This window comes from Callorhinchus milii, unplaced genomic scaffold, assembly GCF_018977255.1.
Source record: "Callorhinchus milii isolate IMCB2004 unplaced genomic scaffold, IMCB_Cmil_1.0 Scaffold24, whole genome shotgun sequence".
Taxonomy (NCBI): Eukaryota; Metazoa; Chordata; class Chondrichthyes; order Chimaeriformes; family Callorhinchidae; genus Callorhinchus; species Callorhinchus milii.
Window position 1 is genome coordinate 5712333 of NW_024704765.1, and position 138659 is coordinate 5850991.

Genomic DNA, 138659 nt, shown 5'->3' on the forward strand with positions numbered 1-138659 from the left:
GAGGATTCCCTGCCCCCAGTGACTGGTCGGCCCTTCCAGGTCCTGCCAGGTCGATGGATGAGCCGGGCCGGGCTGGACTGCCGTCAGCTGTGAGTGCCCTGGGATACTGCGGCCCCTCCTGGCTCAGGAATCGGGATTAAAGACCCTGAGGGGTGACTGTGTGTGGGGTGGGGGTGGGGTGGTGAGTGGGGGTTTCATTTGACTCAAACGCTTGACAATTTTGCTGACCTTCGGACGGTCCGACCCCCCCCCCCCCCCCCCCCACCCTGGTCACGGGACAGAACAGACACGGAAGTTCTTTACAAACGACACCAGCAAAAACACTGACTGAAGTTATTCCGAAATAGGGCGTCTGAGGCTTCTTTTTTTTAACGGATGGAAATTTAGGACACGATGTGATGTGGGTCTGTTGTCACTCTGTCCGACGCCCAACTCAGATCGAAGGAGGACCTTTCGCGTCGACTCGGAGCCTTTCACAACAACAACGACGACGACGACGACGACAACAACGCCCTTTGCACGGACAGGAACTCTTTAACAGAGATGTCTAACAGCTGCATTGCATCTGAGCACAGAGCAGACCCGGCTCCTGGGTGTGAATGGATGGGGTGGTGGTGGGGGGGGATTTGGTTGGTTGGTTGGGGAGGGGGGAAAGGGGATTGATTTTGTTACTGTGTGTTTCTCCTGTGTTTTGGGGCTGGGAATCATTTGAACCAGTTTCAGTCTGTTCACTCTGGCGGGACATTGTCTCTCGCCTCGACCCTGACCCTGACCTCCCTGTGAAATTGCACTGTGATGTTTGTGGAGGTTTTTAGCGACGGGAGCAGGTCACATGCACTGGGGTCACAGCCCCCCCCCCCACCCCCTCGCTTGCCGGGCACCTGGCAAAGTGTCAGAGAGACTGTGTGACGGAGAGACCTCAATACGCGTGTCCCATCTACCGCTGTTTTCTTCCATTTCTCAGCAAACGATTCGGAACATTGACCTGCGACTGCGGTAACCGCTCGCCACCTGGCCCTGCGCCTCCCCTCAGCCTCAGCCTCCCCTCAACCTCCCTCAGCCTCGCCTCAGCCTCCTTCAGCCTCGCCTCAGCCTCCCCTCAGCCTCCCCTCAGCCTCAGCCTCCCCTCAGCCTCCCCTCAGCCTCAGCCTCCCCTCAACCTCCCTCAGCCTCGCCTCAGCCTCCCCTCAGCCTCGCCTCAGCCTCGCCTCAGCCTCCCCTCAGCCTCAGCCTCCCCTCAGCCTCAGCCTCCCCTCAGCCTCAGCCACATGGACATTCTGATGTTCTTCATTTCCTTCAATCCAGCCAACAATAACAACAACAATAATAACCATACACCAGTGTAGACCGAGGACCTTTCCCATCGGGAGCAAGTCCCACTTTAATTGCACTCAGTCTCGGGCAGTGTCTTTGGCCTTTGCATCACAAACAAACCTCTCAAGACAGCTGCTGCGTCCATTAGACTTTTGAGTTGATCTAGACTTCGTTCTCCCCTCCCCTCCGCTCGCTGTGGAGGGTCATGTCCCCCCACCACCACCTCCACCCCTCCAGATGGCAGATATTGACACAGCGTCAGCAGCCAAATGTGTAGCAGTTCTGGTCACTGCTTCCTGCAATGTAACATGGCTTTCTTGCTGGGTTTTCTGCTGTAGTTGGCAGTGGAGCCAGTGCCAGGGGCAGCAGAAGAATCTTGTCACCACCTGGGCCGGTGGCCTGGCTCTGAGCTCGGACATGCTACGATTCTGTGAGTCTGGTTTATTCCATCTTCACATACATTCGGCTACAACCAGATTGTTTCCAGCGTCCAAAAGCCCAATGCGGTTGGCGCCCACTGAATCTAGTCAAGACAATAATAATAACTAATACTAATAATTACAAAATTACATTGGTAAAGCGCCTTTCAGGTCAGGAGGACATCCCAAGGCGTTGAACAGTCAGGGATTAGCACCTGAGTGGGGGGTGATAATAATAATAATAATAATAATAATAATAATCCTGGCACTTGATACAGCGCCTTATCACGTTGTCGAGACGTCTCAAAGCGCTCCACAGGACACACTGACATTGATGGACAACCTCTAGTCTGTTTGATGGATGAAGTACTTGAGGAACTGGCTGTAGGATCTGGTTGGATGGGTAGAAATGGTGGGTGAACCAGGCAGATGAGAACTATATTTAATATTCGCTCACTATATTTAACTCCTTCACCTCTCGCCCTGTATTCCCGACTCTACCCTGCTGTCCCCCCCCCCACACACATAAACATTCCGTCCAGTTTCGTGACTATGAAACCGTCGGCACGTCTCGCTTTGTGTTCCTGGCTTGGGATATATTTGGGGGAGACGTGGTTTACATTTACACTTTGCACGGACGGAGGAGGTCGAGGGAACGTGGTTCCCACGTCCCAGAAATCAAATCGTTTTAATTAAACAGCGAAAAAGAAAGAAAAGGGGAAAAAAAACCTGCGTTCAAATGTCACGCGTCCTCTCTCCCTCTCTCTCCCTCTCTCTCTTGTATGATAATGTTTACACACGTACTTCCTGCACACCTCAATACTGTGCCCGAGGGCTCCAAATATTTGCCTGACAGACGCTTGTCAGGAGCCAGGTTATGTGTCCAGACCCGGACACCAACTTCGCTCCACCACATCGCCCCCCCCCCCCCCACACCCACACCCCCCCTTTTGCACAGATTGCCTCCTCACTCCCACTGTGAAACCATGTCACTCACGCCCTAATACAAACCTGTATAAACTGTACATTGAGCCGTGAACCCCCGTGTGCAGATGATGTAATGATTTGATCATTTGTATAATTTGTATTCCTTTTTATGTGAATGGCGACTAGTTTGTACTGTTACTTAGTGCAGTAATCACAAAAGATGTGTCTTCCATGTAGACCGAGAATACTGCCGTGCGCGCGTGCGCGCGAGTGCCCAACATCTTTGGATGTTAAACGAGATGTATTTATAAAGAGTTCAGTTCGAACCGCAGTTCCTGCTCCTTCCTTCCCGATGTCTTTGTAGGAAAATTTTAACAGAAACATTTTTTTTCCCCCCCCCCCACCCCCCCGTGAAATAAATGTGGGAAGCGAGTCCCTCGGCCACGGTCTTGTACTTTCACACCGGTCGCTCAGGTTGTTTTTTTTTTTTGGGTTCTGCTCCGGCTTTCCCGACCGACTTCAGACCTCGCGGGTCTCGCTCCAGCAATAACGTTTGACACAGCGCCTTATCCCGTCGTCGAGACACCTCCCAAGCGCTTTCGGGGAGGGAAAGAACACTCTCCCCCCCCCCCCCCCTGAGCTGCGGGAGCCTAACCTTCCCGATGACCTTCAGCGACTTTCCCCCCGAGGCAAAAAAATGAACCATTTGTTCGGTGTAAACCTCAGGCTGCACTCTGCAAACACTGCGCATTCTGGTTCCACTCTTCACAAAGCAGAGAACAGTTGACAGTCCCCCCCCACCCCACTCCCTCCGCACCCCCCAACCCCCGCCCAACTCCCTCCGCGCCCCCCAAACCATCCCCACTCCCTCCGCCCGCCCCCACTCCCTCTACCACACAACCCCAACCTCGTGGCTACAACACTGATCAATGCGCTTTGACCTGTTTCACACATTGTGGTGAGATAATCATTAGCAAAAGCCCTTGTCAGCAGCCAACTAGAGAGAGAGAGAGCAGGAGTTGGCTCGGGACCTGCTCAGACACTGAGGCAGCCCTTAATACACAGTCACTACACTTTGCACTCTATCCTGTGAAGCGCTTTTGAGACATTTCGAATGTCCGTGAAAAGCGCTATATCAATTGCAAGGATTATTATTATTATAATTATTATAATAGTCCTTACTGTTGATCCAGATATTTTTTCTCAGCCTCCCTCCTTCCCTCCCCCGCTCCCTCCTTCACTCACTCACTCACTCCCCCCCCCCACATAGTAATAATAATAATCCTTGCATTTGATACAGTGCCTTATCGCGACGACGAGACGTCTCAAAGCGCTCCGCCGGACGCACTGTAAAGCGTAGTGACTGTGTGTGTGTTTGTGGGCGAAACGCGGCAGCCAACTGCACCCAACGGTGTCCCACAAACGGTCGCGGGTTGAGCGAGCACCGATCGTTTTCTTTATCGGGACATCATCAGGAAAGGCAACCCGCAAATATATTTCAGACCTGGTTTACAACCTGAAACAATAACGCTCTTTCCCCCACTTCCTCCCCCTTCTCTCATCCCCTCTCTTTCCCCTCTCACCCCCTCCGCGCACCTCGAAGGGAGCAGGTTCAGCGACAGTTCGCAAAACATCTCAGGAAGGGTTCGTGCCTTCATTGTGAATCCAAGCATCACAGGAACAGTCAATCTCAGCATTTAAATGGCCGTTTGTTCTCAGGGCCATTAGACTGGCAGTAAATCATGTTCATCCAGGTTCCGCCGATCAGCATCGCCGTTGTGTGTGAAATGAGTTTTTAACAAGACCGCAGCAGTGTAACGGAGTCGTGTAGCTCAGTGGTTAAGAGCGCTCGCCTCGCAAGCGAGAGGACCCGGGTTTGATTCCCGGGCCGGGCGAAAACTTTTAGCAACTTTGCTTACTCCACGCACACGCGCACACGCACACACACACACACACACACACACAAGCCTCTGTTTACACAGCAGTAAGTAGGAGTCTGTATGTCAATCGATTGTTAGTAATTAAACCCTTTTAAAAAAATGGGTCACTCAATCCACAACCGTTTGTGGGGACACTGCTGTGCGCAATCGGCTGCTGAGTTTCGCCCACAAAATATACAGTCAATTCATTTCACCGTATAATAATAATAATAATAATGATAATCCTTGCATTTGATACAGCGCCTTATCACATCTTTAAAACATCTTCACAGGATATACTGTAAAGTGAATTGTCTGTATATTTCGTGGGTGAATCCACACAAAACCCCGTTTACCTCCCCTCCAATCCGGCTCCCCCTACCCCCACCCCCCCCCAGACAACGGTCACCAGTCACACTAATTGGAAAGACAACACTGAACAAAAAAGACTCGACTGCCACACGTCTCCAGAACAGGTGCTTGAAGCAAATATCATTGACATGATGTCTGCCTGGGGCTGGTCCAGCTTCACGCCTCTACGCTGTTCATGAAGATGCCATTCGATGCTTTGACAGGCAGTTGGTGAGTGAGTGAGGGAGCGAGGGAGGGGAGGGGAGGTGAGGGAAGGAGGGGAGGGGGGTGATGAAGGGAGGGAGGGACCTCAAATGTGAGTTTAACAAGTTTCATTTGCTGCTGCTAATTATTTCGCTTTGACTTTTGTCACAAATGACTTGCTGATTAGCAATTATTGCTGCTTTCCCTTGTCGTACAGTCTGTTTCTTTGGCCCCAAACGATTGACTGTAAATTCGCAAACCAGTGGACGTGGGCGAGGAACAGCAGCACTTTAATTTGATAATTTGGAGTCCCGTAGCTCAGTGGTCAGAGCACTCGCCTCGCAAGCCAGAGGACCTGGGTTCGATTCCTGGTCAGGGCGAAATGTTGGGCAAGTTTCCTTACTCCGCACACAAACCTTGGGGGGGTTGCCAAACCCTTTAAAAATATCTGATAACAATAATTTGGCCACTCAATCCACGGCTGTTTGTGGGGACGCTGCTGTGTGCGATTGGCTGCCGCATTTCGCCCACAAAATATACAGTCAGTTCACTTTACAGTCTATTCTGTGAAGCGCTTTGAGACGTCTCGATGACGTGAAAAGCTTCATATCAAATGCAAGTATTATTATATAATATTATTATTATAACGCAGACTGCCAGTTCCCTCCATCCCAATTGTGCTCTTTATCACTAACGGGTGAACCTGGATTTAATCTCTGTTTCCACCCACGTCTGTATGTCAGATATTAGCCTTAACCTCTATCAGCTGATTGTCAACCAAACTGAAGCCAATACACACACAAAATAGATACACACACACACACAGCAACACACCCACACACACACACACGCAAACATAGATGGATAGACACACGCATACACACACACTAACACAGACATGTTCATACCTACATAGAGACACGCACAGACTCACACAGACACACACACACACAAAACGCCTTCAGGCCTTGTACACAGCCGTAGCTTTACTATGAGAGGCTGAGTTCACCATATGTTTAAACATGACCCCACATCACATCCCCCATTTGATTCCGGTTTGCTGGGGTTGGGGTGGGGGGGGGGGGGGCGGGGGGTTGACAGCTTGTCGTTGGGAGTTGGAGATTACCCATCGCTGCTGAAGGTTCCCCTCTGGACACGCAGTGTTTGGGCAGCGTTGGGACCAACATTAGAATAGCCGTGAGGAGTCGTAGCTCTGGACAGAGAGAGAGAGAGGGAGAGAGAGAGAGAGACGTTGGAGGGCGAGCGATTGCTTCTCTCTGCTCATCGCTCTGACAGCACAAGCTTCGGCCCTCGGGCGACTTCGCAGGAGAATCGCACTGAAGCCGAGAGAAATTAATAGGTTTCCTACACGGCTCCTGCTGATACTCTTGGCGTCTCTCTCTCTTTTTCTCTCTCGCTCGTTTTCTCTCTCATTCTCCCTCTATCTCTCTCTCTCTCCCTCTCTCTCTTTCTCTCAACGATGCCACTCGCGTTCGCTTCAGGCCCAGAGATGTCACAAGGCCCAATGTCCACAGCTGTGCTTGACTTTCCTGCAAGGAATTAGCTGGAGACGCTGCCTGTTAAAGTGAGTTAGAGCTGGAGCGGGTTTATAATTGCCCAATGATGTCGATTCAAGGGTGTCCGGCTAGTGTGGCCTTTGGGAGGGTTGGAGGTAGGGGGTTGGGATTGAGCAGCGCCAGTGAGAACCATGGGGCTGGGTTGGGAAACTCTGTCATAAGTGATGCAGAACAGGAATCCCGTAGCTCGGCGGTTAGAGCCCTCGCCTCGCAGGCGAGAGGACCCGGGTTCGGTTCCCCAATGGCGGGACGAAACCTTAGGCAAGTTTCCTTCCTCCACACACAAGCCGCTATTTACCAGCAGCGGGTAGGGACCTGTTCGTCGATTGGCAGATCGCTTGCCGGGGTGGGGGGGGGGGTTCATAAGGCATTCGAAATAAATAACTAAATACCTAAATAAATGATTTGGTCACTCAATGCACAGCTGTTTGTGGGACGCTGCTGCGCGCAATTGGCTGCCTTCGTTCGCCCGCAAAATATACAGTCGAGTCACTTTACGGTACATTCCGTGTGCAGTGTTTTATGAATGTTATTATCATTGTGATCATCTTTCTCTCTTTCTGTCCGTCCCTCGCTCGCTTGGTTAGGTGGAACCGAGGAGGGGGAAACGGGGCACAGGCTCGGCGGATCGTGAAGGTTGGCATCTTGTGACAAGGACGGAGGCGCGCAATGGACGAGGAAGCTATTTATTTCACTGTCAGCTAAGCCGAGCGCGGGGTGAAACGCTGGCGTTAACATCAGTCAGACAGCCAGAAAGGTTGCACAGAGGCCAGATCCGCAGCACGACTGTTCAGCAGGTTAAACGGCATCGCATGTCGCAGGAGTGAAAAGCTCTGTGTTAAGTTGATTGAATCAGATGTCGAGCATTGATGTGGAATCAATGGGAGCATTTCCATTCTGCCCGAGGCGAGGGAAGTCGGAACATACACTGACACAGGGGCAGGAGGAGGCCAATCAGCCCATCTCGTCTGTTCCACCATTTTACCGCTTTGAGACGTCTTGATAGCGTGATCAGCTCCTTATCCACCGCGAGGATATTTTCGGAGGTGCCGTCCTTGGGAGGAGACGCTCAACCGAGGTCCCGTCTGCCTGATGTTAAAGATCCCGCGGGGCTATTGGAAAAGAGAAGGGAGTTTCTCTCTCTCTCTCTCTCTCTGTCCCAATGTCCCGGCCGACAATCCCCCAAATAAAATCAGTCGCTCACTCCGTGGCAGTTTGTGGGGCACCGCTGTGTGCGACCGGCTGTCGCCTTCGGCCCACAATATACACAGTCAGTCCACTTGACAGCATATCCTGTGAAGCGCTTTGAGACGTCCCAACGACATGATCAGGCGCTAAATCAAACGCGAGGATTATGATTATGATTAGGGTTATTATTAGGATTATTGTTGATCTCCGCAGAGAGGCGGGTGGGCAGTGGGGCCAGCAACGGGCAGCTGATGATGTGAGGATTGAGGTATGGTCGTGACGGGGATTAAACGGTGAACTGCAGTCACACAGCGACAGCTGGGGGTTTTGACCAGGGATTTTTTTTTTTTGGGGGGGGGGGGAAAAACTTTTGAAAGGCGGAAAGGGGATGTGATAATCATTTTACTCCCATCACCTTCTGAAGTGCTTTTTGAAGACATTCCCAGAAAAATGTCGGATACAGCCTGACTCACCACACAATCTCATTCCCCTTTTGCTGGGACTCTATTCCCCTCTCTTACATCCCTCTATCTCTCTCTACCCCACCCCTTTATCCCCCTCTCCCACACCCCTCTATTCCCCTCTCCCCCACCCCTCTATTCCCCTCTCCCAAACCCCTCTATCTCCCTCTCCCCTCTGGTATGCATCAAGTTTCCTTCTAAATTTGGTGCTTTTAGGTTGAAGCACAGGTCCCAGCAGCGAGTTCCACATTCTCACCACCTTGTGTGTGAGTGAGTTCCCCCTGAGCTCTCTTTCAGATTTGCTAATGACAATCCCACATTAACCCATCCTTGGACTTGGACTCACCAATGAGTGGGAAACAGTTTAGCAGTGCCCACGCCATCGAATCCTTTTATAGCCTTCCCTACCTCCAGTCACACGTCATCTCAGTGCTCTCATCTCTAGAGAGAAAGGTTCCAATCTGTCCCATCTCCCCACTCATCCCCTGGGAAAGTCCTGCTGAAATCTAAACGCACTCTCTCCAATGCTACAATATCCTCCCTGTAACAGGCTGACCATTTTGGGTGGGTTTACGACAAATCTTACAGGACACAAATCTCTTCTGCCCGTTCGACGTGGGGTCGCAAGTTGCTGGTATATCATTTGAGATGGTAACTTGTCTCGTTCCCACCTGCTCACATGTTTTTCACACTCGCACTCACACAACAATCTATATATTTCCCTGTAACTCTGTGTGGCAGCTGCAGCAGTCGGACATAATCTTGGATCAAGTGCAGAGTTTACCGGATTAACACAGGCCCAGCCCCCAGCGGGACACACACACGCACACGCACACACATACACACACACAGCGCTGCCTTGGATTTAGACGAAGACAGATTGGAGCTGGAAATGCCGGTAAGGAAACCAGCCGCGGGGATACCTGACGAGAAGCAGAGCGCGCACTTCATATAATAGGATCGGAAGTTAACCCCCACCCCCTTCCTTCACTTCTCCCCTCCCCCCCCTCCCTTTCCCCCCACCTCCCCTTCCCCCACCGCCATCCCCCACCCCCCCCCTCCTCCCCCCACCACCAGAATCGCAAAGTCCACGTTATTAACCCAAATACTAACTCCAATTGTCATAATATCTCTCTGATGTGTTCAGGGTTGTCAGGAGTTGGCTGAGCACCCGGGACCTCCTGTTCTCTGAGTTTCTCGTGGGAGAATATTCCAGACGGTATTTGCGAACCAACCTCACGCAATGGACAAAGTGCGACGAGGAGAGGTAAACGTTCGATCGCCAAATCACACCCTCACATAAGAGCCTTTCCCTGAGAGTTGGGAGGATCGTGTGTTTTTTATTCCCTGTCACGTTAGAGCCGTCATTTGCTTTACAGCGATTGTGAAAAATAATAATAATAATAATAATAATAATAATAATCCTGGCGTTTGATATAGGGGCCTATCCCATCGTTGAGACATCTCAAAGCGCTTCGTGGAATGTACTGTGAAGTGAATCGATTTGTGCTTTGTGGGCGAATCACGCACAGCAATGGCCCAGAGCCAGGCAGACACCGACGCTTAATCTATTCTCCGTGGTCCTCGCCCATGTTCTCAGCCTCCTTCCCAAGGCCGATTTTTATTTCTGGTTCGTTAAGCTTTTTCTAACTAAACCCAAAACAAACGTCTCCTACCCGACAGAGCCATTAATTGAAGGCAGACAGAAGCCAATAGGCAGAATGTTTCGAGGAAAGGACAGCGCCTCCCAATAACACAGCTCTGCACTTGAGTGTCAGCTAAGAGTCCTGACTGTCCAGCGCCTCGGGACGTCCTCCCGACGCTATACACATATCATTTTGTTGTTGTGTTGCTGTTGACCTGGAGCTGGAACCCACAAACGTTCATGGCCTCATAGAGGCGAGAGCCAGGTTCGCTCGCAGGACTAAAGGTCTGAAAACTGTGAAACTCATCCACTCATAAACGACTTTATGTCTCGCTGCAAAAGAGAGAGTTGCTGAATGACTGATAGATTGCGAATCAGGGGAAACCAGACGCTTGAAATATCAAATTAATGTACAATAAATATCTTGAGGTCCACGGTTTTTATCGCCTCTTAGCCCCGTGCTGAATTTGACACCGGAATTTCTTTACTATTTGTTACATCGACCGCAGAGAAATGGCAGTTCGCCAGCACATCCATTGATTTCATTTTACATTTGGAAAGCCTGGCGCTCTATCCCTTGAGCTGATTGTTTAGCAACTGTGTTCTGACTCGTTGCAAGTCTGACCAGTTACATAATAAAAGCTGTTTTATATCCGCGGCATTTTTGACATTTCCCTTTTATTCTCTCTGCTTATATGGAGATGGAAAGTGTTTTACTACAAGTACAGCTCCCGCGTTCCAATGGGGGGAGGGGGGGGGGTGGGTTCCTTTTCCAAAGCCGTTTGATACCGTGAGACGCGGAGGTTTGCTGTGTGACGATTATCTTTGCATTTACTGCAGCGCCTTTCATTTCGGGAGCACGTCCCAAAGCACGTCACAGGAATTCCTGTCTGAGGTAGTCACACTGTCTGTTGTAATAATAATAATAATAATAATAATAATAACCCTTGCATTTGACACAGCGCCTTAATCACGTCTCAAAAGCGCTTCACAGAATACGCTGTAAAGTGAATTGGTTGTATATTTTGTGGGTGAAACGCGACAGCCAATTGCGCACAGCAGTACAGTTTTAATAAACCATCCATTGATGTGACTGTACAACAACAACAGGCCATAATCCAAGAGGGAGCCAGTGTTTCACAGCTTTTTCATTGAGGAATATCCACTCTTGTGACAGAAGTCAATTAAATAGGAGGATTAATAGACTTTGCTTCCCACCTCGGAGTTTAAAACTATAAACCCAGGTCAGGGATTATGACGTCGGCAGAGAGGAAATCGAGATGAGATGTAACGGATCGCGGGAGGTGAAAGAAGAGAGTAGATGGCGGGTGTTTCAACGCAAACCGTCTGTCAACCCGAGGTGTAACCCTGCGGTTAATGGGGCGATGAAAATACAAGGTGGTGTCGTTGTTGTTGGAAGTGCTGTGTCATGTGGACCATTTGACAAGATATCGTCAGACGTAAAGTATTTGTTTCTGCACAAGACAGGGTGATAACGAGGGAGAGGAAAACCAAATAAAGGATAGGAAATAGTGTGTAAAGATCTATCAGGTAATGATAATAATAATAATAATATTCATATTATTATTATATTAGTGTATTATTATTATTAAATTTCAATAGGAGATATTGTAAGGAGATATTGTACATATTAATGATGTTTGATGATAATCCTTCCATTGAATACAGCATATTTCGCATTCGAGGATGTCTCAAAGTGCTTCACAACCTGTGCGTTAAAGTGTAGTGACTGCGTGGTGTTGCAGGCATTAACTTGAGATCAATATCAAGATTACGGTCAAGAATTTCCTTTGTCCTTTTGCCGTTTTGCAGCCGTTCTTTGGCAGGAAGCTGGTGAACAAAGCCCTGGTCATGGAGGTGAAATGGCCGTTTGTGGGAATGGCGTTCTTCATCCTGGTCTCCATCATCATGACCTGCTGTTTTGTCTGGCAGTACAAGCTCCCGAAAGAGGAGATAAGTACGTCCACAACAAGATTATGAATAGTAATAATCCTTAAGATTTAATTATTACAGCGATTTACAAGGAATATCCAGCACCGAGACAGGGCACTGTGCCCAACAAGGTTATTAGTAATGAATTAAGACCCCCCCCACCCCGACCATTCCCCCCTGCACCCCCCCCCCCATCCCTATTTGCCCTTAATGAGGACAAGCACTTCCTCCTTTGGCTGAGGGAGGGATACAGTCAGGTTCCTCGATGAATTAAAGTCCCGAGTTGCCTTTGGTGCAAATCAATGGAACTAAGTATCTCAGAGAACCTTCCTGTTGGACCTCACCTGCTCAAGTCCTCCCCCTGGTGGGTCGACCGAGATATTGACCTGACAACTCCACATACCCGGGGGGGCTGAGATACTGTTGCACTTGATACAGCGCCCGAGACGTCTCAAAGCGCTTCACGGACTACACTGTAGAGTGTAGTGACTGTGTGTTTTGTGCAGCAGCCGCAGAGTCCACGCAAACGGTCGTGGATTCAGTGGACCAATTTTTTATTTGCAGGGATTACGACCCCCCGGACAGTGATCCCGCTAATCCACTCACAAGACAGTTCCTAACTTACTGCTGGGAAACAGAGACACGTGGAGTAAAGTTGCCTAAAGGTTTCGGTGCCACTCGCTTGTGAGACAAGCTCACTAACCGTGACCCGACTGGACTAAATGTATACTTGTGCGTATTTTTCAGGTAAATATTCCATTTCTAAAGCACCGGAACCCGTGCAGATGTGTCCACGCCATCCCCAAGCTGTGCCTCTGGAACATCCCATCCCCATCCTGAAAGAAGCCCTGGAAAAGGTTTGTAAAGGAAATCAAAAAAAATGTTTCGCTGAGCGAAGGCGGATCTCCCTCTGACTAGAGTATTGTCTATCCTCTGGTCACCTTGTCTGCCGTGAAGGCGACCAACAATGGCCGGTGAGAGAGCCATGAGCTGTGAGCCACCGTTACACAACGTGAGTCTCTTCAATCATGAAAGGAGACATCTCAGAGGAGAACCTCAAAGCCATATATAAAAATAATAATCCTTTTAGGACACCCTCCTACCCCTCCCCCTACCCCTCCTTGCCCTCCACTCCTCCTGATCCTAACCACCAGCTCAGGTCCAAATCCATGAATGTCCAGCGCCTCCAACGTGAAAGGCACTTTACAAATGTAATTTTGTTGTTGTTAGGTCAGGGGATCAAGAGATAAGGGGAAGGGGCGGGTAATTGGAGTTGAGGTATAGATCAGCCATGATCTTATAGAATGGCAGAAAAGGCTCGAAAGGCTGAATGGCCTCCTCCTGTTCCTATGTCAAAAGGAAGTCTCAAAGCGCTTTGCAGGAGTAAAGTGGAGTGACTGTGTGACCCGGCTGTCGTTTGCAGGTTGACATGTTTCTACGCCATCAGATACATCCACTCAGTCTGCCCTCCATCTCAACTATCGTGATTTACAACGACACCGTACTGTGGACTGGCAACTTTGGCAAGAAGAACGCATCCGACGAGTTTTCACCCCCACCCAATGAATACACAGCGTACAGGTACCCCACCCGGTCTGTGTGATAATATAATAATATAATAAGCCTGGCAGTTGATACAGAGCCTCATCACGTCTCAAAGCGCTTCACAGAATATACTGTAAAGTGAATTGACTGTATATTTTGTGGGCGAAACATGGCAGCCGATTGCGCACAGCAGCGTCCCACAAACAGTCATAGAGTGAGTGACCAATTTTCTTTTGGAGGGGAGATTATCACCCCTCAAAAAGCAGTCTGCCAATCGACTAACAACCGGGTTCCTACTTACTGCTGGTAAACAGATGCGGGTGGAGTAAGGAAACTTGTTTAAGGTTTGGCCCCGTATGTGGGCTATAGGTAAAGAGCAGAGAATTGCATTCCCTGTCAGTGTGATTGTCTAACACTGGGGCCATGGTCCTCCGTCTAAAACCTTCTCCCTTCTTCTTCCAGGATCGCGAGTCTCTCCAAGATCTTCCCAACTATTATGATGTACAAATTGTGGCAAGAAGGAAAAATCACCTCATTGGACGACCCGCTAACAAAATACATCAAAAACTTTACTGTTAAAAACCCGCTGGGAAACTCGAGAGAATCCGAACATCACTCCTTGGCGGATGGCCTGATGTTCCTGGAGAAGAGGGAGCCCTTAGTGAGAACATCAGCCGTCACACTGAAGAGAATGGCCAGTCAGCTGTCAGGTTGGAGACACATTACTTTCTCCCACAACACTATTCTTCAGTAAAACAATAGAAATAATAATAATAATAATAATAATAATAATAATAATAATAATAATAATCCTTGCATTTGATTTGGGGCTCGGGAGACATGTGAAGGTCAGTCTCAACACCTACCTCATTCCGTCATCTTTCACCCCCCCCTCCCTAACGCCCCTCCTCCCCCACCCCGTCCTCCCGGCGTGAAAGGTTCTGTGTAAATGTAAATTTGTAACGTTTTGGTACCTTTGGGAAATATTGAAAAGCGGTGAAATCTTCTGCCAATATCCGCAGGGTTACCCAGACGTCTGCGGTCAACAAGTCTGCTGTGGAAAGGCAACACGCAGATGGCACTCAATCTACTACAGGACGACTTGCTGGTTGCTGACCCTGGCACAAGGTTTGAGTCAACCTTAGACCATTGGTGCTGGGACTTTCAAGCTCTGGCATTCTTGACCATAGAGCCGTAGATGTTTACAGCACAGGACGGGGGGTACGATGGGAGACGATGGGAAACGAGAGGTCAAGCAGTGGTATATTCTGTGAGGAGAAGCCAAAGGCCTACACATGGTTTGGTCTTGTTCATTAATGTTTGTGGAAGGTTTTGGAGGAAACGTTGAGGTGACCTCACTAACCTTTTCTCTCCTAATTCCCCAGATGCCACTACAGTAACCTGGCCTTCTCGCTCTTGGCTCACGTCCTGGCTGACAAGGTGGCCGAGTGCGACTATCAGCGCTGGGTCAGGGAGAACATTCTGGACAGAATGGGGATGGAGCACACAGGATTCGAGTTCACAGCCTCGGTCCGGTCACAGTTGGCGATCGGCGTTTACAGTAACGGTCGTCCTGCTCAGCTGTACGACCTGGGCTGGTACCGCCCGTCTGGTCAGATGTATTCCACGGCTGCGGACCTGGCCAAGCTGGCGATGGTCTTCCTGGGAGCCTTCCACAAACGCCTCCTGGAGCCCGACGCCCTCAAGATGATGCTCACGCCCATGTTTAGATGTTCCGAGGAATACTTTGCCCGGAGGACAGGAACGCCTTGGGAGGTCAACGAGCTGTTCGGCTATGACATCGTCAAAAAAGACGGCGACCTGGACGGTTACTCGGCCACCTTCTCGCTCGTCCCCAAACTCAAGCTGGGCTTCATCGTCCTGATGTCCGGCTCCCGGCCACAAGAGGAAGACCTGACCACCAGTGTTTACAATTACCTGATCCCAGCCATGGAATCCGCCTTCCGCCAAGCCAGGCGTCTCCTCTCTGCCCCGCCTCACCCCAAGCCCTACGTGGGCTATTACACCTACGCCAACCTGACCTTCTACGAGATCAAGGGAAGCCCAAGTGGAGTGTTGGTCATGCAGCAGTTTGGGCCTCACATCGAGGACCTGATCCCAGAGAGGTACAGGACCATCCAGTTGCATTATTTGGAGGACAGGGTGTTCCAGATCGTTTTTAAGAATGAATATCCCTGCGTCCTGCGGTTCAACACCGCTTCCGTCTCGCTGGAGGCTCAAGACGGGCAACTCTTTAATTTTTATCAGTTCAACAGGAAAGGCCTGTCTCCCGGATTCGATGCTCCGGGTCTCAACACCTACAACGTTCTTCGAATAAATAAAAAGCCGAGGTTTTGAGGCTGGGCCTGGGGTGTTTGGTGGTTCGGGCGGGGTTACAGGCAGAGAGAGAGGAGGGAGAGGGTGGGGGGTGGGGGAGGCTGAGAGAGAGATGGAACCCTGTAGACTATGAATTCTTCTTCATATAGTTAGATATAGTCTGAACCCCTCCCCCTCCCGTTATAACGTGACTTGTTTTGAGCGAGTCCGTTGGTTAGGGACATGCTCTGTACAGGAAGCCAACCAGTGGAAGTCACCTCAGCGCCAACCAGTGGAAGTGGCCTCAGCGACGACCTGATGACCCAGAAGCAGGACAGGTGGCCATTTTGTATTTTGCAGCCCCATTGTAACATGGGGACTCCAGATGTAAACCCCTAAACACTGTGTGATATTGGAGTTGGACCCCATTTGGTCCGACTCAACTTTTGGTTTACCGAGAGCTTCTGTGACTGCCGACCTCAACTCCTGGTGTACTCTGCTTCGTAATGGACCTGGATGTCCGTCTCCTGTACTGGGAAGTGCAGAGAGGCGTTCCAGGCAAACACGTGAAAGCTGCACCCCTCCCATTGGGGCTGTGGTGTGTGTTTTAGCGTCCGGTCGTTCGCCCCGATATCCGTGATGTCGCCGAAGCGAGAGAAAGGGAAACGAAACAGCCGACCTGTTTGGTGGGAACAGGGAAACCTTTCCCCACTTAACGGGGGGGAAAATAAGCGCTGTAGCTGCGTGATCTGCGGCTGTACAGCACTTGCTCCCGACCAGGCAGGACTGCCTGCCAAGGATGCCTGCGGTCTGGTGCCTTCTCTCTCTCTATTGCTGCTCACTGCACTGGTGACTGTCCACCTGAACAAGCAACAACAACAGACAACATTTACACAGAGCCCTTCAAGTCGGGAGAACGTCCCGGACGGTTGGGAGGTCTATGTTTAACGATCCCTCCAACAGGAAGCAGATTCCCAGGGCACAGGTGTGTCCCAGGACCTCCTAACGTGAAAGACACTGTCTCAACAGCAAGGATATAATTCTGATAATTATTATTTATAATAATATTATTTATGTTGGAAGTTGTTAAAAGAAACAGAGGGGAGGTGAGGAGACATTTTTCACACAGTGAGTTGTTGGGATCTGGAATGCGTTGCCTGAAAGGCCGGTGGAAGCCGATTCCGTAACAACTTTTAAGAGAGGCGTAGATCATTATTTGGGGAGGACAAGTTTCCAGGGCTATGGGGAGAGAGGGGGGAGTGGGGTTGATCAGGGCTATGGGGAGAGAGCGGGGGAATGGGGTTGATCAGAGCTATGGGGACAGATTGAGGGAGTGGGGGTGATCAGGGCTATGGGGAGAGAGCGGGGGAGTGGGGGTGATGATCAGGGCTATGAGGAGAGAGGAGAGAGAGAGAGCGGAGGAGTTGGAAGCTCTTTCCAAAAAGCGGCACAGACACGATGGGGCAAATGACCTCCTTCTGTGCTGTATAATTCTATGAAGATTGTCCATCGGGTTTGTAATATATAATAATATATTATAATAATAATGTGTAAACATCGCCACAAGCGATTAATCCCACTGGATATGGACCTTGATCTGTCAATAATTCGACACACAATGAAACAAAGTCAAACCACAACACATTGTACATTGTAATATTATTCATTTACCCGAGAAGATTTGAGATCTGGATTGTACAGGGTAAAAAATAAACTCAATCGGTCACATTCAACAGAAGCAAGGTTCACATCTGAACAGAAATAAATTAAGAGACATTTTATCCAGACAGACATTGAAAGATCCATAAAATTAGCAACGAAAACGGACACCAAATATTCCTATTTCATAAGAGATCAAACGGAATTAGTTGTTGTGCCAATCGATAATAAATTTTCCTCACTAACTCGGTTGCTTTTTTTTTTAAAAAAGTGCTCTTTGAGAAACGCGACACAAAATCATTTCAGTTTAAAATCAAATCTGGAAGTGGAACAAAGAGCAGGCGGCACAACACATCAGGTTAACCATTGAAGAATTGCGACTGAAGGGAGAGCAGAGTTCAGGAGTAATTCTTAATAACCTTCTTAAATGTGAGAGCGAGTATTCCACCCCCCACCCCCACCCCCTCCCAATGCACACAGACAGCTTTCAAACAACAGCAAGTAACAGTTGCACAGCGCCTCTCACGTCGGGAGGACATCCCGAAGCGCTAAGTTTAAAAAAACGTTTAGCTTAAGCACAGCTGTGAGGGGAGAGAGCCCCGGGATGTTCAGCTCTCACACAGCCCGATCAGTAACCGTGGGCAAGTGTAACTGTAATGATAAGTAAACGTCTCTACTCAGCCCCCAAGGCCGGTTTCAGGCCAGTCTTGATCTAGTCCACGACAAATTCTGCTTTGGCACAGAGTGGTGTTAGTGTGCATCTGATCCGCCTGGCAAGATAGTGTTGGCGACATCACCCTTTCCCTCCCTTCGCCCCCCCCTTCCCCTTTCCCGGTGAACGATTCAGTAAAATTGTATAAATATATATATTTATAACAACAACTTGCACTTATACAGCGCCCTCCACACAGGGCAGCGTCTCCGAGCGCTGAGACACACACACACACACACACAAGTGAATTTTTGCTGTTTCAAACTTTGTTCATGTTGAGAAAAGTTCGAGACAGCAAAAATAAACTTCAGCGACTGAATCCCCCCCCCACCCCCCCGTGAAAAGTCTTTGGTCAGACGCCATCTGTTGCTGATGGCAGAAGCAATGATTGCTGAACACAACATGATTCCTCAGTGGTTTGGGGGTTGTCGGGGGTGGGGGTGGGGGTGGGGGGTGGGGGGGCCGGAAGGGGGAGAGTCTCCTCACAGGACCGTCTTCTAATTCCTGACTCTGCACAGCTGGGCCCCTCCACACCTCAGCGCGGGAGCTTCTCACATTCCCCCCGAATCAATCAGTGTCTCTCGTTCCTCGGAGCTCTTCGGCCGATACTGTAAAAACTGAGTGATTATCTGCAACGACTGCGTTCAGGAAAAGCATAAACTGTGTCAGAAAATCGCTGCGATCCAACACACAAACAAACAAACAAACAAACAAACAAACACACACACAAACAAATAAATACAAACAAACGCACAAACAAGACCAAACCAAACAGAAATGGCAGGTGGAATGTTAAAGATCCCCTCGGCGCGATTTGAAAAGAGTCTCTCCCGTTTGATGTCCAGGCTAAAGAAACTCCCTCTCCCGCCCCCCGCACCCCCCACCCCACCCCATCAGTGTCAAGCGCTTCCGCCCCCCCCCCAGCCCGTTTGAATGGTGCGGTGTAAATACAAGTTGTTGTCGTTGTTGTTGTTGAGTAAAAGGATACGACCAGATCCAGTGACATGGTGCCGAGGCTGCCGAGTAGCCAGGGCAGGTGGTTCAGGATGTAGCTGCCCTCGCCTTGGCCCCTGTCCGGGTTCATCAGCAGAACGCTCACTCCGTACGTGGCGTTGCCCAGGATGACGCAGACGAAGAGGAAACACGAGATGCCTTCTGTCGACTTCCGCTTAAACTGAGACCACATTTGTTTTTAAAAAAACACAAAAGATTTTTTTTGACAAAAAAACACCTCCCCCAAGTCTCTGGAATGCTTTGCCCCCCACCCCCCCCCCCCCACCACCTCGCTAGCCGTCTCTTCAAATCACCACCTGCTGACTTTCTTCTTTGACGGTACCTTGGGTCACCTCCCCTCCCGTTCCAGCTCCCCGTCAAACCCCCAACTGCTGTCGAGCGCTGGGGCCTCTGCCCCTATGAGGGGGTTATTGACCCTAACCCTAAGTTACTATTGTCCTGGTTGATTTTATAGAACAAGACAAACAGGAATTAAAAGCAGAAAACTGTTTGCTGACGTCCTTCTCTGCTTCCTTCCAAACTACTCCAGCATCCCCCCACCGCCCCCCCCCCTCACCCGGAGAGCATCCCCCACCCCCTGGAGAGCTTCCCCCCCCCCGGAAACTTACGTTTGTGAGGATCTGAGGAATCCTGGATGACAGGTACAGAACCGCGGAAATCGAGCCGATCGCCAACCCACAAATGTTTTTGGTGTCAATCTGCGGGTCAGAAGGTTCATCCATCAACAGCGTGAAGACAGACAGTGAACAGGGCAAACTAGTGTGGGCAATGGTGAGGGGAGGGGGGGCCCGGCAGGGGGTTTGGGGGGGGGAGGCCCGGCAGGGGGTTTGGGGGGGGGCAGGCAACACAATCGATAAGTAACAACCTCCCCACACACGCGCAAGCACGAAGGCACATACACACCCACACACGCACACACAGAGACCCACACACACACAGGCACATACACACAAACACACACAGGCACACACACGCGCACACACACAAGCACATACACACAAACCAATGTCCCACAAACAGCGATGGAGCGAGCGACCAATTTTATTTGGGGGATTGTCAGCCAGAGGATCTTTATCATCCACCTGAACAGGCAGACGGGACCTCGGTTTAACATCCCACCTAAAGGCCTGCAGACCATGTGTGTAGTGTGTGTGTAGCGTGTGTGTAGTGTGTAGCGTGTGTGATGTGTAGCGTGTGTGATGTGTAGCGTGTGTGTGGTGTGTAGCGTGTGTGTAGTGTGTAGCGTGTGTGTAGTGTGTAGCGTGTATGTAGTGTGTAGGATGTGTGTAGTGTATAGTGTGTAGCGTGTGTGTTGTGTGTAGCGTGTGTGTAGTGTACACTGGCCATTGGGAGTCTGGGATCAGTCGGAGGCCGTGGTAAGGTGAGCACTGACCTTGTTGGCAGAGGGAGAAGCCACGGCCAGGAGAGATCGCCTGAGCACCTTGGGGCTGTCCAGCCACACAGAGTCCACTTTGCCGCCAGGAATCAAGGAGATGGATCCCAGAATAGTGAACGTCACAGCGATATTGATCAGACCTTCATCTGCACACAAACAGGTTGTAGATTATCCCTTGGACCAGCCTCGCGACACAACCGAACATGCGGGTTTTCGAAACAAACACGGAATACTTGAACCGACGGCTCGGTCCACAAGAAATGTCAGATTTCAGCTTCCTATTGTTTCCCCCACGTTGGGGAAAAATGATTTCCCACCAGGTTAAAATGCGGGAAACCCTGGATTAATGCGGGGAAGTGATCAATATCTTACATTAGTTGAAACATTTTCACCCACAGTTCACCAGGTCATTGAGGAGGAGACCATCACAATTAAAAGGGAATAAGGTTGATATTTTTTAGTTCTGTTCCTGCACTAATAGCAGAGCGGTGAGGCCGAGGGGATTAAAATAAACTGTCTCCACTAGCTCACTCCTCCAGTTAGTTTCCAAAACAAGTTTCCCCCTTCGCTCCTCCCGTCCTGAAGGCATTAGACTTCTCTTTCCCTCCTGGATTTGTGTTGTCCACATTGTCACACGAAGATTGGCAACGCCAACCATTCTTAGGTCAGGGGAGTAGTTAGCAGTTAGTATAGGGTATAGGGCGCTCTGAGGGAACGGGAACAGTTGTGTAGAAGCTGCAGCTGTGTGTGTCAGGACAGCATCACTCACAATGTCTGTGTCGGTGCTTCATCTTGTAATACGTGAACATGCCAATCATCACCAGGTCTGCCAGGACATAGTACATTGCGGTGTACGTCTGCAAGAGAATCAACAGGAGCAAGGCTGTGAGCTGGTCTCTCCCACACGCACGCGCGTGTGCGTGTGTGCGTGTGTGTGGGTGGGTGTGTGGGGGTGGGGAGGGGGGAGTGAGGGTGGGTGGGAACGAACTGTAATTAAATCTGTTCCAATTAAGACCCAATCTTTTTGCTCACTGAGTCATGAACCAGCACAGCCCCTGTCTATGCTGAGTTGTGTGTGTGTGTGTGTGTGTGTCCCACCCCTTTCCCACCCCTCTGTGATGGCCTACAGTCCCACTGCCATTCCCACACCACTCCTTGCTAGCTCAAGGATTGCTACACCAACCTCTGCCTCCTCCACCCCCAACCATTGGCGGGTGAGTTTTCAGATACTTTACCCAACTCTCTGACGTCTCTCACTCTGCCTCGACCGCCCCTCCTCAACCCCCTATCCACCACACGTCACTACAAATCACTTTAAGAGTTTTGTCCTACATGTCAGGCTCTATGTATAAATTACGTGGTTGTTATTGTTGTTGTTGTTGATGATGATGATGATGATGATGATGATGATGGACGGATTTACCTGGATTGGAAGCTGGTCAGACAGGAAGGCACCAATCAGATTGCAGGAGTCGCCCCCCAGCCAACCCAACAGGAACCACAGCGACAAAGCTTGGTCCATATTTCCGGTCTTATAGGAGCTGTAATATTGGCTAAACAAACAGAGGCTTCAGTTAATCACAGGGCATTGAAATCTTAGTGAGCGCTAGAGTGTCACAGCACAAAAACACAGGCCGTTCTGCCCATCGCAGTCCTGTAGCTCAGTGGTTAGAGCTCTCGCCTCGCAAGCGAGAGGACCTGGGTTCGATTCACGGGCAGGGCGAAACCTTACGCAAGATCCCTTACTCCACACACGGCTCTGTTTACCCAGCAGTACATAGGAACCCAGTTGATAGTCGATTGGCAGATCACTTTTCCGGGGGTAATAATCCCTCAAAAAAAAATGGGGTCACTCAATACAAGACTGTTCGTGGAACGCTGTTGTGCGCATTTAGCTACCGGGTTTCGGTCACAAAATATACAGTCAATCCACTCTGTAATACATTCTGTGAAGCGCTATGAGACGTCTCAACGACATGTTAAGGCACTGTATCCATTGCAAGGATTAGTATTATTATTATTAACTCGCACCATCAGGACTTTTAACTTCCCACTTGGCAAACTCTATCCTATCCATGGAACACACACACACACCTCCTAGTTTTACTTCTTAAACGCAGATTCGCAGCACTCCGAGAAACAGTCCTGCATGAAGTATTTTGTATAAAGATGCAAATTGCTTTAACCAAACAAATCTCTATGCAGGGCAACAGGTCACGTAGATGCACAGTCATCAGGTTTTCAGTAAATGCGGTTTACTTAAATGCAAGGCAGGAAGAGGAAGGGAAAAGCTACAAACTTCAGTCATGAGGACAGACAAGGGCAGACTAATCTCGTGAAACCAGAATTAAATGGGAAGTAGATGCTAAATAGGAGCAATCAAATGATCTGTTCCCGTCACTTGCCGTTCTCACTCTATGATTATTACCCTCGCTTCTCCGGGGGCAATAATCCCTTCAAAAAAAATAAAATGATAAGTAAGTAATAATTTGGTTACTCGATCACGACTGTTTGTAGGACGCTGCTGTGCGCAATTGGCTACCAGTTTTACCCACAAAATGCAGTCAATTCACTTTACAGTCTATTCTGTGAAGCGCTTTGAGTCGTCTCGAAGATGTGATAAGGCGCTGTATCAAATGCCAGGATTATTATTATTATGTATCCCGGCGACATTTAGAAGAAGAAGCCACCATTTCACCACATTAATGTCACAGTAACATCAAGATGTCCCATCAGGCAAGAATTTCTCTGACTGGACCATTTAGAGAGATGCTGCTGAATATGTACATCTCACCCTGTTACACAACTGTAGCTGCAGTGAGTCAGAAACGTGAAGCAGAAATGTGAAGCAATTCACACAAAGAGCTGTTTACTGAGGAAATTCTGAACACATCAGCATTTTGTCCCATGTCTGCAGCCCGGAGCAGAGTGGAACCCACTGCCTCCAGAGGCTGTTAGTGAAACCATTCTTCACACGGAGGGGAGTGGGATGCAGAATTCTCTGCCACAACCACTCGTTGGAGCAATTGTTTGAAAGGGTAAATCCTTGAAGTGGAGGAGTATTACAAAGGAACAGAAGGATCAGCCTAGTTTGGCTCATGTGGAGAGAAACACAAGCAGAACATCGATGAGCCAAATGGGCTGTTTCTGTGCAGTGATTTGTAATTACAGGTTTGCACTTTACGGGGGGGGGGGGATATTTTTTCTGATGAACCGTCATACAGATGAACAGTTCTTCTGTATTGTCGGATGTGTTTTCCTTGAGGTGAGACATTAAACCAAGTTCCTGTCTGACTGTTCATGTGAACATCCCGCTGCACTATTCAAAAAGGGAAGAGTTTCCTTCCAGTGTCCTGACTATGAAACTTCCACATAAACCAGTTTGTGGAACATTGTGGAACATCAGTAAATTGGCTGCTGCGTTCACATTTTACAGTAAAATCCTGTGACACACTTTGAGACGTTTCGTTAACGAAATAAGACCCTGCATCAAAAACAAGGATTATTATTTATTATCAGACCTCTTCTCACTTAGGTGCTGAGCACGGAAACACAGCATCTAACTGCACACAACAGGTCCCACAAACAGACATGGATTGAGTAACTAAAATTGTTTTTCAAAAGGCATTACTACCCCCAGAAAGCAATCCAGCAATCGGCTAATAACCTGGTTCCTTACTTACTGCTAGGAAAAACAGAGACTGATTGAGTAATCCCCTGCTCTCTCCCCATAGTAAGGTGTCGCCCAGCCCGGGTCCTCTCACTTACGACCGAGCGTACCAACTAAAACACGGCAGAACTCCACGAATACTTGCACTCACGGTAAAGAAGAGATCATGAAGAAAATGATGGAGATCAAACCCAGGGCAACGCTGGCTAGATCCCTGCTATCTTCAGCACACTCGTGGAAAGCATCCCAGATGAGCCAGGAGCCGTTTGGGCAATCCACGGTGAAGTTTCCGTGTAACGAGAAGGCAGAACTGCGGGTGAGCCGGCTCCCAGGCATGATTCACCCTGCGATCGGTACCAGGGGCACGCTGGTGAGAAAGAGCAAAACAAAACGTGTGACAGAAACCGATAAGGAATAGGCTTTCATGGAAAATCACGTCGACAAATTGTGCTGCTTTCACACTTCCCCAAATCATCCAGTCATCAAAAGATTGTCCGCAAAACTGTGGCAACATCGCTTTATATAAAGTGACTTATCCCACAGCCCTGATCAACCCCACTCCCCCCACTCTCTCCCCATAGCCCTGATTAACCACACTCCCCCCACTCTCTCCCCATAGCCCTGATCAACCCCACTCCCCCCGCGCTCTCCCCATAGCCCTGATCAACCCCACTCCCCCGCGCTCTCTCCATAGCCCTGATCAACCCCACTCCCCCCGCGCTCTCCCCATAGCCCTGATCAACCACACTCCCCCCGCTCGCTCCCCATAGCCCTGATCATCCCCACTCCCCCCCCCCACCCATAGCCCTGATCATCCCCACTCCCCCTGCTCTCTCTCTCCATAGCCCTGATCAACCCCACTCCCCCGCTCTCTCCCCAGTCCTGATCAACCCCACTCCCTCCCCATAGCCCTGATCAACCCCACTCCCCCGCTCTCTCCCCACAGCCCTGATCAACCCCACTCCCCCATTCTCTCCCCACAGCCCTGATCAACCCCACTCCCCCGCTCTCTCCCCACAGCCCTGATCAACCTCACTCCCCGCTCCCTCCCCGAAGCCCTAATCAATACCATTCCCCACTCTCTCCCCACAGCCCTGATCAACCCCACTTCCCCCACTCGCTCCCCACAGCCCTGATTATCCCCACTCCCCCGCTCTCTCCCCACAGTCCTGATCAACCCCACTCCCTCCCCAGAGCCCTGATCAACCTCACTCCCCCCCCCCCATAGCCCTGATCATCCCCACTCCCCCGCTCTCTCCCCACAGTCCTGATCAACCCCACTCCCTCCCCATAGCCCTGATCAACCCCACTCCCCCACTCCCTCCCCACAGCCCTGATCAACCCCACTCCCCCACTCCCTCCCCACAGCCCTGATCAACCCCACTCCCCCACTCCCTCCCCACAGCCCTGATCAACCCCACTCCGTTATTATAATAAGACTTTACCATTGAGTAACTTAAGTTTGAAAAGGAAACACTTTAGCTGAGCAGCAGCAGCAGCAGCTGAGGGAGGGAGGGAGTGAGAGAGAGAGAGAGAGAGAGAGGGAGGGAGGGAAGGGGAGAGGGGAGGAGGGAGAGTGAGGGGGAGAGAGAGGGGGAGAGCCCCAGTGTGTCTGTGTTCTGTGGGGATGGCACCAGGAAGTGAGTGGGTCACATGACTCTCCAGCTGATCGCTGTGACCTCATCACTGCCCCGCCCCCTCCTCACAGCCCGGCCACGTGACCACAGCCACACCCTGACACAGGGACAGCCAGGAGGAGGCCATTCAGCCCCTCCAGCCTGTGCCGGTAGATCATGGCTGATGTGCGCCTCGACCGTGGACCGCAGCCCCCCCCCCCCCCCCATTACCCGCCCTCGCCCCGTGTTCGAACCACAACAACACAGCACCCCCACCCCCCAGGGGTAGGGTCCCGGGGGTGGGGCGGGGGTGTGACGGGGCCGGAGTCTGACCCCCGAGCCGGGGAGGGGGAGTAATAATCCCTTCAAAAAAAAAATCATTCGGTCACTTCAACCCACGGCTGTTCGTGGGGACGCGGCCCCCAAAACACACACAGTCACTACACTTGATGTGTGTGTGTGTGTCCCGTGAAGCGCTTTTGAGACGTCTCGACGACGTGATGAGGGTCTGCACCGACTGCCAGGATCATTACTGTAATATATTATATTATAGATGTGATGGTGATGGTGATGATGAAGCTGATGGTGATGATGATGATGAAGCTGATGGTGATGGTGGAGATGATGAAGCTGATGGTGATGATGATGAAGCTTATGGTGATGATGGTGATGAACTGATGGTGACGATGATGATGATGAAGCTGATGGTGATGAAGCTGATGGTGATGGTGAAGATGGTGATGAACTGATGGTGATGGTGATGGTGAAGCTGATGGTGATGGTGATGATGAAGCTGATGGTGATGGTGAAGATGGTGATGAACTGATGGTGATGATGATGATGAAGCTGATGGTGATGATGATGATGATGAAGCTGATGGTGATGATGATGAAGCTGATGGTGATGGTGAAGATGGTGATGAACTGATGGTGATGGTGATGATGAAGCTGATGGTGATGATGGTGATGATGAAGCTGATGGTGATGGTGATGAAGGTGATGGTGAAGATGATGATGGTGATGAAGGTGATGGTGAAGATGGTGATGAACTGATGGTGATGATGATGATGATGAAGCTGATGGTGATGGTGAAGATGGTGATGAACTGATGGTGATGATGATGATGAAGCTGATGGTGACGGTGAAGCTGATGACGCGGCCCGGGCGGTTGCTATGGTGACCCGCCGCTCGCTGCGGCCCCGCCCACTGGCCGCCATGTTGCTGCTGCGGCGGCTGCTGTACCTCGGGCTGCGGCTCCGGCCGGGCTTCCGGGCCCCGCGGCTGCCGGTGCCGGGGCCGTGTGTGCGGGCCCCGGGGGGAGCCCGCGACCCGCCCCGCTCCCGGTACCGCTATTACCGGGTGTCGGTGACCGGCCTGGCCGCCCGGTTGCGGGGGGGAGGCCGCGGCCTCCTGCTGGCCTTCGGCCTGGGCCTCGGGCTGGTGGAGCAGCGGCGGCGGGTGGAGGAGGAGGCGGGCAGCCGGGCGGCGGCGTGTGAGGAGGTCCGGGTAAGAGGAGCCGGGCCCCGGGGGGGGGGGGACACGGCCCCGGGGGGACACCGCCCTGGGGGGACGGGACACGGCCCCGGGGTCAGGGGTCACAGGCAATTAATTCCCCCTCAATAAATAATAATAATTGGGGGTCACTCCCCCCCCCCCCCCCGACCTGCGACAGTTTGTGGGGACGTCGGTCGCTGGGGGCGATGGGGCTGCCGGCCTCCGCGTGCACACGCACAGTCACTACACTCGACTGCCAAGCGCTTTTTCCCGGGACGTCCGGGCGGGAACGTTGACGGTCCAGCCCCCTCGGGCGGGGGCGGGGGGGTGGTGGGGGTGCGCTCTCCCGACCCCGACGCCCACCCGCCGCGGCCCCGAATGGCCCCCCTCCTGCTGCGCCCCGAAACCCCCCTCCCCCCGGGGTTGATTCCCTGACGAGCCCGCGGGGCGGGGCGGGGGTTAATCCGAAACTCACCCTTGACCGTTAAAATCCCTTTCTGTCTGTGTTTACCGGGATTAACCCCTCGCTCTTTCTCTCTACCCCCAACCCCCTCCCCAACGCCCGCTTTCTCCCCCAACCCCGAACTACCCCCCCCCCACCCCCACTTCTCCAGTTGCTGTTTAACGCCCAAAAAAAGAAATACCAAGACTTCCGCGGCTTGCGGGCGCACGGCTACCGGCTGGAGGATTACCTCATCGGGAAGCACATCGGGAAGGGCTGCAACGCCGCCGTGTACGAGGCCGCCATCCCCGGGGCAGGCCACCTGCCGCACGGGAGAACCGGGGCCGGGGAGGGTGGGAGCCCGGCACGGGGAGACTCCCGAGCAGTAGAGGGTGGGAGCCCGGCACGGGGAGACTCCGGAGCAGGAGAGGGTGGGAGCCCGGCACGGGGAGACTCCCGAGCAGTAGAGGGTGGGAGCCCGGCACGGGGAGACTCCCGAGCAGTAGAAGGTGGGAGCCCGGCACGGGGAGACTCCCAAGCAGTAGAGGATGGGAGCCCGGCACGGGGAGACTCCCGAGCAGGAGAAGGTGGGAGCCCGGCACGGGGAGACTCCCGAGCAGGAGAGGGTGGGAGCCCGGCACGGGGAGACTCCCGAGCAGTAGAGGGTGGGAGCCCGGCACGGGGAGACTCCGGAGCAGGAGAGGGTGAGAGTGTGGCACGGGATAGATCGAGTCGTCTGCAAGGAGAAACGGCACCAACTCAACCACAAAGTGAACTGAAGCAAAGTACCTGCTACCCACTGGCGGTGAAGATGCTTTGGAACTTAACCGTAAGTCACTCCCAGTCCAGCGGCTCTTGGTTGAATTATTGGGGTTGGTTTTACCTGGAGGGACAGGGACCCTCGTGTTGAGAGCGAAACAGGATAGGATTGACGTTCTTCTGGCAGGGAGTGATCATTGTGGAATGGCTCGTTCCAGAAAGCGAGGGGTTAGCTTGGTTCGTTTGTCTTGCGTTAATCTCTGGGGTCAGAAGGCTGTAGGTTCAAGCCCCCGCCTCAGGACTTCGAGCTTGCAGGTTAGGACGATGTTTCAACATCGTCCTAACCTGCTCTTGGGGAAAGCACCACATTGTTGCTGCGATACGAGAGATTAAACCAAGATCCTGCTGACACTAAAGATCCTGTGACACTATTGGGGAAAAAAACAAGGAGTTTCTCCCAGTGTTGGCCTCCCAGTAGATAAGATAGATTCATCTCATGGCTGTTTGTGGAACCTTGTGTGTAAATTGGCTGCCACTTTCCTGTGAATACACAATCACTGCCTTTGATAACAAATACAATGCAAAGCCCCGGCATTTTATGTTGCTTGAGATCTGTTCACTGTTCCTTTACAGGCAGACTCATCCTGTGATGCCATTCTGAGGACAATGGCCCAGGAGCTGGTCCCAGCCACTCCCAGCGCCTTAACCGGTGTGTTTGGAAAATCTGCTTCTACCGGGTTAGTCATGCTCTGCTTCCTAGTTATCTACAGACTGTGGCGGATTCACTCTGCACTGATTTATTGGTGACATTTTGTCTTATCTAATAGGGGAAGGGGAGAAATCAAGACACTTTTTTTTAGTCTCTTCTCTGTTCCAGTGAAAAATCTGGCATTGGCAGATCCACGAAAGATGGACAGACTGTGGCTGTGAAGTTTCTCCTGCAGCGTCGTTTGTGGCCTAATCTCTTGTGTTTGTGTTGATCAGCTCAGACATCCGTAAAAGAAAGAAGATGAAACCGCACCCAAACATTATCCAGGTCATTCGAGCATTCACAGCAACGTTCCTCTCTTGCCTGGAGCCTGGGTAGAGTATCCCGATGTCCTGCCGTCCAGAATTAATCCCAGAGGGATCGGACGCAACCGCACTCTCTTCCTGGTGATGAAGAAGTAAGTGTTTGGGCTTATTCCACACCTACGAGGTCTGCTGTTTCTTCAGGAAATGCAGGTTGAAGAATTATCTATGTTATCTTGTCTGCACTCTTACCATGGATGTCTGTACTATTGGCCCTGGCTTCATTGTTTGATGTCTTTGCTTCTCCAACTCTCTGCGAGTTTGACTCCTGAGGCAATTTTCCCATCTAGGTGCAACTCTGTTTTAAAATGGCTGGTGGGGGGGGGTTTCCAGCACCGAATTGATGAGAGATCTAACGCCTTTGTGCTTTGTGCACCAAGCTATCCCTGCACCTTGCGGCAGTACCTGAGCATCTCTGCCCCCAGTAGTCGCTGGGCCACACTGATGATCCTGCAGTTACTGGAGGGAGTGGACCATCTGGTTCAGCAAGGCATCGCACACAGAGACCTCAAATCGGATAACATCCTCGTGGAGTTTGATTCAGGTAATTGAAGCAAGAGGGGAAAAATCAGGTTATCCTTATATACAGTACATATATGGGCAGACACTTTCACAGCTGTAGGAAAGACAAGATACCAATGTTCTTCTGGAGACCATATTAAAGCTAATAATTTGGGGGAAGACCTGGCAAATGGGATTAATGGTTACCTCTCGCAGACAACCTCAAAATACTGAGGTGCGGAGGCAGCTTAAGCAGGCTTCTGTCTTCTGTGCTGTAAAATTCTGTTTCTCACTTGCACTTTTATAACACCTAGAACTTCGAAATCTCTCAAAGTGCTTTACAGTAATAACGTAGGTGTGGTGACTGTTTTTTGTGGACCAATGCAGCAGCTGTTTTGCGCAGAGCAAGGTCCCATACACAGCCTTGAGGTGATAGACCAATGTTGTCTGGAAGGTTGTTGGCCAGGGAGTGGGGAGGAATTCTCTTCTTTCAGATAGTGGAGGCCTGTAGGGCGAGTGAGTCCCACATTCCCACCGCCCTGTGTGTGAAGAAGTTTACGTGGATTAAACAGAATTGAATAATTTCAGGGGTAATCAATTTTTGCTTTCCTTCTCCGTGTAACAATTTGAATTGCTCTCCTCTCTTCACTCGACTCTGGTGGATTACAAGTGGGGTGCCCTCGGTTGGTGATCACAGACTTTGGCTGCTGCCTGGCAGATGAGAGGCTGGGAATGAAGCTTCCTTTTACCAACATGTATATCGACCGGGGAGGAAATGGCTGCTTGATGGCTCCAGAGGCAAGTGCTTATTAAATACCAAACAATAAAATAAACACTATTGTGCTTCTCAATAGTTTCTGTTTCTTGCAGGAGTTGCCCCCACATAAATAATTCCATCAATTTATGTACGTGTGTGTAACTGATGAACGAGAGAGAGAGAGAGAGAGAAACAGCAGTTTACATTTATACTGACCGAGTCACGAGAAACTCACAGACTGACATTAATTAGGAACGAAGTGAATATATTGTCTGAGACTTGCTTTGATCTGTCTCTGTCACGTACTGAGGGGATTTGTTGGTGTGTGTTTCAGGTGTCTGCAGCCAACCCTGGCCCCGGCAGGTCCATCAACTACAGTAAGTCGGACGCCTGGTCCGTGGGGGCTTTGGCCCATGAGATCCTAGGGCTGCCCAACCCCTTCTACAGACAAGGAGGAGGGCATCTGGAGAGCAGGCACTACCAGGAGACTCAGTTGCCAGCCCTGCCCGACTGCACTCCCCACCATGTGCAGTTTGTGATCACACTCCTGCTCCGTAGAGACCCCAAGAAGGTGAGTTACAGTAGCTAGAAAACCATCGGCCACAACAGCTTCTCACAGTGACTTCGGCCACCCGCCTACCTCCACCCTCCCTGCCCTCCAAACCTCCAGATCCCAACCCCCAGCTCGGGTCCAAATCCCTGACTGCCCATTGCCTTGGGACGTCCTTGTGACGTGAAAGACTCCGTGTAAATGTCCTGTGTTATTGTTGTCGTGAATGTCCAGTTGGCACTCGGGGTGTGCCCCAGCCTGTACCGTGGCCTTCAGGAGAGGAGAGAATGGGGAGCACAAAGCTAACCTGAAGAACTAACGGGAGTTTCATTTGATCTTTAAGCGGCCGACGGCTCGAGTTGCTGCTAACATGCTACACTTGCACCTGTGGGGGGCCGAGCTACTGACCCCTGCTCCGAGCAGCCTGGAACAGATGTTGTCCTGGCTCCGCTGCCAAACTCTGCTCACCTTTCTGCAAGTCGGGAGGAACCGCGACAGCCCGGTGGAGACCGAACTGAGGAGATGTTTCTTGGCGAATCTCAGCTTCGAGGAGATGGATGAGGCGATGGAGCTGCTGCTGCTGTGCGGAAACCGCAGCCAGTAACCGCAGCGCGGGGGTTAGTTAATAATCCGAGATTTGTAGGATAACCTTGCAGCTATTGTAGTGGGTCTGAATCTGAAACATCGCACTTTTAAACTTACTCTCAAATACTGAAGTGTGGAGTCGGAGCTTAAACAGCAGCAGCAGCAGGAGACAAAGAAATAACTTGCATTGTTCCTCGCTCCATTGACGTCAAGTCTCAAAGCACTTCAGTCATTACTAACAAATGTAGGTATTGTAGGCAAATGTAACAGACATAATAAATTAGTTGTTGCACTTACCTGCAAATGAACAGAGCATATAAGAGTATTACTATAACAACAACTTGCATTTATGTAGCGTCTTTCAAACAGGTGGAGCACCGGAAAGCGCTTCGAGAGATTTTGACGTGATAAGATGCTATAAAAATGCAGGTTCTGTCTTGTCTCGCTAATTGCACACAGTGGAGCAGTGAAACAGCCAAGGATGGAAAGATGTTTTGGAGAATTTCTTCGCTTAGAAAGTGATAGTGAGTCGTTGGCACACAAGTGTTTTGGCAGCACGTAACTAAACATGAGGCTTGGTCGCATGCGCACTTTAAAGTAAATTCAAGGTTAGGAGTTCAAGCTAGCAGCGTGTCTGAGCCACGCTGTAAGGGTTGCTGTGACAGTCAGGGATTTACACCAGCTTGGATCCAAATCCCTGACTGTCCAGCGCCATGGGACATCCTCCCAACGTGAAAGACGCTGTGTAAATGTAATGTGTGGTTGAAGGGGGAATGTTAAAGGGTTTGGGGGAGCAAGTAGGAGATTAGATTGGCTCCTTTGGGAAAACACACAGTGCACAATGGTCTGTTTCTTCATATAACTTTGTTAAATCTAACCAGAATGTGGTTCTTATTATTCTTCTTATTGCATATTGTGGACTTGGAATAGTTACGAAAGTTTTCAGTTTGGCTGCCTCTGTTAATATAATTTAAATAAATTTAGAGCGATTTTGAGCATTGCTGGTTTGAATCCTCGCCTCTTTTGCCTGTTCTGTGAGAAGGTCACAGTTTTACCACCACAATCAAATGCATAGATACTGATTTGATATAAACCTCAAGAACAGTTCCCAGCACACATTCACTGAATTCTGTTTGTTTATATTGGAAAGCTTTGATGCATGGTTGGTTAGAGCAGGTAATTCAGTTGTTAAACAATTGAAAGCAGTGGAAAGAGCAGGAAAATCAGTTCAAACATTGGAGTTAAAGTCCAGATAAATGATTATCATCAGTTGCAATAACAAGCAGCTTTGCCTCCAGTCTGGGGCAAGGTGGGTATTTATTGTGGGAGGGAGGAGCAAACTCCGTTCTCAGAAACTTTAAAAGCACACACAACACAGCAAATACAAAGCCAGCGAGCGAACTTGAGAGGTGCAGAGAACAGCGCAGAGTGGCTTAAAGAGCAAATCAAGTGCAAAGGAAGAATTCAGGACTTTCAGGTAAGTGACTGAATTACGTTGCTACTGCTGTACATCCTGCGATTGAAAGGCAGGTAAATTCAGAACGAAACTACATCAACACTATTTCAGTGAGCAAATAGTGTAGAACAGGCTCCCTCGATGGAGAGATGGTTGAAGCAGGAATTGTTGATTCTTACAAACACAGATTAGATAGTTTTAGGAATTAACGTTATGGGACATAGTACATATGTGCATGCGACCACCAGGAAGGTGACCTCGATGGACCTTGGTCTTTTTTCGCCCGGCATTTCTTATGTTCTTATGTACTAACATGCGGGATGATCCAGGGTTTTCTAACCTTTCCACATCCTTCATTGAATGATGTGGGTACGTGCCATGGTGAAAGTTTACGAAGCCAAAAAAAGTTTTGCAAAACTTTGCCAAAGAACTAAAGAATAAAAACACAGAGGAAGCGAGTTGAAACTTACAGGGTTTCAAGTAGAACTCTTCACAGTTCAAAGCTCTTCGCAGAATCGCCTGAGGTGACGTTTAGACACATAAAACTCTTTAAAAATGCAAATTTCTTTCTTATGTTGTATTTTTTATTCTTGCTAGTTGCTCCCGATAAATAGATGTAAGTCTCTATGAAAGTCCTTTTGTGCTGGAGGCCGAACTAGATAAACTAATGACCATTAGGACTTTTAGTTTGACACAGTCAACGGCAATGTTAGGAGTAAAGTCCTAATGGTGATTAGATTATATAAATCTTTAATGAGGTCTCAAAGCAACAACAACAAAATTACATGTGTATATGTGTATTTCAAGTCGGGAGGATGTCCCAAGGTGCTGGACAGTGTTTCGGACCTGAGCTGGGGTCGGGATTGGAGAGGGTGGAGGGTGGTGGGGGGGTGAAGTACCTGCCTTGTGACTTAGCTCTGAGGGTTTGCTGCATTAGAGAAGTCTCATTGAACTCATTCCGCCCACCCAATGCAGTCAAATCACTTTACAGTATAGCGTGTGAAGCGCTTTGATACGTCTCCAAGACATGATAAGGCGCTCTATCAAACACAAGGATTGTTATTATTTTACAACCAATGCTAATAGTGGTTGCATTGCGGTCAAAGGTATTTTGAATAAGCCTTAAACAATGGAGCTTTCTACATATCTTCCCCCATTTATTCAGTCTTTAGTTAAATAAAATAAGTGTGGGAGGGGGGAGACGTAAGGGCACTTTCCCTGTAAGAGTTCCATGTCTATTATAAGCCATCACGTGGTTCTCTAGCCTCTCAGGTAACCTCATTTCGTTACGGAATTACACTGTCACTGACTGTTCACTCCTGTTACGAGGAACTCATTTAAGAAACAGGTCAATGCTGTCTGGAAGGATGAGATCAAACGAGCTGGATGGCCTTCTTCATCCAAATCTCTCTTGTGGTTTAAAGAAAAGCTCTTGACAAATCGAGTGGTGACCACCAAGCAAGAAAAATTACAGAATTGAGGATTTTGACCAACGGCAGCAAAATATGTCAAATAAATATGGTTTAGGAGGTTTTTGAAGCGATTCAGAGCAGTGAGAGGGCGAGAAGAGGTTCCAGAGAGGAGCGGAAGGTACGGTCACGGATGGCGGAGCGAAGGGAATAGGTTTGCAAGCAATAGATCAAAATCAAGAAGTGAAGGATAGAGGCTGGATTGCAAGGCTGGAGAAGATTGCATAGGTATGGGTGGGGGGGGGGGGGGCTTAAGAGCACTTATCAAGCTCAAGTGACAGAAGACGTGGGCAGCTGTCAGGAGGAGGTCACTCTCCTGTTCCTCTCAGTCAGGAAATTGGGGAGCGTTTAAATGAACTCAATGCACTGCTGCTTACGTACAGGACTAAATACAGCCAAGGCCCGACTGTGTTTCTGGCGATGTTGGAATGTCAGTAAGAGCCCTATTTGGAATCTAACACTCCTGGGTGGGGTGGGGGGGGGGATGCAGGGCGTGAGTGTGTGCCGGGTGGAGGGGTGGGTGGGTGTGGAACTCCAATTTGCACAACCTCCCGCTCGCAGCAGCTGACAGCGTGACCCACGTTGTTGTTCTATCCTCAGTAGACATGGCGAGACTGCTCCTGCGCTATTCTGGGTCGCTGCTGAAGTCGGGACCTCTCCGGGACCTGCCCCTCTCCCTGCCTCAGCGAGCAGCCTCCTCCTCCCGCTTCAACATGCCCAAGAGGGCCCAGGAAGTGGCCAGGCCGGTGGGAATCTGCTCCATGATGAAGCTCCCGGTGCAGGACTCCCCCCAGGGACTGGACGCGGCATTCCTCGGCATCCCGCTGGACATCGGCACCAGCAACCGTCCGGGAGCCAGGTGAGCAACACAGCGGCTGGGATCAGAAGGTCACTCGCAAAGAGATTCTCAGGACGGCTGGACTGGGCTGGGCTGGGGGCTAAGTTGGTGGCGAAGCCCTGGAGGTGGGCAGAGGGTGACTGTTGAGCACTCTCCCCTCCGAGCCTGTAATTACCTGTAAAATACGAGACCCTGTGAGAGGCCAGCCTGTGTGAAGCGCGCTCTACAAATGCAAGTTGCTGCTGTTGTTTTAGCGTTACGGCTTATTATCATTATTATTATTATTATTGCTACAACAATGGTTTGGGTTTGGATCTAGGTTCGGTCCTCGTCACATTAGAGGAGAGTCTGTGATGGTGAGAGCTTACAATGGGGGCACAGGAGCCTCTCCCTTTGAATCTTTGATGGTGGCCGACATCGGTGATGTTAACGTGAACGTCTTTGACCTAAAGGACAGCTGTGACCGGATCCGAGCGTATTTCAAGAAGGTCGTCTCAACAGGCTGCGTCCCACTCACCATGGGTACGTACACAAGCCATCTGAGAACAGGGCAGATATGCACCTCCACTCCCCCCCACCCCTGCGGTACCTGGGCTTTATGTGGTCTCATTACATTTCAGGCCCTGACCCCCCCCCCCCTCCAACGTGGAGGTAATCTTACATGTTGTTCACATGATTACACAATTGATTTGGATGAAGGCCCTTTAGCCTCTCTGATCTCATCCTCACACAACACCCGCTCTAACCCCCGCTCCCCCCCCCACCACCACAACACTTCCCCCCACCACAAAAACACTGTATCAAATGTAAGGATTATTACTATTATTATTACTGTCCCGGTGCACTCTAATCACCACGGTTTTCTCTCTCGTGCCTCTGGTCTCCAGGTGGTGATCACACCATAACCTACCCCATCCTGCAGGCAATGGCAGAGAAGTGAGTATGTGTGTAAGACAGATACCTTTGTTATTTTAGATAGGATAGGAAGCTTACCAAAGGCCCATTCGAAAGAGGATCTTGAAGGAGGCAAGGGAGGGGGGAGGCCAAGGGACTGTGGGTGTGGGGGCAGAAAGGCTGAAGACTCACTAAAGATGATGGGAGGCTTCTTTTCCAGTCCGCAGCCAGGTGTCTGAGACACATACGGAAACCCATCACTTCAATATAAGACAAAATTTGGTTCCTCAACCCACGACTGTTTGTGGGGATGCTTTCTGTGCGCGATTGGCTGCCACGTTTTGTCCACAAAATATGCAGTCAATTCCCTTTACAGACCATTCTCTGAAGCGGTTTGAGACGTGATAAGGCGCTGTGTCAAATGCGAGGATGATTATTATTACTGTGTTTACTGAGTCTTCAAACCAAACAGTCGGAGGCGGCCAAAGCTGACCTAACGGCGTGGCTTTCCTGTGACAGGTACGGGCCGATGGGGCTGGTACACGTGGACGCTCACGCTGACACGGCAGACACGATGCTGGGATCGAAGATCGGCCACGGGACCCCGTTCAGGCGCGCTGTGGAGGAAGGGCTGCTGGACTGCAAGCGGGTGGCGCAGATCGGACTCCGCGGCTCCACGTACGATCCCGAGGGTTACGCCTGGAGCAGAGAGCAGGTTTGTCCTCTTTTTATTACGATCGTAGTAGAGGATCCTACAGCACGGGAGGAGGCAATTCAGCCCGTCGTGCCTGCGCCAGCTCTTAAAATAGGCTTGTCCGACAAGTCCTGTTAAGCGCTCGGAGACGCTGCCCCACCAGGAGCCGCGATACAAACAAACACAAGTTGTTGTTGTTGTCCACCTCACAGGGTTTTCGAGTTGTGACTGCTCAGGAGTGTTGGCTCCGCTCCCTGGTTCCTCTCATGGAGGAGGTGAAGCAGCAGATGGGAGACGGTCCCATGTACATCAGCTTCGATATCGACGGCATTGACCCGGCCTTCGCTCCCGGGACAGGAACCCCAGAGATCGCCGGCCTGTATCCCAGCCAGGTAACCCTCACTGACGGGCAGTAATAATGTTAGTAATAATAATAATCCTAGCATTGATACAGCGCCTCATCGAGACATCTCAAAGCGCTTCACAGGATACATTGCAAAGTGTAGTGACTGAGTATTTTCTGGGCGAAAGGCGGCAGCTGATAGCAAGGAACTGGCTTCATCACAGCGACTCATCAGGCCGTGGGGATGAACTGAAAGCACGGTGAAAGAGGTGGGCCTCGGGCTGGGCGAGGGATAGAGAGGGGTAGTCAGGAAGGGAGTGTGGCAGGGAGGGAGGGAGGGACTCAGAATGGAACTCCAAAATGATCATGACACCCCCCCACCAAACTGTTTGCTCATCACAGGCTTTGGAAATCATCCGTGGCTGTCGGGGGATGAAGGTTGTCGGCTGTGACCTGGTGGAGGTGGCGCCACAGTACGACACCACAGGTGGGTGAACGTCGCTGGTTTATTTGGGGTTTGGCCGCCGTGGAGGACAGGGCGGGCGTCGTGAAGAGAGATGGGGTTTTGCCCCGGGACCATCCTGAACCTGGGGGCGATTGGTGTTGGTAATCACTGGGCGGGGGTGGGGGGCCAGGGTGGGAGTAACGGTGTGCTGTTTTTTTCGGGCTCGGCTCCCACTCTCTGCCACCATTTAAAGTGTCGCTGTCGCTTTGAGGCCAAAGGGTCCCGAAAGGTACTGTTAAACAGCTCGCACCAAAGGCCACTTGGGTAGATACTGCGCAGCAGCTGGAGTCTGTGAGTCCTTTCTGTTTTAAGTCCTTTCTGTTTCTCTCTCAGGTAACACTGCTCTGACAGCCGCCAACCTCCTGTTCGAGATGCTGTGCGTGTTGCCCAACGTTAAGTACGCGTGAACACTCCAGGGGCCCACACTGTCAGAGCGTGAATCCCACGTTTACTGAAAGGTAGAGCAACCTGATCGCTCTGAACCAAATCCCGTCAGCTCTGGCCTCGACCACGAATAAAAAAAAAAAACGGAAAAAAATAATGAAAAAATGTCTTTAGAATCGAGGATTCTGGATTCAGCGGAAATTCAAGGGTGATGATTGGAAGCTGTGATATAATAATCCTCGCGTTCCATTCAGCCCTCCATCAAATCGTCAAACTTCTCAAGAGGCGGTGTGGCTTCGAGCTGTTGACTGGAGAGCCAAGAGAGGGCAAAAGGGAACAACACACAAAGTACAGGATTTGTAGTACTACTTACACTTATACAGCGCCTTCCACATCGGGAGGATGTCCCAAAGCCCCGACAGTTCTGCCCGGACACCTCTCAAGAAACTGGTCATGTACAGCATTTTTCTGTCCTGCCCTCCATAAGTCTGTGCTGAATAAAAATAATTTTCTACAAAGCAAACCATGGTCTTTGTCTTGTCTGCTTATTCACCTTGTAACCAAAGAACCTCGAGGACAACAATCTTCTCATTTCCCTTCTCAACCTGCTCTGACTTTGTTCAATAAATAGCTCTGGGATTTCCATGTGTAGGTGAGATGCTTGGAATTCTCAGTTGGGTTTGGAGACTCCTAAGCAACGGTGATGGGTTTCCACACGTGTCAGACACGTGGCTGACCCCAAATAAAAGCACATCCATTTTTTTTAACATCCCCTTTAATTCTTCTTGTGATGAACATTTGGACTGGAGCCAAACCAAATCTTGATCCATCAAATATTAATCTGGCTTCTTGGACTATGGGTAGAGTGGAAATAGCTTTGCTCACCGCTCTTCACTCATTTTATTCCAACCGACTGTTCAGCTTCAATCAGCCTCGGATACTTTGTTCAGTTGCGTAGGTTAGATATTACAGCTCCCAGGTCACAGCCATCAATAAAGACATGATAAGGCGCTATATCAAATGAAGGATTATTATTTGAGTGAGTTTTTGACGACTCACTTTTCAGAACAAGGGTAACCTTCACAGAACTATTTATTACCGGTTGTGTTAAGAACGTACGAATGGCACTAAGATGTTTTGCTGCCAGACATGGCTCCTGCTCTCCTGCTGCACCTCTCTCTCTCTCCGCGCCTCAAATGAGACTGCGCGGGGAGGGAAGCGGGGCACAGCCGGGAAGTAGTTGTCAACAATAACTGGGGCCCCTCAAACCTCGGGCCCTAAACCATGGCTTACCTGGTTTATTAGCTAATCCGTCTTTTTAATAAACACGCTCTTTGATCCTTTGGTAAAACATCCTTAAGTTCCCTGCTCATCAGCACTTGGGAGACGTTCATCCTACACGAGAGGTGCCATTGGAGTGCGAGTTGCCATCTTAATTTCTGAAGCACAAAACGTAGCGAAAAAATGTCTCAGAATCTCTGATCTCGGGAATCACCGATTTAATATTCTGGTTAAAAAACAGGCTTGAGAAATTCAATTGGATTCTCGGGTTACACGTCTGTAGGAACAGAACCTTTATTCACTTCTTTGTAAAAAAAAACTTACGTTGCATATTTATATGACGGGCATCTATCTGGGGAGACATTCCTAGTAACGATACGTACAATTATTGCAGACACAGCGCTGTAAAGCCAAGTTAACAATAAATTATACAACATTAATAAATAACTACAGCTGTGTTGTAAACTAATTCTATTCTGGTAAACTTGAATTCGTTTTTTTACAACAACTTTTAAGAGATGAATTGATTTTAAAAAAAAAGTATGGGCCAGCACTGCTTTACTGCTTCATTCAGCTTTTCAAGTGAAACTCGACCACTGGAGTGAAATGACATCTCTGTCCATTTCAGTGACATTAAATCTCTTGCTCGTGGTCACAAGGTAGGGACGGGGTTTGCAACTTTTCACAAAGGTCTAATGCCTAACACGACGGAGTTCAATAATTATCACATTAAATCGGTTGGTAACTAGGGTCTGGGGGTCAGGTAGGAACAGCACATTTTGTCTCAACAGCACAATGTGGCCTGAAGCCCTCTGTGCTCCTGATAGCAGAGGCTGGAGTCTCACATGTTAACGGTATCCACTACAGCAGTGCTCGCTCACTCCAAGCCCCTCTGCTCACTCAGCCCCAAGGATAGAGCCAAAGAGTTTCACGAGCTCTCCAGCAGCAAATCAACGTGCCGCCCCCCCCGAAATCTCCCGATAGTGATTCTGAACCGTTTCAATGTGATTTCCCGTTGAATCAGTCATGAGTGGTCGCAATTTTCCACCTCGTGTAGAATGCAAGGAAAAGCTGGGGGCGATTTACGGAGGGTGGGGGTGGGGGGGGATTAATCTCCTGATGTGCAGATCGACAGCAAGCTATTGCCGGGTAAGTAATTCTAAAAGTTTAACATTTAATAAATAGGTTAAATACACGGATACGTCAGTTGCACTCGATACTGTTACACGGCAACCAAACACAAACTGTGCGTTCTCTCCTAAATAAAGGGTTAAAGTGTTGGCGTTTTATTCTGCTCTGCCTTCAGTGAGTGTGCAAAATAAGTTCAGGAATAGGAGGGCCCCACATGTCGCATCCAAGACTAGGAACTCCACCTGGTCTTAGCCTTATGAACATAGTCCTAAATTGAAGATACCGCTGAATTATTTTTTGGGGGGAAAATCGTTCAATTCGATCGTTCTAAAAATTTCAAACTTTTAATGTTATATTTTTTTAAAACTTCCAATTATTTTCACAAATAACAATAATAATAATCCTTGCATTTGATATAGCGCCCTATCACGTCTTCGAGACGTCTCAAAGCGCTTCACGGAATATATTGCAAAGTGTAGTGACCGGATATTTTATGGGCGAAACACGGCAGCCAATGGCGCACAGCAGCGTCCCATAAATGGTGGTGGGTTGAGTGATCAATTTATTATTATTTACAAATGGAGAAAACTAAATTTAACAATTTTTCCCAAATCCTGAGGGACCTCAAATTCTTAGACGACCGCCATGGGGCTGAGACCGCGAGGAATTTCAGGCAACGGACCATGCTGCCTCCACACGGACCCCACGACAGAACTCTGCTTCACCTGGACACACTCCCTCCTCTCACCCCATGTCTCCTGCAGGCTAGAGCACAGTGGTACAATGCTAGTTACTCTTCTGTTTCAATAAACCCTGTTGTCGCAACTGGTGACCGAGAATAGGAATTTCCAAAGTCCTGGAGTGTCCCGGGCTACAGTCAGATTAGGGGTGGGGGGGTGTGGAGGGGCCTTCCAACACTGGAAACCTGTACAATTCCATTCCGTTAGCGCGTGGCTCAGATACGTTACAGCCATAAAATACCATCTGCCCAAACGACAGGACATTAATCCAGGTCAGGCCAAAGGGGGACATAATATCGTTGCAATATTCCTTCCAGAAACCTGTCCATCCACAGGTTCAGTCTGTTGAGCAGCTGATGCGTCTGTTTGACAGACAGAGTGGGGTGGGTCGGTGACTGCTGACCCCCCGACTCGTCACCTGCAGCCGGAGCAGCTGCTGATCCCTGGGGGTCTGACCCCGGGCTGTTGGCTGCAGGGCAACCCTCCTTCCTGCTACTGTCCTGAGGCTTGAAGAGGCAGAAGTACTTGCGGTGTCCGTTTAAAGCCAGCACGTAGCCAGCGTAATCCTGGTTTGGGGAACTCTCGTCTGGTACGTTTGATATTGGCGAAGGATCCTGGGCGAACTCCAGCACATTCTCTAACCAACGGCCATGTTTTGTCAGGTTTAGAAAGGAGAAGTGTAGTGCTTTATTCCTGTAGGGAGTGGGGGGGGGGGGAAATGGAGTGGAGGGAGGGAGAAAACAGGTTCAGCGTCACAAGCAAAACTTTAATTGACAGTTTTCACCCAGAAAAAGGCCGTGTTCAGAGCTCCGAGACGCTAACCCGGGTGAAGGGCAGAATAAAAAAAGCGCTGTGTCCATGTCCTACATACACTTAATCCCGAAAAGAGAATCAATTTTACAAACGAGCTCAGCTCAGTTTGGGATACTGGGAAAAGTGGATCGAGCTGACGCTCATGGACCAGGAGGGCACCGGTTCGACTCGGGGCATCGCGCAAGTCATACTAAATGTTGTGGCCCCGACTGATACGTCTTACGTGAGTTTTACTGTACTCAAGAAACAGAATGAGCATAGAAACAAATACGGTGATTTAATTCCACTATTATGTATATATATATATATATATATATATAAAACATATATCTATATCAATTTGCTCCCTCTGTTGCAGAAGCCCTTTAAAGTATTATTAAGTAGTAATAATAATAATCATCCCCGCATTTGATATAGCGCTTTTCATGCCTTGTAGAACGTCTCAAAGCGCTTCAGAGTGTACTGACAGATATGCACGTCTTCGGAAGACACTGGCTGACACTGAACCGCCTCCACTCACCAGGTAACGGCATAGACTTCGTGAGCAAACTTTTGTAGCAGAGCGTCCTTTGTCGTGTCCGTCACCACGACCAACACATTAATGTGTCCAGGCATCAGGCGCACCAGGTTGCTGGTGTAGTTCACGTAGGTTAGTTCTGTCACTTCAACGTAGTTTTTCTCAAGGGATCTGTCTCGGAAACGTTATAATGATAATTGTAAATCCACGTGTTTGATTACAGCCTGTATATCAACGAGAGGACTTAAAGCGACTCACAGATAACTTCTGACGAGATTGGTGACTGTAGTAGCTGCAGGGAAGCCTAGCAGCCAGTGTGCGCACGGTAAGCTCCCACACACAAAGCAACGAGGGGAGTAACCAATCAATACGGAGGATTGTGAGGCTGGCAGCCCAAGAGAAACTCTCTTCCCTTTTTGATTATTGCCGGGGAATCTTCCACCACCACTTAAAGAGCTGTCAAACAGGACCGGAGTGTCACATCTCATCTAAAAAGCCGGCACCACTGACAATGCAGCCCACCCCCACCTACCCTCCCCACCACGTCTCCCAACCTCCCTCCCACCCCCACACACACTGAGCTGAGCTCAAGTTCCCATGTGGGGGTCTCGGGTAGGCCCCTCCTGCCCCGGCTTCGAAAGTGCAGCCGATCGATCCAGGATGGTGCGAACAGGGAAAGGACGTGAGCTGCAAGTGTGAGTGACACACACAGCGTGTTCTGCCAGACCTGGGAGTCCCCGCGCTGTTGCTCCGCTGCTTTTTGGGCTCCTCCTGAGCTTTAGCCGCTGCGGGTTCCTGCTTCTCAGCCCCGGGGCTCCTCTCCTGCTCGCTCGGTTCACTGCAACAACAATCGGGAGGTGACACTGCAGGCGGAGCGATTTTGTTTCCACAAAAAGAAATGGGTAGTTTTGTGATGCACTAAATTTTGTAATTAAACGATGAAAAGGACTGATTGCTCACGACGCAATTAAAAATGACTTTAATTGTCTGTTAATTACATAATCACAGGCACCTGTAACTCCATCTGCACGTGTTATACATAATGTGTAATAGCTCTCACTCCGTTTCCCATTTGCCCTTCTCACCCCAACCACCACCTCCTACCCCAAACACCACCACCTCCCCGCCACCAACTTCCCCCACTGACAGACGTCAGTCTTAGTCTCATGTTGCCGAGTCTTACCTGAAGGTCTGGATGATGAAGGCTCCGAAGAGAATGAAAATCACGGAGAAAAGCAGCGAAATTAGAGGCATCATCTCGCGCCTGAGAGATAGAGAGAGAGGGGGAGACAAAAAACAAACCGTCAGCACCAAGCAGGGACTGTGGGAATAAGCCGCAGGACAAGAGGTGCACGTTAAAGCCAATGTCAGTAACGTACCAGTTTTGATTGAACCCAGATTCCCAGAAATGAGAAGCATAATCTATCAAGACGTGGAGCCAACGCACGAGAAATATCTGCAGAAAAACAAGATCTGGTTATAATCCAAGTCAGTTTCATCCCAAAAGATATCTCCAGCACAGATCTAATCCTGAAAATAGCACCTTATATCTGGTACTTGATAAGTCTAAGGGATTAAAGAAAAAGACAGAGAGAGAGAGAGAGAGATAGAATGCAAAAGAGAGACAGAAAGAGAGAGATCTAGGCATCTTCTGCTTTCCTTACACTGCCTCAGGCTCTCGTTAAGTGAAACAGGGGGAATACAACAACAACAAACTACATTTGTATAGCACCGTTCACGTCGGGAGGACGTCCCAAAGCGCGAATAGATCAATCAGGTCTTGTTGCTCCTAACAATTATTTAGCTGTGACCCCACCCACCCCCACCCCAGTTACATAAGCAGGAACCCCGAGCTGGGACTCTGCAGCAAGATTGGCCACGTGAGCGAGGCCCAGGAGACACCACGGAACCAAGCTTCAGCTCATGTAAACAACAGCTTCAAAAGGTTGTTCCTGTGGGAAAGGATCTGTACAGTGTTGAGAACAGAGCTACTAATAGACGTGAGCAATAGAGAGAAAAGGTAAAAAATGCATGAAGAATGGCCTCACTCACTCACGTATCAAATGCAAGGAAGATTATTATTATTATTAAGTTGTACATCTGCCCGAGTCCTATTAAAGAGTTTATACTCTGTGCAAGTTTGACACAACTCATACTTTGCATAAGTCGCATTAAACATCTGGTCACAGCTTTTACGTGAGGTTTATTGTTTACTGTTACTGCAGCAACTGTCGATAATAATAATAATCCTTGGATTTGATACAGCGCCTTATCACGTCTTCGAGACGTCTCAAAAGCGCTTCACAGGATACACTGTAAAGTGAATTCCCTGTGTATTGTGTGGGTGAAAATACATAGGTAAACAAGCCAATGCACTCACAGAGGCAAATTCTTCATTGAGCTCCGCCAGCACGGCCTGGTGTGGCAGCAGCTTGTAGTCCCCCTCCGCCAGCAAGTGATTCAGGCGGTCAAACAGTCGCTCTTCATCCTCCTCACTGCCAGTCCAGCCGTCCTCCAGCACCGTGTAAAACACTTTCCCAGGAGTGTTTCTTTGCTCAAAAATCACAACCTAGTTTTGTTTTTAAGGAAGACAGTAATCATGTTACAAATTCTTTTTTTTGTGTGTGTGTACGTGTGGTGTGTGTGTGGTGTGTGTGGTGTGTGTGTATGTGTGGTGGGTGTGGTGTGTGTGTATGTGTGGTGGGTGTGGTGTGTGTGTATGTGTGGTGGGTGTGGTGTGTGTGTATGTGTGGTGGGTGTGGTGTGTGTGTATCTGTGGTGTGTGGTGTGTGGGCAGTGTGTGGGTGTGGAGGTGAGAAAGAGGGCTTTCATTTTCATTGATTAGAGAAACAAATGTTTAATTTTCATTCGGTCTTTGATTCCCCCACCTGGAGTGGTTACCTGACTGCCCACTTACACCCTGCTCCTTACCTGAGAGGCTGCAGTAAGCTTGGGTGCCATCTGGAGTAGGGCATCGCTAAATGCTTGCTGCCATTCTCGATACACGTACACAAATCGCAAAGACTCTTCAGCATTCACAGAGGCAAAAGAGACGAAGGAGTTGTACGAGGCACGGAACCCCTCGCCTTCACCTGTGATGAGCAGGACACAGTACCTACAGAAATACAAAAGGTGAATGGTTCATCCTGAGGATGGCAGCTCTGACAATGCAGTGCTTCAAGTTCTGTACTCCGGCACTAGCCTGGACCAGCGGTAGCCAACCTGTGGCCCCCAGGGGCCGTCAAAAAGAGCCCCCAGCCCTCCCCCACCCGAATATTCGCACTAGTCACGGTAAGTCCGTGTTCGATCGGTAGTGTTTTCATTTTTTTCTTGATTGAATATTTTTTGATTTAGAAATAAATAACACCAATTTACTCACTCAACAAAAAAAATCTCGTCACGTTTCCGGGACCGTGTTACCATCGAGCCCCAAGCTCACGGCAGCATGCAATTCCCAAACCGTTTGGTTACCTCCTCTGCCGTCGGTTCTCCCTCACGAGGCACAGCTCCTCTAAAAGCTTCTGGCTTGTGAGCCGCGGCACCAACAGGAACTTGTTCTTGGAGAGGATTTCATCAATGATGTGCCTCTTCATGTTTTTGTTCTGCAAGAAATTATTGAGTGCCGATTGAATTGCTCTGGTTTGAGGGCAGCTGAGCAAGAATTTAACATTATTACTAAATAATAACAATGCCACTCGCGTTTGACACAGCGCCTTATCACGTCGTCGAGACGTCTCAAAGCGTTTCACAGGACACACTGTAAAGTGGAGTGACTGTATATTTTGTGGGTGAAATGCAGCAGCCAATTACGCACAGCAGCGTCCCACAAACTGTTGTGGATTGAGTGATCGCATTTTTTTTTAGGGACTGTTGGCCAGGACACTGTGTGCTCTGGATTTCTGCTTTTCCAATTTAACAGCGGCGACCGAATGCATTGTCAATTCAATACAATACACACCTGAATTAAATAGATCGGCTTTGTAACCTTCTCCTTAAAGATCAGCCAGGTTGGAATGTCCATATTTATGGAATACTGATTCAGCAACTCTTCCGATTTCTGCACCTTCGTGTCCACGGAGCCAAAAGCCACATAATCTTTGTACGTGAAGGCAGCCAGCTTTAGAAAGAATGTCAAGCTCAACAACAGGTCAACCATTAAAAACCGAAATTTTCTGCACGGAACATGGCTTTTCGACCCACCGTGTCCCTGATCAGGTGCTTGTCCAAGTTCCCTTCTGAACAATTGCACTGAGCTGTTTTCAATGTCCACTTCTGATAATAAATTCCAATTCTCGACTCTCTACCCCCTCCTCGCTCCCTCCCTTCCCTCCCTTCATCCTGACCATTTCCCCCCCTGCTCGGATCCCGACCCACTGTCCAGCGCCTTGGGACATCCTCGCGACGTGAAAGGCGCTCTATAAATGCAATCTTGTTGTTGTCGTCCAAGTGAAGGAAGCCATCTCCTCGCCTCAGTGTGATTGCTAACAATCCGGAGATTGCCAACTCAAGCAAGTTTGGTTTTTGATTTGATTAGTCAATCGTGAACTGCCCTTTGTGAATCCGAGCTTGTTGTCCCTGATCAACATAGTCTTCAGCTTTATTAATAACAGGATCTAATTCTTTTTGCAATGTAAAAAGTATGGGAGAACTCTATTGTTTTAACTGCAAAGCTTCACACCTGCACACTGCAGCTCCCAAGGAACTCATCTCAATCAGAAGGACTATAAATCGCATTACCTTGTACATCAGCAGCTCTGCGGTCCGCTGATGAAAGGTCAGCACTCGAGGCTTGTTGTCCTGCTGCCAAGCTGACAGAAAGTTTGCGGAATTCGTGACAGTTACCTGGAAAGAGAAACACAAATATCAAACTCTATTTCTAACCAACTGAAAAAGAAGCCGGTCTGTAAGCACCTTGTACTCCAACACTCCACTTTCCAGCTGATCAACTCTTAACAATTGCAACACAACACATCACAGTGAATAAGAACCAAATTCTGTGCGAAAGCTTCTAGTCAGGTAACCAAATCGTCACTGCTCTGACCTTCCATCTCTCTAACACCTTGATCTCTCTCTATTCTAGGCACTGTACTTGCTCGCCTCTGACCTCATACCACCCAGTGAGATGGTAGCTGGCTCCAATGATCTCTGCCGCTGACAGCAATCCTGAGCTCCTCCGAGGCAGATTGCGGTGAAGTGTTGTGAGTGTGCGTAGTAAAAAGCAACAGCAACTTCCACACAAGGCCCTACAAACAGCTCGGATGTAAATGGCCAGTTGATCTGTTCGCAACATCTGGACAGACCTGATCCACAGGTCTTTTAACATCCGACTGAACAGCCTCAGTTTAACATCCTATCTGAAGGACAGGACCTCTGATAATGTTCTCTTTTAGGATTGTCAACACAGACAAGTGAACTTAAAGTCTTAACACAGAGCCTTAATCCACCACCTTCTGACCCAAAGAATACTAGTTGTTAAAAACACAAGTGAAAGGTCCTTCGGCACGTACCTGCTCTATGAGGTTAGTCGGCAGCAGGTTTTCCAGGAATTGGCGTAGGTTTTCCCAAACCACAGCATTTTTGAAAAAACGCACTCGCCCGCTGATGATTCCCAGAATAGTGGGGTGCTGGTACACCCCCAAGTGCTGCAACAGGCGACGTTCGTACCCTGAATCGATGACGCCAATTCCTACCCCTGAAAAAAAATCCAACGACACATCACCTTCTCCTTCTTTGATCGGTATACAGAGAGCGGCTCCGGTTTAAAGCCGAGCTTGGCTGTGTTCGTTAGCGTCCAGTCAAACACTGAGGGGCTCGAGCCCCACACCAGGTCCTGAAACTCTGGAACACTTTCCCTCTAACCCTCCACTTTGCCCCTTCCTTCCCCATCTTCAGGTCGTGCCTGAAGATCTTCCTCCTTCGGCCATGCCGACTGTGACCTTCCTCCCACCCCGGCTGGGTGTCGTGCTCTGCGACTGTCGAGCGCTCTGGGACTCTGCTCTGCGTGAGGGGGCGCGGTGCAAATGCAAGTTGTTGTTGTTGAGCGAGTTCATTTTAAGTTAGACTGACAACAGCTTGTGCGTATGTAGGATCGTTCAAACAAGGCGAAGAAGTGGCAGAGCTAGGGAGGAGCACGAGGACAACAAAACGTGCGAGCAAGTGAACCTACCAAGTGGTTCCAGCTCCAGCACCACCTCCCTCCACACCGGCTCAATGTGAATGCAGCTGAAACACCAATCCGAGGTCACTTTAATGAGGTATGGCTTGCGGTAGCTGTCCGGCAGGATCTCATTCATGTACTGGGAGAAGTGCAGCAGGTACTTGTCGTCGAACGAGTCATGGCCGGAGTTGAACTGAAAGTGAAAGGGGTCATCGAAGAAGAAGCTCTCGTAGTTGTGGAAACCCCGGAAATGGTGAGGGGCGAAGGTGTGCTGGCTTTCTGCCTCTCCATATCTGTCAAAGTTCTGTCTCTTCTCCTCATTTGAAAGAATCTGAAGCAAGAATCAACAACAACAACCACACGTTACATTTACACGGTGCCTTTCACGTCGGGAGGACATCCCAAGGTGCTGGACAGTCAGAGATTTGGACACAAGCTGGGGGTTGGGATCAGGAGAGGGAGACAGGACAGGGAAGGTAGGGGGTAGGAGGCTGACCGCAGGAGTGGTCGAAAAGGAGGGTCTTGAGACAATAAAATAACAACCCGTTTCCTCAAATACATTTTAAAAAATGAATGAATATAAATATAATAAAAATTTCACTGGATACAGCACCTACAATGCTTCACAAGTATTTGGGGACAGATTCCATGCACAAAATGAACAGAAACCAGAGAAATGAACTGACTATTTGGAAACTACAAGCCAGTGAACTTTGAATTAATTAACAATTAAAAAGGAAGAGTTAGTTAGTACCTGATATGCTTTACCAATCTGAATAAACCGGTCTTCTGCCTTGGGGTCCCTGTTCTTGTCGGGGTGCCTAAAAGGGATATGTTGAGTGGCATTAACGTGTAATAACTATTTGTACTGGCTAACGCTTTTAAGTAGACCCTCCCATACAGAACAATGCTATTCAAATGCTCTCCAGGCCAAACCCCTTATAAAGCAGCAGTTTGGGTCCGTCAAACGACAGCACCGTCCAGGTCACAAGATCATCACTGACATCATGACCGCGCAAGTAGACAGGAAACTAGCAACCGCTCTCGCAAGCTTTTACAGTAGATGCTAGGACACCACTGGAGAGGGGGAAGGCCATCTGTGGCTGCATACATCACCCAGCGAGCAACAGAAGAGTGCCACGGTACGCAGCGTTAGAAGATGACCCGCGCTACACGGAGGCACATTACAACAGGGTCAACCTGTAGTTAGGATCGCGCATGCATACCACTCGCGGGCCAGGCGTTTGTAAGCCTTCTTTATGTCTCCCTGGGTCGTCGCTCTGTTCACTCCGAGGACTTTGTAGGGGTCAAATTCGATGGCTTGGTGCAGAGGGCTGTTCAACAGCAACACGATGGCCAGAGCCACTGGAAACCTTCCAAAGTACAACTGCCACAAGCCGGCCATCGCGAAAACAATCTCAAAACGCTCTGCCAGATACAAAGGATGGGTTACGGCGATTTGCAAAGCAAATAAAAGATTCCAGCACAAAAAATAACCAAGTAGCAGAGAGACGATTATCCCGACCAATCGTAACCGACCAACTATGCGGATAAGCAAATAACGAGGGTTACGGGTAAATCACACGCAATGCTAATTAGCTTCGGTGCTAACTAATAACTAATTGTCATCAGGAGTTTATGTGGTCGCTGCAGTTCCACAATACGACAGCTCTTCACCTCTAAAACCCCCCACTCTCACTCTCTCTCTCTCTCTCTCTGACTCGAATTGCGTAAACATATTGTGCGAGACTTGCCTCGGGTGTGAACCTGATTTTATTTCTATCTAACCTGAAAATCACATCCGGGTTTGGATTTAATTTATCCTTCAGAAGTAAAACTGGAACGAGCGTTACCCGATCCAATCAACTCAACCTCGGATCAAGGGAGTTATTTAAGGGACATGGGGAGAAAGCGGGGAATTGGAATTGAAAGGATTAGTTGAGGTGCAGATCAGCTGTGATCTAATTAAATGGCAGAACAGGCTCGAAGGGCTGAATGGCCTCCTCCTGTTCCTATAAATATCGGCTGAAACTCTCTGTTGCTGATCTGTCATAGACAGGGGGACAGGGATTGTGCCCCAATCACACACTATTACTGACCCCAATCACACACTATTACTGACCCCAATCACACACTATTACTGACCCCAATCACACACCATTACTGACCCCAATCACACACTATTACTGACCCCAATCACACACTATTACTGACCCCAATCACACACTATTACTGACCCCAATCACACACTATTACTGACCCCAATCACACACTATTACTGACCCCAATCACACACTATTACTGACCCCAATCACACACTATTACTTACCCCAATCACACACCATTACTGACCCCAATCACACACTATTACTGACCCCAATCACACACTATTACTGACCCCAATCACACACTATTACTGACCCCAATCACACACCATTACTGACCCAAATCACACACTATTACTGACCCCAATCACACACTATCACTGACCCCAATCACACACTATCACTGACCCCAATCACACACCATCACTGACCCCAATCACACACCATCACTGACCCCAATCACACACTATTACTGACCCCAATCACACACTATCACTGACCCCAATCCCACACTATCACTGACCCCAATCACACACTATCACTGACCCCAATCCCACACTATCACTGACCCCCCTCTCCCTCTCACACGGTGATGTTGATGAGCGGCTGTGGGGGGGCAGACATGTCCCCCTCCCCCTCCCCGGGCCCCCGGACTCACTCCGCCGCGGCCTTGGCTGTGAGGGACGCGGGAACCATGACGTGGGGACGGCCACAGACAGACAGACAAACAGGTGTGGACAATCACTTCCGGTTCCCCCGCCCCCCCCCCGCGCGGGGTTGCCATGGCACCGAGGCCTAGTCCGTCCCTGGCCCCAACACAGCCTGAGCCTCGATTAGCTACTGTTATCATTATTATTATTAACCAACACGGGGGGGGGGGGGGGGTTGGGGGGCAGTTACTTACCTATTAACTAAGTAATGATGATAATAATAATCATCTCTACAATGACTATTGTTGTGAGTTATTAGCTTCAGCGCCTTCTTATCACGTCTCCGGGACATCTCAAAGCGCTCCGCACCGCCATGTGTAGTGACTGTTTTTTTTTTGGGGTGGGGAGGGTTGGGCGTGGCGGGGGGGGGGGGGGGAAGGGGGTGGTTTGGGGGAAGCCGGGGCGAAAGGCGGCGGTCGATTTGCCCTCCAAACTGCCGCGGGTCCGCAGCGGCCCGAATGACCTTGTTTTACGAGGGCGCGGACGCCGCAAATGCGGCTCCTGTAGTGCGCGCGCGTGTGGCCCACTTCACCGATCACCCCCCCCCCCGGCCCCCCCGGCCCACCCGCCCCACTGCCACCCGCGTTCAGATACAGATCGGCAGCAGCTGCGAGACTCCGGGTCTTTCTTCCACCTCAACTTTGCTCCCGGTCAATATTTTGAGCCACGTCGACATACTACCGCACACGCGACGTGTGTCCCGGCTCAGCGTGTGGCTAAGGAATAGGGGCTCAGTGACGAGGCCTCGGGGTACCCCCTCCCGCCCCCGCACCACCATCCATCAGAAGCCAGAGCCACACTCTGGTCACACCCGGGTGACGAGCCGCCCGGAGCCCACCCGGGTGACGAGCCGCCCGGAGCCCACCCGGGTGACGAGCCGCCCGGAGCCCACCCGGGTGACGAGCCGCCCGGAGCCCACCCGGGTGATGTCCCCCACCCCAAAAAGCCCGAAGCTTTCACACCACACCACACCAACACCCAATCACACAAGTTCACTGAGTCGGAAACTTCAACGACTCGGTTTAAGCAATAAATCCAAATAGACAAAAGTAGTCGGTCGGTTATTTGAAATGTGAATTTTAATCAGTTGGATTTTGGAGGGGTGGGTGGGTGGGTGGTCGGGGTTTGGTGGGTGGGGGTTGATTTTAAGTGTTCACATAATCTCCACCACCGTTAGAAAAACAGCTACGGTTCCCTAAAAGAAGAATTGAAAGTCTTAGTTTCCCTCTCCCCCCCAGCGCTGGAAATAAAAAGTTCATTTAGATTCACATTTGTGCGTGTGCATATTAAAAAAAACTCATCAAATTTTACAACCTCTCGTGCACTTAACTATTACCAGCCCTATTCAGCATACATTTTATACATTTATATTTTTATACAGTTTATTTGCATTTTATACACTGTTTATACATTATATTCCCCAAAAATGTACATGGTTACAAATATTCTACATAACTCAGTTGTGATAGAAATTTATGGCTTGGAAAGCATAGAGGGCAACACACAGTAAGGCATTCATTCTTATTGATTGATTGTGGGGGAAAGGGAGGGAATTTGCAATGTATTATCTGTAGTGATAATCACAAAGAGGGGAAAGAGGTAATATGTACGTAGTTCCCCTGCCCTAATTCAATCATATTCTGATCAGCGACTGCATGTTCAGCCCCAAATATAACATTAACGTCCTGGACAAATCTGTCTGTGGACACATAATGTACATTTCCTAATTATTTTTACAGAAAGGTGAGAATTGATTATTTTTTCATTGTGAGGTGGCAGCAGAAAGGACAGCACAGACCCTCATTGGTCTAACGGCTTTATGAAGTACAGTTGTTTCCGCAGGAAGTTGAACGATCCAGGGATCTGTTTGTATATTCCTTTGGCTTCCTCGTCTTCCGAAATTCTCTTTGTCACCTGAACAGAAAAAGAGATGGGATTGAACCATTCAAAGAACCAGAGGCCTGAGCACTGCTGTTTCTCAGTTTATAACAAATTTGTAAAAGAAGCTATGAAAGCCAAGACAGATTCTGTCCACACCTGATATCCTTATAGAAGTGATGGCCAACACACAGGATACAGAGGTCAATTATATCCCCAACAACAACAATTTGCACTTATAGAGGGCCTTTTTTATGTCAGGAGGACGTCCCAAGGCATTGGACAAAGAGGGAGGGGGTTTGCATTTGAGCTCCAGAGAGGGGTGGAGGAGCGAAAATGACCAAAGGCGCGGTTAAAAGGAAGGTCTTGAGATGGGCCTTGAAGGAGATAAGGAAGGGGGTGAGGCTGAAATCAGGAGAGTACTAACCATTGTTAGAAGTCTTTGCAGATCTTCCAAATGAGCATATTCACTGAAAACTTCCACTAACGTTTTCATGTACCATGAACCTCATTCTTGTCTCTCCAGGATACATAACCTGAGAGAAAGAACCAAAACAGCAGGTAAAACAATCTGTTGCTTCTTAACGATCGGAAAACAAAATAGGACTCGGGTTTTATATTCAGAGGCACAGAATACAAAAGCAAGGAGTTGATATCAAACTTGACAAGACCTTGGCTACAGTTGGAGTATTGGATACAGTTTTGGGCACCCCATTATAGGAAAGAAATAAAACCAATTGAAAAAGTTCAACATAGATTCGCTAGGATATTACCAAGGTTATGAGTTTCAATCATGTGGAGACACTTGAACAATTAAGATGTTTCCTTTAATAGAGAGCAGAAGTTTAAGGAGTGACTCTCTTAGTTGTCTTGAAGATCATGAAGGGTAAATATTAATATTGTTAAAAGGGTAAATTTGAAAGTTAAAGGATAGACATTACTATTATTATTATATACTGACATCAGCATGGGTGCTATTCCCTGTAAACAAGATGCTCTGCTTGAGGAGGTTAGGATACCTGGGAATGTGGAGTAGGAAACCAAGATGTCACTGGGTGTTGGTAAGCTCGATGTTGCATCAATTTCATCCAACGTCTGACAGGGAACTGCGTCCATTTGCAAGCTCTCACCACTCGAAAGTAAACCAGGAGCACCATCAATTTCATCAGCTGTCTTGAATCCAAGATCCTTCATCCCTGTTAGAATAGTAAAGGTTCACTGTTCATTGGACCCGAGCTGGGGGTTGGGATCAGGAAGGATGGAGGGCAGGGATAAAAGGGTGTCCAAAAGCACAGTCAAAGAGGAGGTCTTGAGACAAGAAAGGGAGCGAGGTGAAAGAACTGTGGGATGGAGTTCCAAAGGGTAGAGGCCAGGTCACTGGGACTCGAATATTCAAGAAACAACTAAGTGCTGAAGTGAGAAAGTGGGTATTCTGGAAGGATGTGATCAAATGAACCAAACATCCGACCACTTGCCTACACACTATCCATACAAGTCAGAAATAACCACGGTACATACCTCCACCACAGGCTTGAATAAAGAACAATTTGGGTTTTTTACGTAGTGTTGGGCAGTTTGACCCATCAAAGTGCCTAACAATTTGCTGGACAGATATTGGATTTCCATCTACTCCATAAATAGCGCCTGGAAACTGACTGTGCTGAGCCTAAGTAAGAAAAAGCAAAATGTATACATTATGTTTTTGTGTCTTTTCCACCCCCTTTCTTCCCTACCAAGGAAGGCACAGTAACAAGAAGCAGAAGCTAAGAATCACAATTAAAATTAGTATAAGAGGAGATTAGTATTCTCTACACAGGTGGCTGGAATGTGCAATTCTCTGCCACAAAGCTCAAAGATATTGTTAAAAGGGAATTAAATACTTGAAGAAAGTAATAATAAAGAATGTGGGGAGGAGGCAGGAGAATGAGATTAAAAGATTTGTTTTAACCCCTTATAACATAAGCTCTTCACAGATAATTGCAGACAAGTATAGTGATGTGGCAGCCACTCTAAGCACAGCAAAGCCAGGATATATCTCACCTCATTGCCATGTGAAAGAAGGACAACAACACAACAATCAAAACGGGTATGATCCTTGTGAGCCAATTCTCTCAGCTCCTTCTCCAGTTCCTGTCAGAAAGAACACAGGAGCAGTGTTAAGACATGCCAATTTATAATTTACTGCTAGCCAGTAAAATAACCTGCACATTCACATAAAAAGGCTCAAAACTGGTCTTGTTATAATAAATAATAGCCACAATAATGATCCTTGTATTTGATGTAGCATCCCTCACGCCAGGATGGCTCAAAGGGCTTCACAGGATTTACTGTAAAGTGTAATTACCGTATTTGTGTTTGGAGGTGAATGAAATGAGGAAAATAAGAGGACTGAGAATAAAGTTATGGGATGATGTGATTCAGGTATTAAAATAATGAAAGAAAATGTCAGGCTACATAATGGGGAAGTAAAGATCATGGAGAGGAAAGGTGGGTAAATAGGATTAAAACATTTGCCCACGATCTAATAGGACAAATTCAATCAACTACTGCTGTTCCTATCTTCCTTGTTATACTATTGTTGGGTTAAAAAAAAACTCACTTGTTTGGTCAAATTTTGTTTCGCAATGACTTCAAACTGCAGCTTCTTGAAGAGCCTCTTGACGTTGTCACGGTCAATGTCCGAGCCCTCACGCCTGCCCAGACGACTGCTTTTAGAGAAGTCCACATTGTTGATGATCAAACAGTAGCCACGAGGAACCACATCCATTTTGTAAATCTAAATAAACGAGTATCAAAGATTTATGACCATTCGGGGACCAACTCACGTTTGATCAAATAGTTTATAGTGGCTAATGAATAATGAAGTTAGGTGAGGTTCTAGGACACCCTTACCCTGTGGTATAAAGAGTAAGTGGGAGGGAGAAAACTGGCAAAGAGGAAAAAGAAATCTCCTGGGCAAATACACTAGGAGCTACGTATGGGATCAAGTTTCCTCCAAAAGCTCCTCCTCTCACATCAGAGCATCAATTGTTTTCAATTCCCATAATAACCATCCAATGGCTTCTACCAAAGAACTACCAAAGACTCCACGACAATATTGGGGTGGGGGGAACTCACCATCTCATCATTCCAGTTCCTGCCTAGCTTTGGCTTTCTACAAATGTTGAGATCAGTATCTGAACCTGCAACACAAGATCAGAAGTGAGTGAGTGATATTCTAGACTGGGTGGGGGGGTGGAGAGCCAACCTTCTGGCTGCTGAGGGCCAGGTGCCTGATTTGAGAAACGCCCAAGGGCCACATAAGCAACATTTTTGTGTTTCCAGAACATAATCCGTAAGAATCACACGTGTTCTAAAACTGTATAACTATTACTTAATTTCACTGGATTGTGGTTACGGTGCAAGCTTTAACCATGAGGTTAAAGAATTCATAACCCAGTGAGAAATTAGGTTTTTTTTCAAAGCAACAACTTGCATTTATATCGCGCCCAGAGTGCTTAAACACCTTACATACACTGTACTGGAGCTGGAGGGCGAACCGGGGTGTATTCAGGCCAGGACGTCTTTGGTCTACCAGGGTGTTTGGTGAGTCCCTCCTGTAATAGCTTCACAAGCTCATGTTGACCAGTTTCCTCCAGACTCTCCAAAAAAGCAGGAAAGGCTCTTCTTCCACGAGTCTGCAAATCGATCACCAGCTGTCGGGCTTGATCCCTGCGTGTGCCCGATTTCTGCAGTCAAACCAATTCGCCGTGAACTTTGAATGCTCATGACTTCGTTACTTTGGGCCGGCCGGACGCAGTAACTGCCCCGTAACATAACGTGCACTCGTACATTGCACTTACATTGCGACTCTCGTGCAGGAGAACGTCTACGGAGACTCGAAGCCCTTCACAGACTATACTGTAAAGCGAACTGACCGTGTATTTAGTGGGCGAATCTCGCCAGCCGGTTGTGCCCTGTGTGATTCCGGGTCAGCCCGGCCATAGGTAAACCTGCTGCTCTCCTTGCCACTGAGTTATAATAGCTTATCAGCAACGAGAACCACACTCAGCCCCACTGAGCTTTGAGCCCAATTCTCTCCTCCCCGTCCTGTCCTGACCCCCCACCCTGTCCTGACCCCCCCCCCCGTCCTGTCCTGACCCCCCCCCCGTCCTGTCCTGACCCCCCCCCCGTCCTGTCTTGACCCGTCCTGACCCCTCCACCCCTGTCCTGACCCCTCCACCCCTGTCTTGACCCCACCTCTCCACCTCTGTCCTGACCCCTTCACCTCTGTCCTGACCCCCCACCCGTCATGACTCCCCCACCCCTGTCCTGACCCCCCCCCCGCCCCTCCTACCTGGATCTCCTCCAACATGTCCTGAGAGAAGATCCCTTTCGCCAACAGCGGATCGAGCAGGAGCTCTGGCTGCAGCTCGGTGACCAGCTCCACCCGGCGCCGCCGCAGGAGCTGCCTGTGTCCCTCCTCCATTCTCCTCACTCAGGCAGGTAACCGACGCCGTCACTTCCGCCCGGCCGCGGCCACGCACTTCCGGGAGAGTGCGGAACATCACTGAGGGGGGGACCGGCTGCCCGGACCCGCGGCCTCGGGGGGGGGGAACCTTTCCCTGTTACACCGCAGTGACCAGTTGGCCGCGTCTGATTGGTCGGCTCGAGCCGCCGTTGCTGACAGTTGTTTTACCGCCTCTCTTCGGGGGGGAGGCGGACGGGTTTCTGTCGTGTTTTCGGCTCCGGGGGCGTTAATAATAAAACAAACAACACCGGGCGGAAGGCAAGAGAAACGCGGCTTTAAATCAGCTCCAAAACGAGCGGGAAAGCCGAGGGGGGGAAAGAGAGACCGGAAGTGACGCTCACGGTTTCCGGTTCCTGCACAGGGGTCAAGATGGCGGCGGGTGGTGGTGGTGGCGGCGATCGCGCTTCGTGCCGGCTCCTGGCCTCCCTGCCCGCGGCTCTCGTGCTCCTCCTCTCCCTGGCCGCGGGGAGCTGCACCGGGCGGACCCTGGTGCTCCTGGACAATGTCAACATGAAGGAGACGCACTCCAGGTTCTTCGGGAGTTTGTTGGGTAAGAACCCGCCGGTGTGTGTGGGGGAGGGGAGGAGGAGCTCGTTAAGGGGGAGAAAGAGAAAAGGGTGGGGGGGAGAGAATGGGGGGGAAGCGAAGGGGTGGGGGAGTGGGAGGAAGGAGGGGTGCAGGAGCTTGTTAAGGGAGGAGGAAGAGGTGGGGGCAGGAGCTGGGAAATCTATGAGGCGGAGGGAGTGGGGGGGGGAGTGTTACTGTATTATGAGCTCCATTTGCCTGTGTTTGCACTCCTGTGTAGATCGTGGATTCGAGCTCTCGTTTAAGACTGCGGATGACCCCAGTTTGTCTTTGATTAAACATGGAGAATTTCTTTATGATCATCTCATCCTTTTCTCACCATCTGTGGAGGGTACGGCACTTTGATTTACTTGACTAACGTTCTTATGTGTTTGCCTCGAAAGACTGCACAGTTGCTGGCGACACTTCACAGTATTCCCTGTGAAGCACTTTGAGGTGTCCTCCTGGTGTGAAAGGCACTACATCAGACATTAGGAGTATTTAATTATTACGTTGGAAATTGTTTGTGGTGGATTCCTGATTGGAATAGCTGCTGGTTACAGTGCCTTGTGTGTAGGTGACACTGGTAAATATACTGAATAAACCCAGTAAGAGCAACTCAAACTGTTGTATTTAATGTAGTGTCTTATAAAGTAAAGATAACTTAACTGTTTCACATTGCTGTCATGTGCACAGACTATTCTGTGAACGACAGACGTTTTAAGCACAGCAAGGTACCCCAAACAGTCATAAAATGAATGAGCAACTTATTTGGGGAATTATCGGCCAGGAAATCCTCTATTGTATCTGATGGGGCTTCAATGTTATTCCTGAACAGTCAGATGGGACTTGTTTGTCATCTCCTTTGACACATTTGACCATGCAGCACCACCCCCATAGTGTAGTTGAGCTCAACTCCCCAAATCCGTTTGACACCGAACTGCGACTGAGACAAACTGATTAATAAACACTGTTTGTTGGGTTTCAGATTTTGGTGGCAACATCAACGTGGAAACCATTGCCGCATTCATTGATGGAGGAGGAAATGTCCTGATTGCTGCAAACTCTGATATTGGTAAATAAGCATTGTCGTAACCAGGGACTGTGATGAACAGTAGAAGGCCATTCAGTCAAGGCCATTCACATCAAGAATGTTTGACTAGATGTGGCATTTTGATTCGATTTCCCTGCCTTTTCTCCAAACCCTCAAGTTTTTCTTTTTAAACATCCCTGTTGATTCTGCCTCTACTTCTTTTTAGCACTGTGAATTCCACATTTTCACAGCCTTTAATGTGAAGAAATGTTTTCTGGTCTCACTTCTGACTGACTTAGTTCTACTTTTAAGATTTTAGCTCTTTGATTTGGATCCCTTACCAGAGAGAAACCATCCACTAACTACTTTTCTAGTTGTCTTGCAGACCATGTTGGGCTATTGTTAGCATTTGGTCTCGTTTCCTTTCACATCGGATAAGGCTTCAAAGCACTTTACAAAAACAATGGGGGTTACCAAAGCCACATTTATTAAAAGATAAGGAAGTGCGGAAAAGCGCAAGGCAAAGATATTTTAGGAAAATTCCAGAGATCGGTGGCATAGTGTTTGTAAAATGAGCTGCTTGGGCAGAGGGGTCACAGAGAAAGCAATGCAATGTACGTTTATATATTGCCTTTCAAGTCAGGGATGATGTCAATAGAAGGAGAGATTGGGCTTGAGGAGATCGCTAAGGTTGGGAGAAAGAGCACACAGAGATTTGAAGGTTGTGATGATTCACTGGGGTTGATCTTCATCAATGTTAATTGTGGGTCTAGCTGGAAATTCAGATATTGCCACACCTGTATAATGATTGCCTGTAGACCCTCTAACTAGTCTCTGTAGTTATGTGACTTCCATTTTAATGTTATACCTTTATTTTAAGGTGATCCTTTACGAGAACTGGGGAGTGAATGTGGCATTGAGTTTGATGAAGAGAAAACCGCTGTCATTGACCACCATAACTACGATATCTCCGACCCTGGCCATGTAAGAACAAGCGAATAAAACAGTAGACTTGCTCCACTTATCCTATATTCATTACAGAGGCAACTTCCTGGAACTTGCTGAAAGTTTACTTAGTATGGCTGGGTTTAGTTCTCGGTGTGTTCTGAATTAGCTGATATGCAAAGTTGTAGTAGGGTCACTACAATTGGCCTTAGTGCCCCTGGGCTTTTGAGGGGAAAAAATGGGTTCCTGCTTCTGATTGCTACTCCATGACTGTACTTCAGTGTAATTTCTCCACACGACTCCAGTGCAGAATGATAATTGGACCTTGCTTCTAACGTCTTATTCCAAAGACGGCACCTCCGATAGGGCAATGTTTCCCCCCATCCTCACTGGAGTCTTAGCCTTGTTTGGAGATCAAATCCCAATGTAAGGTTTGAACCACAAACCTAACCAGAGGTTCTGCTCTTTGCACTACGGCATCTTTTTTAAAGCCATTCTCTTAACAGGAGCATGAACAGCATAATAATCCACACGGATCTATTTCAGTACATTTCAACTATATCGACAAGGAACCAGGAAAGCTTGAACATAATAGCTTAATGCAAAACAATTAACCTTTCTGTGAAGCTAAGGTATTTGTGAGAAAGAAACTATATTGAATGCAATGACTTTCTTTTTGTTAGCATACCCTGATCGTGGCTGATACAGAACAACTGCTGAAGGCTCCCACCATTGTGGGAAAACCAGCAAAGAATCCCATCCTATTCCAGGGAGTTGGGTAAGTGCTAATGTTAGTCAACAATCCAGGGAAATTAACCAATTAATCTGGGATTGTTTGCTGATACAAAGTGGTGTCTGCCTCTGGTAAATGTCGTACTGACCCGCGAGGCATCTAGCCACGGGTTTATAACTTGTGGCAGATCTTTTTTCTTGCTTCCCTATCGTTTCTCCATATTGCTGAATGTACTACTTTTTTAAAAAAATACTGAATTCTGCACCTATAGGATTCTGAGGCAGTCATTAATGCTTTGACATGTTCATCTTATGTGAATAGTGCTGTACAAGTTGTTGATGTGTTTTCTTTCCCATTCTTTAGCATGGTCGCGGATCCTGACAACCCTCTGGTGTTGGATATTCTGACAGGATCCTCCACTTCCTATTCGTTCTTCCCAGACAAACCCGTCACACAGGTAAGCTTTCAGCCTTGAGTTAGAGGCCGATACTTTGTATTTTTCATTTTCTGTCCAATTCCTACAGCTTTGATTCCACACGGGCAATGGGTCCATATCTGAAATTAGATTAACGCCAGTGTTCATGGCTGGGTCAGGCACACAGCTCTTTCTCTGAGAATTTTGGAGGTTCACATTCTATGCTAGTATATTCACATGAGATCACTCTCTCAGGTCAGATTGCTTTTGACCACACTTCAATATGCAGTATCACAAATTTCGGATTGAGAGTCTGATATAATGTATGTTTTGTCACCAGTATCCTCACGCTGTGGGGAAGAATACACTACTAATCGCTGGCCTCCAGGCCCGGAACAACGCTCGTGTGGTCTTCAGTGGCTCCCTAGATTTCTTCAGTGACGCCTTCTTTAACTCTCCTGTGCAAAAAGCTACACCAGGATCAGAGAGGTAAATCTGCCTAGCAGTTACTTTTGTAATTATTCTAACATTTTCTTTAGTTGTTTTATGACTTAACTTGACACACGGTAATTATTGTGAAGCCCTTTGAGTGCTATAAAAAATGCTAATTCTTTCTTATAATAGTAGCAGTGATTTATTTTTGAAATGTCTCTTGTTTTGGGGTCTTCTATATCAACGTTATGGGGTGGCAGTGTGAAAGTGGTGAGCAGCAGGATGTGGTATTGACTTGTTTTCCTTGGATCAGATATTCCCAAACTGGGAACTACGAGCTGGCAATCGCCCTGTCTCGCTGGGTGTTCAAAGAGGAAGGTGTTCTCCGTGTCGGGAAGGTTTCTCATCACCCTGTGGGAGAGACCAAGCCACCCCACGCTTACACCATAACCGACCTGGTGGTGAGTCCCACTGACATTGGTGCCAATCACTGAGTTTGTAACTTTATGTATTTATTATGTAGCTTTAATATGGTGAGGAGGCATCAGACCTCAGTGGCCTCTAATATTGTGCTTGGTGAATGGGTACCAAGCACAAAGTAGTCATTGTGAGTATTTATATAGCTAAACAAATCCAGATTCCTAGTCTCCTAATGACATTGTAACTGTGGATTGTGACGTTTGTAATTGTGTGGTGTGTCTCAATGCAGGAGTACAGTATTGTCATTGAGAAACTGTCCAATGGGAAATGGATCCCGTTTGATGGAGATGACGTGCAGCTGGAGTTTGTTCGTATCGATCCCTTTGTGAGGACTTACCTGAAAAAGAACGGTGAGTTCACATTTTCAGCACCGGAAGCCAGTTTGGCTTATCATATCTTCTGTTACTGCTGTTTCAAGTCACTCCTTTTTTTGTAAATCTCAGTTTCCAGGCCGTTCCCCATAGCCCTTTATATTTTTACTGCTCAGGTTCTTATCCAGTTACCTTTTAATTCAATCTGTTGATCCAGCCTCAATAACCCCTTGTAGTATTGCATTCCACAATAATAACAACCACCTTCTCTGTTCTCCATCTGTCTTTAAATTCCACTTTTAAAGCTACCTGTGATCACCTTCCCCAACCTCTCCCCCATCACTTTGTGAAGCACTGCTAGATATGGTCCTATGTGAAGGGTGCTATAGAAATGTAAGTTGTAGATCATGCAAGGTTATGACGATTTCTGCATGTATGTTGCAGAATGTCTTATTTAATCATTTTTATGGCTTGCTTTGCATTTTAGGAGATAAATACAGTGTGCAGTTCAAACTACCTGATGTCTATGGAGTTTTCCAATTTAAAGTGGATTACAATCGACTTGGGTACACTCACTTCTACTCCGCCACTCAGGTAAGCATCCAGCTGAGAGCTCTTCAGTGGTGGATTGATGGATTGAAAATTTCTCATGTCTTAGACTTGATTGACCATTAGTTTAAGATCGAACTGCAAACTGCTGTACTTTGAAATTGGTTTGCTATGTTAATGTGTTGTAGCATTGCCAAACTGGCAAGACCTTGTTTTCACTGCTAGACATCCCAAGCTGTTCCCTGCAATACTTATGCTATAAAATAAGGTTCGTTATGTAATCAATGTACCACTAGTACGTGGCCTTGTGATGTTTAAACAGGGTTAGACTTGCAGTAGAAGCACAGTTCACTTGAAGCTGAATAAACCTTGTTGCACTTTGAATTGATCTTAAGCAAAGACAGAAATGTTAGTGCCTTGGTGAGGAGTGTGAGCACTGAGCTTGACTAATCAATGCTGATACTATCTGTTTTAGGTGTCCGTCCGTCCCCTTCAGCACACACAATACGAGCGTTTCATTCCCTCGGCATACCCATACTACGCCAGTGCCTTCTCCATGATGATCGGACATTTCCTCTTCTCCGTGGTGTTCTTGCACATGAAGGAAAAGGAGAAGGCAGAATGAGCTAGGACGAACTAGCGCGTCGCGGAGAATTTCTAAAGCTGGAAATTTTAGTTTAGGTTTAAATTGGTGATGGGCTTGTACAGACACAGACACGCTCCGGGCTGGAATTTACATGCACTGGGACCAGACCTGCACCATCTTGAGAGCCACCAAGTTGGCAGGACACACATCCCCAATACTGCTGCTGATTCAATGGTTGTGGACGAGCTGAATGTGTGACTTCTCGTGTACTGGGTGATGTAGCTGTACAGTTGTGAGCCTGATCTTTCCATTTGGAGGATTAATTTACTGATTTTTTTTGTGTGTGTGTGTGTGCAGTTAAGAAGAAAAGATCTAGAAAAGCTGCCTTAAAGTTCTAAACCTTTTGGGGTTGGCTTGCAAGAGTTCGACTGTTGAAGCTTTTTTGTATCACTAGTGCTGATCAGAACATCCTGTTTCAAGTTATTAAACCACTCTGCCTCCTGGTTGAGGCCTGTTACCAGTCTGAAGAAGAGATTAAAATGAGCCAGAGGAAATTTTTATATTCGGATTGATCTGATAAAACATTTTAATTTGGAATGCCTCCTCCAATTGCTCCTAGCTGCGTTTCCACATTAACGTATGTCTGCTTTGAGATTCATCGTCCAGACCGTGAAAAATAAAATTTAACATTCCGCCTGTTGATTTTTTGGGGCTTCTTTAGCCGTGTAACTGACTTTTTTTTTTGGTTGCGTACGCTACAGTCGTTGGGTCTCTTTGTACCTGTATTGCCTTTGGTGGCATTTTGGTGTCCTGCCTTCTACAATATTAATCCTAACTCCTGGATCAAAGGGAGTTTGGTAGATGCCAAGGTAGATGCGCTATTTTGTTCACCACAAGGTCCCCCCCGCCCCCCCCAAAAAAAAATTCACCATGAGGTCAATGATCAATTACTCTTGAGGATTACTGGCTAAAACATTGGGTGACGGGACAAGCCCTCTCCAAGGACTTATTAACCGGTGCAACGCTAGACCAGGACGGGGGGGGTGGGGGGGGGATACACGCTAAGGCCGTGGTGCACGTACGGTCTTATCTGTTTCAAGACTGAGATAGGGCGGGTGGTGCGTTGGGAACGGGGTGGGTGGGGGGTGCGGGGGGGGGGGGGGGGTGGGTCGAGGGGAGGCGACGAGGCGGAGCGATGTGCTGGCTGGGAGGGGCGCGGAGCCCTGCCCTGGATCCCTCGGCCCGGGGGCCGCCCGCGGGACGCCGCCAGACATTTTTACGGCGGTGCGTCCGTCCGCCCGTCCGTGCGGGGCAGCGCGGTGCGAGAGGCGAGGGGTGTCACCGGTGGGTGGGGGGGGTGGGTGGGGGGAGAAGGGGGGGGTCGACCCTCGAGCGGAAAACGAACGAACGAACAAACAAAACAGCGCCAAAGTTTTAAGGCCATCGATCCGAGTGAAGGCAACGAGCGGGACACGTGGGGGGGGGTCACGTGGCCCGAGCACGGCCGGTCAGCTTTACGGCAGCCCCCCCGTGGGTTGGGCTCTCTTTGCGACAGCGGTGGCGGGTGTTTGCGACAGTGCGGCGCGCGGCTCGTTGTCGGCCGCGGACTTGGCGGCGCGCGGTGAGGCGGAGCTCGGGCCCCGGAGACAGACAGACAGACAGACCGGGAGGGAGGGAGGGAGGGAGAGCATCGCCGCCATGTTCCTGACCGTGTACTGTGTGCGGCGGGACCTGAGCGAGCTGACCTTCACTCTGCAGGTGGACGGCGGCCTGGAGCTCGAGACGCTGCGGGCCCTGTGTGAGCTGGAGAGCGGCGTCCCCGCGGCCGAGAGCCAGGTACACCCCCCCTCACACTCCCCCCCTCACACTGCCCCTCACACTGCCCCTCACACTCCCCCTCACACTCCCCCCCTCACTCCCCCTCACCCTCCCCCCTCACACTCACCCTCCCCTCACACTCCCCCTCCCCCCTCACACTCCCCCCCTCACACTGCCCCCCCCCTCACACTGCCCCTCACCCTCCCTCCCTCACACTGCCCCCTCACCCCTCACACTGCCCCCTCACACTCCCCCCTCACACTGCCCCCCCCCCTCACACTGCCCTCACCCTCCCTCCCTCACACACCCCCTCACACTCCCCCCTCACACTGCCCCCTCACCCCCCTCACACTGCCCCTCACACTCCCCCCCCTCACACTCCCCCCTCACACTCCCCCTCACACTCCCCCTCCCCTCACCCCCCTCACTCCCCCCTCACACTGCCCCTCACACTCCCCCTCACACTCCCCCCCCTCACACTCCCCTCACACTGCCCCCCCCCTCACACTCCCCTCACCCCCTCACACTGCCCCTCACCCTCCCCCCCCTCACACTGCCCCCCCCTCACACTCCCCCTCACACTCCCCCTCACACTGCCCCTCACACTCCCCCTCACACTCCCCCCTCCCCTCACCCCCTCACACTCCCCCTCCCCCTCACACTCCTCCCTCACCCCCCTCACACTCCTCCCTCACCCCCCCTCACACTCCCCCCTCAGCCCCCCTCACACTCCCCCCTCACTCCTCCTCACCCTCCCCCATACCCCCCTCTCCCTCACACTCCCCCTCCCCCTCTCACACTCTCCCCCTCCCCCTCCCACTCCTCCCTCCCCCTCCCCCTCCCCCACACACACAGGTTTTCCCCCCCACCCACACACACACACACCAGTCCCCACAACAGGGCCCTGGGGACACACCCAGAGCCAGGCTGCGGAAAAATACGCTCACTCACTCCCATCTAGTCCAGAGAGAGAAGGAAGGGCAGCCCTGTAATATGTAATGGAGCCCATCCGTGTGCGCGTGTGTGTATATATATATACAGTGTTTATGTAATATATATATATATTATAAATTTTGAGAGCGGGATGGGGCAGTTAGAGTTGGGCGTAAAGAGAAAGAAGGCATTGTTGTAGAAAGTGAAAGAGAATTACACAGCAATATAAATCTATGAATAGGCCACTTCCTGATTAATTTGTCAGTGGTATTGCTCAGGCAAGTTGTCACACTCTACATATCATTACCAGCATAGATGCCGAACAACTGTGCAAACCTACGGTAAACAAATCCCAAGGGCCGGATAAATTACATCCGAGAATCCTTAAGGAACTAAGGAAGGGAATTGCAGGAACTCTGGCACAAATCTTTCAGACATCACTGGATACTGGAGAGATACTGGGGAAAGGCAGATGTTACTCCTATTTTTTTTGAAAAGGCAAGAAACGTGACGCAGGAAACTACAGACAAGTGTGTATGACATCCATTGTGGGTAAAGTTGTGGAGACTTTTATTAAAAATAAGATCGTGGAGCATCTGGACAGTAAGCAAATGATAAAAGATAGTCAGTATGGGTTTATGAAGTGGAGATCCAGCCAAACCAATTCACTGGTTTTCTTTCTTTGGTTTTGTGTGTCAAAGGAGCTTGATAAGGGTAAGACAGTGAATGTTGTATATTTGTGTTTGTGCCCAATTAATACATGGATCGTTGGGAAAGAATTCCCCATCAAAATCTGTCAGTAAGGCATTCCGTTTTGTTTCTGTGTTAGATATTATTTGCAGAGCATGCGCTGACAGACAATCGCCGGACACTGGAAGCGTATGGACTGAAGGATGGTGATGTGGTTGTCTTGCGTCAATTGGATAGACCACAGGTGCAGACTGGCCTGCAGCTCCCCGGGGCATCGGGTAAGAAATGCCAGAAAAGGGCAGCTGGTACTTTTGATTTGGATCAAATATTTCTTGTGCATCAACTCCATGCCTGCCACACACACAATGATCATTTAAGAAATACCTTTCATCATTGTGGTCCACCATTTCCCCTCCGCATGGCTTTTATGGTCCATCAACTCTCTAAAATGGCACAACGGTGAGATCTTCTCTCCTCCCGAACAGGCTCTGCTGTGTTTTTTTTAAAAACAGTATTGCTGTCGAAATACAGTATCAAAAATTGGAGAAGCCAACAATCTTCTAGATTAATTGCCCATTGATCTTAAGACGGTTTGCGACACCTTGCTGTGTATAAAATGGTTGTTTTGTTTGTCTATAATGTTTTGGGGTGGGTAGAAGGGGTGAGGGTAGGGAGAGTGTGTGTGAGGGGGCAAGGGGGGGGTAATAATTATTGTAATGCGCTTGGATTTGTTTTGTCACAGAAGGCAATATAAAAATGCAAGTTATTTTTGTCTAAGGGGAAAAGAGGATGAAATCCTGCCATCATTACTAAAGTAGTTTAACAGGATGAATGGCCTGTCTCCATTTATGGCATCACTACATCATCTGATGCTTGGTGCAGCTAGTTCAGTTCTCCTCTTGACCTCTGTGTTTCATTTTCCTCTTCAGGACTTCCCAGGATTGACTTCAGTAGTATATCAGTGCCTGGAGCTTCGGTGCCAAGCAGACCACCCACTGGAACGTCTGTCCAGCAGCTGCCAAATCCAGCCTCCACCAGTGCTACCAGCTCTCCGCCCCCTGTTCCAACCCAACATGGATTGGAAAATAACCCAACATTACTAAGGGACATGCTTTTAGCAAACCCACATGAGCTGTCCCTGCTCAAGGAGCGTAACCCTCCTCTTGCTGAAGCATTGCTGAGTGGAGACCTAGGTAAATATTGTCAGTTGTTTTAATTGCTCTCTATGTGGTTTACAGTTCCCTTATTACTATATGATTGTTTGCAAGATTGGTTGCACAATTGTATGGCGTTCTTATTCAACAGGGTGGTCGGTGAGGGTTGTTACTGTCTGTGTAAGTGTACAACGATTCTATTAGTTCAGCCGGTTCAGGGTCATTTTGTCCTGACTGTTCTTTGAACCCACAGAGAAGTTCACCAAAGTGCTGCGCGAGCAACAGTCAGAGCGAGCCCGCCGTGAGCAGGAGCGGATAAGACTTCTAAACGCTGACCCCTTTGACCTCGAGGCTCAGGCTAAGATTGAGGAAGACATCAGGTACGCGAGATGCACTGCTTGTTTTCAAATTTCCTTCAGTGACAGTAATAGCCCAGTACTGTGTTCCGTGTTGAGCACTTTCTCAACATAGGGTTTGCTGGGTTAGTGCTAAATGCGCAGCTGATACATTACACTGACCAAGCTCAATCCACTGATACATTTTCTGATGCACTTTGTTAGTGCACATCGATCTATAATAATGTATAATAATAATCGTCCTTGCATGTAATACTTTATGCAAGTATTATTATGATATATTTAGCAATCTGATTTGCCAGTCTGTGATGTTGTAGTAACATTTGCTGTCTTACAATAGGCAGCAGAACATTGAGGAAAACATGACAATCGCAATGGAGGAATCGCCGGAGAGCTTTGGCCAAGTAGTGATGCTGTACATCAACTGCAAAGTCAACGGCCACCCAGTCAAGGCCTTTGTGGATTCAGGTCGGTACTTTAATTCAGTTCAACAATCGACTGGTTGAAGTATGTGCCAAAATGTGTCTGACAACTTTGAACTGTCTCTGACACAGGAGCACAGATGACAATCATGAGCCAGGCCTGCGCTGAGAGGTGCAACATCATGCGACTGGTGGACAGGCGGTGGGCAGGCATCGCTAAAGGCGTTGGCACACAAAAAATCATTGGCAGAGTTCATCTGGGTGAGTAGGAATGACTTATCATTACTGTCGTGGAGCATCTAGACAGTAATACAAAGATAAAAGATAGCCAATGTGGGTTCATGAAGGGGAGATCCTGCCAAAATAATTTACTGGTTTTCTTTGACTGTGCGATAAAAGAGCTTGATAAGGGTAAGGCTGTGGATATTATATATCGGGATTTCAGTAAGGACTTTGATACAGTTCCTCATGGACGGCTGATACTGAAAATGAAGAAAGTGGGAATCAGAGGAAGTATCTTGCACTGCATATGTAATTATCTGACCGATAGAATCCAGAGAGTGGTGGTACAGGGAATGTCCTCAGGCTGGGAGAATGTGTTTTCCGTATATTCTGACCAACATGGAGTCATAGTTTCAGCTTTTGACTTAATGGAAAGAAAAGGTTATGGGAATATCTTTTTATTGTTTATTGTTGATGTGTGTGTGTGTGTATATATATATATATATATATGGATATTTTGGTCAGTTGGTGTGTTTGTGTTGTACAGCCCAGGTGCAAATTGAAGGTGACTTCCTGCCATGCTCCTTCTCTATCCTGGAGGACCAGCCAATGGACATGTTACTTGGACTAGACATGCTAAAAAGACACCAGGTAAGAGGCTGAGTGTCCAGTTCTAGTTAGTGGAGCAGCCACACTCCTACAAAGAGAATCTGTCCCATTATTAAATTATGTACATTACAATTAAGCGGACATTTAAGATTATTTTTTGAAATTCTGCACAGTCTTCAATTTCAATGCAGTGATAATAAGCCTAAGATGGTGAATCATCTCAGCCCTCGGGATCTTTTGGTTTGAATTTGTTTCTGTGTGTTAATTTCTGTTGCCTTCTATTTGATTGCTGCGTTGCCAGTGTTCCATTGACCTGAAGCGGGATGTGGTGGTGATTGGCACAACAGGAACAGAGACCCGGTTTCTGCCTGAGGCGGAGCTCCCCGAGTGTGCGCGACTGGCATATGGCATCCCACGCGATGATCTCCGTCCTGAGGAGATGGCAGACCAGGAGCTCGCTGAAGCGTTACAGCGATCTTCAGAGGAATCGGGTAATTCACAAAATCTCTCTTTACAAAAATGTAGCATGGGTTCCCAGAGTGACATTACAAACCCGTGGTACCCATGTGGGCAGATATATCTACTGGATAAACCCTTAGTTCTCCTTTTTCCTCCCAAACAACTAACCTTCAGGAGGATATCGGAAGGGTTGGAGAGGCTCAGAGGAGAGCAGGAGAAACCTATGGCTCTAACATATGCGGAAAGACTTGCACAGCTGAACTTCAAGCCAAACTGAAAGGGAAAATCCAGAGCTTTACGCTGTTGAGGGGTGTTAATTTTCTAAATGTAAGAGAGATATCGAGATAGATTGTGAGAGCAGAAGTAAACCCAGAGTTGTTGGCCTTGCTCTTTTGTAAAGGGAAGTTCGACCTTGTGACATTGGCAGACCCTGGGATTGCTAATGGAATCTGGACTCCAGCTGTGTGGCTGCATTGTGACTGCATTACCTCATGACGATGTATTAACATGCATGCTGCATGCTTGAGTTTGTTAATCACGTCTGGCGTTGTGGTTTGTTTTCTCATCCTAACAGGACCCCCGCATCACTGATGCATGTTGTGTTTGTACTACGCTGAAGATGATCACAGTCCAGGTATTAAAGGCTTTTTTACTCAAGTAATATGACTCAACATTTCCACCATCGGTGGCCATGCCTTCAGCCAGTACGCCCCGAAACTCTGGAACTCTCTCATTCAATCCCTCCACCTTGTCCCCTCCCTCCCCACCTTCAAATCCTGCCTAAAGACCTTTTTGATCATGTTTCACGGTCACCTCCCCCCTGGCTCAGTGTCTGGCTCCATCACTGTTAAGGCCTCCGGGAGGTTACACTGTGGGAAGGGGGCTATATAAATGGAACTTCTTGTTGTATGACTTGCCTAGTGAATTATTTGCAACATTAACCACTTACATTTATAGGGCACCTACAAGAAATGTCTTGGATGTGTTTTACGGCATGAGTTTACTTAGAAATGAGTGATTTGCAGCTAATCTGTGCCCAGGGACAGCAATTGAGATAAGATAATTGTTTTGAATTTAGGATGTGAATTTGAATGAGGAGTGTAAATATAAACCAAGCTAACCCCAGAGCAAAACTCAACATTTTTTCTCAATGGAGTTGGGAGTCCCTTAACAGTACCTGAATCTCATGGTAGACGGGACGTAAATTAACGACTCAATCAAATGGCGGGTGATAACTGGAAATAATATTAGCCGTTAATCTGGGCTGAGGTTCAAGGTTGGGAAGATAATTTCTGGGCAGACCCCAGAATGTATTTCTTTATACAGCAGTCAATTAATGGCTGGAATGAAAGAGAGGGTGAGCTGAGCTGGCTGCATGATGAGGGTTGTTTCAAGGCACTGAAAAACATAAGTTCTTTGAGATCTGAGCTGCCTTGTAACTGTAGTGAGATTCACCTGAAGGTTTGCAATCGAGACTGTTGAGATTGAATTAGTATTAAAATGCGAATGTAATTAATTCTGCCAAACCAGCAACAAGTGTAAAATAAATAGAAACCAAGGAATAGAGCGATTGATGTTTGAGACTTGTAGTTTGTTTTGCCCATAAATTGGAACATTTGTGTGTACGTGGCATTTGGCAAATTATTTCTTTTCTATCCGTTTTATTTGTAGGAAACGAAAATGGCAAAACTACCTCATTGGAAACCCCTTCATTACTGACACCTCATCCTAATCTCCCTCTTCCCACGACGGGAACTGGTGAATTTCAAGCCCCTTATAGTCAAAGTCAGTTGGACCATTCCGTTTCCGTCCCTGCTAGCCTTCCTTTACCAAAACAGAATGAATCTGATTTTAGAAGAAGAGAAGACCTTCAGATGCCTGAGTGTGCAGAAACACAGGCAGAAAATCAGCTCCTGCCGGGACCTTCACAGTGTCTTTCTGACCATCTGTTGGCTCTGCCGTCTCCTGATCATCTGTCTGTTCCTTCTCAGGCAACGTTAAGAGGAAAGCATACACCACACCCAGAAACCCTACGCAGCAGCTCACAAAACCCCTCAAGACAGCTGAATACAGATACTGATGAAACGTCTGTGCCAAAATCTTTCTTGCCTGATATAACACATCCGCGTGAGTTTGGCAAGGAAACGAGAGATTGTTCTGTTCCGAGTGTCAGAGCAAAGCCTCAGCTGGAATCTCCAGGTGAAGAAGGTTGTGATTTGGAGGCAGCACCAATGAGACAAATTGAGGATATTTCTTCAGACGCTCAGCCATATCCTGATCCCACTAAATCAAGCCAAACCGCCTCGCCTCAATTGACTCTGGGTGACTGCTCCTCCAATGATCACCATTTGCAAGAGCATGTTGACTCTGACAAGGGTGCTGATGGCGACCTTCTTGAAGAGGCGACTGAGCCATTGGTAATGGACCTTGAAATACACGAGAGAGATCTGAATAGCTGCTGTGAGAAAACTGCAGTTTGTGAACGAACGTCTACTGGAAATTCAAGTAGAACGGCTGAGTGCTTTGACGCTGTAATGGAGGTGAGTGCCACTGACCAACAAGCGGAGGAGAGCGACACAGCTACAGAGATGGACAGCAGTGACCCAAAAGAAGGAAGAGTCATGGATTCAGATCAGGACAATACTCTACGGATGGAATTTGAGGAAACATTCTTGAAGAACAGCTCCAGTTCGGCAGCAAATAATTCTGGTGAGGTTAGCAGCAGAAGTCACAAAGGAGAAGCTGCTCAGAGTAGTGATGAAATGCATGTTGATGCCCATTTGTCCACAGATATGAAACCTCCCTCTCAACAAGGTACCCCATTGGCACCAGACTGTGATCCAAATGATTCCTCTCTCTCACCTGTAGCTGCTTTGATCGAGTTGCATCAGCAATTAGTCTCCAAATGTCATGAAGCTGACTTCAATGTATCAGCCGCTGAGGGGATCATCTGCCGGCCAGAAGCTGTCAGTCAGGGAGAGCGTGTTCAGCCGATGGAAGCATGTGAAGAATCGCTGACTGATGGTGGCACAGCAAGCGAGATGTGTCACAGTGCAGAGCAGCACATTGAAGTGATGGAAGTGGCAGAGCAAGATCCTTCTGAAAAAAGGGATGAAGATATGGAGTGTTCCGATCGCCCAGCTCCACAAGTCGTCTCGGAGGTCAGGCAAGATGCCCAAGATGTGGCCCAGGAGATTTTGACACGAGAAGCTGAGCACGAGGCTGTGCCACCTTCTGTGCTTGTGTCCGAGAACATGACCAAGCAAGCGGACGTCCCCCCAGCCAAGGGGATTCCAGAAAACCAACCAACATCTCCAAAGATTGGTTCGGGAGATGTGGTGCGTACGCCTGCGTCTGCAACAGATAATAATGACGGCCAGATTTCTCAGCACACTGCTGCAGAGCTGCAGGTGCCTGATATTGCACTGTGCTCCTCGGAGATTTCAGCAGCTAGGATGCCTTGGGAAAGGACCATGGAAGCAAACGTGGATGAGCCCAATACATATTGCAGGGAGAGCAGCCCTCTTGACCGAGGGCCCACAATTCCTTCACTGCCGATTTTCCCAGCTGCTAATATTGAACAAATAAGAAGATCAGGATTTACTGAGCAAGAAGCCATCGAGGCCCTTGAGCGGTCTGATGGCGACACAGAGTTAGCTCTTCTGCTGCTTCTAGCCAGACAGATTGTGGTTCCTGTCTGAAGCTGGTTAATAGGAATCGGTGGACACAAGTGAAACTGTTATTTTTAAAGATGTGGTCTTATGTAGCCTGGTCTCAAAGTTTAAGATTGTGTGGAATTTTGGCAAACCCTCAAATTCAATCTTAGTCAATTCACTTTTACAGTATATCGCTGTGAAGTGCTGCGAGACCTCTCAACGACGTGATAAGGTGCTATATCAAATGCAAGGATTATTACTGTTGTTAATAATTTGGAAGCCAGTTGAAACATGCTGTGTGGAAAGCCTGATTTTTAACTTCAGTTTAAGAAATTTCCAAAATTCTGCACAACACTAAATTTTAAGACCACCTCCTTAAGACTGATTTCAGGTCTTCAATTCTACATCTGATCATGTTCCACGCTCAAGTCAGAACCCATCACCTTTGCATCTGTTTGGAACTTACTGTCTGTACTGTTGTCATTAGTCACCAACAAACTGCTTGTGATGAAGTACCATTGTGCTGGAGGTGCCACTCTACAGTAATTATTCCACTCAGAAAATTTTAAACTTATCCGACAACCGTTTGTCTCCATTTGTCCCACCACCAACTACATACAATCTGTAACAGTAATTAAAACCACTTGTTTTTAAAAGGATAGCAAAAATACATAGCCCGTTTGAACACTTGGAAAATGAGCTACACTATTATTATTTGTGCTGAGTCAGGTTTTATCCTTTAGATTTTGGGTTTGTTCGTGCGTTTGGCATAAGCTTGAGAAGATGTGGGAAGGTCCATCCTTAATATCCTTCATCGGGAGTTTATCACCAAAATGTTGGATCTTCTTCTCGTAAATCTCTCAGCAAACCTATCGAGACACATTCGGTATTCAGAGTTGGCGAGGATTGTTTTGAAGGCGTTTGTCCTTTCTGGTGCGTGATTATGAACAGCCGCTTGATGGGATATCTGGTCTTTGTTTTTCTCTTTTTTTAAACCAAATAAAAAAAAGAAAAATCGCCAAGCATGGTTTTGGTTTTGTCTGGTGGACGGTTTAAGACAAGTTAACTCATCTGTCACATACGGAAACCCATCACCATGCTTAAGAGTACAGAAAAGAGCCCAATATCTGAACTATTTGGGACTGGCCCTTTATGGATATGGAGACTGAATAATGGGTAATCAGGAAAATACAAACCTGCTACTGTGCAAACCCAAAACTTCGCCTAAAACAGTGTATTAGCACCTTCACTCTTTTTCTCACTCTCTGAGTCTCTCTCTGCAGAGTTTCTCTCTTAACTTTCTCTCTTTGAATACCTTTCCCTCATTCTGCCTTTTTTCTAAATAATATGTTTCTTCTACTTCCTCTCTGATTATTAGCAAGAAATGTTATAATATTAAAGGCCTCTAACCTCAGATCTAACGGCACTAAACTTACCCCCATTGCATCAGTTCTAGCCAGTCTCTATCGGCTCCCTCTTGCTGAACGGATCAGTTTCAAGATTCTCACACTTGTTTTCAAATCCCTTCATGCCCTTGCACCTCCCGACCTCTCCGACTTGCTTTACCCCGCAACCCACTACCAGCTACCTCTGCTCGAGTGGCTCCGACCTTTTCTGCGTCCCTTGTGCCCTCTGTTCTACTATCGATGGTCGAGCTTTCAGCCACTGGGTCCCAAAACTGGAAGACTTCCTCTTCCCGGCTCAGGGTCATGCTCTGCCACTGTCAAGTGCTCTGGGACGCTAAGCAAGTAGTGAAAACAGCCCTAACTTCTCAAGTCTCTTTGTTACTGAAACCTACTGAAAAGTTATTTTTCAATTATTTTTTAACCCCCCCCCCCACACACACTCCCCATTGACGCATGCCTGTGCCCCAGTCCTCAGCCTCATGATCGGAGGTAGTTGCACGAATAATAGTTGCTTTTTAGTGTTTTTCATCCAAGTGACCATTGTCCCATCTGTGCCTTTGAGATGAGGCAAAGCAGAGCTCTCCTCAGCCAGCTGCAACATACATGTATAGCACTAGGGGGCGCTAAAGAGAGACCAGAATCACGAGTGAATGCTGATTTGAGCCTCCCTTGGCTTACCCACAGAATAATAATAATAATAATTATTATTATTGTTACTTACCCAGAGAATTCCAGGGCTAATTGATCCATCCCATTGCAGCCTTAGCTGAGGTCAGCAAATTTAAACACGCTGGGATTCAAATCGGCAAGCTTCCTCGGTCCGTGCGTCGCACTTCTGCCAGACGTCTGGACAGTATGATAAGGTGCTACATCAAATGGAAAGGATTATTATTATTATTATTATTATTGTTGTGATACCGCACGACCGGGGCTGGTACTTGCCGCACCGTTTCGACAGCTTTCCCGTGTACTTCAATGCTAGGAAGGGAAAAAAGGAGAGTTTCTCCTGGTGTCATTGTCAACATCTGAAGGACGGCGCCTGTGAGAATGCAGTGCAGCACTGGGCCCCCCCCCCCCTCAGCACTGCATGGCGTCCCACCAACGTGACCTCCTCCGGGTGCCAATATATACATTAAACGTAAACTTGCATTGGTTGATCTGTCAGTTTAGACTGAGCTCGGGGTGGGGGCTCAAACACACTTACTCTGAGACGAGACTCAACGTCTTGCGTTTATAGGGCACCTCTTACAGGTCTCGGAGTGCTGAACAGCGGCGGAGCATTGACCCTCAGCCTGCGAGCGAGGCGCGCGGGGGGGGGGGGCGCGCGGCGGGGGGGGGGGGCATTGCGGCGGTTACAAGAGAGCAATCCTAATCCGATTCGGATCACAAACGCAAGGGATTTTAAACGCTACATCTGTTTGACCGGGTGCGCGGCTCTCGGGGGTCGCCAGGCGCCCGGGTGCGGGCAGGGTGTGCCAGGAATTTAAAACACAACACTAAAACATGATATGAATCACAAAGTAAGTTATATTAAGTAAAGTGAAGCAGGGGCTCTGCAGCCCAAAGTGGCACCAAAAGTAGCCCAATGTTATGGGGCTTTGCCTCGCCAGGGATAGCAGCACAGGGGCCGATTTCGGCTTACAGTGCATTTTGAAAAAGGCCTTTAAAGTGTGTGGGAGGACGTCTGGAAGGTTTAAATTTAAAAATTATTAAAACAAAATGAAAGCCTTCCCCCCCACCCCCACCCGCCCCTCATTAACCAAAGCAGCAGTAAACCCGCCCAATCGGGCGTGAACCCGCCCAACCCGCCTGTGTGTGTGTGTGACGCTATTACGTTGGGCGCGTGACGCTCCGACGCGGCGTGAGGCGTGCGTGCGTGCGTGAGTGAGCGAGCGCGTGCCGTCGCGGCTGCGCTGTGGGCTCTGGAGGAAGATGGCGGCGGCGGCGGCGCCCAGTGGGTGAGAGAGAGAGAGAGCGAGAGAGGGAACGGGAGAGAGGGGACAGCGCGGCGGCCCACACGGAGACACCGAGAACCGCCACGAGGAGCGGCCTTTCGGCGCGCGGTTGAGCCGGCGGGGGCGGGGCGGGAGCTGGAGGCGACGCCAGGCCGGTGAGTGAGAGCCGCAGCTTAGGCCGCGACCCCCCAACCCCCCCACCACCCCTCCCCGGCGCCTCGGGTAGAAGCCTCGCCGGCCCCGGGGGGGGAGGGGAGGGAGGCCGGGAGAGGGAGGGCGGCTCTCTGAGGAGGAGGAGGAGGTGGCGGGCGGTGACTGTGCGAGGCCCCGGGTCTCACGGTGGGGGTGTCTCCCCCCCCTTTGTGCTGCGCCCCTTCCTCTCCCGGAGTCGGGAGACCCCGAGCGGCCTGAGCTCCCTGGGCTCCTCCCTCCCCGGCAATGTGAGGGGTTTGTCGGCTTCAGGGGGGGCCCCGGTCTCCCCGCAATGTCATTGTCCGGCAGCAGATTGCATGGGACTCCGCGCCTTTTCAGGTCAGGAGGACCTTCCCGACCCCGCTGGACAGTCGGCAGTTTGCACCCCAGCCCGGGTTTGGGGTCAAGGGAGGGGGTAGAGAGCAACCGAGAGGGGGTGGGTGTTGCGGGGTGTGGTGGTGGTGGTGGAGGTGGTGAGTTGGAGGGGAGTGGGGGGTTGGGGGGTGGGGGGCGCAATGGGCAATGGGGAGGATGTTCGAAGGCAATGGTCAAAGAGGAAGCTCTTGAGGTGGGTACTGGAACGTCCGCTGAGGGAGGCGGAGGCTGCGGAGCGGTCGAAAGGCCGAGCCCTGTGCAAGCGAGAGGCTGAAACGGCCCCTGGAGGGCACCAGCTGCTGGTGGGAGGGAGGGGTGGGGGGGGCTGCCTGGGGTGGGGTGGGGAGGGGGGCTGCCTGCCGTGGGGTGGGGAGGGTGGCGGAGGGGGGCTGCCTGCCGTGGGGTGGGGAGGGTGGCGGAGGGGGGCTGTCTGCCGTGGGGTGGGGAGGGTGGCGGAGGGGGGCTGCCAGCCGTGGGGTGGGGAGGGTGGCGGAGGGGGGCTGCCTGCCGTGGGGTGGGGAGGGTGGCGGAGGGGGGCTGCCTGCCGTGGGGCGGGGAGGGTGGCGGAGGGGGGCTGCCTGCCGTGGGGTGGGGAGGGTGGCGGAGGGGGGCTGCCTGCCGTGGGGTGGGGAGGGTGGCGGAGGGGGGCTGCCTGCCGTGGGGCGGGGAGGGTGGCGGAGGGGGGCTGCCTGCCGTGGGGTGGGGAGGGTGGCGGAGGGGGGCTGCCTGCCGTGGGGTGGGGAGGGTGGCGGAGGTGGTAAATTGAATGTAGACCGTAATGCCGTAACTGGGGGAAAACCTGGGACTCTTACAATAACCCTGTTCCTTGTACCTGCTTTATTTTTGCCCCCCCCCCCCAGTTGCCAGCCACACAAAGCGGAATCACGCACCTTTTCCCGCTAATATTCAGTCAATTCACTGTACGGTCTCTTCTGTGAAGCCCTTTGAGACGTCTCGAAGACGTGACAAGCGCTATATCAAATGGAAGGATTATTATTATTATTAGCAGTGATATTGACTCTGGCTGAGTGATCACCTTCCCGGGGTGAAGGTTGAACAGTAATGTTTCAGTCTATGTAACCTGGTATCATCCACCGCGGTGCAAAACTCAATCCCATTTTATATTGCTGGACGCACCTGCAAAGCATCCCGGGATACTTCCACCCCAAAGGGTCCTTGAAATCTGCAAAGTTCTCTATTGTTTCTAGATTCACAAACTGTTCTTGTTCTCTGTGATGGCCGTTGACTCTTTAAACATTTAAGCGTGTCCACGCCTATATATGGTAACTTGATGTGTTCACCGACTCGGATGTTCTTTTGTTGGCTCTCGCGTGGTTACTTTGGAGGTCAGGAATCTGCACTTCAGTGTCCTAGCCAACAATCTTCTAGATTAAATTGATTATTCACCTCATGGCTGCTAGTCAGACATTGTTTGGTGCTGCCCTATTTGTCTGCAAAAAAACAACCACTTCACAATAACTAGCGGAAGAGTACTTTGAGACATTTTGGATGTGATGCACTATAAGATGAAAGTTCTCTCTGTGTGCATTCAATATTGACATGAATGTTGAATTTTTTTAAAATGTTTCCCACGTTTGTAATGTGCAGTGGCATGAGATGGCCAGCTCATCAGACAGTGAGGATGACAGTTTCATTGCCATGGACACTGAAGAAGTGCTGGACGGTCCCATGGAGCAGGACGAAGAGCCTCACATTGAAGTGGAGGTCGAGGAGTTGAGGCATAACCGTTCGATGTCCGAGTTGCCTGAGGAGGTGTTGGAATACATCTTGTCGTTCCTGTCCCCTTACCAGGAGCACAAAACAGCTGCTCTCGTTTGTAAACAGTGGTACAGGCTCATTAAAGGTGAGAGACTGGAACTCTAGAGTTACAAGATGTTGGTTTAATTGTGCTGAGCAATTTGTGCTCTTTGGGTTAAATTGGTTCTGAGAGTCTGGACTTCCCTCATATTCATTTGCTACTGAGAGTCTTTGTCAGTTGTTATTTAATTCATTGAGTGTGTTTGCCCTCAGTAATTAAATGGCCGTTCAGTTCACGTTGAACCCTGCTGAAATGACTCTCCACCCAGCACCAGGGAGCAGAGGGATGTAGGATTTTTTTTCTCCCTACCTCACTGGGCTCCTGATTTGTGCTAAGTCACTGTAAGAAGCTCATTGGGCTCATGGTAGCATGCATTTCAGTCCTAGGATTGAAAGTGGTTTGACTGTGTTAACCCACAGGTTAGAAGGAAAAGGAAGCAGAAGGATTTTTAAACCAGAGTCTTATGTTCTTTCCCCAGGAGTGGCTCACCAGTGTTACCATGGGTTTATAAAAGCTGTTCAGGAAGGAAATATTCAGTGGGAGAGTCGGACATATCCTTATCCAGGAACTCCAATAACACAGCGCTTCTCTCATAGTGAGTAATCTTTTCTGATGTCATTGTCTCATGATAAATTACGTAAGACTGTTTTTATTAAAGCAACTACTGTATTTCTCTATTCACAACAATATTGTATTAATTATAACCAGTATACTGTAGCGCAGCAGAAAACCCCAGTTTGTAATTCTACACAAAACTTTTATTGTCAGGATCAGTACTATTTGTTTATTGGAGAATAAAGCTAAGCATTCTGCTTTACTCTACTAATTTTGATGCCTCTGACCTTATAGACTAGACTGACATTCCAGTGTAGTTGTGGGAGGAACGTTGCTTTGCATTCCCTCAAAGGAGGCGTTAAACTGAGATTCAATCTGCCTCTTGACCATGGGATTCCTTAACGCCCACCTAAAGTACAGGCAATAATAATCCGTGCAATTGATTTAGCGCCTCATCATGTCATTGAAGCGTCTCAAATCAAATCGCTTCTCAGAATATATTGTAAAGTGATTGACTGTATTTTGTGGGCGTTTATACGATTTGGATTTTGACTCGGCCCCCACCCCCCCGAACCTGAACCAAAGATGTTCTTTTCTCCGTTGCTCACGGTGCTGTTTTTATTTCCAGGTGCATGTTACTACGATGCCAACCAGTCAATGTATGTCTTTGGGGGTTGCACTCAAAGTAGCTGTAATGCAGCGTTCAATGACCTCTGGCGGCTTGATCTCAACAGCAAAGAATGGATCAGACCCCTGGCATCAGGTGGGTGCTGTAACAAAAACAAAACACAAAAGTGACCGTCACTCACTCACTCACAGACTCACGATTATCGAGATTATTGTGAAAATTAGAAATTCATGACTTGCTTAACAAGCTGCAAGACTGTGTCACTGACCCAGTCAACATCAGTCAGTAGCAGTACTATTGCTCCATAGTGATATTGAGGGTTTGTGCTGCAGGCCTTGCCGATTTCTCCTCCCATCCCTGCCTTGTGGGTGGGGGGGGGGTGGGTGTAAGCGCAGTAACTAATCTTAGTGATTTCTATTTTTTCTTGTAGGTTCATACCCTTCTCCAAAAGCTGGGGCTACATTAGTTGTTTACAAGGACCTTCTGGTGTTGTTTGGAGGCTGGACCAGACCAAGTCCCTACCCACTGCATCAGCCCGAGCGGTTCTTTGATGAGATCCACACCTACTCACCATCTAAAAACTGGTAAAAGTGCTTCTCCGCCTTACATATGGCGCTCAGGTGATTCACGGCCTGCAGCCATTTGTGGCACTCCACCCGTTCACAAGCGGCTCAGCTGTCAATCAATCGCGATATTCCCTCCCTTGTTCTTCCCCGTTCCTCCGCCCCCTCACTGATTGACAGCCCAACTCCAGCGGCTTGTGGATGGCTGGAGTCCGCTGTCAATCAATCTTAGACTCCTATCATCTCCATTCCGGAATCCCTCGGGGCTGAATGGAGTCGCTTGAGACAAAGAAGGCCCGGGTGAGTACATTCAGCAGCAACCGGCACATCCACTGAGAAGCAGCAGTGTTGGTTTGGGGAATGCTCTTGTAAATGGAGTTTCAACTGGGTTTGAAATGAGAATGAAATTGGGAAATTTACAAGGTCAGATAAACATTGTACTAGTGGCTAAATCAGTTTTTAATTAGCTTTTCTATTGCTCTATATGGTAATTAACCTCAACAAAACTATGTTTTTTCTCTTTAAAGGTGGAACTGTATCGTGACAACTCATGGCCCCCCTCCAATGGCTGGCCATTCGTCATCTGTCATAGGAGATCAAATGATTGTATTTGGAGGGTCTTTAGGTTCTCGGCAGATGTATGTATTCAGATCTTAAATGTTGTTTTTTAAAAAAAGTATGTATTATATCTTGAGTGCTTTTTAAGTGCTGATTTTTAATGTGCCACTGAATTAAAGCCACCACCGCTCTCCCCCACCTGCCCAATCCACCATTCAGGATCATGTTGTTTCCTCGTTTTTAGTTTACTTTACGGCTCCTCATCCCAAATCGTTTGGATTTTGTGGTGTGTGTACAACTCTGACTGAATAGGTTCAACTAATGATCAGCTCCAAGGTTTCTGCTATGGTTCTGCTCTTATGCCAGTACAAAGAGCTACTGAGCAACTACCTTTTCTTCCACCATCCGCACCACCACCCCTACCTGGAAAGGTTCTCAGGCTCTGCTGGGAGCTTTACCTAAGGCATATGGGACCATCGAAAGTTGCCATGTGGGGAATTACAAAGGCAAACCTGTATGTTTCTAGCCAGGGCAAACAGTTTGTGATTTGTTAGGTGTGCTGCTTTTCAAGTTTGTTAGATTTTCAGTTAAACATCTACTTTTGTGTTTGTTCTTTGACAATGCTGCATTTTCTGTATTTTTTTTGAAGGAGTGCTGTTTCTCAGTCTCCCAGCTGCTCCTACTAGCAGACTGCAGATCTTAATCTGGGTCTGCTCTCTCGCTCCAGAAGTGGGTCGTAACACAGTTTAACACTGAGCCTGTGTTTTAATAGTGGTGCAAATATATCCTTTGTATCACCAAGTCTTTCTTCCTGATGTGAAATGTCTGTATCAAATGCAAGGATTATTATTATTATTTTATCCAAAAATGTTCCAATGGTAGCTTTCTGTATGTCCAAACATCTTGACAGCATCATGATGCCTACGCAATTTCTGTGTATTTGCTGCAGTGATCAGTGCCCAGAGTTTGCCTAAAAACATTAGAGGCTTTTTTTTGCAAAGGGCTTTTGTTCTCCAGAACCGCAACATTGAAGTGGAACTCTCTTTTGATCTGATCTAAATCCTCTTTGAAGATGAACACATCAGTGGTTGTTAAAATGAAGTGTTATCTGATCCAGACAATGGAAGGAAGCAATTTGCCCTTGCTAACTACACTACACAGCAGCAATTGAACCTTTTGATTTGTGCTAAAGTGTCCCCGCCTTCTTTTTTGTCTTAGAAAAACGAGGCCTCTGGCAGTCTCCAGACTGATTGCACTAGATTGTCATTTTAAAAACAAGCACACTTCTCCCAAACGTGGGAGAGGTGAGAATGAAAATTGTGTTTAGCTGTGATGTTGGGAAGGGAAACTAAACTGGCAGCATAAATGGTATTGAGGGTAACTGGAATGAAGATTACTGTTGAGCCCAGGTACAGTAGGTTGCTCTGATGTACAATGGGCCTCACTGCAGGAGAATGTTTGGTTTGGAAGGATAGTTTTAAATCCTAAATAGGTGCCCTTTCCTGCATTGGAGCCTTTTTCCCAATCCCCAACGTTGAACTGAACCAAGGTGGTGTCTCAGCTGCAATTATATAGGGTCTAGCATCTCAATTCATAATGTGGGGAAGGTATTTGAGCCTCAGATCCCTTCCTTTTGATCAGATTCCCTGACAAGGATTTAGTTGCCGTTTATGCTCCAATTGAGTATTCCATCCTCTGGAATATCTGCATCACCAGAAATGACAAAGTGAGTTTTAAAATCCACGGCATGCCATCCCTCCAGGGGAGACTCTGTTTTGTTCAGTCATTTGTCAAATCCTTTTCCATTATCACTGATCCAGTTTCGTTCCTTGGCCATTTCCTTTTGTTTGGTTTATTATTGCTCTATTCCTGTGTTGCTCTGATCCTTCCTGATTTACCTTAGCCAATTAGGCCCTTCGAGTATCTATTCTGGTGCATTCAATGCTTGCGTTTTATGAGGTCTGACGTCTGAGTACCATCTTACATTACCAATTATCATGGACATGTTGCTTGTTCCTCCCTGATGTGCGCTGTTGGTCTTCCATCCAGGAGCAATGAGGTGTGGACCCTGGACCTGGAGCAGTGGGCCTGGTCCAAACCAACCACGTCGGGTATCGTGCCCCACCCCAGGGGAGGCCAATCCCAGGTGAGACAGTTAACCTCTTGCTAACTAAACCCCAGTTCCAGGTGAGACAATTAACCCCTTAGCTAAATCACCCATAACATTTGCGCTCCTGTTGAGCTGTTCAGTTGATGCTGCTTTCCTTGACTGGCTTTCGGAATACAGACTTGAAATGCAGGTTAACATTGATATTCGTGGGAAACTACTCACAGTGAAAACAAGTGGGTCTGCTGGAGTATTGAAACATAGTGCTGCCAAGTATTCTCTCCATCAGCCACTGCACTGCTTCTATTGCAGCTTTCGCTTGAAATGAAAGTCGGGGAAAGCGCTTTACAAAGACAATGAGCATCACTGAGTAGGGTGAGAAGAAGGGGAGTTTGATGTTTATCAAAGGTCAGAGAAGACTTAGTGGCAGAAAACTCGGCAACCATTGGTTGAGAAGAACAAGTGAAGAGTGAAAGCAATCAGACCAGTGTCAGGAGCTGAGGGTATGCCCGGAGGATATTGGGGAATTCATGTCCAATTTATTTTCTTTTAATTTCAGATTATTATTGATCATGAAACAATTCTAATCCTCGGTGGCTGTGGAGGACCGAATGCAGTGAGTATCTGCAGTTCCTTTCTGTAAGAAAAAGTTGTACATTTTTATAATGGTTTCCTTGCCATATCAAAAGAACCAGCACAGACGCACTGGGCCAAATGGCCTTCTTCAGTGCTTTAACTTGCTAGGTTTCTAAGGTGAAGTGAGTACATTTTATAGGCAAATATTGTAATCATTTTGCGCACAGCAAGGTGCAAAAATAGCTATGGAGTGAATGAACAATTTGGAGGTTATTGGTCAGGACAATAAACTCCCTCCTCTCTTTGATTATTGTCACAGGATTGTTAATGTCTCACTTTAAGATTACCTTCTTGGACAATGCAGTGCTCCCTCAATACTGCACTGGCCTTGACTGTGAGCTCAAGTCCTGACACAAGGTTTCTGACCCACCAGTGAGAATACTACAGACTAGGCTAAACTGAGCAAGGCTATGTGGAGAAATTCCTTCTAACCTTCTGCTGATTCTTTCGGACTAGTCCTGAGCTGTGGAGAGATCTCTTTGTGCTGTGCTTGTGCAATAACCAGTTAATTGCTGTCCCTGTGCAGCTGTTTAAGGATGCCTGGCTGCTGCACATGAGAGTGTCTCCGTGGACTTGGCAACAGCTAAAGGTGGAGAATGAGGAACATGGAGCCCCTGAGCTGTGGTGCCATCCAGCCTGCAGGGTAAGGCTTCACAATCCGGACTCTTAACAGTTGCCCCTTTTCTATATATTTAGAGGTCGAGACATTTTTTTTAAATGAAAGGTGTTTACAACTGGGGTTTGTGCCAAACTTGACTTTGCTCAATAATAATAATATTGTATAATAATCCTCGCATTTGATACAGCTCCTTATCACATCATTGAGACATCTCAAAGCGCTTCACAGAATCTACTGTAAGGAGCATTGGTTGTGTTTTGTGGGCGAAACACGGCAGTCATGGCATTAGGTGTAGCAATAAGGTCCTTTCAGGTGCAGACCAAGGAGGTTCTAGGAGAGCCATATGTGGCGTATTGGGTTGAAACATTTGTCATTTCATAACAGATTTGATGTGAAAGCAAAGCAAACCTGAAAACTTTATTTCTTACCCCTATTATGTGCAGGATAACGTCTCCAAACACTTTGAACTTGATATTGTTTTGTTCCAGAGATTATTTTTAAATATGCAAAATCCAGTTGATTTTTTTTCTCCCTCTCTCTCATCACTCTGCAGGTTGGCCAGTGTGTGGTGGTGTTCAGCCAGGCACCCAGTGGCCGTGCTCCCCTCAGTCCCAGCTTGCATTCCCGCCCATCTCCCATCAGTGCCACGCCTCCCACCCTTGGCGCCGAAATGAGGGAACACCGTTCTCAGTCCCCGGTGAGGAGCACGGATGAGGTTCCGTGTGTGAACGGGCGCTGGGGCACCCTCCGGCCCAGGACACACAGGCCACCCATGTCAGGGTCTCGGGAAGGCAGTCTCTCCCCAGCCAGAGGGGACAGCTCACCTGTTCTGAATGGAGGTACCTTGTCACCAGGGTCGTTGGCTGGCAGCTTGGACAGTCCTGTACAGCCCGGATCCCCTATCACACCGGCTGTGGTGGAGCCTTATGATCTCAGAGGCTCAGTTGGAGGACTTCCGACAGGCACTAGGCAAAGAGAACTAATGGAACAGAAAGGCGATTCAGGACTAGATCCATACAGAGCTCAGGACTGTGTAACCTGGGACTCCAAACCCTCCTCCAGCAGTAGCCACGGAGAGGAGGGCATTGCAACAAGTCCAGGAACTGGTATCAATGTTGGGAACCCTCCCGAACAGACCAATGGGATCCACACTCCACCTGACATAGCCAGTGCTGCTCCCGGCCCTGTCTCTCCAGGAGCTCTGCGGAGAGGTCTCGAAGCCGTCAAGGCTTTTTTGCCACAAGGTTCAACGCCAGCTCCACAACAAGGAAGCCCCAGCCCAGCTTCTTCGCCTGTGTTGCCAGGTCAGAGTTCCAACAGCACGGACCCACCGTCACGCTCTGCGCCTTCCCAGGGAGACGGACATTCTTTGCCGCCAATTGCACGCCGTTTAGGCCACCACCCACCTCAGTCCCTGAACGTAGGGAAGCCTCTGTACCAGAGCATGAACTGCAAACCGATGCAAATGTACGTCCTGGACATCAAGGACGCAAAGGAAAAGGGAAGAGTCAGTTGGAAAATATTCAACAGTGGCTCTGTCGTCGGCCCACCGGAAACCAGCCTCCACACGGTGGTGCAAGGCCGGGGTGAGCTGATCATATTCGGGGGCTTGATGGACAAGAAACAGAATGTGAAGTACTATCCAAAAACCAACGCGTTGTATTTTGTGCGCGCTAAGAGATAATGCACTGCCTCGAGGGGTGTTTCACTCTACCTGAGGCGCACCGCACCATAAGCTGTGAATTCAAACAAAAAAAAATACGATTATCTGTAAAAACTATTCCGCAAATGGATTAAGTTTGCTTTTAAAACGCAAACGTACGTGCACATGCGCGCACAAAAAAAAAATCATTTCGATCCAGTTCCAGTGTTTTTCATTCCACGTTTGGATTTGTGTGTCTTCATTTAATTCACGCTGTGATCGATACTCTGGCTTCTGCCTTCAATGCTGAGGAAATGACTGCGGCTGGTTCCACCAGTTGCAGTACTTCTTGGTGGCAATCCAGCTGGTTAGCAAGTTTGGGCGAGATCTTGGCACGGAACTGGTACAGGCCGGGCCAGGCAGGGCACAGCTGGCGGGCAGGAGTTTACATTGTTTGGATTGGTTGTAGAGCAGTCCGTGCTTCAGTGAGATGGCCCCCTCGATCGTTGGCTTGCGTTCAAGTCGACATTCTTCCCAGGTCAGCCAGTTGATATCTAGAAAAGGACAAAAGATTGCTTAACGACTCTCAAGGCAATTCCATTCACACGTGGTTCAGTCAGTGACAGAAAGGTATGGTGTAGGAGTTTCGAAGTTAAACGTACACTAATTGATTTAAGAGTGAATTGCGCAAATGCTGGTGTATAAGAGAAGTGTAGGCTTGTGATGATCGGTGGAGCTGTGATGACTTTGTTATACTGTGGGATCACTGCGGGTCAGCACTAACCCTTGTTGCACTGGAGCTGTAGGGTTTAGGCTGAGGTGACAATATCTATCATCTTTTCCATAAGCAGAAGGAATGTGGTGTTTCCTGATAGCTTTGTTCTGTTACCTCAAAGACTGACACTTGAGATGTCAGCCTTGACCACAAATCACCCTTATGGCTAAAACGGCATAGTGAGGCGGAGTGTTGCTGTAGTACAGAAACTCTTGGTTATCTCTCATTACAAGAAACATTATATCTATAGTCTCTGGTCTGAAGCTGGTCCCACTTTCATTCTGATGCTGATGCTTTATATACAGTATTTTATGATTACTGGGCAGTGGTTGGTGCAGCTGCCTTTGGTATAATCGAGTGCCTCGCACATCCCATTAACCCAGATATTTTTAGTGGCAAGGAATTTTCAGACTTAGCGTTCTTTTTTTATTTGTGCCAAATTTCTCTCTCTCCCCCCACCCCACCACCACCACCTGAGGTCAGTGAGCGGAGCTGGTGGAGGTTCCTGGCATTCCTGTAGTTCCCGCTGCACAAACGGCCAATGTTCCTTCAAGCGTGAACCTAGACAGGGCTTGTTGACCTGATATTCAAATTTAGAGAGTGTCATGGCTATCGCCAACCCTATTCTCATTGAAAATTAAACACAAAGAAACATTTGCCAGCTGTGATGTCTGGAGAGCCTGGCTCGTTTCTCTTTTCCCCCTTTCCCCCTCCCCGTCTGTAGCCTAGGGTCACGAAAAACAATTGTATAATATCTGTACTTCTACTCTAATTGAGATCAGCTGCCTTAGCGCAGACAAGTCAGAGGAGTTTTATTTGATCTAGTTTCTCTTGTCAAGCAGCTATATATGTACGCACTGATGGCAAGCAAAGCCCTCTCTCGCTCGCTTACTCTATCTGGGCGTCCAGTTGAACAGAATGTTACTTTTTTTTAAAATAGCAAGTACATTTTTAACACTGCTTTACTTTATTTTTGTTTTGAGAACTTGTTCCGTCTTTTAAAAGAAAACTTTGCTGCCAATAAATTTAAGGTCATCGCCAAGAATCCTGAGCGCGACAGAAAGTGGCCGTTGATGAGCAAAGCTTCCTAGCGGAGGTTCTCACTAATTCAGCAATATACAGGTGATGTTTTTCTACTGATCTTCGGTTTCTCTTCCATTTCCTCTGTGCTGGATTTTCACCTGAGTGCAAAACCTAGGAAATGGAGCAATTTATGCAATAAATAGACTATCTGATAAGGGACATGAATAAGTCTGTGCAATGAGACTTGTAGAGCAGTCAAATCCAAACTCACTGGAGCCTACAATGGACCCTATTGAGAACTGAGCTGCCAAATCTGTCGTAAAGCAGCCATGTGAGGTTTGGGTGGAAATTCCAAAATCCTAAATACTTCCAGCCCTGGGCGCGCACGTGGAATAGAGCTGAGCGCACATTGGCGGCTGATAAAAGTTCACACTTGTGTGTGTGTGTGTGAGAGGTTTGAAATCTGCTAATTATGCCTTTATACTGCATTGCATCTTACAATAATCCTCCGCAGCTGATTTCATGCTAATGTAATTTGTTTTTAGTCAAGCTACCAGGATCCGTACAGAATGGGGTTCAGACATTTTAAAGTGCTGACAATTAACCGGAGGGCTGCACAGTGTTGAATGTATTTGCCGGTGAAAGGTTGAGCTGCAGTTTGTGTCTACAGGTTGTTCACAAAGTCCCGTTACCCCTGCGCCCCCATGCGTTTTTTCTCTACAGTGCAATGACCAACAATTGAAACATGGAAGAATGATGTAACTTTATTTAGAAGTGCTTAATTGTATTCAGTGCAAGTAACTGTATTTAGACGAACAGAGGATTGGGGTGTGTGGGGGGAGGGGGTGGGGTTGTGTGTGAGAGCGCAATCATTTTCATGGAAAATAATCCATCGCCATGTTCACTGCCACGTCTTCCTTAACTTGGATGGAGTGAGGAGGAAGTTACTGGTATCAGACATTGTTCCACTCCACTCACCTGCAACAGAAAATAAAAATTTGTGAACACCCTGTATATTGGCACCGAGCTTAACACTTGTGCTGAAGGCGGTAGCAGTGATTGAGGGCGCGCAGGTTTCAGTCGCTTTATAATGAAATGGTAGAGCCGGGCAAGTGTTGGTCTTTCTCATTGCATTTAAGTGTATGTTGCTTTGCTCCCATTCTCTACGTGTTTTAACTAACACAAGATGAGCTTCCTTCATGTGTCATTTTTAAAAAAAAATAAAATAAAAACATGCATCGTTTCATCAGACTCTAAATAAAATTGAGTAAATGTAGCAAATGAAAAGCTCATTTTTGAAGTGCTCCGACCAAGGCTCTTTGTAAATGGATGCATATCAGGTTAACCTTCCCATGCCTTGGTTTGAATTCACACTCGGGGGAGCTAACGTACTGTTTTTCTGAATGGATTCCTTAATCCCCGTTTAGAAGACGCAGCGAACGTCTGGGAATGGACCCGATCAGAGTGGACTTCTGTGTCTTGTACAGTCTAGTTTCCATTGGGAGTCCTGAAATTTCCCCGATTAAGCAATCCTGATAAGAAACATTGCACGTTTGACCCCCATTATGGTTTATGAAACTTTATGGTCCAGGTATATTTTATATTTGAGTGATTTTCCTCCTTCCTAAACAAACCATGTCTGTCGTGCTACTCGTATCATCCTCTTTCCTAATCCTATTAAGATTCAAGAAATAGCAATGAAGTTGAATCCTATGCAAATCTTTCATCCACAAAACTTGATCATTCAGATCTGCCTCCAGTTTACCCTCCTGCCAATACCCAACTTATGAGTACCTGACCTGTGTTATACTCTTACTGTAACAGTTGTGCAGTAGCTATTTGACTGTGGTATGGCCTGATTTACAAGACTGTTTTTGAACTTATATGTAGTCTTTCCTATTTGCATGCCTATCTCCTGCCCTGATGTTTTGGAGCAACTCCTATTTCACTACAGAAGTTAAAACTGTGTGTGTGTAAGGGGTGAGGGGAGAGCTATCTGAATTTTGAGACACCCAATGCTGTTGCAAGCATCCAAAGTCTTCAGGCCTGCTGACTTTAGGACTGCAGTCACTCATTGTAAATGTGGGGGGAAATGTGTATGTACAAAAAATTAGAAGCGCAAAACAGCAGGGAGCAGGGAAATGATACACAACCATTTAACTAAGTTTCATCTCTGTTTGATGGTGCATTCCCATCGATTTTTTTTTAACAAAATGTTCTTTTCAATGCAAAATTGCCTATTTGTGTTCAGCTACTGACCGAGATTTAAAGAGTGTCGTTAATCTGTTTAGGTCTCATGATGATTGCATTCATGGGTGTCTTACTGTTAGTGACTGGAACTTGGTGTCATTTCCCGAGGGCTTGTTTCACCTTTTCATGTGACACAGTATAGAGACGTTTTTACTATTAACAGTGTTAAAGGAAAATAACATTTTATTGGAAAATCTATGTCAATAATATATTTTTGTGCAGTGTTGGTCCATGGCTAGAATGTTTGCCACCCAGAATAAGTGTTACTTGTGCAAAAGGTGCTTGTTTGAGAGGCATTTGAGGTAAACACCCTTGGGTGCCTCTATACAGAGTCATGGAATGTGTCACTGCTCCCCATCCTTCAAATGTTGTTCGTTTTCCTCTCACAAGGCCCAAGTGGCAGAGCTAATTGGGTGCTGGACTTTGAACAAAGAACAATACCTGTTTGAATCACTACTCTTGTTTCAGATGCAATTCATTTTCTGCAGGTGTGAGGTTTAGAAAGGCAAATGGTGGAAATTCTTGCAGTCCTGCCAGGCTAGGCAGGTAGGATAGCCACACAATCAAGTCATCATGTGTTATCCACACAAGATCTCCTGCCAACATAGACATCAAGCTTACTGTGTTAACTTTGGGAGAAGAGAGAGACAAACAGACAATCGAGGGCCTAACATTGCACCTCGGTATAATTAGGTCGGGACTGAATTTCTGCACCAATCTTTCTGGATCTCTCTGCTATTCGTCACACAATGCTCCTGATTAGTTTGAATCGTTTCTAATAGCTTTTTTCATTCATAAATGATTCAGTTGGTTTGCAGTGATCTAGTTCTGGGTATCCAGAATTTGCCATTAGTTGTTTATTGCTGGTAATGATACAAGGAATGCTGCAGATAACACCCCCGCCCCCCCCCCCCCCCACACACACACACACACATTAGGGAGTAAACGCCATATGCTTAAACTTCTACTAAATGTTTTCTTCCGCAACAATTTTGATTTTGAAACGTAACTTTTTTTTTCCCCCTGTGTTCCTCCCCCTTCTACTGACGGTTAATTCATTCCCTGACATCCTGCAACCAGGAGGGGCTGAGTTCCTCTGTGCAGCCGTTGACAATGCTGGCCCACATTGGCAGGCAAATCATCCACTAAACAAGAGACACGTCTGAAGATTGCTCTCAGAACTCGCAACCTTTTGCTTTGGGAGTTGAGCATTCATCCAGGCGTGTGTGGGGAAACCGTGTTCCAAACCGACAAACAAAGAAACGGCGAGTGAATTCTGACTCGAGTGAGGTTTAATCTATTACAATAAGGTTTAAAATGGACAAAAAAAGACACATTTTTCAGTAGAAGATATAATACGTTTTAAAAGGGCAAATCCTGACCCAACACTCAACGTTTTCGGATTGAGTAGAATTTTCTAACAACTTGGCTCTGTGTTGAAATTACCGTTGTGAGGAAAGACGAGTGATTTAAATGTATTTTGGTGAACTGTGCTTAGACCTAACTTTCTCTCCCCTCAGAACAACTTCTGTTTATATCAGAAGCTTTCATCTCCAATGCAGTGGTCCGTCTATAGTGGGATCTGCACGTTGTGCCCCACACAGACGCACTGGTAGCTTATGGGCAGAGCAGGTGTGTTTGCCTGCATCCATGATTTGAGTGTAATGCAAGTATTTTGTAAAACTGTTTGAAGTGACCTTTAATTAAAAGATATTACTTAAAAGAATGGGATCGTTTTGTGACGTGACTGTGGAAACACCCGTGCTTATCTTGGACCGAGGAGGGCAACTTGCTGCGGGGAACTCTGCGGGGAAATCTGTTGCCACGCTCGCCCACAAAACTCTCGCTGGCCGCACTGCACCGAGTGAAAGGCGCTCTATGAATGAAACCTTGTTGTTGTTACACGGCGTATCCTGCAAAGCGCTTTTAGATGTCTTGCCAACGTGAAAGGCACCGCACTAAGCGCGAGGACGACCGTTGTTCACAGAATTGGTGACAAATAATCCTCGCGTGTGATAAAGCGCCTCGTCACGTCGTCAAAGGGCAGCTCAAAAGTGTTTCAAAGGATACACTGCCCTTTAGAAAATCAACAGCGAAATACTCGCAGATGCTGGAAATAATAATCCTTGCATTTGATATAGCGCTTTTCACGTCGGGAGGACGTCCCAAAGCGCTTCACAGAACACACTGTAAAGTGAATTGACTGTATATTTGTGGGCAAACGCGGCAGCCAATTGCGCACAGCAATGTCCCACAAACAGTTGTGGATTGAAAATGACCAATTTATTATTGTTTTGGGTTTTGAAGGGATTATTATTGGGCTCTGTGTGGAGTAAGGAAACTTGCCCGAGGTTTCGCCCTCTGCCTGGAACTGAACCCAGGTCTGTCACTTGCAAAGTGAGTGCTCTAACCACTGAGCCACAGGACTCCAATCTGGAGCAAAAGCAGAAGCGGCCGGGAACCCTCGGCAGGTCAGGCAGCGGCTGTGGAGAGAGGAAAGTGAGTCAACGTTTCGGGTCCAGGAGCTTTACGTCAGAACGAACTGGGGCGGGCGGTGGGTGTGGGGGATGTTGGGAAGGGAAGGCGGGCAGGAGGAGGGAGGGAAGGCGGGCAGGAGGGAGGGTGGAGGGAGGGGGAGGGAGGGAGGGGGAGGGAGGGAAGGCGGGCAGGAGGGAGGGAGGGAAGGCGGGCAGAGGAGGAGGGAGGCGGGCAGGAGGGAGGAGGGAAGGCGGGCAGGAGGGAGGGAGGGAAGGCGGGGAGGGGGGAGGGAAGGCGGGCAGGGGAGGGAGGGAAGGGAGGGAAGGCGGGCAGGAGGGAGGGAGGGAAGGCGGGCAGGAGGGAGGGGGGGGGGGGGGAGGGAGGGAAGGCGGGCAGGAGGGAGGGGGAGGGGAGGAGGGAAGGCGGGCAGGAGGGAGGGAGGGAAGGCGGGCAGGAGGGAGGGAGGGGGGGGGGGGGGGAAGGCGGGCAGGAGGGAAGGCGGGAGGAGGGAGGAGGGAGGGAGGGAGGGAGGGAGGCGGGCAGGAGGGAGGGAGGGAAGGCGGGCAGGAGGGAAGGCGGGCAGGAGGGAGGGAGGGAAGGCGGGCGGAGGGGAGGGAGGGAAGGCGGGCAGGAGGGAGGGAGGGAAGGCGGGCAGGAGGGAAGGCGGGCAGGAGGGAGGGAGGGAAGGAGGGAGGGAGGGAAGGCACGAGGGCAGTTGGGAGGGAAGGCGGGAGGAGGGAGGGAGGGGAGGGAGGGTGGAGGGATGGTGGGCAGGAGGGAGGGAAGGTGGAGGGAGGGATGGCGGGCAGGAGGGAGGGAGGGTGGAGGGAAGGCGGGAGGGAGGGAGAGGGGCGATGGAGCACTTGGCGCGGGAGTGAGTGAACATCCATTGGGGCGGAATGTCCCCCAAAGCCCAGAGGCAGCACCGCTGGAGCAGCGCCACGTGGGGGAAGGGGCGTGGCGAGCGGCTGCGCGTGACGTCGACGGGCGGCGCGGCGACGACAGCGGCGGCGTGACGCTGACGTCAGATCCGACGCAGGACGCAGCGGCGGCCGGGAAGCGTTGGCTGCCATGGCAACCGGGTAGGCCTCGAGCCTCGGGCCTGGCGCGGCGGTGGTGTTTGCGGGCTTGTCCCGGGCTGCGGGGAGGAGAGGGAGGGAGTGAAGGGGAGGGAGTGAGGAGGGGGGGGGGAGCGGTGGCTGCTGTGAGAATAGGCTTTGGAGTGAAGGCTGTTGGCGGCCATTGCTGGGGGTGGAGGTGAGGGGTGGGGTGGGTGTGGGGTGGGGGGGGTTCAGGCCTCTCTCTCTCTCTCTCTCCCACCACCGCTCCCCTGAATAATTCCTTCCAAAAAAATAATACCACTACAAATTGGCCGCTTTCAAACCCACGGCTGTTCGTGTGGAGGCGCCCCCCCCCCAAAAAAAAAACACACAGTCACTACACTTGACGTGTGTGTGTGTGTGTGTGTCCCGTGAAGCGCTTTGAGACGTCTCGACGAGGGGATGAGGGGCTGCATCGAATGCCAGGATTATTATTGTTGTCATCATTATTATTGTTGACCATTGTTATTCATTATTATTGTTAATCATTATTATTATTCATTATTATTGTTAATCATTATTATTATTATTATTATGTAGGGTGACTCGTGGAGAAAAACAAATGGTCCCGTTTTCTGTACAACAACAGTCCGATCGTATTGGAATCGTATATATTGTGAAGAGCTCGTAACCCTTCCCCAGGAAACTCATTGCCGAGACGTGACGCCGGGTTTCGTCTTCTCCCCCCACACACCCCCACACCCCCCACTCCGCTTCCAAGCAATCGCAATGCTGCTGAAACCGGGATCTCTCATCGCTGCGGACTGGCACCTGTCTGCCGACAGCCGGGAACACCTGACTAGCATCCTGCGCAGAAACAAGAGGAAGATGTTCGGTAAAGAGACGCCGTCCGGCGGCCGACGTGGAGGGCGCTGTGTAAATCCAAGTTATTGTTGTTGTTAAAGCGGGCGCCGTGAACCTAAGGAAGCGGTGTGGTCGCGGGGTGAGTGGGGGGGGGAGGGGGTTCTGATCCGGTTCAAACAGCGCGGTGGTGTTCATCTTCAGAGATTCAGACATCTTGCCGCTGGGTGGTGGGTTGCTGCGGGGATCGGGCACCTGGCTGGAGGAAGGAGCATTTAATTGCAATGTGTGCGTTTTTTTTTGCCGGATACGTTACCCTTTAGGACCATTTAAGTTTAACCCTATAGCAGAGTCGCTGCCCTTGATTGTCCCCGTGCCGTGTAGGAGCAGGCAAGAACACGTTGCTAAATTGTGCAACCCTCGTTCTTTCTTTTAAATTTCATTCAATTTAAAGTGGAGTCCTGTAGCTCAGTGGTTAGAGCACTCGCTTTGCAAGCGAGAGACCTGAGTTCAATTTCAGGCAGAGGGCGAAACCTTGGGCAAGTTTCCTTACTCCACACAGAGCCTAATAATAATCCCTCCAAAACCAAAACAATAATAAATTGGTCATTTTCAATCTACGACTGTCTGTGGGACATTGCTGTGCGCAATTGGCTGCCACGTTCGCCCACAAATATACAGTTAATTCACTTTACAGTGTGTTTCTGTGAAGCGCTTTGGGACGTCCTCCAGACGTGAAAAGTGCTATATCAAATGCAAGGATTATTATTATTATTATTTAAAGCCGCCTTTATTTCCTTAATTAAACGACATTTCCATTCCAGGCGTTCTTTAATGCTTTTGTTTTTGGCCAGGGTTGCTCGAGAGGCCTGTGCTCCCCCCGAAGGCTCTGACTGACACCGCGTGCTACAAGATCTTCCTGTCCGGGAAGAGCGGAGTAGGGAAAACTGCCACGGTTGCCAAGCTTGCAGGTTCGGAAATCTCCAGCACCCATTACGAGACCCCAGGTAAAGTCAAAGCCTCCGCATGTGTGCATTATCCCATCCTCACCAGGCTCCACTGGCTCCCTGTGGATCAACTTCAAGATCCTTGTCCAGACGTTCAGTTCTTTCACAGTTTTGCCTCTGCTCTTTACACTCTCCTCATCCCTTTTCTTGTGCCCTTACCATCTGCTTTCTCAGTTCTGGTCTATTACTTCCTCCAACCCATCGTAAGCCTTCACCAACCCATCGTAAGCCTTCAGTTACTCAAGCCATTATTATTATTATTGTTATTATTTCTATTAAGATTTTTCATTGAGTTAGAATGTAATACAATTAAACATTAATTATGAAACTCTTATTAGCTGTTATAATCTTACCCCTCCCAGAAGGGTTTAGGCTGATTGAGCCTGCTCCTTGTGGGTGTTTAACAACATTGTATTCCTGTGTCAATTTCCCTTCTGAATTTGGCCATAGTCTGATTGAGACTTGCCTCTTTTAGAAGACGGAATCTCCTTTTTAGCAATATAGAAGTTTGAAGACAAATGGTGGTTTAAAACCAATCTTTTATTTGCAGCCAAACCTGTAGGTATAACAAACAAAACATAACACAAAAACAATAGAGTACTTACTAACCACTACCAGGTCTGACTGTTCTTGTTCCCTTGTGCAAATTTAAACGACTCTTTCGTTCCTGAGCTGGAGTTTCAGCCTCCCTCTTTCTCTGTATTGATGGGATGTAAAATATCCAGACTTTCCTCACACTCCGTTAACTCCAAAACTCTTAGCCTTTGATGTTCGGCTGACACAATTCTGAATTCCTTTGATGGACTGCCTTGACACCTGTGCCATCATCACATCCTCCCAACTACAAAGTCTTGTTTTACGTGTTTAAATATCTGAATAGCCTTTTCAAGGCAGAGCAATTTCACACAGGAGACAAACAAAACAGACCAGAGCCGAACAAGCAACAGAATTCACACTTGCTGCATCAAAGGGGCAATAGAGAGAATAGAACTCAGGGAGATGGGCAGGTTCACAGGCAGTCTCTTCTCACACTAGCCTCACACAAGCTGGCTTGGTAAAGTAGTAAAAAGGCTGGAATTTCAGTCAAAGTTTAAGTCCATATTTCAATTGTTGTCTTAACTGCAGGAATTCAAACAAGGATCGTGTACTGGCCAGGAAAGCTGAAGGAGACTGGCCGAGTGATTATGTTTAGCTTTCAGTTCTGGGACTGTGGGGAGGCAGCACTGAAGAAGTTTGACCATATACTTCCTGTAAGCAAACCATCTCCATCCTCCATTTCAAAGAAATTCTGAACCTTTTTGATGATTAGACGCTTCCAATGAATGTTCAGTAATGACCAATCCCTGCTGACCTTTTGCTAGTTGATACTTTATTGATTACCTATTAGTTATACATGTTTTCTGTTTCAGTGCTATCCCTTCTCGATTATATTTGCAAGCCATAAGACGTGATGACTGTTTCAATGTCTTTCTTTATCTCCCTCAGGCCTGCAAGGACAAGGTTGATGCCATCTTGTTCCTTTTCTCCTTCACCGATCGGTCATCATTCGATGATTTGCCCAACCAAATGTCAAGGATAGTAGACAATTCTGATAAAATTACTAAAATTATTATCGGCACAAAGTATCCTTTGATAACAACAACAAACAACAAATTACACTTGAATAGCGCCCTTCATGTCGGAAAGATAACCAAATCATGTTTGGGTTCTGACCGCTTTGCCTAACCGCTGGTTTTATTTTTCCCAATTTCCACCCGTCGTCTCATTCTCATGTACGTTCAGCAGGTGCCAGGACCTCTCTGGTACCTTAGTCCAGAGTTTGTATACTCTTATGCAAGATGATGGGTATCGACACCCGGCTGACCAAAAAAACAAAAAAAAATGCTTTACAAAATATAATCGATTAAAAATTAAGTGATTGATACACAGGCAAACCCAGCAATTCATCTCCACTACCAATGAGATGAGCAGCCAATTAACCTGAAATTTTGGGGGTGTATGTGCATTAAGAGGGCAATATAAACCAGGTTGACTGGGGGAAAGACTGCGTAAACAGTGTGTTATAGCAATAGCAGAACAGTCCCTGTTTAACTTCTTTGACTAAATGCTAACAGATTTGATCAGTACATGCACACTGACGTCACTGAGAGGGACCTGAGGGAGTTCCAGCAGACCTGGCATCTCCCCATCTTCAGGATGAAGAACGTTAACGGACCCTGGTTGTCAGATGGAAAGACCGTGGATGGCAAGGCAGGGCTGCTGGAGGTAGCTCACATTTTGAATGGACTTGCGGAGCACCTCTGGTACCAGGACCAGGTGACAGCTGGACTTGTCCCTCCTCCCCACCACAGTCACGAGCAAAGAGTTTCCCCCTGCTGAAATCCTTCACAGACCAACACAGTCTCTTCCCCGGAGCACACTATCTCTCTCGCTGTGTGTCATTCCATGTTGCTGTAAATGTCAGGCTGAATGGTAGCTAGGCGGTGCAAGTCACCGTGTTCCCTTTCACTGTGTTTGTGCTGTGTTCGGTGTCGCCTGAATTTAAACGTGTGCGAGTTTCTGCTGCTTTCTCAGCCAGCAACATGCCACGGGAAATCTAGCAAAGAAAAATGTTTGTCTCAGGTCAAAATATGACTTTAAAAATGTGCATTTGCTCAACGTCAGTTGACAACAACAATTTGAACAATGATCCAGCATTTCAGCCATTTCCTAACCAGAGGCAGGTGGGACAGGGAGTTGCCATTATTGGGGAGGGTCCGTGGGGTGGGGGTTCTAATTCTATTGGATTTCCAGCATATCCCACCTGGTTACAGGTTACACTGGTTGCTTTCACACGTGGTTTGGTATAGGTATTGATTCACGGCCAGAGGCGTAAACCTAATGCAATGTTAATGTGTATGGAAAGGAATCCAGAACCAGGCACTGGGAGAGATCATCTCTCAGGCCGTTCACATGGAAGTCGATGCCTTGAAGTAAAACATGTAATCTGTGGTCTGTGCACTCACTCCGCACTGTGTTTTGGACCTGATTCCCGGCTCTGCGAGTGGCCTGGGACTGTACACAGAACTTGTGATCGATCTGCAAATTCCCATAAAACATTTAAGGGCAATTTTAAATTTAAAACCAAGCAAACAGGGTCACCGTTTTTCCCTGGCAGGGATCTTTACATTGTGACCTGAAGACTTGTGGCTATGTTTAAACGTTACTAATTACCAAAAAAGATTGGGCACTAAATACCAGTGAGAGTGGACATTGGGACTGTCGCACAGTTGTATAATGGAGCCTGGCAATCTTCGTTAGGATTATGCTGGAGGAACCTTTTCGTGGCGAGACTTGTTGCCTTCAGAAGAGGATGGGTAAGCAGGTTTCTCAGTGAAGGAATCTATTTGAAATCTGAACCAACGTAACATGTGCAGACAGAGCAATAGAGACTGACTCGCTGCAGTGCAGGAGTCGCTTTTCTTCATCCGAATAGATGTTCACCTTTATTTTACAATTCCCAACCCGAGCCTATACCAGCGGCTGCAGGATTAAAGGGCAATCTCACACCAACAAGGTAATGACTGAATCACAACAGAACTCTCGCGTTATCTTGTTTGACAGTTATTGCGTGTTCATCAATGTTAGTTGTCACACCATGTTGTCACACCAACCATAACTACGGCCAAAAGCATTGATCTCGGATGCGAAATCTTTTCCTCATTGTCTTCCCACCAATTCTCATTGATCTCCATTTTTGGTCAATGTGATTATTATCACCTGTAGTAATAATAAATAATGTGATAATATTACATGCTAATATATCCTCCCCCATATACTGAATTATCTATTATACTTCCCCTTTCTATTTTATTATTATTTAAGGACACTGCCCCACATGGAAGCCGCTATATAAAGTTTTATAGGTGACTCAGAGATCGCAAGCTTTGTGAACAAGTTTTTGTCTCTTTCTGTTTTGATCCTGATCTGGTGCAGGTCACGGGCAGCCGAGAATCTCAGAACCTGCCTAAATTGTCAGCTGAACCGCCTTGTTACTGAATCCTGTAGCATTAAACATTCCTGACTTGTCCATACAGCCTCCATAACATGCCTCAGTATGTAGTTCTCAGTGCAACCACAGAGCAGTGCTGTAATCTGGCCAAGTAACCAAACGTGATCAGTTGTCTTGATTTCTGGGAATGTTGATGTTGTCGAGTGTGATAGCTGGAGATTTCAAGACTTAGAGGTTAGAATGAAGAAGGGTTAGGGTGACCTCTCATCGTTTCATAATACTAACCCTAGTATCTTCCCATTATATCAAGCCCTTTCTTAAACGAGCCAGTGTTCCTTGCCCCCCCCCCCCCCCCGAAAAACACCCAAAGACACTGTTCTCAGCCATCCATCACCTCTTCCCCACCCCCCCAAGCTGCCAAAACTCTACCCCCATCACACCAGTCCTTACCAAGCTCCACTGGCTCCCAATTACTGAACGGATCGATTTCAAGATCTTCTCACTCATTTTCAAATCCTTTCATGCTCTCGCCCCTTCCTACCTATCCAATTTGCTTACCCCCCAATCCACCTCCCGCTTGTCCCTCGTCTCCTCCGTTCCACTATCAGTGGCCGTGTCTTCAGTCACTACTCCCCAAAACTGGAACACTCTCCCTCAATCCCTCCGCCTTGCCCCCTCCTTCCGCACTTTCAAATCCTGCTGAAAGACCATTCTTTTTGATGGTGCTTACAGTCACCTCACCCCTCCCTCTCCTGCTGGCTCGGAGTCAGACTTCGCCACTGTCAAGGGGACACTACCCCACCTGAAGGGAGCTATATAAATGCAAGGCTGGTGCTTCATTTTTGCAGGATTTTGATCTCCATTATATCTCCTTCACTCTGTGTGTTGCGTATTTCTGTTATCAATATTTAACGACTGGCCAGGAAACCACTGTCCTGGGATTGTTTCCTGCTCTCTGTGTAGTCTGTGAGAGAGGAGAGAGAGCAAGCCGGTTTGCAAGGATTACATCATTTAGTCAGTGGCTGCTGTGGACCCTGGAGACATTCTCATTGGCGAGATATAAAAATGGGGAAGCTGGAGGTGTGATGCAGTGCTCTGCGACTTAGCTCAGAAAGAGCTGCACATCATTTGTTCCCAGACGCTGGGGCTTGTCTTGAGGGAGAGAGGCTGAGCTGTGATTTCCATCCCCAGCAAGCTGGCTTCTTGCCCTGAGCCGGGTGGATGCACTGGGTGCATTGGCAAGCGACTGGGTTCACACTCTGTGTAATGTGCTAAGTCCTGGCTGGAAGGTGGGTGAGAAGATGCTCAGACACAAAAGCTCTGAGTCAGAGGAGGACAGGAATGCGCTGATAGCCCTGGAGAAGGACGGATCGCAGCTTTTAATGGACACGTATGGCAGCACGCAGCGGAATGGAAACTACTACCCCACCTGCTGTGTGAGTTACCTCCTCGCTTGTTGCTGGCTGCTAACTGCACACACACATACCTCCCCTCCACACACACACACACACACGCCCCTCCTCTGCAGCAATTTCAACCTCAGCCACCACAACAAATCTGGCTTCCTTTTTTTAAAAAAATCTTGTCTCAGGATTTTATTAAAGAAAAGTGAGAGGAGAGAGGGTTGGTTGAATCCACAACATTCCTCCACGTTCAACAATAGCGACAACTTGCAATTATATAGCTCCCTTCATATGGGGCATCATCTCGGAGCGCATTCGAGCTACGAGCTCAGCTCCCTTGTTAGGACCCTGGGCTTCAATCAGAAGACGGTTCAAGTAATCAGCCTGCTCTCAGGTGGACGTTAAAGATCCCGTGATGTTATCTGAAAAAAGACCTTTCTCCCTGTGGGGTCAGGGCTAACAATCCTCCACATAAGTCGGTCAATTGTGCAGAATTTGCCTAGAGAAGTCCCTACACTCGACGATAATTACGTTATTAATAATAATACCTACGTTTGATACAGTGTCTTTCATGTCAGGAAAGTGTCCCAAAGCGCTTTGTGGGATTCACTGTACAGAACAGTGACTGTGTTTTGTGGATGAACACATAGGATATAATAATAATAATCCTTGCATTTGATATAGCGTCTTATAATGTTGTCTCAAAGCGCTTCACAGGATACACTGTAAAGTGGATTGACTATATTTTGTGGGTGAAATGCACACTGTCGAGCACTTTGATGTGATGAATCTCCATAGTCTCTCTTCCTTGCCTTGCTGAACTATTAAGCTCCTGGGATTTTGTTGTAGACACAAGTGTTAATGAAAAATGCATTGGCTCTTTATTTTTTTCACACCAGTTATAATCGCAAAGATATTTTGCAAAAGGATCTGGACCGAGATATTTTCGGGGAAAAATCAACCAGGTTTCGCTGCACTCAATTATTTGCACGTTATCTGGCTGTTTCATCGACAGCCCCACTTCACTTCCCAGCGCCTTCTGACACACACACTGACCAGTGTCACTGACACAAACACTCTGACCAGTGCTACCTGCTCACCTATATACTGACCACTGACATGTAGCTCAATCTTGCTCATGTATTACAGGATGAGGAAGGTGATGAGGACTTCTACATCGGTTCTCATGGGAATTACAGCCCCGACCACAAAGGAAATTACTTCCGGGATGGGACAACCAAAGTGGGTAAGAGCTCGACCTGCCTGAGGAGGGAGAGAGCTAATGAGAACCGTGTTACTCTTCCATTGTCAATCATGGGGCCTGTGTGTCCTCAGCTCCTATTTGTCCTCCCGCTTGTCTCAGTTTTCTACTCTCTTGTAATAACAATATACCAATCCTTCAGGTAAGACGTTAAACTGAAGTTCCAAAATACTGTAAAGAATATACTGTAGGATAAATGCGGCAGCCAATTGTGCACAGAAATGTCCCACAAACAATTGTGGAATGAGTGACCAAAATATTTTTTGTATTTATTAGTTTGAAATCAGTTAAGCAAATAGCTTAAAATAGGTCCCGTGTTTGGACAGCGATGAGGATGTGTTTGTTGGGTGTCTGACCGGTGGCGATTCGATTCAACCCTCAGATTTCGTGCTGGTTTGGGAGGTGAAAGCGGTGGGACACAAGAAGAGGAAATTCGGTCCGCGCACCAGAAGACGCAGAAGGATGAGCGCGCCGCCGCGAAAGGCAGCGCGTCCCAAAAGCACCAGAAATGGAAAGACAAGTTTGTGAGGAATCTACAGAATGCTGGACTCCACATGGAGCAGGTGGGCAGCATCCACAGCAATTGTCTATGTCTATAAGTCACATGGCCGAATGCTTCCCGGGTGCGGAGGGTGGGGGATTGGGGCAGACACGAGTGCCGTGCGTGCAGTTTCCTCACAACAAACTCCCTCTTTCCCCAGGGAGAAACTTCTCTACATCCTTCACCCCCCCCCCCATCTCGCTCTGCAGTGTGTGAGCTGGGCCACAGCAGTGTGAGTGTGGAGTGTGTGCAGCAGCACTGAGCTTAGCTGGGATCCTTGTACACAGTGTGTAATCTGCTGCTCTCTCATGTCACTCGCCTATAGGAGGAGACCGTCACTGAGAGGAAGAGCATTTGCTATCTGAAGCTGAGCGCACCTTGGGATGTGTTAGTCTATTATGCGGAGGAGCTGTGTATGAGAGCACCCTTGCAGGTTAGTGAGAGAACATTGCACACTCACATAATAATAATCCTTGCATTTAACACAGCGCCTTGTCACGTCTTTGAGACATCTCAAAGCGCTTCACAGAATATACTGCAAAGTGAATTGACTGTATATTTGTGGGCGAAACGCGGCAGCCAATGGCACACAGCAGCGTCCCCACAAACAATCGTGGATTGAGTGATGAATTTATTATTACTATCGCCGTGCTCACTGATCCTCTGTGTTATGTACAGGCACAGCCCAATCCCAGCATGAACTCATCAGAGGAGATCCTGAGAAAGCTGCGAATCCCAAACTACCTGTCGGAGCCGGTGCCCAACAAGCCTCTGGATTACTACACGTGCCCATTCCGCAGATCCAAACTGCAGAGGTGAGTGAGTGTGCGATCCTTTCTCCTCAGAGACTCAAGACCACACCAGGTTCAACCCCGTACTCCCATAAACCCTCGCCCGAGCTGAGCCTTGCTCCGCTGCTTGCAGGTGGTGAGTTAGTTGAAGGCTGATGCTTTAGTGTAGTGGTTAGCCCACTCGCCTCACAAGCGAGAGTACCCAGGTTCGATTGCCGGGTGGCTTGAAACCTTAGGAAAGTTTCCTTACTCCACACACATGCTTCCGTTTACCTAGCAGTAAGTTGGAATCCATTCCACGACTGTGGGGCTGGCAGTTGCCTGTGGCCAGTCAGCCACAGCTGTGTCCCAGCCAGAGCAAGTGAGGCTAGCCACTGCCCAAATAGCCTCGACATGGTCTAGTCACAGAGCAGGAACACGACTGTGACCCAATCAGCACCCAGGCCCACCTGTGGCTATCCGCCCGGCCTCAAACCTCCTGTTCCTCCTCTCTTCCCAAACCAGTGAGTGTGAAAGCCAGAAAAGGAGATAAGAGGCCGTGCAGAGAGCGACGGAGCGGGAGATAATGATGTTGTCAAGCTTCACTCTCTGTTGTCATGGATCCCAAACCTTGCAGGGGAGTGAGGCCTGGGTGATATTTAGCACTTCTCTCTCTCTGAGGCAACTCAGAATTTTCTTCCTTACATCCTGTTTTGCTTCACCAGGTTTTTGGGAAGCGATGATCATGAGACCTATTTTACAAACACTCAACGGCACCGCATTGTAAGTACTAGGTGTGAGGAGCAATTATCACCTGTGTTTATTATCACATCACATGTTCCATATGTCACTCTAGCGTGGATTGCGCAGTGAGATTTTCTTTGCCGTTGGATGCTGTGGGATTAAGACTGATGTTTTGGGGCTGAGGGTATGTGTGGGGAGGGAGGGTGGGATGGGGTGTGAGGGGGTGCGATTCTGAGGCCCCTCTTGATTGTCCCTTTTTTACCAGGTGTATGAAATTCTGGCTAGAACAGTGTATGGGAAGAGGAAGCGGGCTGAGATCGGAATTGACCGCTTGTTAAATGAAGGAGTTTTTGCTTCTGCATTCCCGCTGCATGAGGTGAGAGGCGTAGAGCTGTGGGGGACCACCTGGTGGGGGGGGAAATCGCCCTGTGAGAGTGTAATCGGCTTTGTTATAACCATTTCTGCTGCTGCGTCCCTCCATCCCACAGTCCCTTCGCCTCGCCCCCCTTCCTTGCTTGCTTCAGGCCCTATCTTAAGCTACGTACAGTGCCTTTGGGACGTCCTCCTGACATGAAAGCCGCGGTGTACATGTAATTTGTTGTTGCCGTTGTGATGAGGTGCTGCGTCGGCTGCTGTCTGTGGTGTGTGACTGACGGCCTCTCGCTGTGTTCTGTGCTGCTGTGCCCGCTCAGGGCCCGTTTGAGCTGCCAGACTACGTCGTCCCCGCGGAAGAACTGAACCCGAGGCAAGTTCTGTACAACTACTGGGCTCGCTGGGCCAAGTGGTGCAGGTACCAGCCGCTGGATCACATCCGCGAGTACTTTGGGGAAAAGATCGCCATTTACTTTGCCTGGCTGGGTGAGTCACTGCAGCTTCCCCTCAGGCAGGTTGTCCCGACCCAACTGTCCAGCGCCTTGGGACGTCCTCCCGACGCGAAAGGCGCTCTATAAATGAAATCTTGTTGTTGTTGTTGTTGAGTGTTCAGCGGGGAGAGAGCGCGTGGGGGAGTGGGACTGATTGTCCCACTCATATAAATGCTAGTTGTTGTTGTTCAAGCAAAGTAAATGTTGACCTGGGTGGAATCTCGCCCCTGATGTGAGCAGCAGCTGGGGTTTGATGTATGTCATATAACCCTCTCCCCTGTGTAGGGTTTTACACGGCCTGGCTGTTGCCAGCTGCTCTCGTCGGGACGTTTGTCTTTATATCTGGGCTGATCTCGATGAAGACCAACAAGCAAATGTAAGTCACAGTCAGGGGGGGAGAGACTATCAGCGCCTCTCACACATAACCCACTAAAACCCTCGCCGGGTTTCCTGTAGAATTATAAGCGTAACAACTCGCACTTATATACAGAGAGCACCGTTTACACGCTCGATCAGCCTCTCAAAGTGCTTCGCAGAATCGTTCCGTGACCAAAAGATTGAGCCCACACTCACAATGGCTGTGCCTCTGCTCAAGCTCGTAGCATCTCTGCTCACACTTGCTGCGCCTCTTTCTGCTCACACTCGCTGTGCCACTGCTCACACTGGCATGGCTGAGCACACAGTGACCATGTGCGTTTCCTCTCACAGAGAAGAGGTCTGTAACAGCAGCAGCCAGTACCTCCTGTGTCCTTTGTGTGACAACTGTGGCACGTGGAACCTCTCAGAGACCTGTTCCATGGCTTACGTAGGTTACGTCACGCATGTTTACTATTGACCTGTCTACAGTTGTATGTTAATGGCTGATGTGATTCTCTATTGATTGGCAAATAATAATAATAACAATAATAATCCTTATATTTGATGCAGGACCTTTTCACATCTTCAAGACATCTCAACGCACTTCGTAGAATATACTGTAAAGTGTAGTGACTGTATATTTTGTGGACGACAATATATTAAGCTGCCAGTGTGAATGCTCGAAAGGTAGCGTGGCTCACAGGGCCAGAGTAAACCGTATATCCCGTGAAGCGCTTTGATACATCTGGAAGACGTGATCAGGCACGATATCAAATGCAAGGATTATTATTATTTATTTATTATTATGAATCTTGCGAGTGACCCTCCTGTCTTTGCCCTGCAGATGGGTTACCTCTTTGACCACCCAGGCACCGTCTTCTTCAGCATCTTCATGTCTCTGTGGGCCGTGGCCTTCCTGGAGTACTGGAAACGGACCAACGCCATGTTGGCCCATCACTGGGATTGTGCAGACTTCCAGGAGGAGGAGGCAAGTGTCTGAGCTTCCCATTAGCAACTGTCCAGGGTGGCCACAAAGTCCTATTACCTTCCCCCCACCCAAAACCCCTTTTTATATACTGTATATTTAACAACAAACAACAGCTTGCAGTTATATTGCACCCCTCACACAAGGTAGCGGCCCAGAGCACTTAATATTTGTAAGCATTGGATTCTTTGCACTTAAAGGTAACGGGATCTGATGTGAGGTGTCAGTGTGGCTTTAGATGAAGTTTAAGCTCAGCGCTTTGCCCGAGGCTCTGTAACCCCAGCCTCTCTCCCCCCCTCTCTCCCCACTCCCCTTCTCTCTCTTCCCCACCACGCCCCCTCCCGCACACAGGAGCGGCCGAGACCTGAGTTTGCTGCCATGGCACCGAAAATGGAACAGAATCCCATCACTGGGGTCAAGGAGCCGCACTTTCCGGAGAGGGACCGGCTTTCCCGCGTCATCACAGGTTCCATGGTCATCATCGTCATGGTGAGGACACACAGTCTGGACAGGGCTAGCTAAATGTGTTCATTTTAATGGTAATTCTCATGGATTAATTTGTTTTTCTCTTCCATTCCTTTTCTCACCGTTACCCTCCTCCTGGCACCATCACCATTTCCGACCCTCTCTTTCTCGTTCAATCTGCCCCCCCCCTTGTCTCTCCACAACCCTCACCCCTCCTCCCCTGCCACTGTTCGTCTTGATTTGTTTCCCTGCTCGCCCCCCCCCCCCCCCCCCACCCGCTGTACTCCCATCGGCTGTGTGGCCTCCAGCTCTTTGTGGTGATGATCTTCTTGGTGACGGTGATCATGTACCGTGGGATCATCAGCCTGATGATGTACCAGACCGGCAACTCCATCCTCATCACCCAGGTCAGACAGACAGACAGACGGACAAATTACATTTACACAGCATCTTTCATGTCGGGAGGACGTCCCAAGGCACTGGACAGTCAGGGATTTGAACCCAAACTGGGGGCCGAGATCAGGGAGGTGGAGGGCGGGTGGGTGGAGGTAGAAGGGTGGCCAAAGGCACGGTCAAAGATGAGGGTCTTTGAATTGACTTGAAGCAGGCAAGGGAGGGAGCGAGGCGAAGTGGGATGGAGTTCCAATGGGTGGGGTAAGCACTCCTGGCCTGTCGCTGAGTCAGCTGGGATAACAACAGGAGCAGAGTGCCCTGTGTTGTGATAATCCTCACATCACACAGCGAACATCTGACTTCTACGTACAGTGCGTTGGAGGGAGGCCAGATTGACGCTGCTGTGACTCCCCACAGGCTGGGAACATTGCCAACATCAGCAGCTCCATGGTGAATCTCATGCTCATCCTCCTGATGAGCCAGGTCTACACCTCACTGGCTGAGCAGCTCACCCGATGGGGTAAGGAACCCTCCGAGCTAGAGGTCTATGGATTGTGGGGTGCCGATCGTGTGTGCGTCTAACTTTGCAGCGTTGTGTGTGTGTGTGAGTGTATACATGTGTGTACGCGCACCAATGTTGCTGCTACCAGTTCTATAATAATAATTTGCATTTGACACAGCGCCTTATCACGTCTTTGAGACGTCTCAAAGCGCTTCACAGGATACACTGTAAAGTGAATTTACTGTATATTTTGTGGGCGAAACACGCCAGCCAATTGTGCACAGCAGTGTCCCCACAAACAGCCGTGGGTTGAGTCACCAAATTATTATTGGTTCCTACACGAGTGCTCTTGTCCTTCACAGAGATGCACCGCACGCAGACGCAGTTCGAAGACGCCTTCATCTTCAAAGTGTTCGTGTTCCAGTTTGTGAACTTCTACTCCTCCCCGTTTTACGTGGCGTTCGTTAAAGGCAGGTGGGTCACAGACGGCAACAAGAGGGAAATAGCCTGGGTGACCAGTGTGCGGTTGGAGCTTGTTAATAGCTACAGTCACTACACAGCACTGACACAGTAAAGGTGCAGCTGAACGTATCAACGCTATCTACCTGATTACCATTGTACCACAAACAGCCATGGATTACAAGGGGGATTTTGTTTTATTCCGTGTAATTGCCAGGCTATATATGCCAGTGACTGAGCCCTCACTCACTGTGTGACTGTCTGTCCTGCTGTCTGTTTGCTCAGGTTTGTGGGCTACCCGGGGCACTATGGCAAGCTGTTCGGCATGAGGAACGAGGATGTAAGTCCAGGCTGGATAGGAGCATTGCACGGGAGAAATCACTATTCATTCACTCTCACTCACTCACACACACACACATATTCACATACACTCACTCACACAAATACACACAAATACATACAGAAATACACTTTCACACTCACACAAATACACACACACACACACAAAAACACTCACATAAATGCAAAGACACACAAAAGCCTGATACTGACAGCCTGAAACTAGCTGGCACTGTTGTTTGCCCTGACAGTGTGGGCCTGGAGGGTGCCTGATCGAGTTGGCCGAGCAGCTTTTCATCATCATGGTGGGGAAGCAGATCATCAGCAACATCCAGGAGTTTATCATCCCGTGAGTAAGGCCTTCCCACAGCGCCCCAGGTGCAGACTCCCCTGAGAGCCAGCAGAATGACCGCCAGGAGAGACAGAGATGAGCAACAATCACCAGGAAAGGTCTCTCCACATCAGCACCGGCTCCAAGGAGAGCAAACAAGTCAGTCAGGGTAGGACAAGGAGGTGAAGGGTTGGGCGTGTGAAGGGAGGAGCGGTTGGAGAGAAAAGTAGAGAGAAGTTAGGTAGTATGTTCAGAGGACAGGGAGTAATAATAATAATAATAATAATCCTGCATTTGATATATGACCATTTGTATTTTTTTTGGTCGTCTGGGTGTCTGACACATATGGAAACCCATCCCCGTGCTTAAGAGTATTCAAACCAAATTGAGATTTCCATAAATCCCCGACATAGTTGTAGGAATGGAATGTGCACTGTCTCTCTCCTTGGAGGGATGCATCCTGCTTACCTAATTCCGGGAAGCATTTGGTGAAGGTTGGCAAGGTAACTGCTGGAGTCTAACCAGCTAAAACCATTACTTTCCTCCTCTCGAAGCCTCCATTTAATTCACTTTCAAATCAGGCTACGAACTCTTAGCTCAACCGTGGCTTTTGGCAGAGTGTTCCACGTTCTTCCCACCCGCTGTGTAAAGATTTTTTTTATTTGCTAACGGCCAATTCTCTTCCTAAATCCTCTGCGGCCACTGGGGTGTCAGCAAGCTGAAGACCTGGTGGCAGAAACGGAAGCTGTCTCTCCTGCGAGGTTCTCAGATCTGCCAGGCACCCAGACGCTGGGAGGAGGATTATGAGCTCATCGACTGCGAGGGACTGTTTGAGGAATATCTGGAAATGGGTGAGTGAGCTCACAAATATCATAAGCCTAGACTCGGGTGAAACTTTGGCCCCTTGCATTGGATTCCCAGGAAGGACACTGGACTCCTGTTTAGAAACGGTTTAGTGCAGTAACGGGAGAAAAGTCAGGTGGGAATTCCAAAAGAATGAGATAGAATGGACCGAAGATCCTTCTTCACGTGTATCTTACCTTGTGTTTGTCAGTGTGGTGTGATGTGGTGAGTCAGTGTTGATGCTCTCTCTCTCTCTCCTTCCCTCCCTCCTGACGGCCAGTGCTGCAGTTTGGCTTCATCACTATCTTCGTGGCTGCGTTCCCGTTGGCTCCGCTCTTCGCTCTGCTTAATAACTGGGTGGAGATCCGCCTGGACGCCCAAAAGTTTGTGTGTGATTACCGGCGGCCGGTGGCGGAGCGGGCTCAGGACATCGGGGTCTGGTTCAACATCCTGGAAGCCCTGGCTCAGCTCTCAGTCATCATCAACGTGAGTCACTGAAACATGGAGTCACTGTGAACCAGAGATGATCAGATAAGACACTCGAGAGACCGTCACCCATGCTAGTTTGGTCACTGAATCCACGGCTATTTGTGGGACGCTGCTGTACGTAATTGACTGCCATGTTTCACCCACAAAATGTACAGTCAATTCACTTTACAGCATATCCTGTGAAGAGCTTTGAGACGTCTCGAAGGCATTGTATCAAATGAAAAGTTTGTTATTATTACTAAAGATTACTTGTGGATAATTGGGTACCCTGCAAAATACTGCTTTGATACGGTGCTAACCAAAAGCTTCTTCCAACACGAGTCAGTGAGAGTAATAATAATAATACTGAATATGACTAATAATAATAGTAATAATGATAATCCTTGCTTTTCATCACGTCGTTGAGACGTCTTTAAGCGCTTCAGCCTAGGCCGTGGGCTCAACTCAACCCTCGCTGCCACAATTGTCTCAAATAGAGGCAAGACTGAACCAAACTGAGATGTTACTGTGAGTGTTCTGAATGACATGTGTCTGATCCCTCTGACTCTATAAACCACTTAAGCCTGTGCTTATTCCTGTCCGATCCAGGCTTTTCTGATTGCGTTCACGTCTGACTTTCTGCCCCGCCTGCTCTACCAGTACGAGTATGACAGTGACCTGAATGGATACGTGAACTTCACACTGGCCTACTCCCCACGAAGCAACAGCAACTACACCATGTGCAGGTGGGAGAACCTGGGTTGCCTTACAGTTACTGTAGGGAACTCTTCCCCCTTCCTTTCCATGGGTCTTATCAAGGTCTGCCTTCCTGGGCAATCTCTTCCACATATTCACTGCCCTCTGCGTAAATTAATTAATTCAATCCCAAACTGCCTGCTCACATGGCTCCTCTTCTGAGACTGAGGCTATAGTTCCCTTTGCTGCAGAGATTCTGACCAAGTTTAATGTGTTCGTGGCAACATACAGTCTCAAGTTAGAAAAGGAATTAGCAGACGTGCAAGAAGCAGGCTCTTCCCTCCACAGCCCCCATCCCCGGACCCCGATATTGATATCAGTGAAGCCAAGTTATGCATTCAACCTGTGTCTTGCGGAACTCTTGTAGGAGTGAGTGCTGGTTAGCGGGATTGTACTCCACCACTAGCTGCATCCGCTTGGCTGGCTCCGGCCTCCTGTTTGTCCCTTGTCTCCTCCGCTCCATCATCAACTCTCTCTCAATCCTTCCGGCTCGCAGTGTTTATTGGTAGCCTGATGCTGTAGTTCTCACACTCGGATGTTCGCAGCTCCTCGCTTCCTGATGATGGTTTGCTAATCCCGTGATGCTGTTTTCAGGTACAAAGCTTTCCGGGATCCAGATGGGAATCTCACGCTCTTCTACTGGAAGCTGCTGGCAGTTCGACTCGGATTCATTATTGCCTTTGAGGTATTGCCGGGATGGGCCGGATACACACCAGAGGTTACTGTGCAAACCTGTAGCTCAGTGATTGGAGCGCTCACCTCGCAAGTTGAACCTGGGTTCGATTCCCGGGCAGGGGACACTTTGGGCAAGTTTCCTTACTCCACACACCTGTTCACCAGCAGTAAGTAGGAACCCAGTTGTTAGTCGATTGGCGGATCACTTTTCTGGGAGTAATAATTCCTTCAAAAAAAATAATAATTTGGTCCACTCAATCTGACTGTTTGTGGGGACACTGCTGTGCGCAATTGGCTGCTGTGTTTCGCCCACAAAACATACAGTCAATTCACTTTACAGTATATCCTGGGGTGAAGCGCTTTGAGATGATGTGTTGTTGTCTCTGACCTCGATTTTATCTGGGCGATTGATGGCAAGGAGACATCCCCCACCAGCACTGTGCTGGAGCATCAGCCTCGACTGCGAGCTCCAAGACCTGATGTGGGGGTTGAACCCACACCCTCCTGACTCGGAGGTGAGAGTGCGAGGGCCTGAGCCAGGCTGACTGACAGCCGTTGCCCTTTTGTTGCAGCACGTGGTGTTCTTCATCCTGAGAGTGATTGACTGGCTGGTGCCCGATGTCCCCGAGTCGCTGGAGGTGAAGGTGAAGCGGGAGCGATATCTGGCCAAACAGGCACTGGCGGACAATCAGGATGCTCTCCTGCAGGTGAGTCAGTGCTTGGTTTACCCAGGGCAGTGTTTGCGGTGGGTCTGGGTCTAGCTCCGGCTCTGTCCCTCTCACCCAGTGTGCAGGGGACGATTGCACAAGGGTGACAGCAGCTTTCATTAAACTGTCCCATCAGCCTTAGACTGAAGGGATGGAGGAGGGTGATGGGATGGAGGGTTGGAGGAGGTAGAGAAATGGAGGAGAGTGGAGGGATGGAGGAGGAGGGTGACGGAATGATTTCCTCCTGACGTGACAGACGCTGTGTAAATGTAATGTGTTGTTGTTGTGTCTGGGCCTGTCATGACTTCACTGCTGTGTGTGTGTGTGTGTGTGTCTCAGGAAGTGGTGTATCACGCAGCACCCTGAGCCAGGAGCTGCCGGCCTGAGCCAGGATAGAGATGGATGCCCAATTGGCTGGATCCCCTCCAACCACTCCCCGGTGGGTCAGAGAGTTGATGCCGTGGATGGCAGTGGCAATGGAGCTGCCGGAGGCTGCGATTGACTCTGAGGGGAAGTTGATGCATTGGTTTGATGTGCGCTGGGGACCTGGCATGTTGTACCCTCCCAGCTAGCTGTGCATGGCTATGATGTGCCTCTGTGATCAGGGTGGGGAAAGTGCTTAGGTAGAAGGTGCCTTTACTGTTCTTTGACCAGGGCTGTACTTTGTGATTTGTTTCCCTCACTCTTTCCTGAGCTGCGTCCCCTCCATCCTGACCTGTTCTCTCTCCTCGCCCTTACCTGGAGTCCTGTAGCGAAGTGGTCAGAGCACTTAGGGTTTGATTCCCGGCCGGGCAAAACGTCAAGCAAATTTCCTTACTCCACATGCCTCTCTGTTTACCTAGCAGTAAGTAGGAACCCGGCTGTTAGTCGATTGGCAGATCACTTTCCGGGGATAACAATCCCTTCAACTAAAAATAATAATAATTATTATTCACGACTGTTTGTGGGACACTGCTGTGTGCAGTTTCACCCACAAAATATACAGTCAATTCACCATACAGTGTATTCTGTGAAGCACTTTGAGACGTCCCGAAGACGTGATAAGGTCCTATATCAAATGCAAGGAATATTGCTGCCCTCTGACCGTGGGGTGATGGCTCGGTGCGATGAATTCTCAGCTCAGTCGCTGTTCACTATCAGAAGAGATCTCATAAGATGGGCTCAGATGAAGAAAGCTCTTTGGCCCATTTGATCTTATCCTTGCAGATTCCCCATCCTCCTGTCTACCCATCGCAGCATTGAGCTGTTTGGTTAAGAGTCCAATGTCTCTTACATAGCTCACTAACCTTGCTGCATCAATGGCTTTGAGATTGATGGGGGGGGGGAAAAAAAATCAGTTTTTGGACCAAACCATTTCTGCCAAAGACAGAGAGAATGGCATTGAGTCCCATGGCTAGTCTTTAGGAATGGATGGAGGGATGTGACTGTTATCAGGCTTTCCCCATTTGGACTCTGCTTGATTGAAGAACACTGTTTAGAAATGCCACAAACCGGCCCCATAATGCAGTGTCCCCCACCTCTTGTTAAGTCTCAGACGCACGTCCTGCATGTGTGTATATTTGTTCTTACAGCCATATATGTATAGTCAATCACGTGTGCTCATAGTAATTTACATGGGTGCAAGAGGCATGACTCCAATCAGCCCCTCCGTTTTGAGGGTACAGCCCACGCATGTTTTACATTGCAGCAGGAAGACAGGCTTGGACTCTGTTCCACATCTATAGTTGAGCCCGAATATTGGTGCAACCAGAGAGGTTACAAAGCTGATAATGGGGTGAAAATTCCACGGTGTTTCTCAATGGATTTGGGGGTCGTAATTCTACCCTAGGTCTCGGTTCACTCAGTTTCTCTATTTATGCAGCATTTCAGTGTACAGAACTCTTTAAGCAAATTTTTTGTAAACAGCTTTAACGTCCCAGCTGTTTTTCCTCCTAAATGTCCTTTCAAGAAACTGCAAGAGGCTCACTTCAAATTTAAGACCACATTCAACCATTTGCCATTTTTGGGATGCTCTGAAGTGCTACTTTAGTGCTACTAAATAAAGTCAATCTAGATTTTTCTCCCTCGCCCTCCCTGCTCGCACCCCCTTGATGTGATAATTATAAAACATTACCAACTTTTGTATTTTTTAATATAGCACAGGTTTCCTGACTTTATGAACAGCGTAAAATTGTGTTGTTTTATAACCGATTCCATGCAATTTAAATTTATTAATCTATTAAATGCATCCCTGAGGGAGAACTGAATAGAGGGGTACAGTGAAGGGAATTCAGAGGGCTGAGGGCTCCTGTGGAGGGTTAAACACCAGCACAGACCTGTTGGGCTGAATGGCCTGTTTCTGTGCTGTAACCTTCTGTATTTGAGTACATCTGCATAAACGGCTTCTCCTCCCGCTCTCATCCGGTTACCTGTGGGGTACCCCAAGGAACCATCCTTGGCCTCCTCCTCTTTCTGATCCACATGCTCCCTCTTGGGGATGTCATCCGCAGACATGGGGTACATTTCCACATGTATGCAGATGACACCCAACTCTACTTTTCCATCTCTCTTTGCGACCCCTCAGTCCCCTGATGTTCTGCCTGTCAGACCTCAGGGGCTGGATGAGCGCAAACTTCCTTCAGCTGAACGTTGACAAGACGGAAGCCATACTCTTCGGCTCTCATCATCGTCTAAAATCTCACGGTTCTCACCTCCTCCACCTACCCGACTCCCCTAACTCTCCGACCTGTACGCACCTAGGCATCAGGTTCGACCCCCAATTATCCTTCCTCCCCCGCATCCGGTCCCTCACCTCCGACGCATCGCCCGTCTCCGCCAATACCTCTCCCCAAAAGTCGCTGAAACTCTGGTCCCTGCCTTTGTCACCTCCTGGCTGGACTATTCAAACGCCCTCCTCGCCGGTCTCCCCTCCACTACCATCCATAAAATCCAATTCATTCAGAACTCTGCTGCTCACATTCTCACCCGTGCGAAACTCCGCTCCCCGATTACACCAGTCCTTACCCGTCTGCACTGGCTGCCTGTCCCAGAGAGGATCGATTTCAAGATCATCACCCTTGTATTCAAGTCCCCGCACTCCTCTGCACCTCCTACCTCTCTGACCTCCTCTCTCCTCAAAACCGTACCCGTTGCCTTCGTTCCTCCAGGTCTGTCCTCCGCTCCACCCTTGGTGGCCGTGCCTTCAGCCACTATGCCCCGAGGCTCTTGAACTCCCTTCCTCACTCCCTTCGTCTCGCTCGCTCCCATCCCATTTTCAGGTCTCTGCTGAAGACCTTTCTTTTCGATCGCGCTTTTGGTCACCTTCCCCCCCTCTCCCCCTCCCCCTGGCTCGGTCCCGGGATCCGTTACTGTAAAGCGCTCTGAGACGCCGTCCGGCGTGGAGGGCGCTATATAAATCCAAGTTGTTGTTTTTGTTAATCTACACCCAATCTGTTGGGAAACATTACATTTTTCACATTACATTTACAGTGAGTGTAAGTTTAATGTAAGCTGTGCAGAATTTGGAATAGCACGTAACTAGAGGAAGTAATGATACAGAGAAGTTAATGTATCATTGAAAATAACATTTATTGTGGTTAAATGTGGTTATTGAGATTTCTGCATGATTTCCCTTCTTCTACCTCTATTTTGAGAAACCAATAAGTATTAAAAATCCTATGTATTATTATTGGTAGTATTAAATACACAGTCAATACACATTACAGAAACTTTGTGAAGCACTTTGACAAGTTTTCGACGTTCTCTGCTCTATATCAATGTTAAATATTATTATCATTACGTCCGGCGTAAAGGGCGCTATATAAATGCAAGTTGTTGTTATTATTTATTGTGGTTATTATGGTACAAAATTCACATTGCCTACAATGCTAATCACAAACATGTTGCATCAGGTGGTAGTAAAGTGGGTGAGTGTGAGTGAGGAGCGAGTCAGTGAGTGTGAGTGAGCAGGAGTGAGTTGGTGGGGGGTGGGGGGGAGTTGTTGAGGGTAAGTATCCAAGCCTTAACCAATTTAATCTGTAATGTGATAAAAAGGGAAGAGACTGTGGCCATCCGTGTGCCTTTTACTTCACCTAATGTGTCTGTAGTAAACTGGTCTCAATAAATACAGTACATACTGATCATTGCAGCCTCCAGAGGGGTTTCTTTAAGTTGGTTACATTAAGAAGTGTTGATACAAGAGCCCAAATATGAAGCCGATTCACAGCGTCGGATGGAATGCAAGAACTTGATTACATTTAACAGGATTCTGGTCCGTAGCCGCCCCCAAACTGCAGTGATTTTACCCAGCACGGTGCAGGGGTGGTGCCTACATGTCCTCAGGAATGTGTGTGTGTTAGACCTGCACAAGCAGGTAATTTTATAGCCTGTGTTACAGGCAGGTCCACACAGGCTCCGATCACAAGAGTGCTTTGGATGAAGAAGGCCCCTTCAGCCCAATGCCCTCCCTACAGTCTTCCCACCTCTGCAGCACTTTTTAAACGAGTCCCGTTGTCCCAGTTTCAGCAACCCTCACTGGTGACCTATTCTGTCTGGTTAACTACCCTCTGGCTAAAGAAATACTTCCTGGTTTCCTGCCCTGGCATTGCCCTTTACAACTCTAAACAGAGTGTGTTAAAGGTTATTAGATTACTTCCCAATGAGTAACAGTACCATTTAACGTGATGAATACAATAATTAGCATAGCTTGCCTCTATGTCATGCCTTCTGTGTAGGAAAACATCTCAAAGCTCTTTAAAGAGACCATGTGGATCACTGAGCTACATTTGGGGGCGAGGGGGGGAAAGGGGGTTTAAGGGTGTTGACTGAATACAGATCAAAAGCCTGATTCCGTTCTTACCTACAATAAAATTCTTAAATTCAGTCTTAATTTTCAGGCCATGTTTCCGCCCGTTTCCCCTCCCCCCACGCCGCCAGCGTAACTGGGCGCTGTATAAATGCAAGTTGTTGTTGTGGAGTCCTGTAGCACGGTGGTTCACAGAACACTCGCCTCGCAAGCGAGAGACCTGGGTTTGATTCCCAGCAGGGTGAAATGTTGGGCAAGTCTCCTGACTCCACACTCCTCTGTTTACCAAGCAGCGAGTAGAAACCCATTTGTCAGTTCAATTGGCAGATCACTTTTCCGGGGGTAATAATTCCTTGAAAAAAATAATAATAATAAATTGGTCACTTCAATCCACGGCTGTTTGTGTGGGGACGCTGATGTGTGCAAATGGCTGCTGCGTTTCGCCCACAAAATATAGTCGATTCACTTTACAGTGTATCCCGTGAAGCGCTTTGAGACGTCTAGAAGACGTGATAAGGCGCTATGTCAAATGCAAGGATCATTATTATTGTTGTTGTTGGTGATGCAGTGCCTTGCTGGGCTCTCAGCATCGTAGGCTGGCGCTGACCGAGTGAGGGTGATGTGCTGAGTGTGATGATTGTCCGTCCTGTGGTCGCCACGTTAAACCTCTCTGCTGCTCAGCGCCACAGTGTCGTGTGGGGCTGTGAGCGGGTGGGTGTGGACCTTGGCTGGTGGCCAGGTTAGCAGGAGCCTGCTGAAGCCTGCACCAGGAGCCCACACCAGACCAAACCAGGCCAGTCATCCCCTCCTGCTCGTTAACACCAACCCTCAGCAGCTGGAAGGTGACACCACGAGCTGATACGGGACATAGACGGGCGTCAAAATCGTGTTTCTATGGATTTCTGACCCTACGTTTCTAAAGGTATTTTAATTCCTTCGTTATCACGACGGTACAGAAAATGTGGTTCAAATCCTGTGAAGGGCTGTGGGACGTCGTCCTGTGGTGAAAGGCGCTATAACCAAATGCAAGGGTTATTCTTCTTATTATATGGAATGAGAGATGTTCTCGACATTGAGTGTGTGGTGTAGCGTACATGGAATGGGACACATTACCCTGGTACAGAGAATGGGACAGGCACAGATAGGGTTCAGGTGTCACTGCCGAAGGATGTCAGTGTGAGAGAGTTACAAGCTTCATTCCCCCGAGGGTGAAAGGTGAAAGTAGCTGAGTCAACAATGACTGAGCCACTGAAACCATGACATATCTTCCCTGGTGTCAGAAAGTTTTTTTTTCTCTCCTCGTTCACACAAAGCGTTAACCAAATGACTTCTTCACTTGCATTGACATGGCTTTAGAATGTGATTTGTTTGTCAACATAGATTCTCAGTTTCTCTCCATATACCGGTCTCTCTGTCTTATTATTTTCTATCAGTTTGTCAGTAACTATGGGTTTTGTTCACTCTCTCCTCTTTCTCTCACTTTTGATTTTCAGATAATCGAAAAAAAGTTTTTTTGTTCCGTGTTTATAATGGTATCTTACTATTTTGTGATAACCTCTAGTATCTCTGCCTCTTGATCTCTGTTTTCTCACTCTATCAATCTCTCCCTCCATTTCTCTATTGCCCTGTCTCTCTCTGCCTTCACTCTCTCTCTATATATCTCTGTCCATCTCTGTTTCTGTCTGTCTGATTCTCTTACTCTCTGCCTACCTCTCATTCTGTCTGTGCGCCTCTCTCTCTTCCAGCTGTATGTATCTGTCTGTCTCTCTATCTGTCTGTCTGTCTTGCTCTGTCTTTATCTTTCTGTATGTGTCTATCTCTGTTTTGTCTCTCTCTTTGCTTCTCACTATGTCTCTCACTCTTATTGTCTGTCTCTCTCTATCTCTTTCTGTCTTTTCTTGTCCTCCCCGCCTACGCTGCTGTACACTGGCAGAACCAGTTTCCGCTGAGCTATACTATACTCTGCTGAGCTATGCTGTGGGAGGTGACCAGACAAGTCAGAGCAGCACAGAGCAGGACTTGGGAACAGAGCTGCCTGTAAGTGTGAAGAGAAAGAGAGAGGGAGGGAGTCAGTGCAGAGAGAGAGAGACAGACAGAGAGCAGCAAAGCTGTGCCTAGTTGGGGCTCAGACATGACTGGAGCTGGCAGGTGCTTACTCCCATCTCCCTGAGCCTGGAGATCTGCAGAGGGAGAGAGAGCCAGGTTGTCCAGCCTGCTTGGTGGGGGGGCTTGGTCTCAGCACAGGTCCGAGGGGCACTGAAGGGAGACTGTGTTTGAACAGGGAGCAGAGACATCCATCTAGAGAACTGCCCCCAGGACTTAGCTAACCGAGACTTGCTCAACTTTTAAAGGGGGTTCGCACCATGAAATGGACTTGGGACACAGGGATTCACACAAGCTGAGAAGGTGAGTTGTGATTTAGAATTTTTGAAATCCAAAACACTGCAAACTCGTCCTTCTGATCCCCGGGATACAGTGTATAGTTTGGGACACGACCTGTGTACATGCGACTGCCAAGATGGTGGAAGGCGAACAGGGTAGACCTTGATCTTCTTTCTTCTAGCTAATCCTGATATTCTAACATAGCTGCCAGTGCTTCACCTGCATTCCTTCAGATTAATGGCCTCTTGCTTCTCAGCCGGACTGAAGTCAAAGACAGACTTGATCAGAGTTACAAATAACATTCGGTCCCTCTGTGACCAGGGCTCTCTCTCTCTCTCTCTCATTGTGTCTCCTCGTCCTACTTTGAAGCGCTCCGGGATGCTACCCCGAGTGAAGGGCGCTATATAAATGGAAGTTGTTGTTGTACTCGATCTCTCGCTGCCTTCGACGCTGCCGACCATTCTGTTCTTCTCCATCTCCTCTCTTCGAGGCTCGGTCCTTGCCTGGTGACAAAATGTAAATTGTCCAGTGCTTTTGGGACATCATCCCCATGTGAAAGGTGCTATACAAATGCAATTTGTTGTTGTTGTTCTCGGCCGGGAGCGGTGGGGAGGAGGAAGGGTCCTACCAGCTGGAATTATTATTATTATTAGAGACAGCAGAGATTTCTCTGGTGCTCGATTTGAGTGCTTTCGTTGGGTCAGGGTTTCCTGTCTGCCTGACTGTGCCACTGTTGAAACGTTCCGAGACACTGCCCTGTGTGAAGGGCGCTGTGTAAATGCACGTTGTTGTCTGGGCTGCTGGCCTCATCACTTGCCTGTGGGGCACAGCACAGCCCAAGGTGTCAGCCTGGCTGAGACCCTGGCTCTCTCTCACCTCAGGCTCAGAGAAGGTTGCGAGTTCAAGTCCCGGAGTGACTTTGAAATCACAGTCCAGACTGAGACAGTGCAGTACCCGGGGGGGGGAGTGCTGCATTGTCGGAGGCGTTGTCCTTCAGATGAGAAGTTAAACCGAGGTCCTGTCCTGTCAGTACCTGTTAAGGGGGAACGTTAAAGGGAAAGGAGCTTCCTGGTCAACAGTCCTTGTGGCCTACAATAAACAGTCAGCACAAGGGACAGGACTTAGTTGTGGTAATGTTTTCCACATCCTAACAAGCCTCTGAACAAAGAAATCCCTCCTAACCGCTCCCCTTCTTTAAGCATGTTGGTGGGACATCGCTGTGTGCAAAATCGGCTGCCGCGTCTGACTGCAAAAAAAAAGTCACTACACTTGGCAGAAATCATTGTGATTTGCTTGGGGAGATTTCAGCTGTTTCCTTTTCTCTACCTCCTGGGGGTGGGGGAGTGGAGAGTGAGTCACTGACACACGTACACACACACACAAGCACACACGCACACAGGCGATTGTTTTTGAATGTCAGAAATTTGATGTTATTCTGAGATAATGTGAACAGCTCACAGCTCCACACCTCTCCACTGCCGTTATAACCTGCCCCAGCCCCAACCGCACCCTCCAAACCCAGACAAGCAGAGCCGAAGGTCAGCCAAGTACCTGACTGACAGAAGACAGATCAGCCGGTGGGATTTCCAGCCACCTCTAACCTGTTCTTATGATGCATGGTTGTTATGATGCAGGTTTCGATAAATACCTGGTGCTGGGTCAGAACCCTTGGAGTTGGTGTCAGTTTAGCCACAAGGAACCTTTCCTTGCATATTGTTGGGGTGACGTGTTAGCCCCAAAGATACCAGTTACCCACCTGGACATCAACAGAGCGGCTGTTATTGATCGGGGTGGCTGTGCAGTGCCAGCCACCGAGACACTGCAGACAGTCACTCACGAGTCATCAGGAGTGAACACCTTGGCTGCCTATTCCCTTGATTTTGCAGTTTGATTGTAGCCGCCCTACTTTCTTCTGGGCTGCGATCGACTGACAGCACAGAGCAGGATTCATACCCCAAGACCTCCCAGAAATACCTCCTAATAATCCTTGCATTGGATGTGATGCTTTACCATGTTGTCCAAATGTCTCGTAGCGTTTCAAGGTGTTTAACCGGAAAGTGCAGTAACTGTGTATTTTCTCAACCAGTGCGACAACCGATTTGCACCCAATTTGTGTCCCTACAAACAGCTGTGGATTGAATGATCAGTTATATCAAGCAGAGTGTTGGTCAGGACACCACCACCAACAACTTGCAGATAGCACCAGGAGAAACTGCCTTCTCTCTTTTTAATAACGCCATGTGGTCTTTAACGTACACCTGAATAGGCAGACAGGGGAACCTCGGCTTAACGTCTCATCCGGAGGACGGTGTCTCCGACAATGCAGCACTCCCCCCCCCCCCCCCCCCACCAACACTGATTAGCAGTGAATCACACTGTGGGAAGAGTTATGAAGACTCTGGCTGGTGTAGAGTTGGGCTGTGCCTTCTATTGCTTTGTGACGTTGCCTCTCTGGTGGTTTGAACTCTTTCCAAATTGCCTTTTGCAAAGTCATGTGAAAAGAGCATTTCCTGACACATTCCAGCGATTCCATCGTGATAGAAAGAACTGGTATTTTAGAGTGGTTTACCATGTAGAGGGGTCAGTTACCATGTAGAGGGGTCAGTTACCATGTGGAGAGGTCAGATACCATGTGGAGCGGTACATTACCATGTGGAGGGGTCAGTTACCATGTGGAGGGGTACATTACCAGGTGTGGGGGTCAGTTACCAGGTATGGGGGTCAGTTACCAGGTGTGGGGGTCAGTTACCAGGTAGAGGGGTCAGTTACCAGATGTGGGGGTTAGTTACCAGGTGGGGGGGGTCAGTTACAAGTTACCATGTGGGGGGGGTCAGATACCATGTGGGGAGATAAGCAAGTTACCATGTGGAGGGGTAAGTTACAAGTTATCATATGGGGGGGGGGGGAATCAGTTACCATGTGGAGTGGGGGCAGTTATGTAGGGGCTCAGTTACCATGTGCGGGGGAAAGTGACCATGTTGGGTGGGGTAAGTTACCATATTGATAATAATAATAATAATTCCTCCAAAACCCAAAACAATAATAAATTGGTCATTTTCAATCTACGACTGTCTGTGGGACATTGCTGTGCGCAATTGGCTGCCGCGTTCGCCCACAAATATACAGTCAATTCACTTTACAGTGTGTTCTGTGAAGCGCTTTGGGACGTCCTCCCGACGTGAAAAGCGCTATATCAAATGCAAGGATTATTATTATTATATTGGGGTGGGGGGGGGAGTTACCATTTGGGGGGTAGTAAGTTACCATGTTGGGGGGGAGGTAAGTTACCATGTGGGGAGTAAGTTACCGTGTTGGGGGGGGGGGGGCATAATAATTAAGTTGGCTCCAATGTAAAAGAACATAATGACTTCCCCTTGAACTCACTCCGACCCACTTCAGTGGAACTTGGCAAAGGAGCCGCCATAATGGCTGACCCCTCGATGTACACCCCTTCACCCCATCCTCAGCGACGCTCCTTCTTCACTGATTGATGCCTCTGTGTATGTTACTTTGAAACCACTAATTGCTGGCTGTAAGGAGGGCCGTTTTCTGCTGGTCCTGAGAGACTCTGATGTTTACAAGTTATTCCCCCTCGAATCACCTGTGTTTTATCTGAGGCTGGCGATGGCACGTCTCAGATTGCCACTCGGCAACTCACACTCTGGCCGCTTCTTACTCATCTTCTCTGTTATTAGTTGCATCTGGTAACTATTAGGAAAGGGATGGTGAGCTTCATACAGGTATATACCTGCACCAGTGACTGACAGAACAGCACTGACACAATCCACAACGCTTGTTCTGCCAGGACTACCACACCCATCAGGAGCTTGGCTGGCAGGCCTGTCTATATCGCGAGGCTATGCCGGACAGACTGTGGCGTGAGCGCCCAATTTTATTTGGGGGATTGTTAGCCAGGACATCGGGAGGTAGAAGCTCTCCTCCCCTTTTGAATAGCCCCGCGGGATCTTCAACGTCTACCTGAACAGGCAGCCGGGACCTCGGCTTAATGGCTTATCCGAACGACGTCACCTCTGACAATGCAACACCCCTCCAGGGCTGCACTGGACCCTCAGCCTAGGCGATGTGATTCCAAGTCCCGAAGTGGAACTTGAACCCATAAGCTTGTAACTCAAGAGTGGCACTCATTGCTATGGACCTGCCTGGATCTCTCCGCTGCTTGACACAGTACTCTGGGAGAAATTCCCGTCTCACAAATAGCGTTACGGGATCTTTAACACCCACCTGAACAGGCAGACGGAACCTCGGTTTAGCATCACATCCAAAGGACAGCACCTCCGACAAGGCAATTGCTCTCTCCAACACCCCCCCCCCCCACCCCCACCCCACTGGAGAGTCAGTCTGGTCTGAGCTCAAGTCCAGGTGTGCCCTGAGAATTTGTACTATTTGTAAAGAGAAGGGAGTTTCCACACTGTCTTGGCCAACAATCCTCCAGTTAAATTAGTCACTTGAACTTGAGCCCAACCTCATGTCACGGTTGTTTGTGTGATTTTGCTGTGTATAAAATGGCAACAAATATACAGATGCTCCTCTTGAAGGCATTTACCTATGAAGCACATTGAGATGCTTCTGCCTTGTATGAAATGGTAGATTATCACTGTATATTATACTCCTCACCCACACGGAACAAGAAAGGTTGGTCCATCATGTGTGTTCCTGGTAATCACGCCTGCACAGTCTTCGCTGACAGGGAGTAAATCAACCAAACATTCTTTCTGCTCAGAAACTCCTAATCCAGATCTAAACCTCTCCGACCGTCAGTCATCCCTTACTGTTTGCCTTTCTTAAGCCTGACGAGCTTGTTGTATGAGCAGGTTCCCCACAGAGTTCGATCAATAACAATTCCAATAACAAATAACCCTGGTACTGTGAGAGTTCACTTTACATTATATCCTGTGCGGCACTGGATCAAGGATCAAATGTAAGGATTTTTTTCTGCATCAACTTTGTACTTCCCTCCGACTCTGCAACAACAGCCCTTTGAGTGAGTGAATTGGACAATCGCACAGCGCTGCGTAAATGTAAATGATTTCTGATTTCACTCCGCACGAAGCCTGGCTCTGGTTTTAACCTCACCCCCTCACGGTCTGTCTTCTTTGACCACAGGATGGTGTGCGTGTTTGCACCCCCTTAAAACGTTTGAAGTCGAACGAGAGGGAATTCAGTCTCTCTGAATCTCAGAATCTCGGTATTGTTCCGGAGCCCGGATTGTGTTTACAGTGACGGGGGCAGGACCGAGAGGTGCGGCCTGAGCTGATTGCTGCCAGAACACGATGTTATTTGCTCTTCATCATATATTGCAATTGTTTCCTGCTCGTGTTCCATGTTGGTGGAGTGGAACCTCCTTCCTGCGCTTCACTCCTCACGCATGCCCGCACCATGACATCTCTCTGGTACTGATTGAACCCTCTGACCTCGCCCTAATCCCACAGCTGTTGTGAGATGCTTCCACAGACGTGGATTTAAAGGGAAGAACGCGTATTCTCCGTGGCAGAATAGGAGCCAGAGTTCTCCAAGTGCTTCACTGTCACTGTTGTCAAGTATATTGTGCTGACAAACCACACCGTCTTTGCACTGAGGAATTCTGCATCAGCCATCAGTTGAAGGACCGGTTTTCTGATGGATTGTTATCATAAATATTATAATAACAATCCTTGTATTTGACATAGCGCCTTAACATGTTGTTGAGACGTCTCAAAGCGCTTCACAGGATACACTGTAAACTGAATTGGCTGTGTATTTTGTGGGCGGAACGTGGCAACCAATTGTGCACAGCAAAGACCCACAAATAGCCGTGTGACAAATTTTATCTGGGGGATTGTCAGGCAGTTCATTGGGAGAAAGTCTCTTCTCATTTTGAATAGTGCCGTGCAGTCTTTAACATCCACCTGGACAAGCAGACCTTGGTTTAACGTCTCATCCGAAGGACAGCAACTAAAAGAGACTTTCCTCGCAATATTGTCACCTGCAGAGAGAGAGAGAGAGTCAGCACCTCGGTTTAACATCTCAACTAAAGGACTGCATAATCTCCAAAACACACAGTCACTACGCTTAACAGTTAATCCTGTGAAGCGCTTTGAGACGTCTCAGAGTTTGTGGAAAGTTTTAAGCACTCCAGGATGCTACTCTGCGTGACGACGCTATTTAAATGCAGGTTGTTGTTGTGGATCTTGAACCCACAACCTTCTGCTCCGGAGACCAACAACTCACATGTATACATTGCTGACCAGGCAGGATAGCGTCCCAGAGCGTTGGGAAGGTCAAGGGTATACTCACGGAGAGGTGCAGTAGCCTGCACTGCACTGTCCACCTGCCTGTCGAGATGGTCATTAAAAAGCTGCCGATGCTATTCAAAAAGAGAAGGGAGTTCCTCCCGGTGTCCTGGCCGACAATCAGAGAATCATACAACCTCACAGCACAGAAGAAGGCCATTTGGCCCATCGTACCTGTCCAGCTCTTTGAAAGAACCTCCCAACTAGTCCCACTCGCTCCCCCGTTCTTTTCCCCCAGAGCCAGCCTTGCAATTGTTTATCTTCTAGGAAATATCCAAAGCTTTTTTTTTTGAAAGTTATTAAATGCTCCGCCTTAAAATTGGGCATTTACCTCCCGGCTATTTGCAGGGACACCTGCTAGGCAGCAAATTGCTGCTGGGTTTCTCTGCGAAAACAGTCACTGCACTTGGCAGCGTGACTTGGTGTGAAGCGTTTTGAGATGTGGCCCAACTTGATGAAAATGCTATAGAATGCACGAGTCTCTCTCTCTCTCTCTCTCTCTCTCTCTCTCTGTCTCACTTTTTCTCCCTCTGTCTCCTTCTCTCTCTCTGTCTCTCTCTGTGTGATGATGCTGCTGCTGCTGATGATGATGATGATGATGATTCTCGCTCTCGGGGTTTCCCGTCAGGTTGATCTGCAGGTCACTCTCGGGGCTGTTTCCCAGTCCGGCTGGGAGTTGGGTAGTGTGACTGCAGGCAGTGCTGTGGGTGGCGGCAGTGTACCACGGAGAGAATGTATTTCAGAGGGACTCTGGATCATTGCCATTTGCCTTCAGAACATTGCCACACCCGGTCGGTCATGTCACAGCAGGCTGCTCTGTGACTGGTGTCGACAGGCCCTGATCAGCAGCTGCTTCACTGGAAACTACACAGAGGGGGAAAGAGTCAACAGCGCAGAGCGAAAGGCAAATAGAGCAAGGGAACGAGAGAGAAAGTAAAAGAGAGCGACCGCGAAAGACAGTGAGCCACGCAGCGAGAAAGGGAGCCGGAGAGATAGTAAGAGAGAGATAGTGGAGGGTCGTGAGCGAGATCAAGAGAGAGGAAGGGAAAAGTAGAAAGAATAAGTTGAGGGAAAGTAAAAGAGAGAGATCGCAAAAGATAGTGGGTGGGAGAGAGAGCGATACAGAGAACAGAAGAGCTGGAGAGGAGAGAAAGATAGTTAGAGAGTAAAAGAGAGAGAGATAAAACGTGAGGCAGAGGGAGAGAAAGTGAGAGAGTGAGTGAGACATAAAGCGTGAGAGAGATAGCGAACAATCTTACAGGTCTGTGACCTCTTCCACTAACACCGTTTTCAGAATATTTTGCATGGAATATGTTGTATAACAGACTGAGAGATGAAACAAATTGTATGTATTCCTGGAAGCGTGACGGCTGGTTGCAACAGGCACAATAATAATAATAATAATAATAACGCTTACGTTTGATAAGAGTGTCTGTAACATCAAAACGTCTCAAAGCGCCTCAAGCTAATTGCTGCCAAGTGCAGTCAGTGACTGTCTGTTTGTGGGCAAACACTGCGCCTGCGTTTGATGGAGCGGTGCCCGCAAACAGCCAGAAAGTGAACTATCCGTCGGAGGATTGTTGAGCGGGAAGAAACTCCTTTCTCTTCTCCCAAACTGCCCTGGTCCGGGATCTCTGGGGGGCAGGCGGACATGATATCGGGTGAACACCTCATCCGAGGCACAGCGACACTGACAATGCAGTATAAAGTCTCCCCACAGCACTGCACTGGAGTGTCAGCCCAGACTGTGACAAAATTATGTCTCCAAGCGCTCTGAGCCGCTACTCTGCGCGGAGGGCGCGATGTAAGCGCAAGCTGTTGTTGTTGTTGTGACCCGGTTGTTTGCTTGAACCCACCACTGTTTGAGCGAGAAGCGAGAGAGAGAGTTACCGAGCGAGTCCGACCTAAAACCGCAGGCTCTTTCTCCTATCTTTCAGTGTGGCGTTGCCCTAGGATCGTCGCTGTCGCCCAGATTCCCAGACTGGATGTGAATGGATCTCCTTCGTGACGGGCTGTGGAGATGCACATTCCCAAAGGCCACGAGATGGAGCTGCTGGAGGAGAGCCTGACGGACGGGCCCTGCTCACCCAACCACGTGGCCGTGTGCAAACAGGAGAGACTCTCGTTCGCTCAGCTGCCGAAGCTCCTACAGAATGGCCGGGGGGAGGGGGAGGGGGATGGGCAGGGGGACAGCTCCGAGTGTCCGGGGGAGCAGGGAGGGCAGGACCCACCCAGGAAGAAAAGCCACACCATTTCCAGGCAGATGGCCTTCAAGTCAAAGTCGGAGCTGCAGAGGCAGGGAGCCGTGTCCCACACAGAGGAGGACCAGGCCCCGTCCAGACTCTCCCACCCGGCCTCCATGGACGGCATGGAGCTGCAGGACGCCGAGGTGGGGGTCGGGAAGGGTATCCCTGTGGGGGGCTCGGCCCCCTCGGGCCGGCAGGTGGTGGGGAAGGCGGACAGCTGGCCGTACAACAGCGTGCTCGGCCACACGTTCTCCGTGACCTCCAAGAGCGATGTCTCCCTCAACACGATGCAGAGGAGAGTGTCCCAGGAGTTTGACCGGGAGAAAACGACACGTGAGTCTGTCCTGATCCGCCCGGGAATCGAACCCGGTTCCTCTCGCTTGCGAGGCGATCGCGCTAACCTCTTGAGCTACGGGACTTCCAGCAACGGAAATGTTTTGCTAATTCCACAGGGAGAAAAATCAGAGTTTACCCGTCGGAGAGTGGGAGCGAGTCGCTGGTCAGCAGCAGCCTGGAGTGCGAGTCCATGTTTATCGGGACCCTGTTCGACGACAACGACTCAAAGAACAGTGACTTCCTGAACTCCAGCTTCTCACTGGACCCAGAGGCCACGAGTGTGGATTGTGCCGATTCCTCGGTGGTGTCGGCAGCCGGGCTGGAGTCTGAGAGTACCGGAGGCCTCAAGCACTGTCTGGGGGTTTCACTCTGCACGGAACAGGAGAAACGGCGCTTCTCAGCCTCCGAGCTGATGAACAGGCTGCAGCTCTCACAGAGAAGGGTGGCTCAGGCCCTCAAACTGCCCAAGTCACTGGCAGCGAGGTCTCCGTCTCGAGAGAAGAGCATCTCGGGCTCTCTCACCTCTGAAGGTACAGCCTGGCCTCACTGGAAAACAAAACCCAAACCCCTCGTTCTTCCCTCCCTCCCTCCCTCCCTTCCTCCTCCCCCCCCCCTCCCTCCCCTTCCAAAACCCCATCTTTTAAGTGCATTTTCAACCTTCCTGCCCCACTCCCTTCCCTCCCACCTCATCTCCCCACTCTCATCTCTCACTCCGTCTCTATGAAGCTTGCAGAGCACAGGGCCGATGGTTCAACACAAGGGGGTGAACTGCTTCATTGTCGGAAATGCCGTCTGACATCCCGTCTGTGCCTGTTCAGATGGACTTTAAATATCCCACGGCACTGCTCAAAAGGAGAAGGGAGTTCTCTAACCCTTCAAGCTGAAGCTCAAATGGGTCGAGTGGTCCTAGCCGGATAAGTAATGGGAAAGCTAGACAGGCAACGCTCTCAATGGGAAACCATGGGGTTTTAGCTGGTTAGACTCCAGCAGGGTCCCCCCAAGCCTTGGCTCTTGCCAACCTGCACCTAATACTCTCTGGAATTAGATAACCAGGATGCGTCCATTCCAACAATCTACCTGGGATTTCCATGTGTAGGTGGGATGCATTGGAATTTTCAGCTTGGTTTGGATACGCTTAAGCAACGGTGATGGGTTTCTGCATGTGTCAGGCACCCAGCTGACCCCACCCCACCCAAAAATCTCCCAGTGTCTAGTCCCACAATCCCCCCCAGATACAATCTCTCATTCGCTTCTTGGCGTTGGTGAGGTGGTGTTGAAGGACACTTCTTCACGTGAACCTCTCTTGCCCTCTTGCCATCTCTAATTGTGTTTCTCTGTAAACAGGTAAACGCAGCATAAAGGAGAAGACTCGTTCCCTGACCTCAGCGGAGTGTCTGGCCTTCCAGCAGCTACAGAGCATTGGGATGATCTCCACAGACAGCTCGCTGTCCGGTCTAGAGAAACCCATCGGCCATTCCAGGTAACCAGGCTCTTCCTTAAAGACAACAACAACTTACATTTATCCAGCACCCTTCATCCCGGACGGCATCTCGGAAACAGTGGCGGAGCTCGAGGCCGAGCCAGGCGGAGGGGGAAGGTGACCGCAGACACAGTTGAAGAGGAAGATCTTCAAGCACGACCCGAAAAAGACCGAGGTGGATAGATATTTGTTAGGTCGCTATAAGGGATACGGAGCAATTGGTCTTGAGGTACAGATCAGCCGTGATCTTATGGAGTCGCGGAACTGGCTCGAGGGACTGAATGGCCTCCTCCTCTTTCTGTGTTTCCATTAAACCTTTGAAAACACTGGCTGCGAACACCATGTTGCTGGTTCAGAACGTTCAAGCTTCTTTTTGTTTTCTTGGTATAATGTGATTTGGAAAAAAAAATAATTGTAAGAAAAACGTTGTCGCTCATATCCACGACTGTTTGTTGGACACTGAGCCGCAGGTCTCCACGGATGGGACTGTGGTTAAACCTGACGGTGATGAGCACTTTTTGATGCGATTTTTAAAAAAGTGTCTGTAAAAAAAAAAAAAAAAAAAATTAATTGTAAATCCTTTCTTTCTCCCAACCCCAGGAAGGAAAAGCCAGAGGAAGACACGAGTGAAATGCAACTGAAAGAGAGGAGACACTCGCGGTTTCTGCAGAACTGTGAGTTCATGTCTGGTCAGTACTCTTCCCCCTTTCCCCCCCCACTTCAAACACAAAGCTTTTTGCCAACAACATACACAGTCACTTCACTTTACAGCATATTCCCGCGAAGCTCTTTGAGGCGTCTCGACAGCGTGATGAGGCGCTGTATCAAATGCGAGGATTGTCATTATTATTTACAGCAGTGACCTCAATGGCCGACGGGTTAACCCCCTGGTTTTATGGGCTGCTCAACCTCGTGCTCCTCGGGTTGTGTTTCCGTAGCGATCCTGTACCAGGAGTACAGCAACGTGGCCAGCGACCGGGAGATTCAGCGTCAGAAGCGGGCGGACACGGTGACTGAGGACGAGGACATGATCCTGGGCAGCAGGTACAGCCTGTCTCCCCACAACTCCTTCCGATCCCAGAGGCCGTCGCGAGGCTCCACCTTCGTCCTGTGGCAGGACATCCCCGGGGTCCGCAGCAGTGGGTTCCTGGACTCCATGGGCAACGAGCAGCGCAAACTACAGGAGGTGAGGAGACACCAACAATCGCAATTGGCCGCCGCATTTCGCCCACAAAATATACATCTCGAAGACGTGATAAGCTGCTGTATCAAACCCGAGGTTATATAATTATTTATTCTTTAAGTCCCGCTTAAAACCCCATCTTTTGACCGCCCCTACGGTCACCTCCTCTCACCCTCCTCCTCCCACTTCTCTGTGTCCGACCCAGTCGTTGTGAGGCGCTCTCCTATGTGAAGGGCTGTATTTCAGTGCAAATTGCTATTGAGGTGTTGTCATTGTTGAGGTGTTGAGTTGTTGTCAAGGGTGTTGTTGATGTGTCGTCGTTGCGATGTCGTTGTTCACATGATAAGATGCTATAAAACCGCTCTTTCGTTCCAGGCCAAGTTTGAGCTGGTGACCTCTGAGGGCTCGTACCTCTGGAGCCTAACTCTGACCGTCGAACATTTTCAGAACTCTAAGGAGCTGCAGGAGTGTCTGAACAGCCAGGAGAAGCAATGGCTCTTCTCCAAACTTCCTGAGGTGAAGGAGGTCAGCGAGAAGTGAGTGTCACAGGGTCGTTGGGGAGATCGAACTTCCCCTGATCACAGGACAGGGTCTGTGGTGAAGGGGTGATGTATTTGGTGGTGTGGCTGGGGGTGGAGGAGGGGAGTTAGTGGCTGGAGAAGCCGTGCCTCAGTTGCCTCTTGTCGGTTGCAGGTTCCTCCAAGAGCTGGAGGACCGAGTGGAGAAGAACATCCTGTGCTTTGATGTGTGTGACATTGTGCTGACTCACTGCCCCGCCTTCCGCAGGGTTTACCTGCCCTACGTCACCAACCAGGCCTATCAGGAGCAGACCTACCAGCGCCTCCTGTAAGTCACTTTCACAACGCGACAGCCTTTCTGACCACACAATACACAGTCAATTCGCTTTACAGTTACTGCAAAACACGAGGATTAAATCGGCTCCTAATTTGGTAGTTGGTTTCCCAGACTAATTTTTTTTAGCATTTAAGAATTGCTGCCGCATTCTCCTACAAACGCACAGTCACTACACCTCACAGCAAAATCCTGGGAAGCGCTTTGAGGCGCCCTCCCAATGTGAAATTCGCTGTGTCAAATGTAAGGAAGAATTCCTGTTATTAGTGGCTCTGAGTGAGGACAGTATCCCGTGAACAAACCTGTGAACAGGTGAATCGAGTTTCAAAACATTTCTCAAATAGGGTTTGGAATGTGTTTAATGAAATCCACAGCTGCTTACCCTGAGTTGTGTTGGTTACACTTTTCCAGACAGGAAAATCCCAAGTTTCCCGGAGTCCTGGCAAAGCTGGAGGAGCATCCCGTGTGCCAGCGTCTGCCGCTCACTTCCTTCCTCATCCTCCCGTTCCAACGCATCATGAGGCTCAAGATGCTGGTGGAGGTAAGGACAGGGTTCCTCACACCACAAACCACAATCGGCCGACTCCGCCCGATCATCAGATTATTATCGTATTTACTAACCAGTTGTCCTGCGTAGCGTTAGTCACACGTTTACCCTCTTGTACCATTGAAGACGTTGAATCCAATGAGGAAACGCACCTTCGGTTATCTTTTACCACCCCCCCACCTCTCCGCCCGGCTCCCACCCATAGCCCGGCTGCCAAACCCAGACGCCCCACTCATTTGGGACGTCCTCCCGACACGAAAGACCCCGTGCGTAAATGCTTCGGTTCATTCGTGTTGCGTCGAATCAAAAAAAGAACATAAATAAAAACACCCCCCTCCCACCTGGAGATTTGGCTGCCCAGTGACTCGAGTCAGTCTCCGTTACAGAACATCTTGAAACGCACGGCCCAGGGCTCGCGGGACGAAGATGCAGCAACAAAGGCCTTCAATGAGCTGAAGAAGGTAAGAAACAACTTGAGAATATTTACAAATTGCAGCCCAGGAGGAAGTCACTCAGCCCATCAAACCTGAACGGGTGCCGCCTCTCCTCCCCACTGGAGACAGTGACTCCCATTTAGCTGTCGGCCCGACTCAGTCGGTAACTCTCGCCTCAGACTCGGAAGGTTGTGGGTTCAAGCCCCACATCGGGATTTTGAGCTCACGGTCCAGGCTGATGCTCTACTGCTGGGAGCAGCGCTTTGAGACGTCGCGAAGACATGAATAAGGCGCTATAGCAAATGCAAGGATTATTATTATTGCTGTTATTATTACTATGACAGGTGACAGAGGAGTGTAACTGCAGCGTGCAGTCAATGAAGAGAACCGAGGAACTCATTCACCTCAACAAGAAGATCCATTTTGAAAGTAAGGTAGGCGGCAGTGAACACAAGAGAGATGGGGCGATTCCCGTGGTGTGCCGTGCTGGGTGAGGCCGAGGGGGTGGTCGCTTATGGACAAGGCTGTAAGGAAGTTGTGGAACTCTGGTCCCAAAAGGTTGTGGTCACAGTTGTGAAAGTTGTGGCTTTTGGTGCGGTCAGTTCAAGTTCAAGTCTCTACAGTGGGTCCACACTTCCCATAGGAACATCCAAGTGTCCATCAACCCACAAGGCAGACGCACTAGTCATTAAAGGTTGTGGTAATTATAGCAAGTGACCAAATAAAATTGGTCACTCGATCCATCACTGTTTGAGGGACGCTGCTGTGTGCAAAAATTGGCTGCCGTGTTTTGCCTACAAACTACACAGTCACTACACTTTACAGTATATATGATCCTGCAAAGGGCTTTGAGACAACCTGATAAGGCGCCGTATCAAATGCAAGGATTGTTATCATTATTATCAAGCCGCGGGATGTGTTAAATGATTTTCTTACAGCTTTAGTGATAGAGGATTCTTTAGCCGAGTCTGAGATTCTGAGCTCACTGCCCTTTCTCTCTCTCTCTCTCTCTCTCTGCAGATTTTCCCTCTCATCTCCCAGTCTCGGTGGCTGGTTAAGCACGGAGAGCTGACTGAGGTCGACACTCAGACAAACAATATGTCAGGATCAAAGTTCAAGCTGTCCACCAAGCCCATATACCTGCATCTGTTCAACGACTGTCTCCTGCTCTCTCGCAAAAAGGAGTAAGGACATGATTATTCCTGAATCCGCTTTAATAATCACTCCCGTTCTCTCTCTTCTCTCCGTAACTCTATTGTTAACTCTCTCTCACTATCTCTCGCACTCAGACAACCTCTTTCTCATGCTCTTCCTTCTCAATCTCATTTTTTCTCTCGCTCTTTCTCTACAGCATCTTGTCTTCACATAGCGCCCGTCATATACAGTAGCATCTCAGTGTGGAGCTTTCTCTCTCTCTTGCTCTATCTCTCGTAACTCTTTCGCTATCTGTTATTCTTCCTGACCCTCCAACTTTTTCTCTCTCCATGTCTCTCCCATTCTCTACTCTCTCTACCTCATTCCCTAAGGCAAGTTCCTTACTCCACATGACTGTTTATCTAGCAGTAGGTAGGAACCCGGTTGTTAGTTGATTGGCGGATCACTTTCCGGGCATAATAATCCCTCCAAGAAAATGATAATAAATTTGGCCACTCAATCCACGGCTGTTGTGGGACACTGCTGTGCGCAATTGGCTGCCCATTCGCTCATAAAACACACAGTTATTACACTTTACAGCACTTTATGTGCTTTGGGAAATCTCAATGACGTGATAAGGCTCCATGTATAAAATGCAAGGATCATTATTATTATTAGCCTGCTGCAGGGCTTGTGACCGGATAAACTGCTGACTGACTGGATTGTCTCTCTCTCTGTCTCCCTCTCTCCCTCTGTCTCTCTCTCAGCACAGGGAAGTTTGCGGTGTTTGTCCACGCTAAGATCCAGGAGCTGAAAGCCAAGGATCTGAACGTCAAGGTCCACGGAATCCCAGGCCACGTTTTCCACCTGCAGCTGTTTGAGAAACAGCAACTGAAACAGCAGATTTTGCTCCGAGCTCGGACCGAGTGAGTGAAGGATAATCTGCGCCGGGCAGCACGTCACAGCCAACAACAACACATCACATGAACACAGCGTCCTTCATGTCGGGAGGACATCCCAAGGAGTTGGACAGTCAGGGGTTTGGACCCGAGCTGCGGGTTGGGATCAGGAGGGGTGGAGGGTAGGGGTAGGAGGGTGGCTGAAGGTGTGGTCGCAGAGAAGGGTCTTGAGACAGGTCTTGAAGGAGGCGAGGGAGAGGGCGCGGCGAAGGGACTGTGGTATGGAGTTCTAAAGGGTGGGGGCAAAGAGGCTGAAGGCCCGAATGCCAATGGTGGGGTGTGGGGCAGGGGACATGACCAGAGGCAGAGCTGTGAGGGTGGGTGGGGGAAAGGAAAGATGGTGGTAAGTACATTTGGATCTTTACAGGTGGGGAGGGTAAGGATTGACGGACAAACTCATTCAATAACAAAATATTGACCGAGCAATTTTTTAAAAAAAAAGAATTAGAAGAATCTTTTTTCTCTTCTGGCAAAAGTTAAGTAATCCTCAGTAATAATCCGCGGATTTACGTTCATTTTCATGCAAAAAACTTATGGTTTTTTTTTTCGGTGATGAATAATTTTGAGCGGTTTAATTCTCTTTAAGGCAACGTGTGGTGCAATACTCCAACCTCACCACACGAGGGCAATAGATCCTCACAATACACAAGATGAGGCAATAATAATTATGGCTTTCGCCGCAGCTCTCATAATAATAATAATAATAATAATAATAATCCTTACATTTGATATAGCGCTTTTCACGTCAGGAGGACGTCCCAAAGCGCTTCACAGAACACACTGTAAAGTGAATTGACTGTATATTTGTGGGCGAACGCGGCAGCCAATTGCGCACAGCAATGTCCCACAAACAGTCGTAGATTGAAAATGACCAATTTATTATTGTTTTTGGTTTTGGAGGGATTATTATTAGGCTCTGTGTGGAGTAAGGAAACTTGCCCAAGGTTTCGCCCTCTGCCTGGAATTGAACTCAGGTCTCTCGCTTGCAAAGCGAGTGCTCTAACTACTGAGCTACAGGACTCCACAAGCGTGGAGTCCACAAGCATCATCGTGCGGACACTTCCCAAAGCGCTTCGATTGATATTGAGGATTTGATCCCAGAGAGTGTGGGGCAGCCACTCGTTATGTACCAGCTCTGAGCTGCTTCCCTTGATCTTGTTCCCCAGGAGTGAGAAGCAGCGATGGATAACGGCCACCTTACTGACGCACCAGGACACAGACAGCGAGCTGACCGAGGTGGAGAAAGAAGGTAAGAGTCTGGCCGGCTTGGCTTGTGTTGAGTCTCAGACGGAATATTGCTTAACAACAACTTTTTTTTTGGTCGACTGACCCGTGCATGAACCTGCCACCTGTTTAAGAGTCTCCAAACCCAACTGAGAATTCCAGGCATCCCATCTACAAATCCCAGAGATAGATTGTTGGAAAGGAATGGAAGGCGCTCTCTCTCTCTCTCTCTCTCTCTTTCCCTGGAGCGATGCATCCTGCTTATCTAATTCCAGAAAGTATTAGGCACAGGTTGGGAAGAGCCAAGGCTTGGGGGTCCCCAGAATGTACGTTGGGGTAACTGTTGGCATCGAACCAGCTAAAACTGCATAGCATCTTGGATTATTATTATTATTATTATAAAGTCCTGTGACTCGCCTCGCTGGTCAGTTGATGTTTTTTTTGTCCCAACAAGACTCTCCTCAGGTTCAGTGTATCAAGGCTTACAAAGCACAGGAGCCCGATGAGCTGACCCTGGAGAAAGCTGACGTCTTCCAAGTCAAGACCAAAACAAAGGATGGTAAGAACATCAGTGACTGAGGGGAGAGCGACCACGTACCCAGGCCTTGGCCCTTCCTGGGTTTTTATCCCG

At 48.7% G+C, this 138659-nt stretch overlaps 12 protein-coding genes across 19 annotated transcripts in view; 9 read left to right on the forward strand and 3 right to left on the reverse strand.

Moving 5' to 3' along the window:
- The first annotated feature begins 11877 nt into the window (after nt 1–11877).
- Nucleotides 11878–15861, forward strand: lactbl1b (lactamase, beta-like 1b). The gene is made up of 6 exons (XM_007907285.2): nt 11878–11983; nt 12706–12815; nt 13382–13539; nt 13966–14213; nt 14526–14631; nt 14889–15861. Exons 1-6 carry the CDS (start codon nt 11878–11880, stop codon nt 15859–15861), a joined length of 1701 nt encoding a protein of 566 aa, XP_007905476.1.
- Nucleotides 15862–18676: 2815 nt separating this feature from the next.
- On the reverse strand, nt 18677–25746 carry slc66a1 (solute carrier family 66 member 1). Its single transcript, XM_042343680.1, has 8 exons — nt 25716–25746; nt 24422–24637; nt 22024–22153; nt 21370–21457; nt 20598–20746; nt 19813–19902; nt 19179–19364; nt 18677–18819 (listed from the first exon to the last, which is right to left on the reverse strand). The coding sequence occupies exons 2-8, from the start codon at nt 24604–24606 to the stop codon at nt 18742–18744; spliced, it is 906 nt and encodes a 301-aa protein (XP_042199614.1). The 5' UTR covers nt 24607–24637; nt 25716–25746; the 3' UTR covers nt 18677–18741.
- A 1312-nt stretch (nt 25747–27058) lies between these two features.
- pink1 (PTEN induced kinase 1) lies at nt 27059–33044 on the forward strand. Its single transcript, XM_042343795.1, is given in 9 exon segments — nt 27059–27391; nt 27994–28650; nt 29214–29317; nt 29565–29632; nt 29635–29746; nt 30032–30195; nt 30823–30950; nt 31244–31480; nt 31803–33044. Coding segments are annotated over 9 exon segments (2064 nt in total). The 3' UTR covers nt 32064–33044.
- Nucleotides 33045–35667: 2623 nt separating this feature from the next.
- agmat (agmatine ureohydrolase (agmatinase)) lies at nt 35668–38754 on the forward strand (the record flags this gene model as incomplete). The annotated part of the gene is given in 7 exon segments (NM_001292816.1): nt 35668–35828; nt 36127–36329; nt 36695–36743; nt 37221–37416; nt 37608–37787; nt 38141–38225; nt 38577–38754. Coding segments are annotated over 7 exon segments (933 nt in total). The 3' UTR covers nt 38651–38754.
- A 2841-nt stretch (nt 38755–41595) lies between these two features.
- dnajc16 (DnaJ (Hsp40) homolog, subfamily C, member 16) lies at nt 41596–52114 on the reverse strand. 3 transcript variants are annotated; one of them, XM_042343749.1, is made up of 15 exons: nt 52030–52114; nt 50493–50694; nt 50021–50087; nt 49276–49597; nt 48617–48801; nt 47847–47951; nt 47068–47226; nt 46581–46711; nt 46041–46224; nt 45490–45678; nt 44489–44565; nt 44293–44373; nt 43837–43947; nt 43113–43280; nt 41596–42472 (listed from the first exon to the last, which is right to left on the reverse strand). In XM_042343749.1, the coding sequence occupies exons 2-15, from the start codon at nt 50669–50671 to the stop codon at nt 42043–42045; spliced, it is 2388 nt and encodes a 795-aa protein (XP_042199683.1). In that variant the 5' UTR covers nt 50672–50694; nt 52030–52114; the 3' UTR covers nt 41596–42042. The 3 variants fall into 3 exon arrangements, with proteins under 3 accessions (XP_042199683.1, XP_042199684.1, XP_007905427.2); XM_042343750.1 differs by lacking the exon at nt 52030–52114 and adding an exon at nt 51958–52020; XM_007907236.2 differs by lacking the exon at nt 52030–52114 and having other exon boundaries at nt 50493–50786.
- Nucleotides 52115–53154: 1040 nt separating this feature from the next.
- On the reverse strand, nt 53155–58468 carry LOC103187647 (caspase 9, apoptosis-related cysteine peptidase). Its single transcript, XM_007907235.2, is given in 10 exon segments — nt 53155–53995; nt 54387–54469; nt 54472–54495; nt 54979–55155; nt 55478–55625; nt 56000–56089; nt 56559–56735; nt 57077–57141; nt 57474–57687; nt 58296–58468. Coding segments are annotated over 10 exon segments (1224 nt in total). The 5' UTR covers nt 58428–58468; the 3' UTR covers nt 53155–53881.
- Nucleotides 58469–58567: 99 nt separating this feature from the next.
- ddost (dolichyl-diphosphooligosaccharide--protein glycosyltransferase subunit (non-catalytic)) lies at nt 58568–65219 on the forward strand. The gene is made up of 11 exons (XM_007907230.2): nt 58568–59019; nt 59275–59385; nt 60022–60108; nt 60947–61050; nt 61695–61789; nt 62108–62201; nt 62500–62648; nt 62905–63052; nt 63301–63421; nt 63870–63976; nt 64407–65219. Exons 1-11 carry the CDS (start codon nt 58839–58841, stop codon nt 64554–64556), a joined length of 1347 nt encoding a protein of 448 aa, XP_007905421.1. The 5' UTR covers nt 58568–58838; the 3' UTR covers nt 64557–65219.
- Nucleotides 65220–66187: 968 nt separating this feature from the next.
- Nucleotides 66188–75854, forward strand: ddi2 (DNA-damage inducible protein 2). Of its 3 annotated transcripts, none has more exons than XM_007907234.2 (10): nt 66188–66353; nt 68098–68236; nt 68888–69151; nt 69366–69492; nt 69809–69936; nt 70023–70151; nt 70660–70763; nt 71023–71212; nt 71755–71814; nt 73172–73226. In XM_007907234.2, the coding sequence occupies exons 1-9, from the start codon at nt 66216–66218 to the stop codon at nt 71769–71771; spliced, it is 1236 nt and encodes a 411-aa protein (XP_007905425.1). In that variant the 5' UTR covers nt 66188–66215; the 3' UTR covers nt 71772–71814; nt 73172–73226. The 3 variants fall into 3 exon arrangements, with proteins under 3 accessions (XP_007905425.1, XP_007905424.1, XP_007905422.2); XM_007907233.2 differs by lacking the exon at nt 73172–73226 and adding an exon at nt 72852–72913; XM_007907231.2 differs by lacking the exon at nt 71755–71814 and having other exon boundaries at nt 72852–75854.
- Nucleotides 75855–78152: 2298 nt separating this feature from the next.
- Nucleotides 78153–91073, forward strand: fbxo42 (F-box protein 42). The gene is made up of 10 exons (XM_007907229.2): nt 78153–78352; nt 80373–80628; nt 81062–81178; nt 81767–81901; nt 82197–82350; nt 82857–82967; nt 84937–85033; nt 85554–85610; nt 86157–86273; nt 86803–91073. Exons 2-10 carry the CDS (start codon nt 80382–80384, stop codon nt 87931–87933), a joined length of 2166 nt encoding a protein of 721 aa, XP_007905420.1. The 5' UTR covers nt 78153–78352; nt 80373–80381; the 3' UTR covers nt 87934–91073.
- A 4382-nt stretch (nt 91074–95455) lies between these two features.
- cplane2 (ciliogenesis and planar polarity effector 2) lies at nt 95456–101394 on the forward strand. Of its 2 annotated transcripts, none has more exons than XM_007907226.2 (6): nt 95456–95499; nt 96058–96352; nt 97173–97325; nt 98451–98575; nt 98811–98947; nt 99440–101394. In XM_007907226.2, the coding sequence occupies exons 2-6, from the start codon at nt 96247–96249 to the stop codon at nt 99702–99704; spliced, it is 786 nt and encodes a 261-aa protein (XP_007905417.1). In that variant the 5' UTR covers nt 95456–95499; nt 96058–96246; the 3' UTR covers nt 99705–101394. The 2 variants fall into 2 exon arrangements, with proteins under 2 accessions (XP_007905417.1, XP_042199699.1); XM_042343765.1 differs by lacking the exon at nt 95456–95499 and adding an exon at nt 95594–95674.
- Nucleotides 101395–102167: 773 nt separating this feature from the next.
- ano11 (anoctamin 11) lies at nt 102168–129743 on the forward strand. The gene is made up of 24 exons (XM_042343810.1): nt 102168–102752; nt 103869–103965; nt 104363–104391; nt 104430–104543; nt 104847–104954; nt 105200–105336; nt 106017–106074; nt 106301–106411; nt 106728–106893; nt 107184–107274; nt 107607–107703; nt 108100–108243; nt 108592–108729; nt 109014–109112; nt 109516–109618; nt 109963–110074; nt 110345–110399; nt 110650–110747; nt 111444–111580; nt 111853–112058; nt 112650–112786; nt 113391–113481; nt 114044–114178; nt 129571–129743. The coding sequence occupies exons 1-24, from the start codon at nt 102618–102620 to the stop codon at nt 129622–129624; spliced, it is 2652 nt and encodes an 883-aa protein (XP_042199744.1). The 5' UTR covers nt 102168–102617; the 3' UTR covers nt 129625–129743.
- A 284-nt stretch (nt 129744–130027) lies between these two features.
- The window catches only part of arhgef19 (Rho guanine nucleotide exchange factor (GEF) 19), a 9303-nt gene continuing 671 nt past the window's right edge, over nt 130028–138659 (forward strand). Inside the window, exons 1-14 of one of the 3 annotated variants that reach the window (XM_042343645.1) lie at nt 130028–130212; nt 130332–130745; nt 131560–131695; nt 132296–132384; nt 132634–132881; nt 133254–133414; nt 133572–133724; nt 134142–134271; nt 134664–134738; nt 135056–135145; nt 135732–135895; nt 136613–136771; nt 137971–138053; nt 138483–138587. In XM_042343645.1, coding sequence (XP_042199579.1) covers nt 130167–130212; nt 130332–130745; nt 131560–131695; nt 132296–132384; nt 132634–132881; nt 133254–133414; nt 133572–133724; nt 134142–134271; nt 134664–134738; nt 135056–135145; nt 135732–135895; nt 136613–136771; nt 137971–138053; nt 138483–138587 — 2053 coding nt within the window. In that variant the 5' untranslated portion in view covers nt 130028–130166. Of the gene's footprint in view, nt 130213–130331; nt 130746–131559; nt 131696–132295; nt 132385–132633; nt 132882–133253; nt 133415–133571; nt 133725–134141; nt 134272–134663; nt 134739–135055; nt 135146–135731; nt 135896–136612; nt 136772–137970; nt 138207–138482; nt 138588–138659 lie in introns of those variants that run through there. The other 2 variants (XM_007907283.2, XM_042343646.1) reach the window with 2 other exon arrangements.

Excerpts from the sequence above, each read along its gene's own strand:
- lactbl1b (XM_007907285.2), top strand. The coding sequence starts at position 11,878 with ATGGAGGTGAAATGGCCGTTTGTGGGAATGGCGTTCTTCATCCTGGTC. Across the intron at positions 12,816-13,381 it reads TGAAAGAAGCCCTGGAAAAG|GTTGACATGTTTCTACGCCA; the intron begins GTTTGTAAAGGA and ends TGTCGTTTGCAG. Across the intron at positions 14,214-14,525 it reads AATGGCCAGTCAGCTGTCAG|GGTTACCCAGACGTCTGCGG; the intron begins GTTGGAGACACA and ends CAATATCCGCAG.
- slc66a1 (XM_042343680.1), bottom strand. The coding sequence starts at position 24,606 with ATGCCTGGGAGCCGGCTCACCCGCAGTTCTGCCTTCTCGTTACACGGA. Across the intron at positions 22,154-24,421 it reads TTCATGATCTCTTCTTTACC|CCAATATTACAGCTCCTATA; the intron begins GTGAGTGCAAGT and ends CTGTTTGTTTAG. Across the intron at positions 21,458-22,023 it reads CTGACCAGCTTCCAATCCAG|ACGTACACCGCAATGTACTA; the intron begins GTAAATCCGTCC and ends ATTCTCTTGCAG.
- dnajc16 (XM_042343749.1), bottom strand. The coding sequence starts at position 50,671 with ATGGCCGGCTTGTGGCAGTTGTACTTTGGAAGGTTTCCAGTGGCTCTG. Across the intron at positions 43,281-43,836 it reads AACAGCGCGGGGACTCCCAG|ATCCCTTGAGAAAAACTACG; the intron begins GTCTGGCAGAAC and ends TTTCCGAGACAG. Across the intron at positions 42,473-43,112 it reads GAAGTCTATGCCGTTACCTG|GAATAAAGCACTACACTTCT; the intron begins GTGAGTGGAGGC and ends CACTCCCTACAG.
- ddost (XM_007907230.2), top strand. The coding sequence starts at position 58,839 with ATGGCGGCGGGTGGTGGTGGTGGCGGCGATCGCGCTTCGTGCCGGCTC. Across the intron at positions 59,020-59,274 it reads GTTCTTCGGGAGTTTGTTGG|ATCGTGGATTCGAGCTCTCG; the intron begins GTAAGAACCCGC and ends ACTCCTGTGTAG. Across the intron at positions 63,422-63,869 it reads GACTTACCTGAAAAAGAACG|GAGATAAATACAGTGTGCAG; the intron begins GTGAGTTCACAT and ends TTTGCATTTTAG.
- ddi2 (XM_007907231.2), top strand. The coding sequence starts at position 66,216 with ATGTTCCTGACCGTGTACTGTGTGCGGCGGGACCTGAGCGAGCTGACC. Across the intron at positions 69,937-70,022 it reads CAAGGCCTTTGTGGATTCAG|GAGCACAGATGACAATCATG; the intron begins GTCGGTACTTTA and ends TCTCTGACACAG. Across the intron at positions 70,764-71,022 it reads ACATGCTAAAAAGACACCAG|TGTTCCATTGACCTGAAGCG; the intron begins GTAAGAGGCTGA and ends CTGCGTTGCCAG.
- fbxo42 (XM_007907229.2), top strand. The coding sequence starts at position 80,382 with ATGGCCAGCTCATCAGACAGTGAGGATGACAGTTTCATTGCCATGGAC. Across the intron at positions 85,034-85,553 it reads CCAGGGGAGGCCAATCCCAG|ATTATTATTGATCATGAAAC; the intron begins GTGAGACAGTTA and ends TTTTAATTTCAG. Across the intron at positions 85,611-86,156 it reads GCTGTGGAGGACCGAATGCA|CTGTTTAAGGATGCCTGGCT; the intron begins GTGAGTATCTGC and ends GTCCCTGTGCAG.
- cplane2 (XM_007907226.2), top strand. The coding sequence starts at position 96,247 with ATGCTGCTGAAACCGGGATCTCTCATCGCTGCGGACTGGCACCTGTCT. Across the intron at positions 96,353-97,172 it reads AAACAAGAGGAAGATGTTCG|GGTTGCTCGAGAGGCCTGTG; the intron begins GTAAAGAGACGC and ends GTTTTTGGCCAG. Across the intron at positions 98,576-98,810 it reads AGTTTGACCATATACTTCCT|GCCTGCAAGGACAAGGTTGA; the intron begins GTAAGCAAACCA and ends TATCTCCCTCAG.
- ano11 (XM_042343810.1), top strand. The coding sequence starts at position 102,618 with ATGCTCAGACACAAAAGCTCTGAGTCAGAGGAGGACAGGAATGCGCTG. Across the intron at positions 110,075-110,344 it reads GTGGCGTTCGTTAAAGGCAG|GTTTGTGGGCTACCCGGGGC; the intron begins GTGGGTCACAGA and ends CTGTTTGCTCAG. Across the intron at positions 110,400-110,649 it reads TCGGCATGAGGAACGAGGAT|TGTGGGCCTGGAGGGTGCCT; the intron begins GTAAGTCCAGGC and ends TTGCCCTGACAG.